Raw genomic sequence first — 137181 nt, forward strand, 5'->3', positions numbered from 1 at the left:
CACCATACCTGCACTGTAGGCGGCGAAGACGAGCAACCAACCAGTGTCCGTGCACGAACGCTGCCTCTCCAAGCCCTGCGGATAATTTCGCCTTAATATGCGCGGGCATGTTCTTATAACAAATCGGATGCATGTAGAGTGAAGAGCACAGAAAAATCTTTATTAAGAGGAACAGACACAACGTGTTTGACTGCATGCAGAAAACTAATTGACATTACGCCCTTAATTTCGGGCACACAAAACGACAGCTTTCAGTTGGAGCTGCTCATGCAACTGTATTAAACCTGCCGAAGGAGTGGTACGGGCTTAGGAGCCATAATGGAGACGTTTGAAAACAAACCGAACGGTGTTATAGTGCTTGTAATCTCGTCCGACGAGCCAGATGACGAGCGTGCGCATGCAGTTTGTGAGATGCATCGAGATGGTAACGACCGTTGCTTCTTCGAGATTCCGAGGCTCGAACCCCAGACCTCAAGGTTTGAAACCGTGACCCCATATTTAGAAGATGCTCAAGTTCGGGCTTGCATAAGAACTACAGCTGTAATGGATTATCCGACAAGACATGCAGGAACTTACGCCTGCCGAGTGGACCTGGTTGCTGCGGTCGCAGCAACAGCAGAAGCCCATCAGCCAGAGGCCTGCGTCGGTTGTCGAGGGAACATGTTGAACAACGCTGGCCGGCAACGACATATACTATAGCAAAGAGCTGCAAAAGTGAGCTCTGGTCCCACCAAAACTATACACCGCCGGCGACCTCAAATCTCGTGTTCATTATACCTTTGGCTTGGTGCCAAAGTATAGCTGCTCCATACTTTTCTGCAATGCTTAGTTAACAGATGATTGAGCACTGCCAAAGCCCCCGTTCACTTAATTCGATCCTCAGCGCGCCATCAAGGCTGCTCCAGACCGCAAGTAATTTCATCCCAATTCTTAGAAGACGCGCGCCACGTCGGATATTTTTTTACTGCGCCAAGACCTCAGAAACCGAGCGGTTTCACCGTAAGCATTTTAATTCTTTCTCGTGGCAGAGGACCACCAAATGCATATCTTAAGCATAAGTAATGAGTGTAATGAAATTGGGGATATAGACCGCCACATCTGGTCCTGCAAGCGCCCTGAAACTCATGGACAACATGATAAGATTGCAGTGAAGACACTGTGTTTGCGGAAGGTGCACGGATGAATCGCAAGCAAGTGTCTGACTTGTTTTACGTTTTCTGGTAAAGACCGGTTTAAGCGACACATGGTGAGACATACAGCGCGGAAAGAGTCGTTCAGGCGGAGTAATTGCCGGCCAGGTCTGCAAGGCTAACTCCGCCTGTGGCAGCACCACCGCCACCACCATAAGGAGCACCATTTGTTGTTTTTAACTGCAGTGCGGTAGTTATGCCATAAATTGAAATTAGTTAAAGTGTACGAAAAGAACACCTTTGTCGTCCGTGGAGCGCGAACCCACTACGCGGAGCTTCCGTACCACGGAATTTTGTCGTTCATTCACGGAACGCCTCCGGCAACGATTTACCAGCAACTTTCTCCGTATACTAATCGAGCGACGACGGGGGGCGCTCCACTTTGTTGGCGTGCGTGTTATCTAATGCAATGACCTGCACGTTTTACGCCGTTATTCCTCAAGAATTGCCTATGAAACCGATTATGTGAGCCGATTTACTCCCTTATGGGTGTCTTACCGTGTCTACAAATAACACCCTAGAAAAAAAGTCATTTCCACAAACCAAAACAACCATCCAGAAACTATAACAGCATTTCCTGTCCTCACTGCACCTTGCCTTTGCAAGTGGGTGCACGTCAGAAGATCACAAACACAACGCACAGCACGCTATGCCACCACCTTACAGAAATCTTCGTTTTCTTTTTGGCGCTTCATATGAGCAGCTCTGTCCGTTCGCTCTACTGCTTCGGCCATCACATCGCAAGGGCGCAAGTAACGAAGGCCTTAATAGCCATGGAAACAGCGCGCGTAACTCGCACTAAATCGCGTCTCGAACGATCCGCAGGGAAACATACAAGGGCTGTGTCATTGCTTTGACGAGAATTTTGCTGCGGATACAATCGATGCAAGGCTGCTTTTGAGCGACATAGTAAACATGCAGCAGTGCATTCCTCCTGCAGCGCGATATGATCGACAAGGTCGGCCTCTCTGCGTGGAACTGCTGGCTACCGTCGGTGTTTTGTGACCGTGCTTTTGTCAAGCACTTTGATGCTCGCGTAACAAACACCGAGATTTTTTTTTTTTTCGAAAGAGAAAATACGACTTGCTTGTCTAAATTTATGGGCGGCAATTAACACTTCCTTAGTTGTTTCATATTGAACATGAGCTGCAAAAGAAAGAGCGAAATCTGTCTCTCTCTCTTTCATGTGCACGTGACGTGTTCAATATGACGGGCATTGTTTGCGGCATGTATCGCACCATCAATCGCGGTGAGTGAGTGCAAGCGTAATCGTGAGTTTGCAATTGCGAATGAATGAGACAAATACATGTATAGTCATAGCATATAAACAACGAGTGGGCATGTCAATATACATCATACGATTCCTAATTAAACGAATGCCTTGAATACACTACACGCACGCACACACACTTTTCCGAACCAGCAGCGTAGCCAGACATTTTTCTTTTTTTTTTGGGGGGGGGGGGGGGTGAAGTGGGAGGGAATTTAAGCATACTTTATGTATGTTCGTGCATGCGCTTATATACGTGTGAGTGTATGCAAAATTGGAAAATTTCGGGGGGTATGCACTACCCCCCCCCCCCTCCCCGGCTACGCCAGTGTTGTGAACTTCATTACGCTGAACCCAATGTAATAGGCGCAGGAAAAGGATGATTAATTTCACTGGCGTAGCTGGGAGAGGGGGTTCAAACCCCCCGGAATTTTTCAATTTTGCATGCGTATATAAACACGCTCACATACAAACGCACACCTGAACATGCATAAAGTGTAGGTAACCCCCCCCCCCCCACCCTCCTACAATAAAACAAAAAAATTCGCTACGGCCCTGATGAACTTTGCGGAATTACAAATTTGCTCTGGTTTGTGGGCCAGCCAATTCGTCGGTTAACGTCTGGAAGCATTGGAACGATATACAGCGCTCGATATCAGGACGGAACGCCTGTTGCCACGCATCTAATTGATGGAAGCCTCCACGCGAAACGTCACGGTTCCCGTCTCAAGTAAGTGCAATGATATGCACGCTTACAGAATGAGCAGTTGTCAGATCGCTGTTTAACTTCTCCACTGTCGCGACTTTTCAAACTTGTTGGTATACGAGAATATTTTATATTTACGCGTTCGTTTCCGTACGACTTTTTTTGTTTTGTAGTATATCGGGCCATCGCTTTCGGACGAGAAGGAACACTGGTATTCGTTAACATTCATCTGTCCATGTTTTCATTTACGCGTATACAAGGCTGTTCTATTCGCGCCCACATTTCTCATGTGGCAGGAAAACCGTGCAAAAGCGTCCGGTGCGCTTCGAGTGTCTCACCCCACAGGTGGAGCCCCCAACAGCCCGTACAATTCTCTAGGAGGCCCCGTAAGCTGTCAGCACATAGGATCTCTAAATAAAGTTCTTCGTACCGTAAGTCCAAGCGCAGTCGAGTCGATATAGGATGCACGGTACATTTGTAATTGACTTGTATGCGCCTACTTCGATAATGCTTGTGAGCCGACCACACAGCGACTATCAAACTTGCATTCCATTTCGCATCATCACTTATTCGCATCTCAACTCGCGCTGATATTGCAGTCAAATAGGGCCGATTTGGCGAGAAACCACTCACCACTCGGCGTCGCTAGAATTGTGTTCCGCGGGCACAGCGTGGCGTTTCCCATGGTTACCGCATTGGCGTTTCCGCTATGCGCGCTGCACGCGCCACCCAGTGTGCTCAAAAACGCCGGGAACACACGATCAATCCGGGGTCGACGACCCTCGCGCACGCGGGTGCTATGCGCGCGGAATTTGTGCTAATGCATGCTGTACATCATTTTTATCTTTCGAAGACAATGCCTTGCATTCAGGTCACAATCATGTCCGATTTCTGGCTAAATATATAGAACGAATTGGAGCTTTTTACCCGTGTATGTTGGCCTGCTTTTTGTGGTTAATTTTGTATCTTTAGAGGGGATCAGCAGACGGCTCATAGCTTTGCACGTGTTGTGCTCTCATCACAAAGTTTGTGTTGAAAGCAAGGTCACTTCGCTGGCTGCAGCGGCCACGTTTCCCGAATGAACGAGCGAACTGCTAGCTTTTCTTCGTATAACATTCCAAATCGTTGTTGTGACTCTTTCGTTTTCCCGTTCGGGCTTTTCCATGTCCACTTCCAATTTCTGTGCATACTGCGAAATGCACGAACATGCTCATTGGGCTACTTAAATGCGAAAGTAAAAAGGAAGCAGGACTCTGGGAATAGCGAAGAGATATGCTAGTGGAATTCGCAGGAAAACGCTTTGAAAATTTATTTCAGACAGACGCGTGACTAAAACGGTTCAGATACCTATCACTGATATTTGCACACAACTGAGACAAGAGTGTCATGCATGCACATAAAAAAAAAGGAAAAAAAAAAACTTGTGTAGCAAATGGTGTAAATCCTGCGCTAAATGCCGCTCCACTAGTGTGAAACCTGAGCGATTCCCGTTCGTTGAGTTCCCACTGCTCCGTTCACCAAACCGACGACGACGTAAATGTTTGAGGTAAGCATGTACGGTTTCCCCGACACGAACAGAATCTTGTTAGGGAGATTCGCAAACTCGGTGTGCGACATGCGCGCTACTTTTTGCTGCGCTTTATCGACTTCCTGCTTGTTACAGCAGTTGAGAACGAGTCCCGTCAGGTTGTTTCCCCCTTCAGATGTAGCGACGCAGGCGCCGGAAAAACGCCGGTGAAAGGAGCAATCGCGCGCCTCGCGAGGCGGTGGCGCCCTCTCTCGCGCGGCGCGGGTGTCAGCCGCATGTTTCTGAATTGTTTTTAGCGATTATGTCAATTATTGCGATTACTCCTTGGTAGTTTATGTTAATTATATAAAGACGTTTATTTGCGGGCACTCGGCGACGATAAACGACTGCGACAGTCAAGGCGGGTGCCGACTCTGAGCTGCGCTCTGTCCGAAGAGGGCAACCCACTAGAAGGGGCCGGAGAGGACGACACACTTCAGAGTTCCAATAAGCTTCGCTACAATTATAATATTTTAGACCTTGTTCGTTTATTTTAACCCTGTTTTGAGCATTGCTAGCCTTCTTTTATGCCTCTATTGAGCACTTGATTGTGAGCGTGATCACGCCACATCAGATCTACGGACAAGCCGGACCTCTTAAAGGGCCCCTAAACCACCTCCGATAAATTTTTTTACCATTTCACGTAAACGCAGGCGTAGAGTTCAGAATGCCGTCACGATCGACAGTGCCAAACGCGGCAGCGATTCCAGGGCGCTCCACAAATTCCAAGAAAGAAATCCCTTCCAAGAAAGAAATCTGACACCATTCGACCTCCAAACAAAGGACTACACCGCAAGGGGCGGTCATCTCACCCACACTTTTCCACGTTGCCATGACAGGCCTTGCAAGAAAACTCAAAGACATTGCCGGCCGACAACATGCGATATATGCAGACGATATCACAGTATGGACAACTACAGGCAGCCTAGCGGAGAAAGAAGATAGATTACAACAGGCAGCTAGAACCATAGAAGAGTACACAAGGATACGGGGACTTCAGTGCTCAGCGGAAAAGTCTGAACTTATTCGCTTCACAAAGAGAAAAGCACAAAGGATGGACCCGAGTCTAAAGCAGGAAGTCAGGCTAGAAGGAAATATCATTCCGGAGAACGATACGATCAGAATACTAGGTATGTGGCTGCAAGCTAATCAGAGATGTCTGCACACACTACGTAAACTCAAAAGCAGATCTCACGCATGATCTCACGCATGATCTCGCGCATAACATACAACCGTAAGGGCATGAGAGAACAAGATACCATACGACTGGTCAAAAGTCTCGTCATCAGTTGTATTACATATACTCACTTCCGTATCATAATATGAACGGGGAAGAGAAGGAAAAAGCAAACCAAATAATAAGAATGGCCTACAAGACAGCCCTAAGATTACCGCGTAATACTTCAAACGACAAGCTATTGGCGCTTGGTCTTCATAACACAATTGACGAATTAATTGACGCACAGCTACAAGCACAAGAAAATTGCCTTCTCCAGACTCCAACTGGCAGAGCAGTCCTAACACAACTAGGGCGCGATGCATTAATACAAAAGCATCAAGAAACTAAGGAGGTACCAAACGAACTTAGAGAATGGTATACGGTATCGCCAATACCAAAGAACATGGATCCTACTCTGCATGCTGGGAGAAGAAAGGCCAGGGCGAACAACATTGACAAACTGACAAAATATGTGAACACGGCGAGATTCACTGACGCTGCGCCTTATCAGACCGATGCAAGGAAGGCTGTGTCTGTAGTCACAGACCGTAGAGGGAAAATTACAGTCTGCGCTTCAATAGATCAATCCTCGACAACAGAAGCGGAAGAGGTCGCCATAACCCTTGCAATAAAAGAGGGATGGACGCGAAACGCTCCATTAACCATCATTACTGACTCACAAAAGGCTTGCAGAAACTATCTAAAGGGCAAAATTGGAGCACAGGCGCTCCGAATATTGGTTGGGACTGGATGGGACCCCAATGTGAACTAGGTCCAGACTGTGACCTGGGCACCGGGGCACGAGGGCGTGACTGGGAACCTGCATGCGGATGAGGCGGCTCGATGCTTTACACATCACCAAGCCATCCCATACTCTGCAATAGAGAAGGCCTACCCCCCTAGACCCTTGCTACGCAACGATTCTTAGGTACTTTAAAGAAAATAGACAAATCTATCCACGCCCACATGGCAAACTCGGCGCTGCGGAGGCGACCGTGCTACGAAGATTACAGACGAACACTTACATAAATCTGCACACTCTCCACCTGATCTACCCCACAGCGTGTGGAGCAACACCAACACTTTTTCACATCACGTGGGAGTGTGCGGAGCACGGAGAAGAACACGACACAAATGGCACATGGGACGAATGGGAGGCGCTGCTGTCCAGCCCGGCCCTGAAAGATCAGCTACGACTGATCCGAAGAGCTGAACGCTGAACGGGTGGCTCGTGCCAGTGGGGCCTTGGAATAGGGGCACCACCCTGCCGTACAGGCTACGCTTTTCGCCCCCATATTCCCTGCGGGGCACTGGGGCTCTAGCCTGTCTGGTTTCTGTACACAATAAAGTTTTATACTACTACTACTACATTCTCGGTGGGTTGTAATGACTCCCCCCCCATCCGAAAGCTTTCTGCACCCAACGTGGTTTTGCACTGCCTCCGGGATCAGCCCACATTTGACCAAGCGCATTTGATCATGTGACGGCATGATGACTGTAGAAGCGTCGATATGCGGGCCATTTGGTTAGGTTCATATCTAAGAGCGCAAACAAAAGAAAGAATGAAAAAGACGGGGCACAGGAAAAGAAGCTACAGCGCTGCCCAGAACTTCACCTTCCTGCACTCCACGCGGTCTGACGACGCACATCCAGGAACCCGTGACAGGAATGGACGACCTGTGATGGTGACGTCTGCACGTGATGAATTTTTGCATCCCTCGTGTTGACGCCTCCGAAGTCACTTTTCACGTTTTGATGAAGCATCTATATAGGCTTGCTGCAGGGGCGTAGCCAGAAATTTTTTTCGGGGGGGGGGGGGGGGGGGTTCAGCCATACTTTATGTATGTTCGTGCGTGCGTTTGTATGTGTGCGTGCCTATATACGCAAGCAAAATTGAAAAATTTAGGGGGGGGGGGGTTTGAACCCCCCCCCCCCTGGCTACGCCCGTGGCTTGCTGGTGCCATGGAGTGACGCGGTTTTTACGATCGCATTTGTCAGACCGCGCGAAAGAGAGCAGCCGCCGAAGCGCGTTTCCGGCAGCGGCTTTGGGGAAAGGCTGCATTGCTGTCCTCGCCTTCGGAGAGCATGCGGAAACTGTACTCCCTCTTCTCGTCATATTCTGCAACAACGGCCGTTTTTTTTCATCGCGAGCCAAAAGTAACAAACATGAGCAGCCGTAGTGGTAGCCATAGGCGTGCGCAGGGTTCCCCATCGGCGGGGGGGGGGGGGGGCGAAGGTTTATCGCAGCGTCCGCCTGCTAAGGCAATTGTACGCAGCAGATCCCCCCCCCCCCTTAACTGACGAGGGGGGGGGGGGGGCTTCGTGCGCACGCCTATGGCGGTAGCAGCAAACGCAACCAGCAGGTATCTTGCAAGCGATCGTTTATGAAGCAGATATATGTCGCCGACAAGTCGAGGATATCTTACAAGCGAAAAAAGGCTTTTATGGACTCAGCAGTGAATAAGTTCCCAGCGAAATGAGCTATCCCAAGGCCGCGGCTTTCCGAAGTGGCGCATTTGCCATCAGGGGCGTAGCCAGATTTTTTAAAGGGGGGTGGGAGGAAAGGTTTAATCCCCCCCCCGCCTTCCCACACACACACTCAACTTTTTTTTTTCGGTGGGGGCACAGTTTCGACCAATGTTTTTTGGTGCTCCTCGCAGTCAGTGGCCCCACCGCTAGCAGAAGTGTACAAAATGATGTGGTATTGCTGTGATTTTTTTTTTTTGAGCCAATGCATAGCGGCGACCGAAATTCGCTACGCCATAGACGGCGTTGTTGCCTTGGCTTTCGATTTTGCACGTTCATTGCTCTGCGTGGAGCGAGGAAGGGGGGTGGCCAGTCGTCGAAACCTGGCGGCGTCACAAGCCGTGGGCTACATTCACCAACATTTCTGCAGTGCGTTGCATCTCTCTTCTGCTTCACGCGGGCTGCGCGGACGCTGCGACGAGCGGCATCAAACCATGGTCGCCTGATCTCGAGCTCAACAAAACTTTTTTTTTAATTATTGAAATTAGCTTTTTCGTGCTATGTTATTTGAACATGCGTGTGGCACTTTCGGTATAAAAATGAATCCTCCGGCGTCCGCACGCTGCATAAAAATTCGCATTTCAATTTCTCCAAATTTCGATATAATGCAGTAAATTGCCGATTTTACTGAGGAATTTTGTTGAAACTATGCACACATGCAGATTATCACCGAGTAAACCTGGTCACGAACAGACAAAGATTAGCTCAATGGTGGGCAGCAGTCACCTGCCAGCTGCCTAAGCCAATATCTGCCGACAGCGGGTGTGTGTGGGCAGTCCGAATGCAAGTCCGAAGTGTGAGCAGTCCGAGATGGATAACAAAAGAACCAATTCAAGTTTCCACGTTCCTGCAATTCACTTGCCTTGATCAATTTTCCACTAAGCATTGCAGACTGTGTGCCCAGCATGTGTTGCAATGCAATTAGTGCAAATCCACCAAAGGTCTCGTAAGAAATCAGTGTGACCGAACAGTCGATAGTGACTGCGGACTTAATGGCAGCAGTCGTGAGCTTATAAAAACTACAGTAGATCCCACAAGCATTGCAGTCGTGCAGGAACGTTTGTTATAAGTGTGAACACAAAAGGAAGGCAGTGAAATGGCAAAAACATTTGTTTTTCAAGTTTGCAAGTTTTATTTGCTTCGTAAATGCCGACCCAATGATTGTGGTTCACAGAATGTTCAAAGAAACCAAGTGCTTGACGCTGAGGGCTTTGCTGCCGTCAAACTTTCCACATTGCAATGTCCTCAGCTGTGCTGGTTTATTAGTCTTAGTCTCCAGACTTTCATGATCCAATTAATTGTTGACAAAGGCACACACCACACACACCTTTGACAAAGTCGCCTCTGCTAACATCAGTAACACAGCCTTGCGAAAGAAACTGTTGATTGAACGTATTACACTACCCAACCCACATTTTGCACGGCATTCCTCCCATAGAGGAACGTTGGTGACGATGTTAACAGGATGCTTTCTTTTTTGAAGTCAAAGTAGCCCTAAAGGCCATCAGCATGATGGTAATACGTGGGAGGGGGGAAGAGGTTGCGTAACACTACCATGTAGTAATACAGTTCTCACAGACACAAAGAAAGAGAAAAGTAAAATTATAACACTATTTGTGTTAGTGGCCACCTCGTGCAGTTAAGACAGGACACTATGCATATGACATCCAAGGGGAGCACCACCTTCACAATAGGCCAGTTGTACGTTTCGTATATTTATCTATCTACCTATAATATATATATAGCATATATGAATGCAAAGTCACCACACGTTCATGTCATTTGAGACACACTCCCACTGACAGCATAAGAACATCGCACTGTCGTGCTATTTTTGTTCTTAATAACCGAGTGTTTGGTATAACTGGAATCGTGATAAGTGGGCTTTACAGTAGAACCCCGCTGTTACGTTCCTCACTGCTGCGTTTTCCCGGCTGTTACGTCGTTTTCCGCCGGTCCCGGCATAGCTCCCATAGGATACAATGTATTGGGAACCCCGCTGTTACGTCGTAACTATCGGACCGTTCCCGTATGATACGTCGCGAAGTGCGCCCGGAGCCGACCGAGTGACTACCAAAGAGAGCGGCCATGGTGCATTTTCACGCAGCTTGTCCTCGTTTGACCGTAATATTAGCCGCATGAGAGGCGCAAGCAACAGAATCTTTCAATTGATGCAAACAAAAGCATGGCCTTCGAGATTCAAATTGCAAAGATGGCGTCTATGACGTAACTGCTCACGAAAGCAAGGCCTTCGAGATTGGCATTTACTATTGACAAAAGCATAGCCTCTGAGATTTGCATTGCACAAACATGACGTGTATGACGTAATTGCTTGCGAAAGCAAGGCCTTCGAGATTGGCATTCACTTCTGCCATCGCGTTGGCGTAGACTCATCATCATCGTTATTTGTCGGAGAACGGGAGGAGTTCGAGCTGGTTGGAGCTCGCATGGTCGTGCGTGCGGTTCGTGGTTGGACTCGCCGCGCCGGTCGTGATTGCGTGTGCTTAGTTCTTTCATGCCTACAGCTGTTGGTGTTAAAAAAATCACATACGTTGATTACATTTCTGTGTATAAGGCCGTCCTAAGCTCCGCGTTTCTATCCATCGACTAGATCGCGGCTGAGCGCGCCAATTTTCGTGCTGCTCGTAAGAATTGAAATAAAATTCTGTACCACTAAATATTTTGCCGTTTTTTCCTGTTTTTCGGCTCTTACGTTTCCCGTCTCTTACGTTTATTTCCTACGGTCCCTTCAAAAACGTATCAGCGGGGTTCTACTTATAAACATTTCCTTGCAAAACAAACTCACAACCCATAACGAAAAAAACCTGCCTAACCTCAATGCAAACTGATATTTTGTGGATAGACCAGTGAGGATGTCCTGCCATCTGCTTACTTTCGTTCTAAGCTGTTTAACCTTTGCAACTGTTGCTGCACGTATCTTGACAGCAGTCAAATGACTTTATAACGAAGTACTGGGGACCTTCACAAGTACTTCGTCAGGCAGTGCGATTCGTTGCAAGGATAGCAAGCACGCAGATACTCCCCATAAAGCCAAGATGTAAGAAATCTTTCGTTATACAGGTCACTTTGTTGTAGAGGCACTTGACTGTAAACACTGGCAATCATCATGAGGTGGTGCGTCTTCTGGTTAAAACATTTGTGAACTCTGCACTCGCAAGACAAGACTCTCATAAAAGGCTGTAAAAATCCATAAAAGGTCGTAAAAATGTATCGTTGTATAAAAAGACATATGCCTCACATCAAGAAAAACATTCACGCGACATCATGACTACAATGAACATTATGACTATGTACAGATGCCATGTGCTGTTGTCCTCCATTAAAATGATAAAAGTGCGAAGTACTAGAGAATCGAGTTTGAAATTTTGTAAGGTGATGATGATGTTCAATGGCTGCTGCTGCTGCTGTCTGGCCTCTGCAGCAGGTAGCTGTCGTAGGGCAGAACCTGATGTTCAGAGATGCAATCTGAAAATACAAACACAACATTACTCACTAGTAGTATAAGAGCAAAAGCTCTCTGGAAATCATCCCTTGCAGCTTCGTGCTACATTTCTTGCCATGGAGAAGAACTATGACTGGTACAAATGAAAAACCTTCATAATTTTCGCACAAAAAGATTTGTAAGGTGGTAAACCTGTCAAGAAATTGTATTCCCAAGACTGTCATCCAAGAGTTAACATTGATTGGGCTAGAAGCTTTTGTTTGGTGCACAGTCAGTAATATCATTATCATGCTGGTACGTCAATAACTGACATAGCATTTATGTGCTGCCAATTAAATTGTGTCCAGACTGTGGTGTCTGGAAAAAGAGCAGGACAATGTGCTCTCGGGCAAGCTGTCTCGGTGCTGTGCCAATAATGCTGTTGCCTGTAAATGGCGACGCACAGAGTGGCATGTGAAACAGTCACAAACATCACCAATGCCATCTCCGGGAGGCTGTCTATGAAAGGCCAGCAGGCTTTATTTCCGAGACTTCGCTTGCACCTCCGATCCTTACTTACCTCGAAATTCTTTTCTCAATTTTTACAGTTCCAAGTTAACAGGGTTTAACTGGAGTCAAGAAAAAGCTGGTCTAGCAAGGCGCTTGACCTGTACGACGCATTCAGAGCGACAGGGTGTGGACTTTGGTGTGGAGTGTTCGCAAGGCTACAGAGCAACAGGAAGGGCATGCAAGAGGAGCGTACCGAGGAGCCATCGCTCGGAGATGTGTGTGACTTGGGAGAGCCACTGGCTGCGTTGCGGATCGCCCAGGACCACCTGGCAGCGAAGGTATGATGGAGACACCTGCACAGATGTCTCTTTCTGTCACACAGTACAGTGCAGGTCAGTGCAGTGCTAGCGGCAGTAGTGCAAACTGTTTCCTAATGTAGGAGATTCCTCTAGGTATAGGTCAGAAAACTCGCTCGTGAGTCGACTCACTGAGACTCACTCAGACTCAGGTCAAGCCGTGAGTCTGAGTGTGAGTGAGTCCCGTGAGTGTGGTGAGTTTGAGTCCAGGTGAGTCTGGTTGAGAAAACTTTTATTGAGTCTGAGTCCGAGTGAGCTTGTATCGCAAAATATATTTCTTGAATGAGTCTAAGTGAGCTCCACATTTTTTGCCGACCTATGGTTCTATCTACTCAACTTCACCTTTACTATCAGCCCTACGTCGGCCCACGTTTATGCTCACGCCAACTCATACATACTTCAACGCACTAGCGTTCATACGCCGGCTCAATATGTATTGATCAGAGGCGTGAATTACGGAGGGGAGGGGGAGGTGCCGTGATATCCTCCCGCAAACTCTATCATGGGCAGTTCTTTATAAAAACATCTTGTGAGTGATCTCTTAATAAAAATGTCCTTATTGAATTGCAACCACTGATAACTCATATTTGAAGGCACGAGATCAAAAGGTGCCAAATTGAGCACTGATTATGCGAGATATTGGTGTTGGAGAGCATTGACACAGTGTTCGTAAAACCCGAATATATACGCAAACAGACTCATGAGGAGACTCACTCAGGCTCAGATAGAGCCGGGAGTCTAAGTGAGTTCGGGTGAGCAACATTTTGGTGAGTGTGAGTCCGGTTAAGAAAAAGTTTAGCGAGTCTGAGTCCCAGTGAGTCCGGTTGAGGAAAATTTTGGCGAGTCTGAGTCCGAGTGAGCCCTAAGGGCAAAATATATTGCAGTAGTGAGTCTGAGTGAGCTCCAATTTTTTCGCCGACCTATGCCCCTAGCAGACAAGGACACCCTTCTTATGTGGACTGATAAGAAAAGGCGCTAATGAAGTTGCATAAAAAATTAGATGAATGACAGGGTTTAATTAGCGCTTAAAAACCTCTGTTCATTGATTTTGATGAAACTTGCAGAGTTTTTGTGTGCCGATTTCAAGTATGCAGTTATTTATCTATTGCAACATAGTGTTTTTAAAGTATAAGTCATTTCATGCGTTTCCTTGGGAGCAAGAGCTTCCCCAAACTGAGAGAGCTACAAAATAAGTAAGCATATCACAATAATCTATTATGAGAACCGTTTGCAATAACACAATAATGGATGTTCTAAATCCGTTTGGGCAAAACTTATGGAGTGCTTAACATTCATGACTAGAATCCCAGCTTGACATCGACTCACTCGCAAATGTTCAAGATACCATAACATTTGTAATACTATTAATTGATGGGGTTTAACGTCCCGAAACCATGATTTGATTATGAGAGACGCTGTAGTGAAGGGCTCCAAGAAATTTTGACCACCTGGGGTTCTTTAACGTGCACCTAAATCTAAGTTCACGGGCCTCAAGCATTTTCGCCTCCATCGAAAATGTGGCCACCGCGGCTGGGATTCGATCCCGTGACCTTCGGTTCAGCAGTCGAGCGCCTTAACCACTAGACCACCGTGGCGGGTATACCATAACATTTGCTCAAATGGGTTAAGAACGTTCATCCTTGTTTGATTGCATACAGTTCTCATTCCAGATTATTCTTATATGCTCATTTACTTTGTAACTCTCTCAGTTTTCGCAAGCTCATGCTCCCAAAATGGCACACGGACTGTTTGATATCTTAAAAACTACATGTTGTGCTAGAAAAAATGATTGGACATTTGAAATGTGCACACACATATACATAAACTCAGCATGCTTAATCAAAATCTATCAAAATGTAAAAAAAAAAAAGAAAATTGTGCAGCTTGCACCGAGTCTCGCAAGGCTGGGGCAGAACAGAGCTGGTCGGCACTCTGCTGGTCCTGGCTTGACTAAGCTCACGTGCATTATAACATGCCCATTGACAAAGTGTTCACGTGATCACATTTTAAATCACGAGTATGTATTGGCTAGGTATCGATCGAGTTCGATTGGGAATTGCTTGGCAATCACAGCACCAAGTAGCTTAATTGATTAACTTAATTACCCTAGGTAGCTTAATTGGCCTATTTTGCATATTCGAAGCTTGGTCCCTTGCATCCCAATTCAGCGTAGGCTTAATTAGCTATTTGGCACTAACTAGGCTCAGACTTAATTAGTCGTATTTGGATTAGCTCGGCTCATATTGCTGAGCTCGGCACGACTGGGCACACCAGAATCTCAACTCGGCTTATTTTGGACTAATTAGACTGACATAATTAGCCTAATTATTCTTAGCTAATTAGGTATTACCATGTTCCACTAGGCTTCATTAGGATTGGATATGATCAACTTGGCTTAACTTGGCTTGACGTGGCCACACCGCCATGATGATAATCTCTTGTCTACATCGTGAACCGGACTAACGATGGACATAACAGCTCTGCTGTAAAAATTTTAAAGACCTGTATGTCCTCCACAGAAGACTGAAATTTCACTCGTAAAGTGCTGAAGTTGCCCCCCCATGCATGCACACACACACCTGGTGTGTGCATGCATGTCAGGGTGTCTATCCCCAAAAGGCAATAAACAAAGATGAAACAGCTGTAACAGCTCCTGGAGCAACTCATGTGCAGGCAAATCACTTCGGAGCAGATCAACGGGAAAAAAACGCTTTTTTTTCGGTCTTGATTAGCACAGACATGGTCACGAACTTTGGTACTTTTTCCTTTCCTGTTACACATTCATTTTTGCAGCTTGATGAAGTCTTTCACGGCCAACACATGATTAATACATTTTCCGAGAGGCCTCTGCTAAAAGGCTTAAACACAGTTGTGTAATGGTTGCTTGTTGCCATCATTTCGACCTATTTGGCGCTAGTACTTCGAGCATCAGGCAAGAAACAATATCCGACAGAGTTGCTACGCATTCTACAACGTGGATGCTTCAAGTGACTAAACCGAATGCCTGCACACACAAATACAATTTTTGCACAGTTACAGCATCCTTCACAAATAACAAACAGCCAGTTAGAATATTTCATGTGTTCAATTTACAATATATACTTGAGCTGCTGTCAGCAATAGAACTACACATCAATGAAGTAAACACATCGAAGAGGTGCGAAAACAGCGAGCAAACGTTTGGTTTACTGGCCTCCCTAGCAAGTAATGATTATCTTCCTGTATTTATTTCACACAAAATGGAATAAATCCATTGTTGCAAGTAGTGCTCTGCTGTGTGTGAATCTATGCTGTGTGTCCCATCGAAATGTTACGCTATCCCACTTCACTTACTCTCAAATGCATAGGCAATGCTCAGGCTTTGCCACACGTTTTCTCAGTTCCCTGAATTACCTCTGCGCCTAGAAGCAGTAGCAGGTCACGGACGCGATCAGGTGGGGGTGCTGTGGCTGGCCCAATGTAGAAAGGACCCCGACCATCCAGGAGCGGAGCATCTGCCACCAGACACCCTGACAATTTCCGTTTCTTCCCAACGGCCAACCTGGGACGGCTGAAGGCAAAGGCACCTTCTTCCAGCCAGCGACCACTCTCTAGTGACTGGTAAGCCTGTAGCAAGACACACAGAAGTGTGCGTATTAGTAGCTAAGCTACAGAATGAACCCAAGCAGCAAGTCGGGCTATAGAGAAAAAATTTTGAAAGCACTGCATAACTCGATGCAAAAGTAGGCCAAAGCACATTTGGTCCCAAGCAATGGATTGCCGGTTTACTTGAAAGCTAAATCTAGTATTGCTTATTCTGAATTAATCACTGGTGGCGTCAAAGTGTGACAAGAAAAGCTGTATAGTGTGTACTAAGAGGGATCAGAGACAATGTGAGCATGTGGTCTGCTCAGAAGAGCATCAGCTCAGAGAAAGAAATTAGACATAACCTTCGATGTGTTTGTTGCAAAAAGACTGCACTCCCACCAATGAAACAGGGTTTATGTAACCAGATATTGATTTCTTCAAGGGATCCAGAACCATTTTTCCAAGTAATCATTGAATGGCATCAGTATCGAAGTTTATTGCCTTGCCAGTTGATCCCCACAAAAATTTTTCAAGTCTGCCAACTATGAGCAGAGTTACAGGTATTTGTTACACTTCAAATACTTTTTTGTCCCGAGTTTACTGAAAGTTACACAGGAGGGTATGACATGGGGGAGGTAAGCTAAGTGAGCGCACGTCATGAACTCTCATCATGAAACACGATCACCCTCTCCCATTGTGACTCTAGTGCATGCTAGTGTTACTAATGTGTGGCACACTATAAAGCCAGTATCCCAATACTGGGGAAGGAGGCGTTCTTTCCCATGGAATGCTACACCCCGACCACCTCATTCTTCCATGGTGTCCGTGCACTCACTTCACTTCTTTATTGAGTCTTGACATTCTTCACGATTATTCCTCTTCTTTGTCCACCGTTACTTGTCATTCTTCACTGCGTGCAACAAACCCCTGTAACTCCATTTGTAATTTACAGATTTGAAAAATTTTTGTGGCAAATGATTCGCGAGGCAATAAATTCCAATAATGAGCTCATTCAACGATTACTTCGAAAAGTGTTGCAGGGCTCCTTTAAAGTTGCCATCGATTGCACTTGTTTTCAAGCAGAGATTCAAAGAAAGTGCAATTATGACCTGGTAGGTTGTTTGCAGGCACTTACCCAACGAACAGGCAGAAGCCAGCAGTTGCCTCTTGCTAAGGCAAACAGCACGTGCAGTGTCCGTCGTGGCTTTCCAGCCACGGTGCCACATATCACATGCGTTGTGCGATCGGTGACCTCGGCTGCAGTAGTGAAACCGCCCAAGGCCTTCACTATGGCACCGACAGCATCGCGGTCAACTGGTTCAAGTCCTGTCAGGACGACGCTTGGGCCTTCCAACCAAGAAGCCCTGCTCAGGGCACGAGCCCTAGCTCGGCTCTGCAATTTGGCAACATCACGGATTACGTCGTCGATACAGTAAGCCCATCTCTGTGGCAGAAGAAAAGCCCCGAGGAAGTCGCAAACCCACCAATTGGACGAAGAGCGGCCTCAAGAAAATGAAAAGGTAGCTGCGATGCCTTACATAGTACCACCATTGACGCATGAAATGCAAACAAGAAACTACTAAGTCCAATAGGTTGCACAAGTGATCACTCCACAGCCTTATCTCGGACCGCTAATCATGCGGTTGCCAAAGATAGCTTAGGCCTAAAAATAAGCTCCGCAAGCCGAAGTCACACTGACAGTACCGGTGGAAATGAGAACAAAGTTAACCTTAACTTGTTTGAATTTCAATTGTCTATGGCTGTGCATCGAGTGTTGCATAACTAGAAAAAAAAAATATGGCCGAGCAAGCCAACCAATGTAAAGGCGGTCTTCCAGCCCTCTTCAAACTTGACAGGCTCTGCAAAGCTCTGGCCAGCATCGTAAATGGGGTGCTATATAATTCTCAGGTGATCAACCAGATAACATAACGACACGTGCATATCGGTCTGGTGATGGCAGCTTATATCTATCAGCAACACAATGAAGCTTCCAGGTAGAAAAGGTTGGTTTTATCTACCAGTTGCTATAGCAACCGGTGCTTCGTGGAAAACCTGAAATGATCAAGGCACGAGATGAAAGTAGGCCAGTGGCGTAGAAGTAGAAGCACCTGTCTCACATGCATCCGACAGCTGGTCAGACAACTTCCTAAAGTGCCGGCCACTGTAGCTACAAGAGATAAAACTTTTTCTCTCGTAGTACCTCCGACAGAGAGATGCTGCCATTACCGGACTCATGGGCTTGCAGACTTGCTACTTTATCTGGTAAATCGTGCCTCACGAGTGCCCTCACCTAAAAAGTGTACATATATCATACACTGTGGTCATAAACTACAAAAGCAGTACCTTGACTTTCATGTGGAAGTTGTATATGAAATTCCTTTGTCGTGGGGTAGAAAATACGTCATTTCTTCGGAATAAATATTGTTGGGAGTGAGGCCCTTTTGTCTTCACCTCAGAACAACAAATGTGATAATGCAGGTAGTGAGCAGTACAATGTGGCATTACGTTCCACTGGTGTTGCAAAATGACAGCAGTAAATGCAAATGTCCACCTTACAGTGCATTTGGCAGATTCTATCGGAGTACCACGCTTCAGCCAAGAGCATTCTTAACTTCAACTCTGAGTGGAACTGAGACCTGATTGCGTGACTCCTCAAGCTTTTGTTCTGGCATGATGTCAGCTACGGATGCATGTGCAGAGCACATTGTTTGTAATGAAAGATGACGGGACGTGCATCTTCCAGTTCCAATTGCTCTGCATGCATGGCTTGGACAAGTCTTCTCTGGCTCAGATCAAGAGCGGGCTCTGCATTGTTGCAATCCAAGTGAGAGTCTGGTAGCGCCGAGCCGAATGTACCACTAAAAAAAAAATAGGAGGCTTCTGCTATGCAATCACTTGTCTCCAATATGTTTCATCCCTTTGCGAAAAGAGCCTTTGTTGTAAGCTGCCCACATTCTGAATTGTGCAAGCTAACTAACACCTCCTTTAGCATGTGCACAGTGAGGGAACACCAAGTGGCGGTAAAAAGTACCACTGAAAAAAAATTGGCCTTTCATCTTTCTCATTCGTAGTGTCTCGATTGGTACGAGCATGCTGTGCAAGTCAACTCACCACATCTGTACTGAAGTCCTCCAAACTACGCCGGCTGATACGACGGTCCTTTCCCGAAGGCAGTCCTGGCAACGGGCCCTGCTCCACTTGGGCTAACTCCTTCAGTGGGGTGTGGGGCTCCTGTGCCTCCCGTGTGTTCATCAAGCCACTCGGATGGACTAGTGGAAAGCTGGACGACACTCCTGACAACAAGCACTTCCGTGGGACAGCCACTTTGCCCAAAACTTGCGTCTTCACTGCACGACGACAGTTGTAAGGATTTCCTTAGGAAGTCGGAATTATGCCACAGAAGGCGCACCTACACGTCTATTAACCAAGCAGTGTAACTTCAGCATACTGGTACTATGTAGGCAATAAGTTTTGCAACTCACTACAAAGCTTAGATACCCCTGACAGTAAACAAATTTTAAACCTAAAAAGGTAAAGGTATGATCACAAAGCACCTTTTGTTTGAACCAATCTGTCCAAGCACTTTCTTTAGAAATCCTGTCAATAATGCGCAGTTTATGTAAGTGCCATCAAAATACATGATCTCACTCAGTACTGGCACAGGAACCAGCCTCATATCAACATCATCTTGCTTAACAAACTTCCCCCTTGAAACAATAGCAACAGCTTTGCTACCGTAAAACATGCAGGTCTAGAGGGAACGGGCAATCCAGGGGGGCAGATAACCACAAGCACCCGGTATTGGGCGCGAGGACATACCGTGGTACCACCATGCGGAGGCATCCCAGTGACGTGCAAGGTTGAATTGCTCCGCCAGCCCTCTCCCGCACAGCCGCTTTCGAGTCTCCTCTAATATTATCCTCGTTGCACTTCCCTTCGATGAAATCAGTAAAATACTGCAGCGGCTTCGTCACTGCTAAATATCTGCTCTGAAAAAAATGTTATGCTCCTCATAATACCTTAGACAACGCCCTGACTGCTGACATCGTCTGCTATGGCCGCCTACATGGAAGCCACAGAGGCCAAGCGTGCTGCTTTTGTAGAAGGTTACGAACCATCTTGTGTCGAATTGAGGCATCAAATAGGCTTCAGCGCGTGCTTGCGTCTAATACACATATTTTTGCTCCAAGAAATACGCGCAACCATGTAACTTCATTCAGTGTCTGTTAGCAACTAAAAACGGGCCACGGCTGACACGACAAGCATGCGCACATTTACATTACTGTTTAGCACACATACTATCTCTATGAAGCACGACGCAAGCGGATTCTCCGTTTTGTGGAAAGCAACCAAGCATGCTTAGAGCTGCATGCAGCTGCAACCTTTCCGATATGATTGGAGGCAAACGCAAGAGAGCCGCACGCACGTGCCTCATTTGGAGTTGTAGCTAGATAACATTTCACGCGAGCACAAGTTTCTCTGCGGCAAGCTCTTAACATTTACTTGTGGCTCCTATTGCACAAATTTTCTACGGTTGTCCCACGGTGCACTTTCAATCGCCATCGAGCCACATAGGAAAGCAAATTTTCTATGACTGACTCAGTTCTCCAGCTTCTACAAAGGGGTCAATCGCGATCGAAAAATACGGTGCAGATAGGGCTCGATTGTGATAGAAAGTGCACTGTGTGCCAGCCAGCCGTATTACTTTGCGCACTTAATGAGCATGCTGCAAGCTGTGGATTACCGTGGTCTAAATGGCAATGTCATGTTTCAGCTAAAATACCAGCATCCAGCCTTTACAGCTTCATTGATAAGCAGTACGGCACTTTGCTGCTGCTGCTGTTAGAAGGTGAATCAGTAACACATGAGGACAATTAATATGGACACCTGAGGGGGGTGGTGGTACGCAGACTAGGGTGGAAGTTTCATCGGCGAGACAGGTAACTTTCAGCAAAGATTCAAGCAGCACATGTATGATGTAAGAAAGAAGGCTTCATCGAACAGCAATGGCCGAGCACGCAGAAGCAACTGGCCATGAAATAGACTAAAATAGGGCAAGAATAACAGAGAGAAAATAACTGGACCTCTCGGCTTAATTTTGAATCTCTGACAATCCGGACAACGGCACACATGCTTAAATGTAATGACGGCAATTTTCCACAAGTGTACGCATGTTGCTACGTCATATTTTAAAACATGCATAACTGAACTGTTTGCGCATTCATTTATCGTTGTGAACGAGGCTCCCGTGCAGGAGCAGAAACGTCTTGATTTTATGTGACCATTCTTGATCGGTGTCCATTTTAAGTTTTTAACCCCATGGGCTAGAAATAACAATAAAAAATGACAGGTGACAGCGGCATCCTGCTCTTGCAGAGCAAGGTATAAGTGAAAGCTCACACCTGGTTCCTACGCATACGTATAGCGCACTGTGGCACGGAGCAGAAAAGTACCAGGCCGCCGGTAACTTTTACTGCACTTTTCCAGATTGTGTAGCCTCTAGGGTTCCGTAGACATAAAGCGACAGCAAAACAATGCTGTTCAAAAGAGAAAACGCCATGAAATTGCAGTTAAAAACAACGCATTCAACCGTCCGCTTCCCTTCGCTAGAGCGAGGTGAGATCACATGATCCAACCCTGCACGTCACAGCGCTCGCATCTCCAGTGGTGGGCCTCGCGCCCAATAATGATCATTATCGATCACTGTCTCAATGTTGGACTACCCACCTGGAGAAAAACCTGGATACACGTCTGCTGCAAAGGCACAACTTACATGTGTAATACATTATTCTTTCAGTGTTCCTTCAGTTTGCACTCACCTTTGCTGCACCCTAGTTATGAACACTGCATTGTACTCTCTTCATGTTTCCACTGCTCCTCTTTGCGTTATGTTGTGTTCACCCGGCCATTCCCAATGCACTTCCAGTGCTTGTGTTTATTTGTGCAGATTGTGCAGGCAGTTTTACTTATTTGGTAGTACGACCTTGCTCAGTATGCAAATTTAACTAATGTTAAGTAGTTAGCATATCTTGAGTTACCTGCTGCAAAATTTACAGCTTGAGGGAAAATGGCTAACCAATGCCCATTTGCACACAACACGTCCATTGAAAGGGACTGAACAAAGATCAGTTGTGCATACCTTTTGTAACAATGTCCTGTAAACGCTGTGTATTTGGCGATAGCACTGCTTCGTCGAGCAGCACTTCACACCTCAGGTCGAGCAACCGGGGCCTTTGCCTCCGCCTAACTGGAGACGGAGAGTCCACCTTGGTGCGCCAAGACCGAGGCTTCTGCAGAGCAAACCACGTTGACATCACCACTAGTGTTATGTATGTATCTGCATCCAAGAACATATAGTTAAAGGGGTCCTGAACCACTCTCAAGCTAGGTCAGCAAACACTGCTATGAACAGCTCAGCCAAATTTTGTAGTCACGAACGGCACACAGCGTTTACAAACGGAGTGCAAAGTTGCCACTTTTTCAAGCACCGTCTCTATTTTGTCATTTAGCAGACTGGTAATATTGGCCGATAGCTGACATACATAATGAGCGACATTTCGACCAGATGCACTTCTTGCCGCATGCTGGCACTACGCTCTATTAGTGTGCTAAAATTACACAATAGCATACGCCAGAAGCGAGCAAATGCATTTCCATTATGTGCGCTGACATAGCTTCTCACCACCATGCCATCCCTCCATGTGTAGCATGCTCACCAGGATGGAAGAGAAAAAGCACTTGAACTGTGTGACAAATCCCTGTAACTCTGTTCGTACTTGACATAGTCACAATATTTTTACGGTAGTGAGGCAATAAACTCCGATACGAAGGTAATTCTACAATTACTTAAAAAAGTGTTTCAAAAGCCCTTGGAAAGATACGGCGCCCTGCTTACAAATATCACTATTTGTTTACGACCAGTCATCAATGCGTCTGGGCACACATTCTCAGTGAGCATTACGGACAGGGCCCATTGCCACGTGAACAGGTTCAAGTTGTGGTGTTCAATAGGGTGCTGACGGGAAATGGAACAGCTTCATCCAACTGATGCTGTGACGTGCACGTTGCCATACGTGGTAACCCATCTTTTGCAACTTCCATTCATTCTGCGATTTTCTAGCTTTTATGCATGACATGCTTAAAGTTACAGGAAGGCAAAGGTAGGTACAGCAACACATCTTTAAGCAAATGGTCCCCCCCCTAGAAAATGTGCCATTACAAAAGTATTTCTGTGGAAGTGTTGGCTGCTTACCCTAATTTTGCGGCTGAGAATGGGACAGTCATAGGCTGCAGACACAAATGGTGGGAACCTCTCCGGTGATGCCAGCCTGTTCTGGGCGAGGCACCTGCAAGCCACCAATTTTATTACGTCACACTGCTTATCTGCACACCATGAATTTATCCGAGCTGTCCTCACATTTCAATGCGCAGAATTAGCTATTAGGGGAAGCAAGAGAAACTGTATAGGAGTCGGCGTGCAGTTTACAAGGAAACGGCAATCGCTTTCACAACCAACGTAATTATCCCTTTTCAAAGATGGTTGTATATTTTGGTAAGTACGCCGCAAGCGTTACAAATGCTGAAACGAAAACTGGCCACATAAAAATTGGAATGACGCTCATGCAACGACTTTAGAGACATCAGTTCGAAGTGCTGGCTTTGAAATGAAATGCTCCGGTTGTTTATGCGAGCTCTAGGACCCTTGCAAGGCCAACTAGCGGAAATGATAACAGACATACTGTAGCGCTGATAACAGACAAAAGAAACACAAGACGACGGGACTTTTCTTGTGATTGAGCTTCAGCGCTACAAGATGTCTGTTAGCAAACACCAACTTGCCCAGCAACACGCTCCTCTGTAGCGGAAATGAGAGGACCCGAACGCTGAGCTCAATTCATGACGCATTTCAGAGAGACCGGTTCCTCCGAAGTGTCTTGTAAGACGTGGACTCACTCTTCCACCCAGAGCGGCCCCACGATGGGGATGGCCATTTGCAGGGCTCGTTTGCGTGTGGACACACGGCCCTCGCGGAACACGACGTGCGTCACGCTGGGGCCCAAATGGCGGCGCACCGTGGCACCCAGCCGCGTCATCAGGCTTTCGAACGTCGACGAAACGTCCTCGGTGCCGACGCGCACTTCGATGAAGGCGCAGACGTCGCGCATCGGCCCGTCGGGGTTGGTTGGCGGCCCTGTCAACAGCTCCCGATACACGGACTCTGGAACGCCCTGCGAAAAGTACAACGACCGAGCAGTGAATTTTCGAGTGACACGAAAATATTTTTCAGGACTTCTTACGGGCCCGGTTCTCGGTGTTCCTGGAGTCTTTGGTGTAGCGGCAAATTTCACTTTCTTCGGCGGAGGCGTCCTCTCTGAGCTCGTAGACCCCATCGCTGACTTGTGGAAACAACTTCGTGCCGCTCAAAAGCGAACGACGCGCCCAAAGCGTCTTCAGCTGTACCAATGTCTCGTATTGGCTGTATCAGCAGGTATCAGCTGCACCTTCAGCCAATAGGAGGCGGTTGTTACAAGGTGGCCAGAATGGCAGTAATTGTCACACACATCATCACGCACGCGCGCCGTACGTTGATCTGTAAAAAAACGCTCTACTACACTCGCAAAATATTGTAAACTTCTATATTTTTAGTGTAATACAAGTGTTAAGAGCTGCTTTTAGGTTTTTTTTTTATTTGAGAGAAAAACAAAATCAATCCAATGGCTTCAAATCCAATAGGCCGAAGCCTTTAGAAGCCAGCAGGGCCGGAAAGCTTGCGCGAAAACGTGGTGTCCTTAGGTATTTCACATCAATATGGTACGTTTTACTGATATTTATCCCCTCTAGAGCAAGCATGCGAGCGTAGCAGTACTAAATAAACGTAGCGATATTGCCTCATACATTTCTGCTGTCAAAGACCCGTCTATATTCCCGACGACTCGGACCTGCGCTGACATACCAAAATGCTTGTCAAAAAGCAGCCTATCTAGCGGCGTAGTTTTTGTAACCCTTAAGGCAGCTGACACCCTTGGTTTTGATCGCCATCGAAAGAGCTGCACTGCGTTTTTTTTTTCTTTTGTAGGGGGAGGAGGGGGTGTTCCCATTATTGCACTACAAATCACAAGGGTGCGAGTTCGATACATGGCCACTGCGGCCGCATTTCAATCGGGCAAAACACTTCTCTAGAGCGGCCAGTCGGCCGCTTCAGCCGTACTTCTTTGATAAAATATACGGAGACCGACGCGGCAATGATACGAAACGTAGTCGTGCCGCATGCTAGGTTCTTGTGGTGGAATTCAAGCATGAACGGGAGCTTGTAGCCAACGTGAGGCAACAGCTGCGGGCGGCGTCAGCGTCCAAAGCCACGCGCCCGACCGCTCTAGAACAGTGTGATTCAGACTGTACCAGCGCGTTAAAAAGAAACCCGGATGATCACCATTGATCCAGAGTTCCCCACTACGGCGTCGGTCATATCGTATTGTTCTCGAACCCTACTTATTTTTGTGTCGTTTCAATTGCAGAAGCCGCTTATGCTGCACGGCCACGAGAGGGCCATCACGCAAATAAAGTATAATCGCGAAGGAGACCTGCTGTTCTCCTGCGCCAAGGATCACTCGCCCAATGTGTACTACTCACTCAACGGGGAGCGCCTTGGCAACTTCATCGGCCACGCTGGTGCTGTCTGGTGCATCGATGTCAACTGTATCCTTAACACCTTTTGTTACGCAATGCTTACGGCACTGCGGAGAGACAGCCCACATTGAAGCAATTGATGCGACTTTGGACGCAACAGGGGAAAAAAGCACAGTGCAGGAAATGTTGCATTCTGTTGTAATTGACCTTAACATACAAAATTATTCAAAGGTTTGATGGCTTGTCACCACGACCTGTGAGAGACCAGATGCAGCTGGGAAGCCGAAGATTGAGCTCACTAGCCACCCCATTGTTTCCCGCAGATCGTCGTGACATTCGCATACCCGAACTGGCATCATAACTTGTTCAGCGCATTCAAGAATCCCAGGTGGTCGAAATTATCTGGAGCCCTTCACTATGGCGTTTCACATAGCCCCACTCGCTTTGGGATGTTGAACCCCATAAACCAAAACCACCAACCACTGTTTAGTGGATTACTCATGGTTGCTTGAGCTTTAGCTAGTTGTGGTTAATCATTCTTTTTAGCTGCATAATCTGACAAGGATAGCATTTGCATGGGTGTTTTTCTGAAAACAATTCTCTCTAGAGTGTGCCTTCATAGGAAATCCACAAAATGTTCAGTGAATGCGTCCTGTGGAATAGACATCTGGAACTACTGTGATATTACATTTTCAGTCTTGTTGGCAGCTTTGCAATCGCTGTGCATTGGCAGCCTTTTCTGTTCATGTGCGCATGCATGTCCGTGATGTGTGCAGCCTAGCATTGTATGCACTTACTGCTCTACTGCATAGTTTCCTCAGCTCCTAGTAGGGGACTCTACAAAGGTAATCTCAGGTGCCGGTGACAACACTTGCCGTGTCTGGGACTTGGAGAGAGGTAAATATTATGCTTGTCAAACATTATTTGTAGCAAATTAATTTGCTGGTATGGCTCAAGTCTTTCGTATTGTTTGTAAAGGGATGTGTTTTCCCGCTGGTGTCCCGACAGGAGCCTCTTCGCAAATCCCTTATGAATTACCAACCACTTTGCTATGATTTAGCTGCGCCACTTCTTGTCAAGCAAGCTTGAAAATTTAGCCTTTGAAAGTATTGAGCTAAGAGTTAGATTTATGTGTTTATTTATCTGTGTAGGGCTGAATACGCAGAAGACTAAGGTAAAGTTCAGTGGCCCGGTGAGACAACAAAATTGGCAAATGGACCCGAGAATTTGTACGAGAGAATGTATATCTAGGTCAGTGATTAGTTGTGTAGGTCATTCGGTTAGTGAGACAGAATCCTTTTATCGGCCACGGCAGTGCTACATTGGTTATGGTGCTCGGCTGCTGACCCAAAGAATGTGGGCTCAATCCCGGCCATGGTGGTCACATTTCGATGGAGGTGATATGCAAGAGGCCCCGATATGTACGTCAATTTAGGTGCACATTAAAGAACCTCGGATGGTAAAAATTTTCGGAGCCCTCTACTATGGCATGCCTCTTAATCAATTGTGATTTTTGCATGTAAAACTGTGGCAGTTATTATTATAGTGCATTGTCTTTCAATACGACACACTAAAGTCATGTTGGTAACATTTTGGCAGTGGAGAAAAAGATGTTATTGGCTTCCTGGACTCTGTAATAATGGGGCTGCTTTTTTCTTTTTTTGCCCAGGAGTGAACATCAACACAATCGACACAGCAACAGCAGTGAGAACATGCATGTTCTCATTCAGTGGCCGCATGTTAATGTACAGCACAGATAAGGCCATGGGGCGTTTCTGCGAGATACACATTGTCGACATGGCTGACCGACGACAGATGGGTGAGTGTATCGAGAAAATGTTCTTTGAATTTGCTTAGTTGCGTAAGGTGCTACACAGCAATTGCAGGATGTAGTTATCTGTCAACCACCAGTTACACCAAATTATTCAGAGCCCTGTAAATTGTAGTTATATTCACATCATAATGAATATGCTTTAGTAATGGCAAGTGCTGAATCGAACTAAAGTGTTAAATTATCATTTCTAAAACCCTTGTAATGCTGATTTTATGCTGAAAGATGGCTTGGCTGCATATAAAATTGTGAATGAAGAGGTCACCAATTGCCTCATTGTTCAAGCTGCTCATACTAAACTCACTTTAGGGATTATGTCTCAATAGATCAAAATGCCATAGGGAGTTCTAAATGTCGGGTCACCATTGTGCATTGGACTTAGCCAGTTTAGGAGCCAATTTGCTCTTGTGTTTACGCCGCTTTTCTTTTTTGCTTCTACGACTCCCCTGCACTTGGTAAGAATTGGGCTTTTCAAGCCTGAGGGGGTGCTACCACCCCCTGTAAAGTCGTTTTTGCCTCGTGGCGCACGCGCGTCCTGTGGATGGGTCGTAGTTAGTTACTGCCGTCGAGCGAGAGATGGCACTGTGGTCTCCCGGTGGCGCCAGTAGCACCGCTTGGCGGGAGTGAGGTTATCCGGGCGCTTGGGGAAGACGTGTGTCTTTCTCTTTGGGGTTTGGACGGACGTCTCTCTCACGATGGGGACAATGCTGCATTCACAGTACATTGTGTGTGTTACGTTCGCCCTGTGTTGTATTGGCAATATATTTTGTTATTTAGCGCCTATCTAGTTATGTATTAGATTCGGCTGGCGAGCTCGCCATTGCAAAAGCACTTAATAAATGTCCATGTGTTCGTAAGCTCGACAGTGGGACTGGGTCCGTTTGTTCCACGAGCGTAGATCATTTAGACCCCACAAGCCTTGGCATGTTGATTGGTCACTTTATATTTAGGAAATTATTATAATCATATATAAAAGTTTATAAAAAAGCTGCAAACACATCAGCACAATTCTGATGGTACAAAAACCAGAAGCAGCGCGAAAAAAAACGACAACAAAAACCAACTCGACCAGTTTTGTACACTGTTAGAAAAAAGGAACACACACAGCAGGACTAGCGCTGTACTGGCAACTGAATGTTTAATGAAAATTCACCACTTATAGCTATGCCACCAAAAACGCCTTGTCACACAAAAAAACGGCACAAAAAAATCACTGATTGCGGACATGCGTATTGCTATACTAGCAGGTGTTTATTGAGAAAACATCTCTCATGAGTAGTTAGACTAAGTGACGCCGCGACTGACACACTTATCTCCAGCTTTATTGGTAAAATAAGCTTCCACATTTTCTCTTCCTTTTTTTGGATTTTCCAAACATCAAAAAACTAGTTTTGCCGAACTTGGGTAAGATGGTAAGATATTTGCACCCACAGTTAAGGAGTACTAGGAGTACGAAAACAAAATTTTTCATCTTTTTTTTTCTGTTGCAATAAGTAGCCACCGACCCACTTATCATGGCTGGAAATGATGTTTGCTCGAGCATGCGACAGTTAATTCTTTGAAGACGTTTTTATTGTGCCCATTCACAGTTTCGGAGAGAGGTGGGACCCAGCATGGCACAGCTGGCCATGTGAGGGCACGAAACAGTGACGCACTTGCCATGTGCAGCACTGCGTTGGCAACAGCGGGAGAGAGCGCATGCAAGGAGCATGGTAGCCAGGACAAACTTGTAACATAGGTGGTTGTTGGTTGTTTAAACTCAAACCAAATTGAGGTGCCATTTTAAAGCAGCCTCACCTCGTACTCAACTGTGCTCCGTCTGCTTCAAATTTTTTCCCAGCAAGGTGGAAATTAGGGGTGTGCGAATATTCAAAATTTTGAATATTTTTCGAATAGTGTTTGCTATTCGATTCGATTCGCACTCGTCGAACTATTCGAACTTCCCAAAGACAAATACAGTCAACGTCCGATTGAAAGTGACCCCTTCAGATTTTCGATATGCTTCACCTCATTAGACTCTAGTATTGCGGCAAAGCTGCCTTTCAAGCTCCGTTACAGTCGAACTTGGCAAAGATGCAGTCAACGTCAGATTGGAAGTGGTCCCTAGATTTTCAATATGCTAAACCTCATCACACCCCCGTATTGCGGCAAAGCTGCCTTTCAAGCTCGCTACGGTAGCAAATGTATCAACTCAAGAAAACGCTGGTTCCAACATGGAGATGAAAGATGTGGCAGAGGTGGGGGCTCAATTAATGCTGTTTTGGACCTGAAATTTGGGCAGGAAGTACGAAAAATCGGACGCCGAAGCTTTTTAACATCCAAAATTTCTGATGTTCTTATATATTGACGTCTACGAGCAGACTTGGAACTCTGGACTTGAAGGGAGCACACCCTTGTCTGCCACATTTCCACAGAAGTTGAAAGAGGAGGAGAGGCTGGGGAAATGGCATCTTTGCCTATCATGTGTAAAGTGTTGTCGGCAACACTTTGGTTGCACCAAATCATGTACATAAATACAATTCGGCCTCTACATTGCCTCATTCTTGATAAGACAACTATGAAACACCACCCCACCAGTCCTTCATCAATCTAGCGAAAAGAAACACTTTCATGTTGCTATCTCATAAGAATATCCTTAGGAATCCTCTGTAACTTTTTTTTCTGCAATTCCGCTTCGAAGTATTTGAGAAACATTCTAGAAATATTCAAATTCGCTTCGCACCCAAAATATTGCTATTCACACATCTCTAGTGGAAATGGTGTGCACCACTTTCATTATGAAATCTCATATCAAAGGAAAGTTCTCACGGTGAGGACAGCTTCGTTGCGTCTATTTTAAGTGCTCGAAACCTGTGTTCGTGAGTGGTGCAACGTCAGCTGCACGTCGACAAGGAAAAGTTGATACGGGCTGAAAATGGTAAAATATCCGGACTTCTATGACAAGCTAGCAGGCCTTCTCAAGCAGCTCCGTGTAGACCGAGCTTGTCAAGGTAACGGCCCTTGAATAGGCACACGATCGAGGCGTTTCCACAAGTGACCTCCAAGCCAGCCAAACTGAATCACTGAACGAAAGGAACTGTCAGAAGAATAAGTTTCACTGCCTCTGAAGGTGCACTGTGCTTGCCTTTTCTTTTTTTTTCCTTTTCGATTAAGTACGGTATAAGCAGATGCTGTGCTTTGCACTTTTACGCTGCACTATTTCTGGTCTGAGCGCACTGGTCCAGCTACCCTGTCTAAAATAGCATCAGAGTGCGGTGACGGCTGCTAACCTTTCCAATAGGTTGAAGTTTGTGAGGAGAATTGGATTTACACACATCATTTAGAAGCGCTGTGATTTGATTTTTAGCAAATGAAAAACGTTACACTTGCGGAAGTTCGAACGCTACGAATAGTAAAATTCCGGTGCAAATTGAATTGAACAGCAAACATTATTAGAAAAATATTCAGAAGTTCAAATTTTCGCACATCCCTATTAATTACCCATTGCCATTGTTTCCAAAGTACACTTCTCTTTCTTGTGGAGCATTGCGTCGCTAAAAGTGATATTCTGGAGGCATAAGTGCACTCCCTCAAAGTGCACTTAAGTTGCCCTGTGTGACAGGGGTACTATAACTGTGTTTGTCCCGAAGTCTTTTATGGTACTACATTAAATTATAACAAGGTTTCCACTGTGCTCTGATGCAGAGGGCCAAGACTCGGCCATGGTGATCCCTGTCAACCAGAGCAAAGTGACCAGTGCCCTGTGGTGGCATTACGACGATGGCATCCTGTCAGCCCATGAGGATGGCACGCTGGCCACTTGGGACATCAAATCGGGCATGCAGCTGAACCAGATCAAGGGCCACAACTTGACCATCAATGACTTGCAGTATTCCAAAGACCAGAGCTTCTTCATTACTGCTTCCAAGGACACCACCTCCAAGGCAAGGGCCTATAAGATTTGCACTTAAGGGGCACTAAAGCGAAACATTAAAACTGTTTAGACAGATGAATTATTCTTTCAGAACTCTATAGGCATTAATTTCACAATCATAGGTTAGTTACTGAATCATGTTTGAGTCTTGTGCTGAAACTTGAGCATGTGAACGTCACTGCGACATCACGAATTCCAAAGCCTTTTTGCATGTTTTGGCCCCATTGGTCGAATTCAATTTTCTGAAACTCGCTATGTTACGACAGTGTGTCCCCTGAGAACGCGGTGTAAATCGCATTTAGCGACAAAGGATTGCATAAGCCCCAGCAGACGATGTCAAATTCTTTGATGTCATGGTGAGCTGGTGCAGGAACTTCAAGGCAGTGTCAACCTGTTATTTTCTTTTTGCGCATTTTCTCACTTGCCCAGCTTCTTCTCGCAATGAGAATGGTGCTTTGGGTATCGGGAAATTGCAATATACTGCAACAGTACTGACAATTGGGCGAGTCGGTACTCGTGCATGACTGATTTTTGCGCAACAGACACACGGACAAGATAGAAATAGACACCACGGGGACAATGCGCCCGCTTTTTCTATTTCTGTCTTGTCCATGTGTGTGTTGTGCAAAAATCAGTCATGTAATTTCCTAATATCATTTTCCTATTTAGTGTCTCTCAGGACAGAAAACACTCCAAACGATATGTTCTTCCCGCAGTTTCATTGAGGTGGGCAAGCATTTAACCTCCGAGGTAGGTTAGCCCAGCTTCGAAAAAACTTGACGAAGGAGTTCTTCTCAATGTTGCGGTCGTACTGGTGTGAGATGCTGACATCATTTGGGCTTGCAAGAAAGCTGACCTAATGAGTACTATCAGGAACCAACCATTGTTGTGGTAGTCTTATCTCCACTATGCAAAAATGAGCTCAGAGCTGAAGGGTATCAGTGCTGTTGTCCACTGCTAGCAGGTAGGTGGTTCCACATTGTCTGTGTGGTTGCACACAAAAGAGTAAATTTAACAGAATGCTTGCCACTTACACTTAAACCTCATTATAACAAAGTCACATATGACATAACTTTGCTATATCGAAAAATTTGTTATAAGCGTATATTCGAACCACTGTATCTATTACCAAGGCTATTCCTAATTTACTTCGTTGTAGCCAATAGTTCGTTATATCTGTGTTCGTTATATCGAGGTTTGAGTGTACTTTCAAGCTCACGTGATGATGAATGTGCTACAGTGAAACCTCGGTAATACGTATCTGCCGGGAATGCGCCATAACTACGTACTAAACGGTAGTATGCATTAACCGCCAAGTACGAATTTGCATCTCCTGACATGCACCATCACCGCCAACAAAGAAATAAATACAGTGCCACATCAAATATTGCCTAAATACCCACCAAAAAGCCTTTTCTTTCTTTCTGCCACGGTGCAGAAAAGATTCTGGCACTCTTGCATGACTGTCCGATAACACGTGGTGGCGACGCCCAAGAGCATTTCGAAACTATTACAGGATCCAGGATACGTAGCGACTGACATAGCAATGGAACGGACAGCATCGGCTTTGCACGATGCTTGTATACGCGTCTGTACCGCGATCTGCTGCAGTTTCATCTAAACGCGGTACGGCCGCGTGAAGCCAATCGTCACCTGGCTAGTTGCGTGCAGCGCGTCGCCTATTCAGCTCATGCCGTCACTCTCGGGCCGCTTGAGGCACCATACCCGCTCCACTCCAGACTGTGCACAGATGGTGCGAGTAGCTTGTTGGGTTAACGCAGCAATAACGAGCTTCCTGCAATGCGCACTTCACGATGCTCTAGCGGTACTGGCAGCGGACGGAGGCACGTTTGGGTTGTCGCCTAATAAAAGCATGCAGTGTGGTTACAACAGCACTACCCTTGTGCCGTACGCGTGCGTTTAGCTTGATAGCTTCAAAGCAGCGAGGTTTCTCGATGCCTGGGACCCGCAACGCTCAACTCCGCAACAGCGAGCTGCTTTCGTTTCTGCAAAGTGGTGCGCGCTTTAATACGGTCCCACACACCGAGGCGGCAGCAATCAGGAGCCCATTGCGTTTAGATTGCCACTTATTAAAAGCTTGCAGTAGGCTTAAAGCAGCGCTACGCCAGATGCACGCCCAAGCGGATAGCTGAAGATAGTTACTGTGATAAGGTTGTCGGCGATAAATCATACGACACGTTCGTCGGTTGCTGCCACCGCAACTTCGTTCTTTCCCGATGCTTACTTGCAAAGGCATCGCCGCAACCGCATGGAAGTTGGAATAATATATCGACCGATCTCCGCACTTCTCGAAAAGACGGAAAGCCTTTTGCGGCACATTGTGGCGTTGGCAAGTTCAGTGGCGCAGTAGAATTTTATGGCACAAAAAGAGATCGCGGTATGCACTAACCGGTAGGCATAGGACGAAGCATTATGGCTGACGTGGTCAGCTAATGTATTAGGCTCAATGAGACTCGGTCAGGGATTCGTCACAACTGCGTTTTTAACTGTTAGTACGTTTAAAGCGGGTACGTATTAATGAGGTTTCACTGTATAGTCATTCCCAACTGATGTGCCACCACCATGTGTTGAGAGGTTCCACGGCTCTTGCTCGCAGCTGTTTGATGCAGACACTCTGGAGCACCTCAAGACTTACAAGACCGAGCGACCGGTCAACTCTGCAGCCATCTCTCCCATCAGGGAGCATGTGAGTTTGGTGTTGATTGTTCCATAGTGAGTTTGGTGTTGATTGTTCCATAGTGGAAGAACAGACCTTACACACATCTTTATAACCCCAGGGCTGGAAACGTCCAGTTATACTAATCTGAATTTTTGCACTTTATCATTTGCCTAATTGGTGCACTGCCTATGCCATCATTGGAATAGGTTAGGCTTGTGCGAATAGTAAATTTTATGTTAGAAACAAATTGGAATTGAATTTTGGTCAATAATTCCGAATCGAATTCAAGTAATATATATCACATAATATAAAGAAAAATTAGCATATTTGTCATGACCCAACCAGCCTGCACAATACTTTTTAAAATTGTAACGAGGCATGTGCAGATGTCATTCTTTTTGTTTCAAAGGAAATGGAAGCAACCTTGATTAGTAGCAGGATTTGAATTTTGGCAGAATGCAATTGATAACCTGTAAAATATGTTGCGTTTTCAGGGTGTCTACCGACCGGGAAAACCGGGAAAACCGGGAATTCTCAGGGATTTTGGGTACTCTGGAAATTCTCAGGGAAAACTCAGGGAAATTGTGCTCCCATCAGGGAAAATCTACAGTAACTTTATTGAAAGGCAACGAAAGTCGCGGTAGCGCTGGCTCGATATTTTGTGAGCACATTTTTCAAATCAAACGGCCGCTGCGGCTGCGTGGAAGTGGCGCACCTCGATGCTGTCATCGCCTTCGGAGTGGTGGAGTGGGAGAGAATCAGGCTAATGCGCGGCATGCGGGAACCATGAACCACGACACATCGTATCGCGCAATGTTGTCAGGGTGTTTTGTGACTATGCGGTGTAGTTCTGTATTCTTTCTCGCGCGTGCTGTGCGTTAGCGCCCGATATGGTGTTTTTGTTATCGCCGCGTGTCAAGTAACAAGCATGATTAGTTGTAGAAGCGGTAGCAGTAGATGTAACGAGCTTGAGTTATCTTGCAAGCGATCGCGATCGTTCAGGAGGCGGATGTCTTCGACAAGGCTGGTATCTGGCAAGCCATCCCGATCGGCGAGAAAAAAGACGACGCTTGTTGGCTGTTATGGAAGAGCTCACTCGCTCGGATCCCGAGCTTCAAGGATGCTATTTAGGACTCCGTGAAGAATAAAATAAATTTCCAGGCAAGAGCTAGCGTAACTCACAGCAAGTGAAAGCTTCTTTTTTTTTCTTTTTTTCCCGATGAGGGCACATGCTGAAACAAGTTTTAGGCAGTCGACCGATATTTTGGGGGGCTGCAGCTCGCAATTACCAGCCACACCACGTGGACGTTTGCTACAAAGCCGAATTACAAAACTTTTCAGAGCCAAGGCATAGCGGCGACCGAAATTCGCGACACCAGCACGGGTCCCATTGGCTCGATTCGGCGCGCAATGTCGGAAAACAGTAACGTTTCCACCATAATCGGATGTGCCGTAATTCAGGCTGTTACCGTGCTTTCATGAGATCTTAGCCCACAGCTATATTGCTTTTTTTTGCGATAGCAATTGTATAGACACTCCGACGCGAATTTTATGCCTTCGCCATGATCTTCCTTATCAAGTCGAAATCGCGATTACATCACCCCGCGCGTCGTATGCTCCATGCGCGAGTGAAAGCGCGCGAGCGCTGCCAACGAACGGGGCTTAAGCAGAGATGAAACGAGCCGACCGTCTCGTTCGCGCGATGGGCACATGGAGATAGGAGCCGGCGGGTTGGGGGGGGGGGGCTGCGTGAGTCCGACAGGAAGTGCGTACTTTGTACCAGCGGGCGGGGTCGCGTGTGCCGCGGTATCTTTAGTGGGGATCAGCAGACGGCTCATACCTTTGCAGGTGTTGTGCTCTAATTGCAAAACTTCCGTTGAAGCCATAGCAGTGGCGGATCCAAGGGGGGGGGGGCGTGGCGGCGATACCCCCCCTTAAGCCAGCCCCCACCCCCTCCCGTCAGTGCCTGTCGTCCACCTCCTTTGTCAGGCTGCCTGATGAGTTTAACCCCTTTTTCAGGTAGCTTTGCCTGCCACTGCCCAAAAGGGGTAAAGAGAATCTTGTCCCTGCTCTCTACCTCTCTCATCGCTCTACCTTTTCCTGCTTCCCTATGCACATTTACAACGAAGGCTTCTTATGCACCGCCATAATCACCTCTGGGCTGTTGTAAATATGCGTGACCCGCCAAAATGCACTGCTGTGCGGGGGCTTCAGCCTTTGTAACCCCCCCCCCCCATTAGGTACCTGAATCCGCCCCTGAGCCATAGATAGGGCACTTCTCTCAGTGCAGTGGCTGCGTTTTCTGAAGGAGCGAGCTGCCAGCCTATATTCATATAAAATTCCTCTTTGTTGCTATCGGATTTACTGTTTTGCTCTCGCGGTGAAACTGTGACTCTTTTTTTCTAACGTGGGATGGTTTTCGATGTTTTGCGTTCGTGGAGAGCAAATGGTTCGGCTGGGCAACATGGTAGCAAAGGCGTTGCATTGCTCTGGGCAACACGCGAGGATTTGACAACAACCCGCAGCAGCAGAACTAGCGCAATTCCACAGTGCGTTAAACCTGCATTTGTTTCGTATATACATGTGACACTCGGCAAGGCATTTAACTGTGATTGCTGCACTTCAGGCTCAACAAATTGATTTTTTTTTCATGCAAAAAATAAAAAAAAGTTTTTTCATGTTGCCATATTAGTTGAGCATTCTTGTAGCATTTTCAGTTTGAGATTAATCCTTCAGTAACTATGCCTTGCATGAAAGGTCGAATTTCAGTTTAACGGAGTTTCGATATAACGAAGTGAGTTGCCGCTTTTACCAACTTCGCTCTATTGAGGTTTAACTGTTCTGTGTACTATTCAAGTGGGATTAAGTCGTTTTTATTTTCTAACGTGCGTATTAGAGAGTGACATTACCGAGCGATATGGTCTCTACCCATCTTGACATTAAACAAAGTTCTGCTTCACTCAGGGAATTTTAGCAAAAACACTCAGGGAAAACCTGGAAAACTCAGGGAATTTATAAAAGTCAACTCGGTAGACACCCTGGTTTTAAAATTTACTATACTTAGAGCGTATAAGCCGGTATAACAGCTTTTTAAACTTAAAAAATTATGAATCGGGTAATATGTTCATTTAACCATGAAGTGGGGCTTCACGGCAGTGCGTATATTTCCTGGAAAGGTGTATTCACGATATAGCGCCCCTCCACTGCAGTGAAACCACCTTTACAGGGGGTTTACAAGCGGACTAATACCGTACAAACGCGTGTAAGGGCCGCACTTTTTTTTTCAAGAAATGAGGGCCAATTTTCAGGGTGCGGCCCATACACGCGACATTTTTTTTTTTTTTTTAAGTAAAAACGCACCAGTTAGCGAACGAAGAGCGTTTATTGCAGTATACGACATCTCTTGCGACATACGTGCTCAATCGTCGTCACTCGGCGAGTCCTCAGACTTTGAGTCCGAGATGAGATGGTGTGCTGCGAAGCGCCGTCACCCCACAAGCAGTCATCTTCCGTGCCATCCAAGCTGTTAGATATCCCGGCAACTTTAAAACTTCGGGACACAATGTCCGTCGACACCGAGCTCCACGCATATAGGATCCACCCAAGTACAGTCGCCAAGGCTAGTCCCTTCACACGCAGCATGTCCGTTGTGAGTGCAAGACCATCATTCCGCACTTCAGTCACATAGCGGAGCAAGTCTTCTTCCAAATCGGGAAACTTGCACTGCTTTCCTCGGAAAGCGCGCTTAGTGCTGTTGGTGTTTCGCAAGGCTTCTTTTTGAGCACACCAATGTCGAACCCACTTCTCGTCAACCTCGAATTTTCTGCCGGCGGCACGTTTCCCATGCTCGAGAGCATACTCGATCACCTTCAACTTATAGCCAGCAGTTTAGCTATTCAGGTACTTGCCCATCTTGCCAAAACGGGAACGCCGTGCAGAAAACAAGCTAGCACGAAGGTCATCGAACAGTGCAGAAAACTACAGCAAATGGCTGGCTGAACTGCACAAACCGAACAACGCGAACGCCATGCCAAAGTTGGTGATGCTAATGCCGATATGGATAGCGCCGATAGCGCGTTTGAGAAGCTAAAGATAAAATCCTGCTTTAACCTTTAGTTAGCGGGTCTATGAATACTAATAAAAAAGATAAAATTTTTAGCCCACTTCACGAACATCTTAACACGAATAAAATCCAAAAATATATATATATATACAGTAGAACCCCGCTGTTACGTTCCTCACTGCTGCGTTTTCCCGGCTGTTACGTCGTTTTCCGCCGGTCCGGGCATAGCTCCCATAGGATACAATGTATTGGGAACCCCGCTGTTACGTCGTAACTGTCGGACCGTTCCCGTATGATACGTCGCGAAGTGCGCTCGGAGCCGACCGAGTGACTACCAAAGAGAGCGGCCATGGTGCATTTTCACGCAGCTTGGCCTCGTTTGACCGTAATATTAGCCGCATGAGAGGCGCAAGCAACAGAATCTTTCAATTGATGCAAACAAAAGCATGGCCTTCGAGATTCAAATTGCAAAGATGGCGTCTATGACGTAACTACTCGCGAAAGCAAGGCCTTCAAGATTGGCATTTACTATTGACAAAAGCATAGCCTTTGAGATTTGTATTGCACAAACATGGCGTGTATGACGTAATTGCTTGCGAAAGCAAGGCCTTCGAGATTGGCATTCACTTCTGCCATCGCGTTGGCGTAGACTCATCATCATCGTTATTTGTCGGAGAACGGGAGGATTTCGAGCTGGTTGGAGCTCGCATGGTCGTGCGTGCGGTTTGCGGTCGGACTCGCCGCGCCGGTCGTGATTGCGTGTGCTTAGTTCTTTCATGCCTACAGCTGTTGGTGTTAAAAAAATCACATACGTTGATTACATTTCTGTGGATGAGGCCGTCCTAAGCTCCGCGTTTCTATCCATCGACTAGATCGCGGCTGAGCGCGCCAATTTTCGTGCTGCCCGTAAGAATTGAAATAAAATTCTGTACCACTAAATATTTTGCAGTTTTTCCTGTTTTTCGGCTCTTACGTTTCCCGTCTCTTACGTTTATTTCCTACGGTCCCTTCAAAAACGTATCAGCGGGGTTCTACTGTATATATATACTCTGGTGACGATGATGATGGTTGCGTTTCCTTGCGCCATCTATCGACTACGCCTAGAAGCTTACGCGCGCGCGCATTTTGAATACGTATTGGTTGAGGAAAGTGTGGGTGCGGCCCTTACGCGGATTTTTTTTTTTTTAGAATATGCACTTCAAAAAAATGGGGTGCGGCCCTTACACGCGTTTATACGGTATACACCTATTCGTTCATTTTGAATACTTCGAAATTTCTAATAATTTAAATTCGAATCGAAGCAAATTCGAATACTGTATTATTCATTCGAATATTCGAAGTGCTGGAATATTCGCACAAGCCTAGAATAGGTAATTCTGGATAGGTAAATGGAGTAAGAATTGTACAGTACAGCTCAGATCACTTATAACGTAGCCGCTTATAGTGCAGGACTGGTTACTACGCGGTCTTTTTCGACTCCCATTTACCCTCCCATAGAACCCCGCATATCCACATACCGCTTATTGTGCAGTCTCCCAAGATGAAAAGATCGGTTATAATGTGTTTTCCGGAAAATCTTTCTGACAAGTGCGGTGGCAAGTGGGCTTCTCAAAGGAGGTGCACTGCTGGGGAGAGAGCGATGAGGCCATTACAAAGGAGGAGGGGATGCTGAGGGAATGAACGAGGGGCGCAGGGAGGAGAAAGGAAAGAAAAAAGGCCACGGCAGCAGCGCGCCGTGTCAGGAAAAAGGGCGGTTGCCTAGGCGATGGAGAAGCCTTTGCGCCGGCGTTGGCATGGCTCCAGCCACTTGTCGGCCGCACGCACTCCACGTGGAACGTGCAAGCGCGTCCGTGTAGAGTGCAACAGAAATCGTGCTTGCGACCTTGTCTGCAAATTTAAAGGCCTTATGACACAAGCTTTCACCTTTGCTGCTGGTACGCGGACTTGCGCAAGCTTGGCGGGCTTTTGTCACGGTTGATCTGCCAGCCACATACGTGGGCAAAATATGTGGCGCTCGGTCAGACTCGCTCATGAAATATATTTTGCCCTCGAGGTTCACTCGGACTCTCACTCACCAAAGTTTTCCTTAATCGGGCTCGCTGGGACTCGGACTCTCAAGAAGTTTTCTCGACTGGACTGACTCGGACTCAAGCTTACCAAAATATTACTCACTTGGACTCACTCAAACTCAAATCGAGCCATGAGTCCGAGTTTGAGTGAGTCTGAGTGAGCAGACTCCATTAGCGTATAATTAGCTTTTTTGACCGTGCTGTCAATGCTCTTTAACACCGATATCTCGTACAGTAGACTCCCGTTAAGACGAACTCGAAGGGACCGCGGTCATCTGTTCGTCTTATCAGGAGTTCGTCTTATCAGAAGTGCCCCCAAAAAGAGACATGCTAACATGCCAACTGCATCCAAATATGTTACTTGAAAACACTGAATGGAGTAGTCTTACAATGGGGGCAAAAAGACAAGAACAAGCATTTATTTGGCTCACCTAGATAAAAACTATGCCTTCAAGCAGAGTATTTACACGAATCTTACGAGCACTCGATTTTGCGTGTTCAAAAATAAAAATGCTCATGAAGATATTTGCTACCACATTTTAATGATAGAACTGTAACAAGCTCCTATGTTGACGATTAGAAAAACAATTAAGAGACAAGCACAATTTTCCTTCAAAGAATGTAAAATTTATTGTCCTGGCAGTTCCTTTTCTTCTGTGAGCCTGTTTTGCTGGCTCTAAGATCACTTCTGGATACGCTTCGGTCGCGTGCTGTTGTCCTGACAAAGTCATTATACGCCGACTTGCTTAAGAAAGTCTGCAAGGTTTTCTTCGAGGTCCGGATATTTTCCGGTTTTCGGACCGTAGTCACTTTTCCTGATCGACGTGCAGCTGAAGATATCCCATCGCACTACTCACGGTCACAAGCCTTGCGCACACGAAAAAGACACGACGTAGCTATATTTCCTGTGCAAAATAGCCTTCCTTTGTCGTGCACTTCCATAATCAAAATGGCTCATCACAATTTGCACCTTCACTGGGAACAGATACAACGCACACAGGTCCTACGCGAATTGACCACAAAATACATGTGCTCGGCCGCCATTGGGTGATGGCGATGACACTGCACCTGACCCATCTGACCGGAGTGCACCGCAATCGTGGTTTCGGTTTCGTACTCGATTGTAATGTACAGACCATTTTTGTTCCTGTTGTCGCTTTCTTTCTTTTTTTTTTTTCCCACTCCCCTTGCATTTGCCCCTTGACCACGGCGGAGGGGCCCCAAGCTCTTGTGTTCTTCTGTTCTCCTTTGTACTCCAGCTGGGAAACCCGGGGGGGGGGGGGGGGGGTGAATACAAAAGGACGCAATGGCTGAAGTTGTAAATCCCCTACTCTTTTTGTTGATTTCTTTGCTGATAAAGCCCAGACCTCCCCCACCCACAGGCTGGGGGTGAGAGGGCATACCAGCGTTATCCGCTGACCGGTCTTCTTCGTTTATCTCGCGCCCTCCGCGTCGCGATTTGCTTCGCGTCTTTGCTCCAGGAAGCGTTTTTTAAAATCTTTTTTGCTTTTTCTCAGTCGCCTGAATGCCCCACCAAGACTGCAGTGTTCGTTTCGCAGAATCGCTAGCGTTGTCGATCACCGCGAAAGTTCGTCTTAAAAGAAGAGTACAGTTGAGCAGTTCGTCTAAAGCGAATTTTTTTTGCATTGAGTCTATGGGAAACCAAACAAATGGTCCCGTGTTGTTCGGTATAAGCGAGAATTCGTCTTAACCGAGTTCGTTTTAACGGGAGTTCACTGTATAATCGGTGTTCTACTTGACGCTTTTTGATATCGTACCTTCAGGTACGAGTTGACAGGGGTTGCAATCCAGAACGCCATTTTTATTGAAAGAGATGACTCACACGAGATACTTTTATCAAGAAGTTCCTGTACGCCGGCAGAATTCTCTGTTTTTCATTAAAGAGCTTTCTCTCTCTCTCTCTTCCTGTGAAAATGTTTGTGGAGGGGGGCGGGTCAAAACTCACGCCTCTGATCAAAATTATTGAGCTGGCGTATTAACGCTAGTGCGCTGAAGTATGTGTGAGTAGACATGAGTAAACATGCATATAAACGTCAGCTGACATAGGGCTGATTTTAATGCTGAAGTTGAGTAGATACGACCATAGGTCAGCAAAAAATGTGGAGCTCACTAAGACTCACTCAAGCAATACCGAAAAAAACGGAATATAGGTCGAATTTTTTTTTCAAGAAACAGCCCTAAAAAGTCAACCCCCGTCTTATATACCAGTCATTGACAGAAAAACTTCGCAAGTCTGGCCACTATGGGCAACTGAAGTCAACCGCCTCCATCGCAGTCATCGCCATCGCTTTGGTTACCACCAGCCTTGTGCATTGGGCGATCTCATTTTGCGTTTTTGTTGTTGTCTTGTGATCTATTTGAGCTCCGAGGTGCTCTTTTCTTGTTCTCGACCGGTGGCCGACGATAGTTCATCGTAGCGTTCAAGAAAACAGTGATCCAGTTCGCGTAGGCACGAAGGAATCTGGTCTGAAGTGTGTGAAAGGTGTGTTAGTTGCGAGGAAACCAGCGAAACTAAAAAACAAGGACGAAGAAGAAGGCACATTCAAGCACACACCATCACCGGAGTTAGAATGTGCTTTAGAATGTGCCTTCTTCTTCGTCCTTGTTTTTGAGTTTCGCTGGTTTCCTCGCAACTAAACATGAACCAACCGGCCCAGCTTTTCACGCTTCTGAGGTGTGTGTTGGGATGCAAGCGCACCTGAATGCAAGCGGCAGCCATGAGTCACAAACAATAACTGAAAGTTTATCTTTGCACGGGTGTTCTCGCTCTTCCAATTTTGCCGGATAGTGTTTCCTTGTTGCTTCCTGCGATGCCGGCTGCTCTGGTTACACACGTATATCTATGATCAGCGGGCAGATCGTGTGCACTACAGAAGCATTCGCTACTGGCGGACGCTGAAGGATCACACGACGACACGCAGCGATCAGAAGAAAACTGTTTCGGTGCCAGACCACAGCATATCTAGAGGTGGAAACGAAGGCTGCGCGGTTTAACTGGGAGCCGCGCTCACGTTGTGATTCAAATTACAGCTGTCAAGACGGTTGTGATGTTTTACGAAGTTAATGCTTGAGCCCATCTTTTGGCTTTCTGCCATGTGAAACTTACGTGTAAATAAATGGCATTTTCACTGTGCACCATTTGAAATTGCGTTTGTTACACGGTAAAGGCACGCGCCTTCTGATACTTTGGCTATTGCATGCACTCTTTTTTTTTCGATTTTCAGTAGTTAGAAGTGGGGGGTTCAACCTATATTCCGGTCCGATCTATATTCCGGTTTTTACGGTATATTTAGCGCTTAAGGCTCACTCGGACTCAGACCCACCAAAGTTTTGCTTGACCGGACTCACTCGGACTCAGACTCACTAAAATTTTTCTCAACTGGACTCACTCGGACTCAAACTCACCCAAATATTACTCACAAGGACTCACTCGAACTCAGACTTGCGTCTCGATCCGAGTCTGAGTGAGCCTGAGTGAGTTGACTCGTGAGTGAGTTTGCCAACCTATGGCCAGCCGTCAACTCGAACTTCGCATCACGTGCGCTGTTCTTGGGTCAGTGCTTGAGTGCGATCTTTTCGACGCCCGATCTTTCTATTGTCTTGGACAAACTTTCTGCGACAACATGCCAACCCACAGGCTAGGCCTAATCAATGTTGGTTGCCTTTTCAGTAGCGGTCACAAGTGATCAAAGTTGCGGTTTGGTATGGAATCAACAAAACTCCTTCTGGTGGGTGCACTTGAAGAGAAGGGAATCATTTTGTTAATGAAAACGAGGGCATGGGTGGCATGTGTAACACTCGAATGGTGGTTTGCAATTCAATTTCAATGTCGTGACAAGTGCGCGCCCGTGAAATCGAACGATCGGTTTCGTTCAGCGCGTGGAGTTAGGATCGTGATTCGGCACTTTTTTTCATCTAATGCGCATAATCGAGGTGGTCTGAAACGTAGTTGGCGAATTTCTGCAATAGCGCTTTCTTTTGTTAGTTTTTTTCCCCTTTATCAGTTTGTTGGCAACGCGGGTCTTTGGACGTCAATTTTTGGAAGTTTAAGTGGTTGGAAGTTTTAACATTTGGAAGTTTAAGTGGTTGTAAGCACACCGCATCGCATGCCTCGATTCTTGGACACACGAGGCTGCGGGCTCAACAAGTTTTGCACAACTGCAGCCTTTGAAAAAGGTCATTTTGTTTATTGTGTGAATATTCGCGACTCCGGTGACTTACGTTATAAGCGCTCTATGCTGTATAACGTTGCGTTCATTGAGTATCTTTTAAGTAGTCTTTACGCTCGTACAAGTGATTTGTGCCTGCTGTACCACTTCTCACGTTGGCAGCCACATACATATACTTCGGAAGTGCGCACTTTCTATTGGCCTTGACTGAGCATACCTTAAAGGGACCCTGCAACACTTTTTCAGCACGGTCAGAAAACGCTACCGATGGGTAGTCGAGGCTCCTAAGAACATGCAAGCCAAACATTATAGTGCTGCACGCAGCCTAGAATTTACAATTCTCAAAGTCAGCTAGAAATCGCTCCCTCTTCTCTCTACAAATGATGCCATATACCCAAGTCCACGGCCGTTGGCTGATTTCAGCATGGCAAGCTGCGTAGTTACCGTGGCCACCGCGGGATGCCGCCACGTGCCCTCACACATGCTCTCGATCACACTGAAAGTATGCTGAGCGTTCGAAGAAAAAAATTAAAAGTGCTCAAAGTCATGACGCGCGCTGACGAAGGGACGCATCTTCTTGCCCCCTGCGTAGCTTTTAGCACTGGCACGAAAGGAGAGAGAAAGCTCTTAAAGCGTGCGGCAAATCCCTGTAACTCTGCTCGTACTTGACGGATTCTAAAAATTTTTGCGGCAGTCGATTCGTGAGGCAATAAACTCCTTTAATGAAGGCATTAGATGATTACTTGGAAAAGTACTGCAGGGCCCCTTTAAGAGGGGACATGGCAATGGGAATGGCAAATTTCATCAAAATGTTCAGTTTTTCAGTTTATTTGTTATTGCAATCCTCAGACTGTCTCTTATATCATGGTGAAATATTAGAACAAATTAAGCTGTAGAAGTGGAGAAAAAAAGCACTTGACTAGTGTGCTATTATCAAATACTATGAGAAAACTGGGCTTTAGAAAATTCAAATCTTGCAGCTTTCCCTTGGCACAGTGGTGCCATCTTGGCATCATCGTAAAGATGAGAGATCAGAGCTCAAGGTAGCCAAAATGCTGCATTTCTCAAATGAAAAATCAAACCAGCACCCTTCTGAGTTCCGTTCTCTTAGCTTTGAGCTTCGTTTTCTCAGCTTTCATTTTATGTGCAGTTGCTGTCAGTCATCTCTGTGCTATTTAAAAACAAAGATATAGCCATTCTGTTTTTTCCACTTAGGTCTTGAAACATTGGTGAATGCCGTAAAGCTGTCCATGTTTGTCTGCACATCGTACAGATTTTTATAATTGGCTTTTTGTGAAAGTTGTTAGTAAGACAATATGTACAGGTGATTTTAAAATAAATTTCGTGGCCTTATTTGAATATTAAAAAATAAACCAATAGCTTTACGGCACAGAATGGGCCCTTGTGAATATCCTTATGCAAAAATTTTGCCGAACTAATGTCAAATTCATTGATTAATTTTGGGGTGACAATGAGAGCCTATCAAATGTTGTAACTCAAAAACTACAACAGATAGCGCAAAACCGATTTCAGTTAGGATATCAGCATAACAAATCACAGATGCATACCAAATTTCATTACTTTATCTCCATAAATAACCAACATAGTTTTCATTGCCACGTCCCACTGCCTTTATTGCTCACCGCTCAAAACACCATATGCACCAATTTGGTTTGCATTTTCCGCCAGCATGCTACGAGGTCAAGTCAAAACGCCAATCAAAATAATCCAGTGGTGGGACTAAATTAAGAAATTTTTCTGAATTAAAATGCAAGTTACTTCGATCAAAATTTCTGTGCCAAAATTTGTGATGCTTTTCAATCATATGCGCTTTTCTGTTTATTTTGCCTTGGACTACCTTAGTGTGTTAAAGACGTCTCAACATAGGCCAAGGTAGTGTTTTTGCCAAGTTCGGCAATTTCTTTTTTAGAGCCAGTTCACCCCAAGTAGGCAAAACTAAATTTTTTAGAGATAGTAGAGTTCTATGAAAGTAACTTTAAGTTCTTGGTCTATGACTGTTTATTTTTTTCTGAAAAAAAAATTGCCCCGAGACACCATAATTTGCTCAGGCACAGTTAAAAAACATGAAGCTATTTTCTGAAACTGCTTTGTCTTAAAAGCATAGTAATCAGACAATACAAGAACGCAAAAGTTGGGAGAATGCGGGAAACAGTCTATATTTAGCAGATATTTTTCCCTCCTGGTTCTCCACTGTTTCGTGAAATTCAAATGGCCCTCACATGCCCAAAAAAGTTTTGGCTGCTCAAAATATTCTTGGGAAGCTACTGTGGAATTAGATGGTCATATGCGTGTAAATTTTTGGAAATTTTTTAGAGAAATCGATTTTGGTTGAGCGTCACAATCGGGGCAGTTTGCATGGAAACGTCATGGTTGGGACAGTTGGAATAGATGAACAATTATGGTGGAAGGCTTGTGCAGTATTCTATGTAACTGCTTTGGGAGGTTCTGCAAGCAAATGTCTTGGAGCAGTCAGTCGTGCCTCTCTTCTAGGTTGTGAATGAAAGGGTGGGGCTTTTTCTTTGTACATGGCAGAGTCACATTCCGTACGCGTCGACTGAACTTGCTTATTTAATCATGCATGAGGAATCACTTATTGCCGGCAGCTCCACCATCAATGATGTGTGTGCAACTCCAGCACGTGATTCGACATGATGCTTTTTCTGTGCACGTCTTTCTGGCAGGTTGTGCTTGGTGGTGGTCAGGAGGCCATGGATGTGACGACATCATCCGTGAAAGCCGGAAAGTTCGATGCCCGTTTCTTCCACCTCATCTTCGAAGAAGAGTTTGGCCGTGTCAAGGATCACTTCGGTCCTATCAACAGCGTTGCATTCCATCCTGATGGCAAGAGGTGTGCTTTACATTTTCTATCAAGCTGGCCTACTTTTAGATAAATCTAGATTGCTGCTGGCACCTTCTGCCTTTTATTATTATTTGCAACTAGTATGCTCAATGTTAGTATGTACTATCGTGCTTGTGCATGGAAACTCAACATCAAATTTTAATTTTTTAGTATAACATCTGGCAGTATGCGCAGTTGCTTGAGATAACTGTGTCAGGTTGCTATGTCATAATCTGGCCACTAAATATAACTTTGGCTTTGTTGTAAGTGTTGTAAGCCGAAATTTTTGCCGATATGACACAAGTTAAACATGGCGGAAACGAAACTCTGTGTATTACTGAGCCCTAAATTGTCGTGTTTCCATCCGTGAACACTGTACTTATTGTGTAACTTAAAGCTGTGACAAGTGTAACTTTTTTTCAAACTTGCTAGACTTTTGGTGCATTTTGAAAATGCGTACACTAACGAACACTGCTGCTGTTACACGTAGTGCAAGCAGGACTCCAACAGGAGGTTAATTAGTTACTTTTGTCTTGTCCCACGGGCAGTACCTTGTATTGTCCAAAAAATTAACATAGTACACTCATGATGTTTCAGACTTTCAGTTAATTCAAACAAATTTGAAATTTTGGGTTGGCTGGCTGTGCTTTCAATTAATTTTAAAGCCACTTAATTTTAACTGTTCCATTGCGTTAATTCGGTTAATTCATACTCCTTGCATATCTGGGCCAGAAAACATATCTGCTGCCTTTGTTGCTTCTCGCTAAAAATTTATGTTCTTACATCACTAACAGTTGCAAATAAAGCAGACTGCCTATACGTGTCAAAGCAGCCAAACCGCGCGCACTGACAATCGCATGTTGAGCGAGGAAGAAACAAAAGACGGTCCGGCTTCGGTCTACTGCATGTGAAACGCTTCCCAAGTCACTTTTGCCGCAGTACACGTGCGTCATGCAGAAAAGCGTACTAAGATTACTAAGCGTACTAAGGATCCACCAGATGTCATGGTACACAGCACATTTTGTCCCTTAATTATGCATGCGTGCACTCGCTGCATAATCACCAGTACCAGCATGATTGCTGATGTCTGAAACCTTTGCCGGCAATCATTCAAAGCTGTCTAGGATGTTGCTGCAGTCTTGAGAAACAATAAAAAAAACACAACCCTTTTGATACTTCTGATGGTTGAAACAAAATACTATGGGGCCCCCCTCGAGACACAAGGACAGCACCATCAGTCGGTCTTCTTCTTCTCTCTTTTTTTAGGAGCGAAGCTCCTTAGGCCCACACTCCTCCGCGCTGACGAAGCTCCCTTCTTATAAGCACCGCTTTAGGTTGCAGTGGCCGGTGATCTAAGAGGAAATGTTTAGGCCTTGAGCGCTTTGGTTCTAGCGTGCCAGAAATTAGAGGCTAAAAGAAACTTTGTGCACAACTGGTTATAATGGCCATCTTCACTTTCACCACCTTTATTGTGGGTTGTGAAATGACAACCATCATTCTAGTGCACTACGGGCGCTTTGTCGAAGGTAGTAACAGACGGTCTCCCCGCCCGGCACCAGCGCCAAAAGACAATGAACCAGTGCGCGCGCCGTTTCGTCGCCGCCGATGATGGTCCCCACCGCATCACCGCTCGCACCCCTCTCCCTGCGCTGCGCGCGACGCACACTCACTTGCTCAGTCGTTCCTGCCACTGAGCGCAACAGACGCTTTCCCCACCCTACCGCCTTCATGAAAGCCAGCAGCGAGATCAGGTGCATAGTCGTTTGCATCCCATTTCTAAGGAGCTTCGCTCATCGGTTGTGTGAAACATCTGCTAGTTTTTTTCCTGCACACATTTATAGTGCAGTCTGGGCAGTATGTAAATTTCTGAACCTATTCACCAGCAGCAAGAATTCAACAGCTCAATTATCTTTCTATGGTCAGCCAATGGCTCTTGTGTAACTCTTTTGTTTTTTTTTTACCTCTTTCTTGACTTTGGTGTCTGCATGAACCATGCTACGTGGTAAGATATTGACTGCAGCAATTCTGTTCTTTCTCCATTGCAGCTACAGCAGTGGTGGTGAAGACGGTTATGTTCGAGTTCACTACTTTGATCCATCTTACTTTGACTTTCAAGTTGAGGTCTAAGTTGCGCCCAATAAAAGAAATTTATCCTGTGTGTATTGAATGTTCGTCGTGTTTCAATGTGTCTTTATTGTGCCACATTGAAGTGCATGGCATTGCGATGCCCAGACTGTCAACTGATTGCTCAATTCACTGCATAACTGCTTTAAGCACTACGAAACACACAGGCCACAAGAGAAGATGACGGGACAGAGCACCCGTAGTCTTGCCGAACAAGAAGTTCCCTTAAGCTCTAGATTTGTGCTTTGCCTTGCAGTCTGAAAAAACATACAAAATGAGGCTTAGTGCATATCTGCCAAGCCGCTGAAGTGTTCCACATGAATGCTTGCTTTTGGGATATTGCTTAAATGTGCAGGACTGCTTACTAACATATAGAGATCCAACAATGATGGAATTTATAATTATAAACTGCCTATTGCGAAGTTCCAGGGCGTTCTTTGTTTTCGAGCCACCTTTTTACTGCATTTATCGCTACCAATGGAAACAAAACTGCTTTGACAAAGCTTTCGAATGCCAACTTTTCTTTCTTACTTGCACCAACACACTTAGCAGCTCTCGAACTCTTGCAACTGTGAAACTCTCGAATGAAAAAATATTACCTTCTGACTGAAGTTGTTAATATAGTATTGTTTTCTTTTTTTTTTCCTTACAAAGAGAAAGCAGGAGAGATCAGCTTGCCGAATTAAGTGTGATGCTATCGAATGATTTTTTTGTATTATTATTATTGGTACAGAAGGTATGCACTCGACGAAATTTTGTGTAGACCACGTCATAGGTGTAAGGCTTCAACTGGCCTCTCAAACTGAGCCACCTACTTGGGCCCTAATTTTGGAGGGGCACTGAAGTGAAACATTCAATCAGTTTAATTTATTCTGTTATGGTATTGTTTGAGTTCTGCGAATTTTGCAATCGTAGGTCATATTTTACGAGAGAAAATAAAGCTCCAAGTTTCATTTCTTGAATTCCGTGAAGAAATTTCAACACTAGTGCATCGGTGTGACGTCACGGATTTCGATTATGTGTGTCTATATATATATTTTTTTCTTTGTCAAGTCTGAATAAATTTTCGGAGCGTTTTCAATTCCCGTAGAACTAGGCGTAAATCGTAGTTACCGATAAAAATTGCGTATGCACCCGACAGAACGTCGTCAAAATCTGTGACGTCACGGCAAGCTGGTGCGGGAATTTCAACGTGGAGTCGCCACCCGTATATTTCCTTCCCGAGCCCGTCTGAATTGATAAGCGTCGACCCTCAAAAAGAGCGGTGTTTTGGAAGTACCGCTAATATAAGTGGGAATCATTTTTCTCTTTAATGCATCCATCTAACAGGCGGGCCAAAGATTAAAACTCCCATTAAGGAAACGCAGCTAGCTATTGCTGCCTGGGCCGGAAAGGTCGCTGCCCACGTGGAGCCACCCCGAGGACCGCACCATATGTGTAAATAAAGTTGATTCCTCCCCATCGTTCGGTAGATAACGGGACCAGCCAAACTGCACGCGCACAGCGCAGCACGCAACTACTAAGAAGCGGTTTTGGCGGTGTCGCGATGATGCTCCTTTCATTTGCAAAGAACTTGCTACCGCGCGCGACGCCGGCCGCAAACGGTATGGATGTTTACGTGCCGAAACAAGACCCAAAGCAATCTGAAAAAAGCCCCGACATCGTGTTGGCGGTCGCGTCTTCGTCGTTATCATCATCTTGTCGCGCGACGCTTGATAACGTCGGAGGCCGCGCCGACAAGCGCGCGTTCCCGTAATCGTCGTGCAGCCGCCTGAAGCGTAAGATGAGGGTGCCCGGTTGCCGAGTCATCCTGCGTGGCGGCAGTCTAAGCTCGCTGTTCGCGCAACAAGTGCGTCGTGCCAGCAGCGACGAGGTAAGCTGCACCCTTTGATGGCTGTCCCGCTAAATTAGCGGCGTCCGGCCGCGCGGTGACCCCGCAAATTAGCCGCGACCTTGCTGCACGTGCTAGAGCAATGACTCCTGCACAGTTTCAGTTGTTCACTTTAGTTTCGTAATGTTTGTTTAAGCATACTGCACTGTTGCGGCCGCAAAACAGTTTATTACTCGTGCTGTAGAGACTCGCCAGAACGCCGAGTCGCCGTTGTTGTGCACTGTACTGAGCGTATGTGTTGATAGCTATAAGAAATAAGACTCAGTGCAGGGTATTGGCACTCGCCATTTTCTGTCATTGTATCCGTCCGGGAGGTGTGTATTACCATTGACAGTATCACTCGTGGAGTGCTACGGGTGGCTTCAGCACATGATATTTTTATGTGCCCTCTTGTCTATCAAAACAAAAACAAAAAAATGTTCTTATAATGCGTTGCTTGAAGAATGCGTGCAGTTAATTGTAAAACTTTTGTCACCAGGGACCAGGGGCGTAGCCAAGAAGGGGGGTTGGGGGGGTTCAAACCCCCCCCGAAATTTTTCAATTTTGCTTGCGTATATAGGCACGCACACATACAAACGCACACACGAACATACATAAAGTATGGTTGAACCCCCCCCGAAAAAAATTTCTGGCTACGCCCCTGCCAGGGACTGTCTTTCACACAACGCAAAGAAATACTGTCACTGCCCCTGAGGCATGTACTGTATAGTCTGTTTTCTGGAGCACACGTTCCACATGTATGTGCATCACAGGCCCTGCAGCGAACGGCATTGTACGACTTCCACGTGAAACATGGCGGCAAGATGGTTCCATTCGCGGGCTACGCCATGCCTGTGCAATACAGCAACCTAAGCCTCAGTGCCTCACATCTTCACACACGTCGCCATGCAAGCCTGTTTGATGTCTCGCACATGCTGCAGAGCAAAGTGCATGGCCCAGACAGGGTGCGCTTCGTCGAATCTCTCGTGGTCTCCGACATTGAAGGTGCTCAATTTTTTACTGGTCTTTTGCTCTTGGGAAGGAAGTTAACTTTGATGCGAGCGAAAACGAGTAGGATTCACCATAGGCGTGTGCACAAGGGAGGGGCCATACTGACTTTCCATTGTCTAAAGTGCAGGGCCATCCAGGTTTTTCACCATTATGACAGTCCAGGACCTCTGATGTTGCATTCCAAGAACTGCTTTGGTCCCCACAAATCCAGAGACCAAAGTGAGAAGCACATCGTCGCTTCATTTTCATTTCTGCCTCCATTGCAAAGCTTGTTTTCTTTTGGATTCGACCCACAGGCTGTGGTAACCCTAGCAAAAATACCAATAGGATTTCCTATTGGTCCAATAGGAAATCGCTATTGGTTCTATAGGACATCTATTGGAGCTGTATTGGTTGTATAAGACTTCTATGGGTACCAATAGACACCAATAGCCGCCACCTATAGGTGTCCTATTGGACCAATAGAAGTTGTATTGGTCAAATAGGGGCTGCCTTTTGGTGTCTTATTGGACCAATAGGAGTTGTATTGGTCAAATCGGTGCTGCCTATCGGTGACTTATTGGGCCAATAGAAGTTGTATTGGTCAAATAAGTACTCCTATTGGTTTCTTAATGTACTAACAGAAGACGTATATATATAAGGCCAACAGGAGTTTTATTGTTCAAACAGCTACCGCCTATTGGTAGCTGTTTATAACATCTTATGACTGATTGAGCGCGTCGGACCCGATCCCGATCAAATTTCTTGATCATGATTGGCTATATTATACGCAAGCTGCAGACGGGATCAATTCACTTTTGATAAGTCTGATCCCGATTGAGCTTAATCGTACACCGTGAGACACCGTGCGCAGTTAGCAACTCGCGCGACTAAAAAAGGCTGCGTGCCGACCACGGCGGTACGGTGTCTCCGTACCTGCCGTGCGGTAAACGGGCACTATAGTAAAACACGCTGAAGAAGAACTTGCGAAGGAATCGACAACACAGACACCACAGAATAATAATAAAGAAACCGCCATGAGATCACAACCAGAACCAGCCAGGTGACAAAAAAAAAAAAAAAGTGAGACGGTGCGCGGCATGGCGACGCTGCATGTGTGAACATTTTTTTTTCTACACGTTCCTTGGTTAAGCAGGCTAAGCCATGTGCTAAGCTTTAAGAAAAGCTTTGGATAATATGTAAAGTTTATAACTATTTATGCTAAGCAATATAAGTAGTGCTGTAAAGATACAGGAGACAGAATTGTGGATCTGCAAACGCGACCGACCGTGCGTTTGGCGCGCCATCCGCGCTCGGCCGATACGAAGACAAGCCCAGCCTGCGGCCAAGCTAAGCCAAAACGTTGTGTCTGTCGCCCTAGCGCGCGCTTTGTGTGATCTCGATGCTTCACGTAAGCCTGCTTACACGATGTTTGCTTTAGTGTGCTTCCGCGACGATATCGTGAAGACTGTGTTCAGCGTGCACCAGATGGAGACGTTCTGAGCCATAAATGTCTTGGATTTCGACCGATTTCGACTCTACAAAGTGGCACCAAGAATAATGGCAAGACGAGCAACAAGGCCCATGTGCTCCGATTGTTTGGTGAGTTGAGTGGGCATGGTAGTTACTCCTATTTAGTATTTATTTGATATCACCTTTTTTTTTGTATTCAAACTTGGGACGAAGCTGAAAGGTCGGGAAAACAAGTCCCTCGTCCTTTGTCTCCGGTATTTGATGACAGCGAGACCAGCGACGCCTCGATTGCAAGTCCACACGCTCTCAGAAGTTGAATGATTGAGCGCATATATTATTGCAGTTTGTTTTTGTGTTTGTCAGTATGCACAAAAAAACGTAGCATAGATTAGAGGTAAAGGACAGGCGCCCTGCTCGTGAGTGTAGTTGGAGTCTCGCAAGCCCTTTGTAAGTATTTACAACGTGCGTGTTAAGCCGAAAACGCGTTTATCGCCTCATAGTAAAACGCTCTAGTCGATGCGGTTTGTGTGTTGTAGTGCGCGCCAATCGGCTTATCATACTTGTTCGACATAATGTCACAAGAACCACAGAAGGCCACATGATAATTCATTATACAAAATGTGCATAGCATATGTACTGCACTGGTGCGATTTATTTTATTTTATTTTAATTTTTACATACTGCAGCCCAATTAGGGCTATCACAGGAGTGGGTTTATTAATGTTGTTGGCTTAATTGCATAAGCACGTAACACGCAGCACGTGTGTTATATCCAACTCATTGCAGCCTGACTGCTGTGTTGGGCTTGCAACGATATGGAATCTAGGCTGCCTTTACTACAGTCTTACATATTACCGTTGCCTCATCGTGAATCTACCCTAGCTTAATTTATTTCATGCCATCTTTAAGTTGAGATTTAGTGGCATGCTCTAGGTATGATAGTCGCACCACCATCGTGAAAAAGAGCACGTCACAGATAGTAAGTGATTATTGAGTTTGCTGTAATTTAAGGACGAGTTTGCAGTTCATTCTTGGGTACAGCTCAAAAAACACAGGACGCAAGCGTGTAAACGGGATAAGGCGCTGCTTAATTTAAAAAAAAAAATTTGCCCCTTTCTTTTCCTTCCTTTTTTGCAGCAAAATTTTGCCAATATACTGTTTTCCTTCACGCAATAAGCCACAGTTGGGTGTGTAATATTTCACTCAGTTTTTTGCTATAGTTCAGCTCCTGCAACATTGTGAACACGTGCAGCGAATGAAGGTCTAGATAATTTCTCTCTGTGCCGCCTACTTTCTATACATTGCTTCAAAGGTAAACTTTAATTAAATATGTGTTACTGTTTTCTGATTTCATGGCTCTGTTTATTTACAGAATCTTTCAGGCACTTCCTCGAGTGCGGATGAGGCAGTCCAGAAGAAATTGACACAAGACATAGTTGCCTTGGCAAAATAGTCGCCCGCAAGATAGCCAACATCATCAAGGGCCAGAAGAAGCACTTGTAGTTTTGATTATGAGAATATATTTGAACATATGCCTCATTCATACACTGTGATTATCATTGCAGGGGCGCTGCCACAGTGTGGGCCTTCTGCATGACGACAAGACACGCATAAAACACTTGCGCAAGACTAATTCTAATGGGGCTGAGAAGTAGGTAAATACAAAACTAATACAATGCCAGCAGGCAAATACAGAACCAATAGGCCAATATAATTCCAATTGGCTAATAGAGAACCAATACACCAATATAGGTCCAATAGGCTGATATAGAACCAATAGACCAATAGCCAAATACAGTTCCAATAGACCTATAGAACCAATAGACCAATAGGTGTCAATAACCCAATAGGCTATTGGTTTTTTATTGGGAATTTTTGCTAGGGAAAGCTTCCCCTAATGGAGAACCCTGGCATGCCTATGGCATTAACTTAAACTGCTGTTTGTAGTGGCCAGGTAGGAAAATTGCTCAGTTGCATATAGGTAGGGTGACCATCCGACTCGCGAAACTGTCCTGCCTTGAGGGCTCTTGTTTCATGTTCTGCAAGAGATGCAAAAATCTTCAAAAAAGTCCCACATTACACATTTAATTATTATTGTTCAGCAGCACCTTGTGCTCGGCTGTATCTGTCCACCTTGCTTGAGGATGAGCTTGGAGTGCGAGGCTCTGCGAGCACACCAGGCTTCCAAAAAAGTCGGGTACCTGCGCGGTTCATGGCAGTGACGAATGCTTTCGTTGCTAGCCAAAAGCATATCTATCAGCCATGGCCAATGGTAAGACAATCGGTGGTGTGTGGAAACTAAGCCACAGCTGTTTTTTGGGTGACTTCTTTTGAGCTGCCAAATTTTCATGTTAATATTACTATACTTTAAAAGAGTTCAATGTTGGGCAAGTTGGTGTTTTGATGTCAATATCATTGTAAGAATCCACAGGTTTATATATCCTCAAGCTGCGCAGGTGCACTGTCACAACGACCCCAATGGAGATAATCAAACAAAAATTATAAAACCAGGCACGAAAGAAATTGCCTTTCCGCATTGTACAGCGCAATCGTTGTTGCTTACACACTCCTCACTTGCTTGTCTGATAAAAAAAAGCCTCCAACATTTCATAAGCTGTGATTTGCTTACTTTGGCCTAGTATTTTTGCATGGTTCACAATTGGAGCACACCATGCAGCGGTCAATAAGATGACTTCTCTGCTTATTAGTCAGATTTTTTTCGTGGTATTATGGTATTAATAACTTTGTTTCGTGTCAAAGTATATTAGAGCGATGTATAAGATAGCTTTGCTTATGCAGATATGTGGTCCCCCTACATGTACGAGTTTATTTTGCTGTTTATTTGGCCCGAGGACCCGGCAGCAAACAGACGGTGAAGCCACAATGATGGTGATGATACACGACGAAGATGAGGATGCATGATGATGATGTACAGATGAGGTGTACAACAAATGCCCACAGCATTGATACAGTAGTCTGCATCATGAGTCGTCTTGTAAATTCTATATCTTCAGTAAAAAAACCAAAAACTCCAATCTAAATCTGTGGTCTTTTAGATATCATATAACGGTGCCACGAAAATCTTGGGGCTCTTTCACATTTGCGACTTACGAATGTCTTGTTACGCTCGTGTGGTTGTGTGACTGTTTGCGACTGTGGTGACTGAGTGGCAACTCGGTGCAACCAGTGTTCACTAGCGAGTGCAAACAGTTCGCGGCCACATAAAAATGCCGTGCGATTCATGCCATTCACATTTCTTTGCGTGACCATCATCCATAGGTGTGCGCAGGGTTCACCCTTTCCCCCTTCCCCCCATTGGCGGAGTCTGAAAGAAAGCAATCTTCGCAGTGGATGCAAAAATGAAAATGAAGCACTTCTCACAACAGCCTGCCTTTGGTCCCCTGAGGGGAAAAGGTGGGAATTAAACTGTTCTTGAAATGCAACATCAGGAGTCCTTGGCCGCCATTATCGTCAGAAACCTGCATGGCCATAACTAGGGCTCCACGTTTTCGGAGCTTGGTTTCCTTGAAATTCGCAAGGTGTTTTTCGGAGTAAATTTTTTGGGAGAGAATTCGGCATTTATCGAAGTTTATTTCTCATAAATCTCCAATGCTCCGAATTTCGGTGTTTAATTTTGCATTATAAGTTGTTGCAATGTGTTCTGGTTAATTTTACTTCCAGTGAAAATGCGTTGCAGTGTTGCTCATAATCCTGTTTTTCCATCCTTTCATTTTTTTCTCACTTCCTGTTCATTTACCCTGTTAATAAGGCTGTTCATGTGCACTGCTGTAAACTCGCCACAGTGTACTTTTGGGGGGAGCAGGAACTAGTCAAGCTGTTATTATTATGTCAACCTATTATTATTATTATTCTCAATACTCCAAAATCTTAGATGAAATGATATCTGAACCTGAAAACATGCAAACACACTAAGTGTATTTTAGAAGTCTGGGTGGTTTGAGTGCACAAACAGTATACATAAAAGCACAAATACCTAAATACTAAACACCTGCGTTTGTTCGTATTACAAACTTAAAGCTTGTTAGAGACGCAAGCACGTTTTATGAGGTTGCTGCTGCTGATGGAGGTGCGCTCCTTTCGATTGATGATTCTCAGCTTTGGAAATGTCCTTTGAACATTTAAAATGCCCTTTTAAGTTCTGAGTTATAGGATAAATCGGAATTGTCAAAAATTTTATAGGATTTTTTCGGATTTATCCGAAAGTCTTAACCCTGTCCAACTGAGTCAGGGTATGGGGCAGACTTAGTGCCCCACTTAGATGATAAGAGGAGGATGCCACCCCCCTCACTGTCTGTGCACATGCCTGTGACTGACCCAGAACAGTGCCTTTTCTGCCAAAGCAACCATTCGCAACTCATTGCGGTTTCTGCGAGTCGTCAGCGTGATTGAGCCCCAATTGCCTGTGGGCTTCTGTCTGCTAGTGTTATGTGGTTTCATGCATTGCATAAAATTTCACCCCCCTCCCCCCATGTTTCTGCACGTGATAAAAATATATCAGCATAGCCTCAATCTAATTGCATTGAAGCATAATGACAGTGTGAGCATCGTGTGTGCAGTTAGTCTTACACATCTCTGCACATGACGTGAGCTCTGCTGCAGAGGTGAACTTCTGCTGTGTTATCGCACGATGCTTCTAGTCTAGCAGGTAACTATATAAGTCTCAAGAACTACTACAGGCTGGAACGTTTAATTGGAGGCTGTGCTCCCAGACAAAGCAGAAATATAGCTTTCTTGTAAATTTCATATTCCGCAAAATTTTGCTGCAGGGTGTGCTCATCACCACTTGAGGCTGTAGTAGTGGGTGACAGGCTCGCTTGAGTAAAAGGAGACTTATGGCCTAATTATAGACTTTGACATGGAAGTGTGCGAAATAAGAACAGCACAGTGCAGTGGCGGGCCATTATAGGGTTTTCATGTCTTTCACTAATAACAGCAAATCAGGCACCCATGTCGCACAACGCTTTCCATAGGTACCGCTCTCAACACACGCCAACTGCTGGACCTCGGGAAAATACTTGGACCTATGTCTTCTCCTTCTCGGCAACATCAGATTTTGAAATTTCTGTTCAGGTTCCTCGAGGACGTTAACTTAATTGAAAAACTGTAAAGTAACTTACGGCACAACTAATTACGTTGTGATACCACAATCATAATATTTTCTTTGTTCTTTTTTCCTTTTCTTTTCCTGCCCTCCTCCTTCTAGGGCCTTTCTGTCACTGCTGTTAATGCTGTTAATGTATTAATTGATAAGATATGTTACATCGGTCGTGTGTTACATTTCTGCTGACATTGCAGGTTTGGCAGAAGATTTAGGTACACTCACAGTGTACACAAACCAGAAAGGTGGCATCATTGATGACCTCATAGTGAACAAGACCAAGGATTGGCTGTACGTTGTCTCCAATGCTGGGTGTAGGGACAAAGACTTGGCTCATGTCAAGGTGCGTGTCCAACCTGCAGTTGCCTTGCAAGTTTGACGTGTAAGCTCATGTGGCATTTTGAGTAGGTGACAAGGTGCAATGAGATACACACAAATTCTGTTTGACGATGACAGTGAGGTTTTTTTCTTTTACATAATCTCTTTCATAATGAACTGTTCATCACTGTAATGTGTGTACCATTATGTAGGACTCTCTCTCTAAACGGAGTCCCAAAAGACTAGGGAAATGGGTGCTATTTATCAGTAGCGCCATATCATCATTAGCCCTTGTCATGCAGGACCTGATGATCTGCAACCTACCCTGTCCTGTGTGAGCTTATTCCATTTTATGTTTGCAAACTTCTTATTTTGTCACTCCACCCAACCTTTTGACGTTGTCGGCCGTGCTTCTGATCTCTTACCATCGATCTAACTGACCAATGGTTATCTGTCTTCCTCATGATGTGACCTGCCCAGGCCTGTTTTTTCCCTCTTAATGTCAACTACTCGAATGTGCAAAAGCTGTCCTTATGTAGTGGATAGAATGCCTAACCACTACATAAGGATGGTTTTTTGTGCATTCGCTCCCTCGTGAACAACAAACCCGTATGGGTTTCAAAACGTCAAATTGAATAGTTTTCTTTTGCTCCTGATTTTGGAAGGTGCTCATTTTTTCTACAGTGTTCGCTCCTCGCCAGACGATATTTCGTTGAACCCTTGACTATGGGCGTCTCGCTGTGCAGGCAAAGCTGGCAGACTTCCAAGCTGCGGGAAATCAGGCAACCCTGGAGCTCATGGACTCCTGGTCCCTGCTGGCCATTCAAGGTGCACCCAGTTTTCCATATTACCACAAAGCCTAAGCTCCGTAAACCCAGAGTTCTTCAATCATACCAGTTACAGAATTTCATTCCGAAACCCAGACGTGCCCATGGACGAATTTGCGTAAGATAGCACACTGACGCACCACCTGGGAGGGACGACAGAAAACACGCCGCATTGCCGCCACCTTCTTTTTCATTGCACAAGAATTAGGCGAAGCACTTTCAAGAAATTCCAAAGAGCTGTGACACTATGGTATCATTAGCAAAAAGTAAACCACAAGGACAAACCCACTGCTTGCTTTATCAAGAATGTGGTATTTCTGCAACGTAAAATACAAAAAAAAGACATTTTATTAGATAGTAGTTTTTTTTGCCTAGATGTGGTGCCACAATAAGCAGACTTCTGCGATATTGGCAAATGGTGCGTCTGGATTTCGATATGTGGAGCATGTGGGGAGCTTCACAACTCCTATGGATGAAGAACTCTAGCATAAGCCAAGATGGAGAAACACAGACATAGATGCAGACTTATAGCCGGCTATTTATTGTGTTTGAAAGGTATTATAGCAGGTTGATGGCAGGAAAGGCGAGACAGGACAGACTGTCACTTATGATTGATTTTAATGGACAATTGTTCACAAAAGCTGTAGTTTGTGCAGTTAACCACATCACCACGTGCCATTGTGCAGGGCTTACAATGAGGACATTTGATTGCGGAAGCATCTAAAGACTTCCGATTTAATTGTTCAGAAAGCCTGTGTTTTTTTTTTACCCTTCGAGTGCAATATAGGGAGCACTGAGGCACAAGGTTGAGTGCGTGCAAACTTGTCCTGCCTCAGTAACTTCCCAGAAATAGAAAATTTCTCTGAAATTTCATTTTAAAATGCCTGATATTTCAAAGCTTGACCGGCTTCTTGTTCAGGGGGAGCTGGCCCGAGATGAGCTGTGCTTATGTGTGCTTTCTCGACGTACGTGCGAGGTTTGCAAGCCTGGACGGTGGGCAGTGTCCCTGTGGTTGTGCATTTATACAGGAAGGCCACTCGCACATTTGGCTCTGCATTGTGTGCAGTGTGGTTGTAAAGCACTCTTCTCCAATACAGTGGCTCTGTTCAAGCACCGGGATAGCACCACACAGGAATATGCTGAGGCTTTCCATATTAACATAAGGGGGTCAGCCTGTATCAGTCAACCACCACTAAATACTTACAGCAAAGAAGTGTCACTCTGGAAAGGTGTTAGTGAAAAGATGCGGTGTTATAGTGGCCTGTGTTTGCACCTAGGAATGATGCGGCGGGTCACATGTTTGTTCTTGCTCGATATAGCTTTCAGTTGATAAAGTGCTGATGTCGTTCCCTTACCTGTCCTTGTCCCAGTTTGCGCTTGAAATTTCAATTATGCATATGTACCAACTAGCTTGTCTTTCTGTCTTACTTCAGCTTAACTGCTACTCCTTTTTTAATGCTAACGGAGGCTTACGCATAAGTGTGAAGGTGCACTCCTTGGCACCGATCAATAGAAGGTTGTAACTTGAACTGTCACAGTACAGGTGTCTCAAGAGAGAACACAGGGTTTTGAGATATTGGTGGTTCAGGAGCCCTTCAGTGGTGCTCATTGGCTGTGCACTGTATCAGTGGCAGGTCTCCCAAGGCTGCCCAAGAAGAAAGTTTGCCCTCTCTCTTTCAGGACCGGCAGCAGCTGAGCTGTTGCAGCCACTTGTGGACTGCACATTGGCATCGCTGCACTTCATGCGGGGTGCCACAGTGACCCTTGCTGGCATTCCGGGCTGCAGGCTCACCCGCTGTGGATACACAGGGGAGGACGGCTTTGAGGTGTGTTCTATGAAGGCCCCCCTCTTGTGTCTCATGCAAAGGTGGCCTTGAAAAAAAAGCTGCTGTGAGAGAAGTAAAGCAAGGAAGATCACGTGACGTCTAAGCTATACAAAAGCAAATGAAAGCATGACTGCGTATATATACACATATATATATATATTATATTATATATATATGTTGATAATCAAACAAATAAGTGAGTAGCAAGTTCATTATTGAAAGTTAATTATATAATGATAACAAATGTAGGGAGTTTTAGAATAGGGTACGCAAAGCTTTGGATTAGCATTTGTTGCCACTGCGCACGTGTCGTACGCTATCTTACGGGCCCCCGTTAAGTGACTGAAGTAGCGGGCAACTGCAGCAACCGCTATCTTTGCGTTGCCTATTTTAAAACTGCCTAGTAAGTTAAGTCAGTACTGAGTTAATTAGTGCACGTTGGACGTCAATATAAAGTGCACAATAATATAGCCAGACTGGATGGCTTTCGCCTTAAAGTTTGCCACATGCAACATTTTTGCTGCAGGCAATTGGTTGAAGCTCCCGTGTACGCCTCCCGTTCCTGACGTTACAGTGAGATTTAAATAATCACATGCCGCACAGATGTTAATTCATTTATATAATATGTACGAAATCGTGCCGCAAATACCAAAAGTCGGAATTCCTAATTAAAACTCCTGACTGTGCTGTTGATGTTTAGTGATTGGCTCCCTTGCAATATTTTTTATAGCTTAATTTTTAAACATCAACGTTGAATGTATATAGACAGTGGATATTAGCTGAGCTGCCGGCCACATACTAGGCACGAATCCGATCCGTATAATTCTGCTCTCATCAAGGCTCCCGGAGCAGGAGAGGCTTGGTGATTCTAGACGGCCGAGAAAGTATTCAAGGACGAGACGGTCAACACGAGGAAGAAGAAAACTAGCTCAGTAATAACTGTGGGGGTTTTACGTCCCAAAACCACAATACGGTTACGAGAGATGTCATAGTGAAGGGCTAGGGAAATTTCAGCTGCGTGGGGTTCTTTAGCGCACACCTAAATCTAAGCACGTGGGCCTCTAGCATTTTGCCTCCATTGAAATGCCGCCTCCACGGCCGGGATTCGATTCTGCGATCTTAGGGTCAGCAGTCGAGCACCATAACCACTAGACCACTGCGGCAGGTGGGAAAAAGAACTCGAAGCAGTTATTGCCGATTTGACTGCTTCGGCGGATCATTATTTGTAAAAAGCAGGAGCACTGTTGTACATGTTCTATGAGAAATGTCTGAGCAGCTAAGTTGTAAACTATTGTGCTTGCAATGAATGTGTGGGCACTCCTAATCAAATTCTTTTATTTCTAGTGCAATAAAACTGTCTTTGGGAAACAATTGTGATAGAAGGTGGCTTCACACTAGTGGTGGTGCCAAGCATGAAGAAATTCCTCGTTTCTCTTTTCTTTCTTCCTTCCTCTCTTTTTTGCCTCTGTTTATTTCCATCTCTCTCTCTGTTTCCCCTTCAGGCTCTTTCTTCTTATTTCTCTCTTGCTGTCGGTTTCTTGCTATACCACCATGTACTGCACAAGAGTATGCTGTGCTCTGTCCTCTGCATCCTCACTTCCCAAGCATGGCTGCATGCGCTATGCTTTCTTTCTCTCTCTCTCTCTTTCTTTCTCTCGGCCGTAGCAACGCAATCATATGGTTCCCATAAATGCTTGTTCTGCCAGCATGCACGGAAAGCCAAGTGGTTACGGTGCTCCCCTTTGGATCATGGGTATGCGGGTTCGGATGCCAAGAAACGAGAAGTAAATTGGGAGAAGGGCCAGTGAATGAACGGCAGCGTAATGATGATCATTTCTGTTCGCGACTAATGGGGTTTCTTTAAACAGCTGCGCTGTTGAAATTCCTCATTTCCAATGCTGGTCTGCATCCCTGAAGTGCCTTTGACAAGGGCGTGAAAGTCCTTGAAAACTCTTGAATTTTTGCCTTTGAAACCTGTACAATGTTGGTGGCACTGAGAACGCTATTATTGATAGACTGCTTGCACACAACCACTGTCACGATGCTTTACGCTTCGTGACAGTATAGTAAGCTGTTTCAAAGGCTTTGCAGAACACCGTGCAATGAGTGCATACTTGTGTGTTTTGTCCTTTCTCTCTCAGACGTTGTGCAGACCACTTACAGTAGCAGCTAAATGTGAGCAAGTCTGCTGCTGAGGTAGTAGGGGGTTCGATTGCTATAGAAGATTCTGGTTACTCGAACTTAACCCAGAGGCCTCCAGTGCAGCATCTCTTGAAACTAGGGGTGTGCGAATATACGAAATTTCGAATATTTTTCTAATAGTGTTTGCTATTCGATTCGATTCGCACTGGAATTTTACTATTTGAACTTCCCCCCAAAAAAATACAGTCAACGTCCGATTGAAAGTGACTCCTTCAGATTTTCAATATGCTTCACCTCGTTACACTCTCGTATTGCGGCAAAGCTGCCTTTTAAGCACTGTTGCGGTCGAACTTTGCCAAGACACAGTCAACGACCGATTGGAAGTGGTCCCTAGTTTTTCAATATGCTTCACCTCATTACACCCCGGTATTGCGGCAAAGCTGCCTTTCAAGCTCCGCTACAGTCGCCGTATTAACTCAAGAAAACGCTGATTCCAACTTGGAGATGAAAGATGTGGCAGAGGTGGGGGCTCAATTAATGCTGTTTTGGACCTGAAATTTGGGCAGGAAGTCCGGAAAATCGGAAGCCAAAGCTTTTTAGCATCCAAAATTTCAGATGTATATATCGACGTCTGGTGATGACACCAGATTTGGAACTCCGGACTTGAAGGGAGCACACGCTTGTCCGCCACATCAGTTGGGCTTCCACAGAAGTTGAAAAAGGAGGAGAGGTTGAGGAAATTGCATCTTTGCCTATCACGTGTGAAGTGTTGTCGGCAACACTTTGGTTGCACCAAATCATGTACATAAATACAATTCGGCCTCTACATTGCCTCATTCTTGATAAGACAACTATGAAACACCACCCTGCCAGTGCTTCATCAACCTAGCAAAAAGAAACACTTTCATGTTGCTATCTCATAAGAATATCCTTAGGAATCCTCTGTAACTTTTTTTTTCTGCAATTTCGCTTCGAAGTATTCGAGAAGTATTCGAGAAATATTCGAAAAATATTCTATTCGATTCACACTCACACGCCAATATTCGAATTCGCTTCGCACCCAAAATTTTGCTATTCGCACAGCTCTACTTGAAACCCTTGTAATTGCATGAGTATGTTGCATCACACACATCTTTGGCCAAGTTTGTGCAGTCGAGGCCGTAACAGTAGTCAAGCCCATTAAGCAGAGCAGCAGTGCCGTTTATGCTAAACTTATTATTGAGGTGAAGGCATCTTGTGCCTCGTCAAATGGGGAAAGGGACCGTTGGCATTGAGAACACAAGTGGTGCCAAAAATCCTACGACCTCATACGAGACATCGAACTTCAATTAAAGCACGACAGAGTAATTAGGAGTGAATTGAAAGCGATTGAAAGTAATTACGGGTGACCTGAAAGTAATTGGATGTAATTAGGGTTGAATTGGAAGTAATTTGAAGTGATTAATTAGAATACATAAGGTGAATGACTGGGCAAAATGGAAATAAAATGAGTAATTAGGAAAGCACTCAGTAAAATAGCCACACCAAGTGGGTTTCGCCATCGAGTCACCTTAGGCAAATGCATAAAGGACCCAGTGAGTTTCTGCTCACTTCAATGAACAAGCCACACAGCCAACTTATAAAAGGCATTCAAGTAGACCTTTTTGTTAGGCTAGTTGGTGCATGTTTAACGGAAGGAATAAGGCGCAAACGAGAGACAAACACCGGGCGTTTGTCCATGTCACTTCTTGTGTTCGTCTCGTTTGCGCCTTATTCCTTCCGTTATAAAAGGCATCTAGTCGCATCTGCACTACAAGAAGCATCTTGCACTGCAGTTGTCCGTGCCAAGCACAGAAGTGACAGGCCTGGCCGAGGAGCTGCTGTCCAGCTCTGGTGGTCGATTGCAGTTGGCCGGTCTCGGGGCTCGCGATTCCCTTCGCATCGAGGCTGGTCTCTGCCTTTACGGTCAAGACATTGACGAAGACACGACACCTGTCGAAGCTGGCCTTGCCTTCACCATTGGTAGGTTTGGCAAAAAATGTAAATAGAAAGCGTAAGCTGTAGAATTCATGTGTTGGTGCATGTAGCAGTGCTGAAATTTCATCACTGAGTGAAGCTAGTTATGTGCATGCATGTATAATGCAGTTATGAGGGTACTGTAAGGATGGATATTTTTATGATACCAAAAAGGACACGTAAATAATAGTATTGCCATAGTCCTTCAAAACTTTTTCTGGTCACAAAATTTCGCTATGGGAGAGATTGATATGTTGCACAATTAGCCCATAGGGTCTGCATGTTGATTCTGGAGAGACTGCAGATGCGACCGGCGCGAGCTGAAAGTTTGTGTATGTGATTGCATTTTAGATAAGAGCCAAATTTTGGTATTGTACAGTTGAAGCCGTTAAGGTGCTGTGTATCGGGGTGCCGCTCCAGCTTCAAGGGCACTAGCGGAAAACTCTCACTATTTTGCATGCCAAGTGTTCATGAGTAGTTTGAGAACTTGAAGCGAGCCACACCACGGCAAGAAACGAACGACTTCAGCTTCGATTGAAAGCACGTGCGTGTGCGCACGAATCACTCTGATTCATCGGACATCATCCCTGTGGACGATTTCACGATAAACGGTGATACTGTACCGTTGCCGAGAGACAAGCCGTGGCTCAGGCCTAATGCCATTTCTTGTGTTTTTGACCACCTGCCAGCCTACTTTACGAATCCAAAGCCGGGACAACATTCGCTGACAGTTTGGCCGTCACTGAAACCACTGAAACAACCTCGAGAGCCGTCGTGTGCAAGGGAGGCCGTGATAAAGGAGCCATTAGCAACTTATTTCAACAGAAGAAAAAAACAAGGTGCAAGTTTTCTGTGCCAGTACTCCTTTAAGATTTCTTTTGAGCTCGGCATTACGCCACTGCTGAGTGAAAATAAGCGTTTTCACGGCTCATTTCCTTCAAAGAAAGCTCGCGATTACAATCCAATTAAACGTCCTGGTTTGCCAGGGTAGTACAGCACTGAATGCAATTGTGCCTCAGTCGTGGTTACCCTGCTCGTGCAAGATAGAGATTAAGAAGCGCAATGCGGAATCGGGAGGACATATTAATCCATGTGGTTTTCATTGGGAATATTGACAACAAAAATCACGTTAGGAAGCACTGTCACACAATTGGACTGATACAAAAACTAGCAAAGCTTTCGAGGCCTGAAAACGACAGTAGTTCCCATCAAGCAAGTGTTTCGTTGATGGCTACGATCTGCCGATGTACCTGTTCCAAACAGATTGCCAGCAAGAGCAAGCTCACATCCTAAAACATTTTCTGTCGCGTAAAATTAGAGTTCGTCACCATTGCTGGAACGACATGTGTGCAATCGGAAGTTCGGGAAATAGCAATGCACGACCTTGAGCTCAGGTTGTCATTTACTGGCAACGTTGCTGATGTGTTATTCTCTGTGCAGCGCTTCACAGTCATGTTGAAGTTTTTTATTCGAGGCCTGGTTGGGCCAACTAAACATAGATTTCACAGTAAGGAGAGGTCTATGGGCGTCTTCTGATGGCACACTAAGCAGCCAGCTGTTTACCATTTGTATGTGCCTTGTCTTCAGTTCGAAGATATTCTCAGAAGCTCAAGTTTAGTTAGTATAATTGATACGACAAAATAGAATGTAAATAATGTCGAAAAGAAGCGGTGCTTTTGGCCATGGTGTACCAGAGAAGGAAAATACAACCGGGTGGCCGCCTCAGGAGGCTCCTTACTGTGGCGCACCTAGCGGTCGGTGCTAGCTCTATAGTAAACTGAGGCAGCAGTTTCATGACCAGAAAAGCTATTGAGGGACTCTGGTATTATTATTGCTGTTCTTGCCTCAGTCTAATCTAGTTCATTTTCAAAGTACCTTGAAGACAAAACTTGAGGTTTAGTGTAACTTATGCATTCCTAAAGGTATTTTGTTCAAAGATTCTGTGGGGAACTTGCAGATGCTAATGTTTATGTCAGCAATCTCTTTGAGGCCAAAGGCCAGGCTACTATACCAGTTGGCCGACTGGTATAGTGCCCCCCCGCCTCTTGATTTTACATCGAGCAGACCATCCCCCTGAAGTGAGTGGCTGTATCCACCCCTGATAACCATGACGTCACAGATTTCAAAGTGTTGTTTTGTATTTTGGCCAGAGTGGACCAATGAAATTTCCTGAAATTTGCCATACTTAGTGTCTGACCCCCTCAAAGGACAATTTACTTCATTTTTACTGATTAAGAATTCGTGGGCCCTAGTAGAGACTGTCAAAGTCTATGACATCACTGAAGTTGATGTGACAACTTCAAGATGGCATCACCACCTGCATTTTATTCTGCGTGTTTTCTAGCTTACCAAGCGTTTTTTTGTGGTAAGCGAAGGAACACTAAAGGGACATTAAAAAGAGAAAAATATTTTTCTCTTTAGTGTTCGTCTAGTGTTTGTGTTTCAGGATACAGTGTTTCAGTAAATGGTCCTCTCTGGTTCTATGAACGTTTGTGCTTAATATTTCTCCAGTTCTCTCACCGAAATGTAATTGGACTGCACAGGCAAGCGCAGGCGCCAATTGGCTGACTTCCCAGGTGCACCTATTATCCTGGAGCAATTGAACCGGAAGCCCAGCAGACGACGCGTTGGACTGGTTGCCACAAGTGCAGGGCCACCTGCGCGTAGTGAGTGTTTGGCTTAGTCCTCAATTCGTGTGCTATTTTAAGTCGCAGAGAGCGTGCGAAAGGTAAGGAAAACATAGTCAACGGCACCATGAGATGAGCTACTGTAGGACAGAAGCTGCACTTACATGATTAAAAAACTTTGAGCGCGCAAAAGGACGTAGGACCAGAAGAAACACAAACCACAAGCGCTCTCTCACAACTGAATTTTATTAGACGGAAGAACGTACATTTATACATACATCGCATCGCGCATGTCACAAGGAGTTACAGGCCTACAACCCAAGGAACGTGTTCAGTGTCTGTTGATAAAATTGAATTCTTTGTCATGTAAAGATAGGGATGGTTGGCTAACACATATCGCCGCATTCTTTGTAATGTGATAGGCCTCCGAAATTTCACACGTGGTCTGCTGAGGGTGACGAAACAAAATAATGGTGCAAAATATAGTGGACCTATATTATTCATTGCCGCACGATAAAGTGTTAAGAAGCAACGATGAGATGCTCTTTAGAAACGGGTGCGGTGTGCCAGTAGAATCTTTTCTAGAAATGTTGTCTTTTTACCTAAAATCCACCTTTGTGAATTGGTTCGGGAAGTTGTACATGCAAAAAACGGGTGTGTGCATAGGGTCTTGCGTGGCCCCTGTTTTAAGTTCCATTTTTCTTAGTGAAGTAGATAAGGCAGTTGACACTAAATTGCGGAGAGGCATTAAGATATTCAGATATGTAGGTGATTACCTGATTCTTATTGACAATTCTCGAGCGGCACAAAGCAGGGAGGAAATTTTGAATATTTTTAAAGAAGAGGGGATGGGAATCGATTTCACTTGTGAGATGCCACGTGATGACTGCTTGCAGTTTCTAGACGTGAAGTTAAGTTTCAAGGCGGAGCACGTGTGTTGGCAGTATTGCCCTCGGTCCGCAAAACCGATCTTGAATTTCGCTTCAGCGCATTCAAAGATTGTGAAGCGTGGAATTGTATCATCCTGCTTACGCGCGGCACTTGACAAAAGCTGCGTGCATGTGATTAACGACGCCTTTCGGGTGCAATATGATCGCCTCAAAGCGGCAGGGTATCCAACACACCTCATCACTTCGTTGTGCGAAAAGCTCATACGCATAGTTAAACAGAGACATGATCCCCCTACTCCTAAAACTAAAGAAGAAAAAAACCAGGAGTAGGGCGGTTATTCCGTATATACACTAGACATCGCACGGACTAAAAAACGTTGGGAAGAGGTATGGCGTGAGCGTAATTTTCTCTGCACCGCAGAAGCTTGGGCGCATATGCTCCATCGTGCACAGAAAGGCGCAGGGTACTTTAGTGACGAGTGGAAAATGTAGTCAAAAGCACATAAACGCCTTTGTAAGATGCCGTATAGGTGTGGTATACCAAATCCCTTTTTCATGTGGTTGCGTGTACATCGGCCAGACCGGTCGATGTATCAACACCCGACTTCGAGAACACAAAAATTCATTGAATGGCACGCCTTCATCTCATCTTGCCTCCCACTGTCAAACATGTAAATGCAAGCCATTGTTCGAAAGCACCATTATTTTGTTTCGTCACCCTCAGCAGACCACGCGTGAAATTTCGGAGGCCTATCACATTACAAAGAATGCGGCGATATGTGTTAGCCAACCATCCCTATCTTTACATGACAAAGAATTCAATTTTATCAACAGACACTGAACACGTTCCTTGGGTTGTAGGCCTGTAACTCCTTGTGACATGCGCGATGCGATGTATGTATAAATGTACGTTCTTCCGTCTAATAAAATTCAGTTGCGAGAGAGCGCTTGTGGTTTGTGTTTCTTCTGGTCCTACGTCCTTTTGTGCGCTCAAAGTTTTTTAATCATGCGTTACCAACTAGCCCACCTAGCCATTTTGTTACAATGCACTTACATGAATGCGACTGGGCTGCCACAGTGGCCCAGGAGTTGCGGTGCTCGGTTGCTGACCCAAGAGGCACAGGCAAAATACTGTAGGCCTGTGTACTTATATTTCGGTGCACATTGAAGAGTTCCAGGTGGTTGAAATTATCTGGAGCCCTCCACTACGGCATCTGTCATAGCCTGAGTCGCTCTGGGACGTTAAACCCCATGAAACAACCTAGCATGAATGCAAAAACTAGTGCATTGCGTCCATGTAAATAGCTGTAATGCGCTAGGAAAGTGCACTGTGTGTTTCCATATCCTAAAGAGCGCAGCAGTGGAACTTGTGGTCACCGTCACATGCGGGAGAGTCATGCGAACTGAGCAGAGATGTCACATGTGACTAGTCTCAAAACTTGTATGAAAGGGAAAGATTCTGACTGGGATTGCTTAATGATTGTTGGCCTGTGTCACTGGGAGGGCGCAAGTAACCTACGCCCTGCCCCTTTGCGATTCTCACTGTTTTGCCACCATCGCTACTGCCAGAACCAGGGTAGACATCGCTGTGCAGCTCTACCAATAACATCACACGTGACATTTATGGTCAAGTCATGTGACTCCCGCGAGTGATGACACCCGGAAGTTCCACTGCTGTGCTCCTTAGGTTATGGAAACATCCTAGCCATAGGCGTGCGCACAGGGGGGGGGGGGGGGGCAGGGGGGGGGGGCGGCCGCCCCCCCTAATCACCTAAGAAGGGGGCGCAAAATCTGCCCCGTACACTGACACTTCTAGTCATCAAGAGGGGGGGGCGGGGGGGCGAAAAATCTGCCCCGTACATTGACACTTCTAGTCATCTAAGAGGGGGGGGGGGCAAAATCTGCCCCATACATTGACTTAGTAGGGTAGGGGCACTGCGATGAACCTTTGCCCCCCCCTGATGGGGAACCCTGCGCACACCTATGGTCCTAGCATATAACATTGGTGTTCCAGATGGGAATGGACTGAGCTGAACCATTTTCGCAGTGCACGTAATCACTACTGCATCACATTTCGCAAGCCTCCCTCACTCCATCGGCCATATATAGAGAGGAGGAGAGAAAGGGAACTTCATTTGCACTCAATTTGGCGTCATTTTCATATAGTCACAGTGCAGAAAAAGGAAAAAGTACACTTTTGCGTAGCATACACTGGGACAACCATGCTCATACGTGTGCGTGTTATGCATGTAATAGTGTCATAAGCAACACTTTTTATACATTAACTACACAACATTATGCATGAATAAAATTATGTCGATGGCGACCTTCTCAATAGTATAGATTTGTATCATTCAATGAAATTTCGTTAATGTCTAAAGGCTGCTCACTAACAATTCGTTTTTTTAATGTAGGTAGCAATGACTGCACCTTTTATTTTCCGTAATTCGTGCTACACTTTCTTGCCCATCTTCAGGTTTGCGCATATTATAATTTGCCTTGTTTTCCTACTAGTCCAAGCAGTATTTTTAGCGCTTGGTTATTATTAGTATTACTTTTATTATATTACTATTATTACTATCATTGTTCACTTCTCAGCGAGGAGGAGGAGGAGGAATAAACTTTTATTGAGACCAGCAATTTGTTTGGCTGGGCCTAGGCCTCCCACGTGGGGACGTCGAGGTCTTGCCTCTCCGCCGCCTCGCGGGCTTGCTGGGTGGCCCAATCTTCTCAGCGAGTTCTTTTTTTTTTTTTTTATGTAAGAGTGTGTGCTATTAGAGACGTAGTACATTCTTTATACTCACTGTATTTGTATTTGCAACAATGCTTGGAGGGCCCTCCGGCCCGTTCAAGCATGTACACCTATGTAAACAGTGTGAGCACAAGTTTTCTTTGAAAAAATGTGGGCGATTTTAATGTTAAGCTGTCCCGTACTGTTTCTTTCCGTATTGGTCATTAGCTGTTTATGATCGGTTGAAATTTTCTGGGTCATGCACACAGCGCCTGCTGGAATGTGATGCAACAAATGATGCGAAAATAATCTATCACATAATGACCACTTATGCACGACTACGTGAAAAATAAGACGATAAACTATTTTCAATACGGCATATTGTTGGCCATTGGTTGCTTGGCATTCATCAAACATTTTCGCTTTGCCATAAAATCGCCTGCTTGTTATGTGGCTATGCACTGTCACAAATCTGTGAAATGTCACAGCGTTAAAATGACGGGTGCCCACTAAACAATGCATTGCTATGCTGAACAATACCTAAACAATTTTGGAATAGCTGGACGGTATCTCCTTCAGAACGCAATTCAAGAAGGCTGCCCATCGGTCATATTGGCTGTGACTATACTTACCTATAGCAGCTGGCGAGATGGTTTCTTATGGGTATAACAAATATTTTCAATTGTAGTGTGACGATGCTGAGCTGTTTGTGCGTGTATACAACTGTGTGAACTCATCCTTGCTGAGAAAGAGAGAGAAATAAGCAACGCTTCACGTGTGTGCTTCTTTGCCATCTGAGTTTTACCTCGTGCTGTACAAGTAAATTCAAGATGAATTAAGACCAACTAGCTCGGCTGTCAGTTCAGTCTCTTGGTCTAGAAAGCCGTGGACCTTGACCATCTGCCTAATCTGGTATATCAAGTCGCGGGGTAAGCTTGAAAGCTGGGCTTTCCAATGGGCTTGAGTCCACGGCCTTTTTGTCACGTTGTTACAAGCTGCCGCAATTGCTGCAAGCTAATAAGCAAGGCGAAGCAGGTTAATCGGAGGCCACTCCCAGTTCGGCCCAACTAAAACGCTCAACACTTTCTGTTGTGGTTAAAGCAGCGCAAGCAGTGCGGACGAACGAGCGCTTTCTCGCAACTAAAACGCTTATTAGATGAAACATAAAAGGAAGTGAACTCAAAGGAACCGCGCAGTTGCTGCCACATAGGAAACTTGCCAACTTGCAAAAAGGCAAGAAAAGCAAAAAGTTCACTAAACAAATATAACATCTTAACATCAGAAAGATAGTACATAGGTTTGACAACATGTCTTCAACAACTTTCCAAATCCCATACAACCAAAAAGATACCTATCTACCCCGCCTCCAAAAAACTGAGCTCACTTCGTGATAATGCCACTAAAGGAGGGCTGACACACCTTTCTTCCATAATTTCGTGCACCGTGTCATCCCTGTAATTGTCATCTTATGAAAAATAGGTGTGCACTTACAATCCTTACAGTGGGCAGATAAATGCGAACCATAATTAGCATTCAAATTGTTCTTACGCCCTCTAACGTGGGTGTTTAGGCAGCGTGCCGTCTGCAAAATGTACACGAGCCCACAGGTCACGGGATTTTGATAAACAACAGAAAGCGCTCGTCTCTTCTTCGTGTTGTTTGCGCTGCTTTAACCACAATGGAACCTTACGAAGTAGCCCAGTTGTCGACCTTGCAACACTTTCCGCATACTCAACGATTATAGAGCAGTGCTGATGCTATTCCTTTTCAATTAAAGAAAATGAATTTGCTGAAACAGAAAGAGGTTCGATCAGTCCATAAAATGTTTACTGGTTCCCGCTCGTATTTGCGCCGTCGATGATTTGAATTTCAGGCTAGGCAGAGCAGAATAAAAGCACGACAGAGTGATTACAGAGCCCCTGCTCAGCAGTAGCCTGCTCTGCAATGTTGGAGAGCAAGGCGTGAAAGAGTCGCATAAGCAGCCTGCACCGTGCGTGGTCGTGAGACACGGAGGCCTACCTTCACAGCAGAAGCGCAGGACAAATTTCATTTTATAATTACGTGATTGCTGTGTTGAAGGAAAACTTTGACCCAGTTGTTGGTTTCAAAGTGTGCAGGTGACAATGACCACTGTCGAAAGTGGGGGGAAGAGCTAGTGCCCCCCCCCCCCCCCCCGGTAGATACGCCTACAATCCTGGCTATAGTGACTACTGACTAAAACTGTTTTCATGTGCTACATTAAATGTGTAACAACCAGTGCTCTAATTTCGCAAGTATTGGTCTCCAGAGCAAATGGTTACTTATTTCGAAACATTTTATAGTGCCCAGTTGCAGCTTCGGTTTAGGTGAGTGCTGAGAGAGGTGGGATTTAGCGGGGTTTGTTGGTAAACACAGCTGGCCACACGAGCACACAAAACAGATGCACTCGCCACGCGTTCCACACACGGCATCGTGTGCACGTGAGCACCTTGTTGACAACTGCAAGAGAGAGTGCAGCAAGGAGCATGGCAGCCAACACAAGCTCGTGACGGAGCTGCTTGTCAGTTGCTTGCATTCACACCCAGCTGATGTCGCAAGGTGCGTGTAAAGTTGCATGGCACGCACTTTCAAAAGTTATTTTAAATATGTTCGAGGCTACATTAGCCGTTGATATTTTATAAATGATGTGTCCACACAAATCTATCTCGCAAGTTATCTCAAAATTTTGTGTCAGCACTCCTTTAATTGGAGCCACCATTCACCGTTATCACCCACAGATGGTGCTGTGGTGTACGACTCGGCAGGCTCGAAGGAACTTGGACGCGTGACAAGTGGGCTGCCTTCACCCAGCCTGGGCAGCAACATTTCCATGGCATACGTGCCCCGCGAATACAGCACGGCTGGCACGGCCGTACAGCTCGAAGTGCGAGGCCGCCGCATTAAGGCTGTCGTGACACGCATGCCTTTTGTGCCTAGCCATTACTACACTGGTTAGGCTGCAGACACAATAAATAAACTTGTGAAATTGCACAAAGTGTGCTTAGACGCTGATCTGTGCGCTTTCTGGTACAAAAGAAAACTGCTTGCCATCAACGGCCACCAAAGGAAGGTGAAGCTAGGTGATACCGCGTGCGGTGTGAGAGCCGAGATGGCCCTTGGACCCCAACAATAAAAGAAACAACGGTGAGGATTTAGGTTCTGATGCTGAAACAGTGTCTTGTTTCTCTCTCTCACATGTGCTCTATGGTCTGCCCAAACACTCGGCCTACTTTAGTGCATTAGCCATGAATTGGCAAGTCCTGCTCTTCCAATAAATAAATGAAATGAATACAAGCATACATTATTAGCCACAGGCAGCATGACAAGAAAAAAAAACATAGAAAGAAAAAAGATAAATTGCAGCACAAGTGCCAACTGAAAACTTCAATGCCAAAATACACGCTCTATACTGTTGCGCAGCATGTGCAGGACCAACTGGCAATTAGAAAACAAGACAGGGACGATAGGTGCTTGCCATTCCTCCCCACACGTGCTGTGTGACAGATGTCAATATAATGCGTGTTTTGGCATGTTTATCGTGTTTTACTGTATACTCTGTTACACAGTTGCTCATAAAAGTAGCCCGCATTTCAGCATTTAAAAATTCTGTTTGTACATTTATTTGGAATGGATGATCAAACAAACTTTACAGATACTATGTGAACACAAAGCAATACTTACTACCTGCAGCTGGAAGTCTTACATTTTCTTACAGGTTTCAAGATCAACTCTCTGAAAAGACACTCAAACTCCAAGAAAAATTCTTAGCTATAGATAGCTCAGCCTTAATCCTTCTTATGCAGTAGCTCGGTACCTTTCACCAGTATTAGAAAATTGCTCTATTTCTTTTTAAACTCTGCTCATCACTTAAGAAATACGCACAGTAAGATGTTCTCAATATACAACTAAATACTATGGAATTTTACTCAAAACAGCTGCACCACTTCAGGCATATGATGGTAAATTTGGGCCTTTGGTGGTTTTTCCACGATGGTGTTTTCACAAGTTTGCAATACCTCATCACCTGCAACACAAGTACATAATGCAAAGCCAATGAACTTGCAGAAAGCAACACATTCTCGGCTCACTCCAGCTATCAAGATAACGGCAGCTCTGGCACCCTCTTTTCTACATCAGCTTGTAAGGGTGAGTGGGACATCTTTTTTAAAGCTCAAGGCCTCAGGGAAGTTTGGTACTATATGGTTGGTCTATAAATTTGCTCAGCAATGCAACTACTGTACAAGGGTGATGGAAAAAGATGCAAACAGCGTGGTGCGCTGTTTTCACCATGCTCTGACCTTGGTGGCAATAAAAAGATGCTAGAGTAGTCCTTGATTGCATCGTGAATGGCTTTAGTGGCTTTTTATTAGCATCCAGGCTACAAGTGCTTGAAAAGAAATGCCAAATAGCAGAGAATGTAGGTGCCGCACCATTTGTGTTTCTTTCCATCGTGGTAGTACTTGGTTGATAGTATGAAACACACGTAAATCTAGCAATTTTGTGACTAGTTCGGAGAGAATGTGCTCGATTCACTTTCACAGAAGGATGAATGCATTCTTCCTCAACACAAATGAAAAAGGGCAATGTGGTAGACACTATATTTTATGTTGTGGTCATGTATTGAGTTCTCCAATCATACGAGTTGCAAAACTCCTCATAGGGTCCATATATTAGAATCTAGACACACCATTGGCCAAAATTGCTGAGTTTTGCTGATTGTTGCACAACCTGTAGATGAATAAGCAAACTAATAAATGGCACCCTTGCAGTTTACTTTTTGCAACTGATATTATGGCCACAGAACTTCTTGACCTTTCTTGAAAGTACTTTGCCCAATTCTAGGCGTAACACACGCAGTGACAGCAAAGACTGCGGCAATGTGGTGTGTGTTCTGTTGTCACTCCCGGGTGGCACATCTGTTTGCTATCCCCTGTAAATTCATCCACTGGCATGTCCGGGTTTCGGAATGACGTTTCACAGCTGGCATGATGGAAGAAATCTGATCATGTAGGCCTTGGCAATGCAGTACAGCTATGGAGGGCTTATGACAGAGACGGAATAGGAGAGGGCATACAGTATTTGGATGGTAGCCTGTCTTCACTGTACGGGCAGTCTAAAGAAACCAATCATGGTCATCGCAGTGCTTAAAAAGGGTATTGAAATGTTGCACTAGATCTATGGAAATGAGAGGGTAAAGGCTGTCAACAGCAGCGTTGCCAATCAATTTTTGGAAAATACCCTATTTCACGGTCAAAATTACCCCACTTTACCGTACACAATTTTTAACAGCGAAGCTGTTTAGCAAGTCGTTCCTTGTCCGACGAACCAAAAAGCTATCATCATCATGAACGGGTACGTGCCACAGAAAGTGGGCAAGTCCCACTACTCATTGCTGGTCCACTAAAAATGAAGAATGCAACAGTTAGCCCAACAATGAATGGCTGCGAAGCAACGGCAGCGAGCCGAAGACCCCGAGTACATACAACGAGAGAATGCTAGGTAACGGGAAAGGCAACGGTGGCTGCGGGAAGACCCCGAAGCGATGGAAGGCCTACGCCAACGACGACCACGTAGATCTTTGAGAGGTGTGAACGCTTGGTTTCAACGCAAGTTTCTCTGGAGTTTGGACATCCATGTCGTGTCTGTGACTGTCTGTGGTTCAACTCGAACCTGTCTGCGCTGAGAATCAACGTAGAAACAACCTAGCATCACTTAGCTAAAGCCTAGCAACGACCTAGAAGCAACCTAAGGACAACCTACATCACCTAGCTAAGGTTTAGAAACAACCTAGAAGCAATCAGGTTAATGTTCAGAATCGTTCAGTTTCGCTGTTTCAAGCCTTGCACGGCTCAGTGCAAGCTTCGCCATTTTTTTTTTTTTTTTACCCTACAGTTTACCCTAAGCCTAAAAATAGTCCAGTGTAACAATAGTAAGGTACAGACTTCAATATACGACATGCAGACAATAGGTGGCGTTGAGGTTGGCAGAGACTTCAGCAGTTTTAAAATTAGTTTCGAAGAGAGACTCAGGAACACGAAAGGAGGGAAGAGAAAGCGTTCTGGTATTTGTACAGGAAGATGGCTTACTCACAGTCGAGAAGAACAAAAATTTGGACACTCACCAGCAAGTATATGGCTGGCAGTGTAAGCGATATGATAAAGAAGAGCATTAAGTGAAAAGAGGCGGAAAGGATGTATTGGATGGCAGCGATGGAAAGAAAACCAGCTCCGAGTAACTACCGAAAGGATAAAGACGAAATAAGCACAGATACATTTTATGATATTTCAAGGGGAAGTGATTTGCTGTTTAAAGCGAGGTCGGGTTGCCTTGGAATGCATAGTTATAAAGCGAGATACAGTAAAGAAGAGAAATGCACATCAGTCGAGAAGGTAAGGAAACAACGGAACGTGTTTTCATTGCATGTGGAGACATACACTAGGGTGTATGTTAGGACGCTACCTACATGAAGCATTGGGTTTTAGGCACAACACTGGAAAGGTAACCAGGTCGGCGATAGAAATAAGAGACTGCTGGAGGATTCGTGGTGGAAAAGTAGGCAGAAAGCAAAAAATAGCAGGAAAACTAGGATTAATCTGCAGTAAGGTGCAGAAAGTTGAGCTGTGAATTTATGTTTTTTTTTTTATATACAGAGGGAACCTTAATTCAGGTGGACAAGACTAGGTGGAAATGTAATAGTAGTAATAATAGTAGTAATAAATTCTTGAGCTTGGCGGAGCGCAGGGCACCGCACTGTTATAAAGGGGGCGCTCTTCCATCCATCGAAAGAAGCTCGCATGGTCCCTTAGACCTCACCTCCTTTTCCCCTCAGTCGACTGTATTGGTCCCCTCGCCCTCAAAGGATTTCTGCACTGCCTCTGGGATCGGATGCATTACAACCTCACGTGCCTCCGGAATCGCCCACCTATGACCATGTGACGATGTCGTGATGACATCATCATTTGACCAACATTGTGATGTCACTATGACTTCACCATGACGTCACAAATTCTGGCAATCTGCAACGTTGTTATATGATAATTTTTTGCATCACTCGCATTCACGCACATGGTCACTTTTCATGTTTGACAGGGCACCTAAGGCTGTCGCCTTAATAAATGGAACCGACCGCCTTCGCAATATTTAAAAGCCCCTCCATGCGACGGAGGAACGGGTGATGACGAAGAGGGAAGAATCTACCCATGGCAAAAAACAGTGCTACCACAGGGATGTGTGACGTATCGTCTTTCGTCTCTATCCTATGTGGGTGTCATGTGAATTAGGACAGTCCCAATTTTGTTTTGTAACATTTAGTTTTGTATCTCTTTAGGACTGTAACCCTCAGAGATCTCGCGACGATTGTCTGCATTTTTCGCTGATCAATGACGAGCGAAAAGTGGAGATTACCTTACACCTGACTAGAAAATCGTATTACCGCCCTACTGTCCCACGCTGCCCGAAAAATTCCGAAAATACCCTACAAGTAGGGTAATTACCCTACGATTGGCAACACTGGTCAACAGCCCTATAGCAAGTTATTAGCTAAAATGAGTGAAGTAGCCCGAGAAAAGCTGGTTACTCTGAAAATAGAAGCCATGGCCTCATCCAGCTGTACCGCACAGTGTCACCTAGCGATACTTGTATAGAGTGACTGATCACTGTATGACAGAAGCCATAGTAACAGACAGTGAAAGCCGATACCTTGAGTGGTCGGCAGTGTCATCCGTTCATTCTGGCGCACCACCTACACGGGGCATATACCGTGGAGTAAGGAACAATATTCCGTGTTGGTCCTCCCTGATTGGCCGTTTCGAAATACGTCATATGGCCCCCCACATGGGCAGCGCAAAGTGCAACTACACAGAGCAAACGGAACAGTATTCCGTATTTCTTGGTATGGTATGGGCCCGCAGCATGTTGTTTGATTGCCCCGGCAAAAACTTTTCCTATTTAAGGTGTGCTTCATACCACAGAACATTTGCTCAAGCAGCATGTGATTGTCCAACTGAACTCAAAGTGTGAACTTTTCTTTTACATGCTAAAACTTGCCCCTTGGTTGTGAGTAACATGTACATGTAGTGATGCTGATGAGCTGCCTTGCAGGCAAACTAGCTTTATTAAACAGGTTCATTTTATTCACTGGGTGTTTTTTTGGTGGGTTGGTATACAGAGAATGAAAAACAAGGACAGCAATAAAGAAAACTAGGCATAAGACAACAGCCTTCTAATTCGAACATAACGTAATTACTAAATACATTGTGCATAAACAAGCAAAAGAACCTGTGGCTTTGCACACACGTTGTGGAGACCGGTACCAACATCATGTCTTGTTCTCCTGTTCAGATGGCACAGATATGTCAAGTCAGTCTCTCTGCATTCAAGGATGCTCGAATAATAGCACACTCCATTTCAGCAACTGCCTGTTCTGACAGAGAAGAGCTGCTTGAGGAGAGGGGGAAGAGACGCGAGAGTTTATTGGTCGTCGCCACTCGAATCGCCCGACAAGCCTGTGGACTGCCCAGTGACACGGCAGCGGTGCAGAATGGCATTTTCGTAGGCCTTCTTGACGGCCTTGCGCTCGGCGGGCTTCTTTGACTCCACCAGCTTCGCCTTGTCTCTGGCCGTGTCGACACCCAGCGGCTCGAGCTTGTTTCTCGGCAGCCACTGCCTGCATTCAACAACGTTAAGGCATTGTATGTCTCATGCAAACATGACCTTGAATGAAAAGCCGGCAGGAGACAAAAGATATCATGTGACCGTGCGAGCTGTGCTTTGTGGCTTACGCACACACACCGGGTGGGTGTCCCAGCTATCTTTCTTTAGCCAAGGGTAGAAAAATACAATATTAGAGGCAGGTGAGTGAATTGAAATCAGTTGCATATGGCTGACAGCCACCTTGCACACTACAGACAATTTTTGTTTTGTAATTAATTAATTTGTTAATTCGGATTATTTAACTAAATCACTAAATATTGACTTTAGGCCCGCGCTCGCTACAACTTGCACCATCACGTGTGCCAACTGGCTGACACGGGCCAAGAAACCATCTCCAACTCATCGGCCTACCGCTGCAACGGAGCTACTGAGTCGCGGCCACAGCCGACTTCGTTTGCTCAAACTACGGCCGAGAGCAGCACGATCGCAGCGCACGAATGTGCTAGTCACGTGGCTTTTTTTTTTGTATTTTGCGGGCTTTCTTTGCAGCTTGGAAAAAATGGTCCACGTGAGACTTTCTTTATCGCAAACAATGCAATGGCGGTTTTTGAAGACATTCTCGAATTTTGCAACTTCCATTTCTTGCCTAAAGTCAATATTTAGCAATTTAGTTAAATAATCATAATTAACAAATTAATTAATTACAAAACAAAAAATTTTCTGCAGTTCACAAGGTGCGTGTCAGCAATATGCAACTGATTTCACTCACCTGCCTTTAATATTGCATTTTTTAACCCTTGGCACAAGTTAGCTGGGACACCCGGTATGTATGTATGACACACACGCAAGGGTGTGCATTCCGGGGTGAAAAACTTGGAGAATGCTTCAGCTTCACCTTCAGGAGTAGAACGCGACAGCGTAATCGGGCCCCGTGCGCACTGCCTTCAACCGTGCCGCAAGGAAAGGAACGCTTGTGCTCGTAACATTGTCCATTTCAAACTATCCTAGAATGCCTACTAAAAGTACAGTTGCAAAGTGCCCACTACGCCATAATTCTTCCTTTTTGCAAATCGGCAAAGGGCCCACTATGCGCCACGCACACCTGCCCAGCTGCACACTTTGTAATGGGTGGGCAGCTTCAAACCACCCACTCGTTGCACAATTCACGTTTCGACGGCTGGCACGATTTTACAATTCTGCCTCGCAATATTACATGCGTTAAGGAGACTGCTCCCACTGCATGATATTCTTATAGCGTTTTTTTACTAAATAGTATCAAGCACTGTCGTGGCTCCGTGGTAGAACACCTGCTTGCTATGCAGAAGGCCTGGGTTCGATTCTCACTTGGACTGAAGATTCTTTATTATTCATTTATTTGCATCTATCTCGATTTTTCACTCACAGACAATGCCAATTTTTTGCTCACAACCAACGCTGCCGCCGACACCGATACTAGAATTTCTGCGAAACAAGCTCTTAACACTACTGCGTTTACGAGAACGGAAATCTGGGCAAGTTTGTAAGAATGCATCACAGAGCAGGTAGTGCAAAAAATATGTTGACACTAGCCAGGAACATAAACAAGAGACGAGTGCTATCGTGTTAATAAATTAATCATTACTGTGATCAAAGTTATATAGTCTAAATCAACTAGAATAAGCATATATGCCCTAAAGTGTACAGCCTAGAGCACTTAGTATGCTTATACCATTTCAATGCAAGACTGTAATTGAATACCACACAATTTTGAATGTCCACAGGTCGACCGGAAGGTAGCGAGATCGAATCCCGGCCGCGGCTGGCCACATTTTATTGGAGGTGAAATGATAGAGGCCCATGTACAGCTGCCCATTTTTTTAACCTGAACGTGCGAGCGTTGACCGCCGAGTTGATAAGCGCCGTATAACGGAGTGCAGCGGCGTAATGAACGAGAATATGTGTGTGCGCGCAGAGAACAGTCCTATGCAGCTGTCTTTGGCTAGGCTGTTCCAGGGACCGAACACAACCCCCGCTTCTTTTGAGCACCGTTATCGTCATCCTTTTTTCGTTTCTGAACGCTGTCATCAAGTGATAAAGAAAAGGTCAAGTGGTCGCACTTGAGATGGACGGGATGTGATATACACCCAGCATTTTTTTCTTCTTCCTGCGGTTCACGCCGCCCTTTCAAAAAGATATCTGCTACTGCAAGCCAAAAAAAGGACAGAAAAGCAGGCGGGGTTGGGTCCGTTTCACATAACAGCCTGGCAGAGGAAAGCTGCACCGGACTGTTCACTGCACGCATCCACATATTCTCGTTCGTTTCGCCGCTTTGCTCCGTTATATGGTGCTTACCGACTTGGTGGTCGATGCTTGCGTGTTCAGGTTAAAAAAATGGGCGGCTGTACATAGATTTAGGTGCACATTAAGGAACACCAGATGGTCAAAACTTCCGGAGTCCACCACTACGCCACCCCTCATAGTTACATTGTGGTTACATTGTGTCCACAGGTGTCATGTTTAAGACTAGGCTTGTGCGAATATTCGAGCACTTCGAATATTCGAACGAATATTACAGTATTCGAATTTGCTTTGAAACGAATTTAAATTCTAGGAAATTTCGAAGTATTCGAAATGAACGAATAGACATATGTAAACCGCATGTAACCCCCTGTAAAGGTGGTTTCACTGCAGTGGAGGTGTGCTATACCATGAATATACCTTTCCAAAAAAAATGCGCACTGCCGCGAAGCCTCACTTCAAGGTTAAATGAACATACAGTAAAACCTCGTTAATTCAGTCACTGGGACTGTGAAAAATCTAATTAAGCGGGTTTTCGAATTAACCAAACATACGAAAAGCGGGATGCAAGGAACTTTGAATCACTGGAAGTAATCAGAGGTGGTCGTTTGCTGTGCCTGCTAGTTTGTGGCTACAAGGGTTATGTTTTCCAGCAGTACCTGGCCCCAATTTTGCCGCCAAACCGGGAAAACGGCGGGCTTCGCTGCTGCCAGCGCAAGGAAAAAAAAAACGAAGGAAAAAAAAACGATCTCGTGATCAACTGAAATGCGCAACTGCGGAAAAGAATTTAATAATGACCAGTGTGACAGAATTCGCGATGTGTTCTGGGTGGAAAAGATTATCATTGAAGTTTTCGAACTGAGTTTTCGAAGTAGGCGTTGCAGGCAAGTACTCCGCCAGCAGTACAAGTGCGCAAATTGCCGGAACAACCGCCAATCGGAGGTTCACATACATCGCAAGTTCCGTCAGACCGTCCTTTATTAATTTCTCTATTTTCCCAGAAAGAATGGGTAAATCATGACGCGCTGACGTTGCGAGAAGCATGCGTCATGCTGCCCGCGTGTCACCGCTGTGTTGCAGTGAAGGACGTCTTTTCTGCAGGCGCACGATTCAGCTGACCACGAGACCGCCTTTAGTTTTGTTTTATTTCTTGCGCTGGCAGCAGCGAGGCTGGGATGCTTCACTTGTCAGCCATTAGTATCGCTACATTGCATTGCCTTGTGGTTACTAAGGGCCATCGCTTCTGCGGATTTGTGGCTAAATCGGGATCGATAATGGGCACATGGCACCCAAAGTTTTCTAATGAACCGGGCTGGTACTGACCGCCGCTTCAAATTATCCCCTCAAATTTACATTGCAAAATACGGGGCCTGCAGAAATCCTTCTAATTATGCGGGATTTCGAAATAACATAGTTCGAATTAATGAGGTTTTACTGTGTTACCCTCACATCGATTTATCATTTCTTTAAGTTTAAAAGCTTGTTATACTGACTTATACACTACGTAAGATATTGTACAGGTTATCACTTGCATTCTACCGAAAGTGAAATCCTGTTACTACTCAAAGTTGCTTCCACTTCCTTTGAACCAAAAAGAATGACATGCATATGCCTTGTTTCAACTTTAAAAATATTGCGCTGGTTAGTTGGGTCATGACAAATATGCTCATTTTTCTTTATCATATGTGATACAAACTATTCGAATTCGCTTCGAAATTCGCTTCGACCAAATCACTATTCGCTTCGGACCTAAAATTTACTATTCGCACAAGCCTATTTAAGACCCAAGAAGAAAAAACGAAAGCGACCAGTTGCTTTCTGCTGTGCTGTGTTTACTTGTACTGTGACATGCAAGGAGGAGGCGGTGTGCCCACCATGTCCGCTTGGTGTCGAAGAACAGCACGAGATAGACGGGCTCTGGGTAGTTAGCTCGCAGGCCGAGTACTTCTTCGGGGGGCACGGGGATGGGCACACCATTCTGGGTGAAGCCGCCACGCGGCATCTCTGGGTTGATGATGAGTGCCGGGTACCATGGGTAGCCACGGCACTTGGCCCACACCAGGTCCAGTGGCTCCAGTGGAATCTCCGGCCGGTCAGGCCCTGCGCCACCCATTCATCGGCCGTTCATGCTAACTACTGGAAGCAATCAAACCGCAAAATGGACTGACAACCAATTTTTTATGGTGCCCGTTTCTTTAGTGCAAAGGAAAGCTTACCGGTCAGAGTGTCTAATCGTGCAGTGGTAATGTGGAAAATGACGTGAACCATTTTTGTCAGAATTTTATAATCTGCAGCGCCTAGGAAATTGTACACGCAACACATGCTGCCAACAGTGGTAGGTGAGCACGATAGCGGTTTGTGTGCTGCGGTTCGCTATGCATGCGTCGTGGTTCGACATGGCTCCACTAGTTGCCGTAAAGGTTGTGCTGCTGCTTAGTGTCAACTCCTTTTACTACGTTAAAAGCACAGAATAAACTGTGGTGCGCCTAAACAACAGCAGACTTCATACAGCAATCCAAATGACTCATCTACGCAGTACCAAGGCTAGTTTGCCAGGTGACACAACGTGCCGGTTTTTGTCACTTTCAAACACAATCTAAACATACAAATCCTATTCAAACTGCAAAGAATGCTCTATGCTGTCACTATAATTCAAAGTCTTTCCACTTCCACCAGTGCCTTGTGACACATTCTGGCCAGTTGTTGGTCCCTTTGATGAGCTACCTACTAGCCAAGCCGTCGAAGATCTTCAAGGTGTGCTTAGTGTGGTAAATGGCACTGACCACAGGACAGACGCACTTAACGGGACATAGTGGGTCTGTGCTGTTCGTCACGGTGAATGTAGACCAACTTATCTTGGCTTAGAACCCTACAGCTTAGAACGCCAACTTCTTCCAAGTCAACTGACACTGCCAGCCTGAGCTTGTCTTCCAGCAAATGTGAACAAGAAAAAAAAAAGAATGCCAGGCCTGCACAGAACAAACAGCACAGTCACAGCGAGAGCTGGAGACTAGAGCCCGCTGTAAGCGCTCTTGGCGCGACTACTGCAAGTACAGTTGCATGGTACCCACTACGCCATTAATAGTAGGGAAACACCCACTATGCCATTATTCCGAGGAGAAGCAATATACCCACTACCCGTCTGCAAGGCATTATGCGCACTTTGTTGCTGCTGTGGCTGACAAAGAGGAATTGTGGCTGAGCCCCTTGTAATGGGTGAGACGCTTTAAACCACCCACACATTACGCAGTTCGCATACTGTGACATCCGGTGTTTATTTTACTTTTCTACCACCCTATATTACATATGTTAACGTGATCCCTTGCCCGACATGACGTCCGTATCGGGTCTCCTTGCGACGGAGTTTCAAGCACCAGTGTGGCTCTGTGGTAGAATGCTCTCACTTCTGAATTCTAAGAAGTGCATTGAATAAATCTGAAGCGGATAAAAGTTACAGACCAGACCACTCTGAAATTATGAGACTGTGACTATTATAAAACCCCCGTAAACAAGGCAATAATTTCACATCAACTGTAGATTCCTGCATCGCTTATCCACTTTAGATGACGTCACAAGTGCAGCTTACAGAACTGTGGTATATGTTTCAGATTTGTAAACTTGGTGCTTTTTTTCCCCAAACTTACCATTTTTTGTAGACTTTTGCAAGAAGTTCAATGTCTTAACTAAAAATGTCTCTATGAAACTGAACGCATTTAAGTTGGTCTGGGGGTTTTCTCATAAACACATTTCTGCCTTTACATGCATTTGAAAAGGCACCCGAGCTGTAGTTTCTTTCTAAGAAAGGTACTAAATAGGCCTCAAACATTAGGGTACTGCCTTTGAAATCCTTTTCAACAAGAGGTTTTTAAGCGAGCTTCGTACAGGCATGAAATAAAATGTTGGCCCAGGCACAACTTTCTATGTCTGTCTGCCAGCTGAAAACATGACAGTGATGGGTTGGCTCGTATCTGGCCTCAATATCTCTACAAATGTATCTGGAGAGGTCTCCTTGCTGGGCTAGTTGGTTTATAATGGTAAACCATACAATGTATACAAGTGGGAAAGTCTTCTACAATGAAGATTAGTTGCGAGTTGACGCTTGTCCCGTGTACTTCTCTGTCCTGTCGTGCTCTGCAGTTTGCCATTACCTCTACAAAAGTGCTGGTTACGAAATTACAATGTAAAGAGACTAAATGGTACCTAATGATAACCAGTGCAAAACATTTTTCAAGAAGCAGCCTCCCTCTTTTCGTGGTGCCTGCTTGGTTGCTCTGTCACCAGGAAAGTACAGTTCCACGCTGCACCGTCTCCTGGTCAACCCACTAATGTTGGTGAGCCAACCCTGCAGACATTGTAATGTGTGCCGCCTAAACTGTGAAAATGGGCCAGCCAATGAACATTGGCTCTTGCACTAACAATCATCAAGAGATGGGCTTTGTCAAAAAATTTATGTTGGATGTCATCGATGGTCACTAGGACATGGATTCTGCCTACATTTTTAATGCTTGTCATTAATACTGTGCTAAAAGTAGGGACGACACAGACCAACCATGTTGCATGCAACTTATCAAGTCGTAATGCTAGGCTTTCACATTGACACGATGGTAGCTCTACTTGCCGCTAGATGGTGCCATTGTCTACCCCCCCCCCCTTTTTTAGTGCCAGGCTTTACTGCGGCTATGGGCTTAATTTGTCATATTGAGAATGACGTATACAGTCGTTGTAGCTAACAAGGTGGCAGACCTGCCACGATCTTCATTTTTACCTTGACTTCATTCAACCACAAGCGACTTGAGTTTTTACTTTTAAGAACTTTCTCCTAATGAAAAACAAACTTTGGAAGTGGCACTACCTCAGGTTCTAAAATATGATTTCCAATGAAATGGGCATACCACACTAAAATTTTTAGATGTTTAGTTAGTGCTTGACAGTGACAGTATTTCAAAGTAGCTATGCTGTACTGAGCACTGATAAGTCGCAAGATCTGTGGAAGAACAGCCAACAGTGCTTGTCTTCCATGCCTAATTGCAGCTGGAAAGCTGTAACTGATTACGGAAGAAAGAGCCGGCAATCTGCATAGCTGCCTGCTTCGTGAAGAAGAATTTTACTTGGCTTACATGTCCGTGATAGCTGCTTCTGTCCATCGTACAAGTAAAGTGTAGCATGGCCTGTAGCTGGCATGTCAGTGTAGCTTGGGCGTTGTTTATTTGTAGGAAGTACTTGTGCTCAAAATCAAACATGAAAAATTGCTACAGGAAAGCAAACAGTGCATCACAATGAAAGTTGTCATGCACAGTCAGTTCCAAAAAGGGGATTTAATCTCCAAATGATTGCACGCATGTGCAGTCAACAAACCATCAAGGTTTTTGCGACGATCGTCATAGCAATTTCTTAAACTGCTACTTGAGTGGTGGTTTCCCTTGGGGAATAAGGGGCACAGTGGCAGCAAGTGCAATTTTCGCGTGAAAAGCTTAAAATTGTTCTAAAGGCATGTTGAAACCAGAGCAACTTTGCTTGACAAAGTTCTTTCTGGCTGAACCGTGATGGCAGAGCAAGACTCAGAGTGATCTACTACAGGTCAGGTTGATTTGTAATGACCAATGAAAATAATTATAACAACAGTTTATTGACAAATATATACATTCTTAGTAAGAGCACTGTAATCTAACCCACTACAGTTCAACAGTGGAACACTAACAAATTCCTTGGTGCAGAAAGAAAACAACGAAGGCCTGCCACGACTGTCCATCTAGTTCACCTATTTGACCTAGGCTGGCACACACACTTGCTTCTGGCAAGGGCTCTCGTAGGTCGTCCGACAGACGGACTCACCAGGGGCTTCGTCTGGCTCAGTGGCTTCGTCCGATGAACTGCTCGATGCCGACTCGGAGGACTCGCTTGACGATTCTCGATCAGAGTCACTGCCTTGCTCATCTGCGTGCGAGAGATTACCATTTACGCAAGCAGACAAAAAAAAAACACCATCACATTTGGTCACAAAGGCAATCGGTGTGTGTGTTCTCTTAAATTTCTTGACAAAGTTCTCCACATGTGTGGAGAACTTTGTTGGCTTCAAAAATAATATTTCATGGTGCAACAAGGGGTGGAAACAGGAGTGTTCTACCCCACATGCCAGAGTGCGATTTTCGCTGACAGCTTTTGCATGTGTCTGCAACGGGGCTCTTTCCGTCACAGCAATGCTCAAAGTTGCCCCCTGCTCGCGGAAGTACTCATGCCTACATTGTTAAATATGAAATGAAAACTAGTCAGACAATATAATTTTCTGATTACTTAAAAATAGAATAAGGGCACTGTTTCTCTACCTTTAAATGTGTTGAGACATTACGACTGCTCAGCCTGTATGCAGCAGAATGGAGAAGTGCCTATTCTGATGGCTGTCGTGTCACACAATGTTGTTTCACCCACATTGCACTGATCTAAGCTGCAACTAAGCTACAGTGCAACCAACTGGGTGGAATCCAGTCACAGACAGCCCTCGATATCATGGCGGCCGTTGTGCAACAAAATGGGATGCGTGAGTGAGTGAAAAATGTGCCACGAGAAACAGCCCAAGGCTGGCCAGTATCAAAATTGGTAAACCATGGAAAAAATCCACGCATATCCACGAAGTGAATGATGATGAGTGGGCAAAGCACTGGGGATCGTTTGGTAACCGTGAATCTCCCGTGAAATTGCCCACTCGCGCATGTAAATGAGTGACACCGTGTGTGTACAGTTATATATACAATGCGTTTTACTGGTCATACTTGTATGTCGTGCTTTCAGTTGTGGATTTCGTTGTGCCTTCATTATTACTGCTTTGTGGTCCGTGAAATGTAGAGCCAATGGTTCTTTGATCGAATCTAGCCTGAAGCTGGCAAAGACGAGGTCGTGCGGCGGCGCGCGCTCTGTAGACGGTTTTGCGCATGTTGTCACCTGTTAATCGATGCGCTTGTTTTTGAGCAGCTTTCGAGCGGCATTGCGCCGAGTACAGTCTATTTTTAAACCATATGTGCGCCATGCTCGCTCTGTTATGTGCCTGCGCTTCGTCTGTAGACTACGGTGGATATCTTAAGGTGCTTCGCCCCTAAAAGCTCTTGTTTGATAGTTGTTACTGCCTCGCTATGCATGGAGATGAATTGACAAGTCTCCACTTTGAAGGGACACTGAAACAGTTGTGACAATGTTTTACAAACCAATTGAGCTGGTAGTGTGGATATCATTTCATTAGCAGGCCAATTTAAAAGCATCCTGCATAAGGCGATTAAATTATTATAAGCCTTAGATTATTATGAGGGCAACATGCATACCAATAATGTGCAAGGTGGCAGTGTGAATGATTTGAGAATGTTGTAGCCTGAGCACTTGCACAAATCCAAGAAATCTGTTCCAGGCACCCTTTAATGTTACACCTGCCATCACTGCTTTAGTGCACCATGCTTTGTGTGCAGGTCAAAGTGAACACAAAGCAACAATTTATTGAGTGATCGATGTGCATTTAGACGTTCCAAAAAATGAGGATCGATGTGCATTCAGACGTTCCGAACAGTGCACTTGTACGCAAGTACAAGTGCACTGTTCAAGCAGTGGTTGTTGGCCAGTGCTGAGTCTGTTAATGCCGGAGTTCTTGCAGCGGGCATGTGCGGAGAGTACCCATGCACGCATACCGGCAAAGGGGCTACTCACAGGAGCGATACACCTTGAAGCTATCCGTCTGCGGTGGGAAGCAACCCAGTGGACCCGGGGAGCTGCCCTGACTCCCTGAACGGCCACGCTTCCTCGGGCCTGCACACACCATTGTGGCACTGTAGCCATCTACATCCCAAGGGTACAGCAAACGACCAACCGGGAGTGCTAGAAACCTTGCATTGTTTCTTCTATGACTCGGTTGCAGTGTAGGTGACCTAAACTATGCCAAGTTCTGCAGCTGACATGATGGTAAAATTATTGGATGTAAAGAAGTGAATCTCAAATCTGGTTGCTCATGATTTATTCAATTTGGTATTCTCCTGCTAAAACTTAAATAAAAGTGCAGAATCTGACGGGGTTAAATAAAAGCCTTTTTATTTATTTTGCATGTACCTTAAAACATGTATTCTGGGAACAGAAATGTCAAAAACAGTTACCAACTGATGCATTACTTAGAAGAAAGCATGCATTATTTAAAAAAAAAAAAAAAGCAAGAACAAGTCACAATGCAGGAATTCAGTGCCTGCACTATGATTATCTGTTGAGCTGCCTGGTACACAAAATGCCACAAGTTATTCACCGGAACATCACGCTGCTTGGTTCTTGCTGAAATCTTGTACAGTAGTGAACCACATTTTCTGTAAACTTAAAGCTGGAGAAAGTCTTATGCAAGGTGCCAGTCGAATAACTGTAGCTTAAGGGGAGACGTGGGTCTTGAAAAATTTTTTTTTATTAGTAGGGCTAAATGAATGAAATTCAATACACTTATTCAGTGTTTTCTGCAGATTCCATATCTTCAAGTAGATTTTTATTATCTGCATTAGAGCAAAAGTTATGCAATTTCTGAGAGCATATTTCTTACGGTACTTTTTGGCAACTTTGCTTTGTCAAACACAAAAACAAAATATGTGGCAAGATTGCCAGAGAGCTCGTCTAGCCGATGATGCTAATTTGATTGTTTTCATCAAACTTCGAATGCAAAATAAACGGATGCAAATATGAGTGAAAAATTTTTGCTTCATACACTTTATGATTATCGAGAATTATGATTTGGTAAACAAAATTATAAGAAAATAAATAGCATCATCGGCTAGACCAGCTTTCTGGCAATCTCGCCGCATACTTTGCTTTTGTGTTTGATGAAAATAAGTTGCCAAAAATCCCCGTAAGAATTGTGCTAGAAAACGTTGTAGAACTAGCATATCTTTTGTTCTAATGCAGCTATTAAAAATCTACTCAGAGATTTGGAATCTGCAGAAAAAACTGAATAAGTCTATCAAATTTCATTCCATTCACCCAACTATTAAAAACACACTTTTCAAGACCCACGTCTCCCCTTAATGTCAAGTGGCATTGTGTTGCCTCGTGCATATGTACTGTCCCATAAAGGCCGTAGGAGGACATTTCCAGGCTTGTTTGCATGGTGCTTTTACAAAGCAAGAAAGCTGTTGAAAGATAAGCACTCTAATAGGTGTACACAGTGTGTGAAAATACAGCTTAGCCAAAAGCTTCTCAATGAAATGGCAAATAAGTAGATGCCACTAACACCTGTATAAAGAATTCAGAGTTGACTTCACAGAAAATGCAACAACAAAGCCAATGTGAAGAGGTACATTCCAGCCACTTATCCGTCTTCGGAGAAAACAAAATGATAGGACAAGTAAATTTTCAGGCATGTTATGAATTCTGTGTACACATTTTATTCAAACTGCGTGAGAGAACAACATGCGAGGAATGAAGAGGGACAGGTGCACGTGATCCATTGTTCTTCTTTTCTAAACTGCTGTATTGCCACACAGCCAATTTGTAGCAATTTTAATTCTGAATAAAATGGCACCATTATTTCAATTCAGTGAGGTTCCTTTATCCACAAATTGTGTAAAAAAAATAGCTTCAAGAAGGCTTCGCTGCAGGGCCCTAGTGTCTTGCAAAAAAACGTGCAGGACTTGATGCACAATGCAAAACACTACAGAGCTGTTGTCAAAATACTTTCTTTCTTCTAAGCGCACTTTCACTCCCTTGTTGCGAGGAGGCAGCCATATTTTATGCAGGAGTGTCAGAGGTGGCAATGAAAGGCAAGGCACAAATGGCACAACGTGGATGCCTGTCCATCTAATGTCAGGGACTGCAATTAGCCATGAAACACAAAACCTCTATAAAACGTATTTAAAACATTTAAACCCTCTATAAACATCTATAAAACGTTTTATAGAGGTTTCGTGGGTACATGCAATAGGACGAGTATAGTTGGCATAGGTTCACTGTGAGACGAGATTTTTGTTCTTGATGACTGCAGTCGTCATTGATTACATTGGTACAAAATTTCAGAACTATACTCTCCAACGGTCGTTAAAGGGTTAATGTCACTGCAGAGGTTTGGGAATGATGACAGGTCTATAGGAGAGAACTTGGTAATACTGCAGACAATACTAGGATGTTTTGCAGCCGCTTTTGAATGCTTCACATACAGAGCAGTAACTGCATAGCACTCATGACATCTCCACAGCAAGTCGCCGACTCACCTGGATTTGGGTTCGGTGCAATGACAGCAGCAGTATTGGGGGTGGGAAGAGTGCCCTGGTCGGGCACTGGTTTGTCGGCAGCGGTTGAGGACAGGGTCCGACCAAGGCGCCCTCCGCGACCGGCTGGCCCCCTCCCCACAGAGCAACGTTTCTTGCGAAACAGCACACTTGTTCGCCGGTTCACACCAGAGGGCACTGTGGCTGGGACAGCTGCAAGAACACAGCCACACACTTGGATCATCCCACAACTGCAGTCCACCATAACATCTTGTCAAGGGGAACAAACTGTGGTGAACATTTGCCCTGCCTAGTAGAGCCAAACTGGAGACAAGAATGCCAGGGATGGACGAATGTAAATGCGATGTCCGAAGCGAATAGTAGTGATTTGGACAAATTTCAAATCAAATAGCTTGAATAATATATATCACTCATAAAGAGAAATGAGCATTTTTATCATGACCCAACTAACTTGCACAATATTTTGAAGGATTAGAACTATGCTTGGACAAATGCTACTTATTTGGTTAGAAGTGAAGTTGAAGCAAATTCGAATAGTACTAGGGTGCAAGCTATGATCAGTAAAAAATATATTCATTTAAACCTTGAAGTGTGGCTTCACGGCACAGCAGATATTTCCTGGCACCCCATGCTGCAGCGAAACCACTTTTCAACGGGGTCACACGCAGTAAAATACATCTATTAGTTCACTCCAAATCCTCAACATTTTTATTTTGTGTCCAAGTGCATTCGAATGCTTTAAAATATATTCAAATATTCGAAAAACTCAAGTATTTGCCGAGGCCTAAAAAATACATTCGTTATATCCTGTATATATGTTATAAGCCTAGATAAGATATCAGTGGGAAAAAAAAATCTATGCCACACTCGGCTGCCAATAATGTCTACAAATGCAAACATAAATCTCTGCCATTATGGCCATAAATCTAGCCTGTACATCCGATATCGCATTCAATTTCCAGTAAAATCATACATACTTTCAATATGAGCATCAATGACAGTTTGTCACCAGCCAATTCAATGACTACATTGCTAAAACCACTGGTCCTAAACAATACCCACCACAGTGGTCTAGTGGTTGTGGTGCTCGACTGCTGACCCAAAGGTTGCAGAATCGAATCACAGACGCGGCAGCCGCATTTTTTATGGAAGCAACAATGCTTGAGGCCTGTGTACTTAGATTCAGGCGCACGTTAAAGAACCCCAGGTGGTCAAAATTTCCGGAGCCCTCCACTACGGCGTCCCTTGTAATCATGACCGCTGACAACGGCGTACGGTCCCTCAGTGAATTTTGCGACTTAGCATCTCCGGGCGCACTGTCGGACAGGAGTACAGCAAATGACTTCATCAGTGCAGATGACAACGCCGCTGTTTCTGACTGCATCGATGCCAAGATCAAGGCTGACGTTGCCGATGCCGCGGAAGTGGACCCGTACGGTTATAAAGATGCCAATGCCGCCGCTAAACAATCTTTTACCACGCTCCACAGCTGACATCGGTGTTCAGCGTCAATCGCCACTGTTGTGATCGAATGTGCTGAATTTGCTTATTTGGAAAGCTTCAATGATATTTAGGATGACTTGATGAACTTGACAGTGCGTAAGAAGGAAGACAAGTTGACGCACTATTTTCGTGGGAAATAAAGTGCAGTAACTTGCAAAAGCAAAAGTTGCCACCTTGTTATTCAGCATACTACGTAGTTGTGAGCAAATCGTCATGTTAGCACTTGTTACGAATTCTGAAAAACTGTTTCGAGACCTACAATGCATTAATATAAGCCTTAAATACGCATATTTTATATTTCGAATTATTGATATATTGAACTATTTCGCGATCCCCTTAGAGTTCGATATATCCGGGATCGACTGCATTATTACTGGTCCTAGCCAAAGTCACTTCATAGGGGGGTCAGCAAGCAAAGGTGCCGTTTTGTGCAAAATGACCTGGTGGCAACTGTGTTCATAGCTGCCATGTTTGTCACTTTGCACATACAGCTCATGCCTGAAATACTGCGCAGTGTACAACATTTGGGTTGTTGTCAGGCATCGGTGCTAGAGGTGGCTAGCAGTGCTGCAGGAATTGCGCAAGCCCTAAAAATGAGGTACAGTAGAATCTCGTAAAACGGAACCTCAAGGGAACAGGAAAATGTGTTCCGATTTAACAGCAGTTCTGTTTATCGAGAGATGTAAATTGGTGCAGAATTCAAGTACATAAGCAATCGTATTAGAAGCAGTCCCGTTTAGGTGGTTTACGTTTGCTGAGAGTCTGCCGTATCGCAAAGAATTGTGTCAACAGTATTCAACATTTTTAGTATCACAATGTATATTTCAAAGCATGTGCAAGAAAGAATTTGACTCTCTCTTGATAATATGTCAGATCTGGTCCACTGAGCATGACCAACCAGATCTTGCAGATATTTTGTTATACTACACGACAATGCCGTGTTCACCATATGCTATAGAGGTTCAACTGTACTGCTTGCAAACTGTGGTTGCAAACAGAAAAAGCAAATGTTCCTGCTATGCAGATTCTCACTCAAATGTCTGGTGCTTCACGTTGCTGGGATTTCAAGTGGCAGCCTTGCAGGACCAGCCGAGGTGGCCACGACGTTTCACAGCTGAGCTTGATGGGGTGGGTGCGTGTACAACCACCACACATATATCGATGGGGGGCAAGAATGCTTGCATACGGTAAAGGCAGCAAAAGTTAATCCAGAGTTATCCACTGTGGTGTGCTTAGCAATTGAATAGTGGCTTTGGCACAAAAAAATCAGGGATTTCATCACTAACTTAATGCCAGAAACTGATAAATGAAAGCCTTCTCTGTTCCAGGACTGCCTGCAATGATGTGCCTCTTATATTAGCAGTTCTCTTATTATTCAAAAGCTCCAGCACACAGTTTTGATGTCTTCATACAGAGACACCTTCGTCTTGTGTTTGCACCATTATGAATGATTGATTCCAACTAGCCCAAATCCCAACTCTCCTAAATAATAAAGTGAGCTGTTTAGTGGCCACAGGTGTTGAAGATCACTTTGTCTACGGTACATCTCTTCCTGGGGGCTTCTTAAGCACAGCTGTAGCAGACGTGTGTGCACACTCAGCACTTGCCTTCGGTAGAAAAGTGTCCGCCTAGGCGCATTCCAGTCGAGCATGCCAGTGCTCTGAACACTTGCGTACCATGGCTAGGAGGCCTGCCCCGACGTGCCAGCCCCGATCCAAGTGGGCGGCGGCCACCGCGACGATGGCTGTTGGCCCCTCGACGGAAGCCTTCTCGAGAAGCACCCGTCTGCAGCCCCGCCAGGTGGAAACCTGAGGCTGCGTTAGCTTCAATGCAAGCAAAACCTCTTGTCAGGTGAGTGCACACACAGTTCACTATACACGACAGTGCAGCAGTCAACAAATCAACAGTCAAATGGCCGTGTAGACAATAAAAATCGGCACGTTCACCAACTCTGGCAGCTCTGAACTCATTTACTGGTACAGCTCCCACCGAGTCCCAACTAGCTGTAAAACTCCTGCAATACCGAATGATTTCTCCAACTCAAACTTAACAAATAAAATGGGGCATTGACATGACTATGATGTCATTACAGCAATAGCAGCATGGTAACGTGAGAAATTCTTCCTTTCAGCACTGTGGAGGCTTAGCCAATGGGAAGGACGAAGGCCTTCTCCTCAGCACTTCCATGGCGTTTGCCCACAGGTGTTCGGCGCACGAGGGCAATCTGATGGCAACACCAGAAAAAAAGACGTGGGGGCACCACCTGAAGCAGGAGCCTTCCACCTCGAATTCATCAAGTCGTCGTTGTGAGCTGTATGGCCGGCTTGCATTTTCTTTGTACTTGTATTCCGATGCTTCCACAGCAATGTGTTCATGACTATATTACGCAGTTTTTAAGAATGATTCTCAAGTACTCCGTGCTTTAGGTTTAGCAGGTGTGGCTCAAGAAACAGCTGATCTCACTCAAGCAAGCATGTGGCTTTCTTACACTTTGTAGCTTAGGCAGTGCTGCAAGGCAGTTGCGAGATGGAGGATTGACTAAATAAATTATGCATGGATCATAGTGCAACTGCAAATACCACTGTGTGGTGAAATGAATGGATCAAATATGCGTAGCTCAGGCAGCCTGAAAAGCTGTCACATGACTGCTTAATCCGTGACCATGTTGACTGCTCTGTCTGCACTTGCACGCGAGTCTTGGCCTGTTCATATAGGCGATATTATTTGTGCAGCTACAGACACATGCAGTAGCGCTGATAGTGGCATTCTGTCAATTATTTCGCAATGACCATCCATTTTTCACTTAGCTGCTGGGCTAAATGTGCCAGCAAAAACAAGAAACATACTTTAGATTTCTTTTCTGACAGGAACACTTGCCGTAAGAAAATACGTTTAAAATGTGTCAGGTTGGAACAGTACTGCTGTTGTAGTTTACCTCCCTGCCCAAACCTCATCTCTGGAATTCCAGTACCATTCTGAAAATTATAATCCTATTCATATGAATGGTTGCAATTTTCTATTATCACATGGAACAATGTTCCAACAAAGCTAAGTGGGATCCCTACATTTGAGAGTAAAGTTTAGTGGTTAATCTCTTTATTCAAACACCGGGTGTTCAGATGAACTGGTTCAGCTATTGCCAAGACTGAGCTATTGTGGTCTTGATGGGCAGTTGCTGAGACAGTATGAATATTTGATGCAGTCAGAAAAAAAAAAATACTGACATTGCTGAAAACTTGTCAACTGGGTCTTCAAATATTAAATGCATACTGAAAAAAATTTGAATACCGAGCAAGAAAAGACTGAGGCATTGTGTTTTGAACATATGCTATAACACCTGAAGCACAAAAAGTTTATTGTACAAACAGTTTAGACATTCCAACAGACACTGTTCAACTACAACAATGGTCGTAGTCCATACCAATCCACACACAGGCCTGATCGAGAGAGAAAATGGAAATTAACCTGTTGTTGGAGGCTGGCTGGCGGCGGGACGCTTGGGTGGTCTTCCACGACGGCCTTTGACGGGCCCTGCAGGAGCCGTCACTGCAGTGAAAGGCACGCCTCATAAAACACAAGTGTCGCACTTAGATTTGGCAGACCCACCTTGCCACCCATTATGATTTGCATGTACATACTTTCTGAAGAATTGAGAAGGTTTGTAGTCCCTTAGACATGCTCTCACATTTGCTCATATGTAACCTTACCTTACATGCCAGGAGTGTTGCCTACTTTACCGGTAGCTTCAACCAGTGCCCAAGTGCACATTAATGATGGCAATAGTAAGAAATGATGCTTACAGAGCAAATACAGTAGACTCTCGATAATTCTAACTCTGATCATTCAAACAAATCTTAAATTTCTGGTTGGCCCACTATGTTTTCAATGTACTTTAAAGCCACTTAATTCAAAGTGCCCCTTTGCACAAATTCAGTTAAACTTTTTGCTTGTCCATGCCTGGAAATATCTGCTGCCTTACTTGCTTCTAGCTGAACATTTGCATTGCTATGTCATTAACAGTTGCAAATAAAGCCGATTGCCTGCCTAAAAATCGGTCAAACTAGCCAAACCATGCGTCAACAATCACATGCTGACTGAGGAAGAAAAAAGAATGGAGGCAGTCTGGCCTTGGTCTATTACATGCGGAACGCCTTCTAAAGTCACTTTTGCCGCAGTACACTGGTGTCATGCGGGAAAGCACCCTAAGAATGAGACGGGGCTACAAGCTGTCATCTTACACATTTCGTTTCTTAATTACACACACGTGCACGCATTGTATAATCACGAGTACCAGTATTATCACCGACATCTAAAAACTTTACTGGCAATCATGCACAGCTGTCCATGATGTTGCTGTGGTATTGAGAAGCAATAAACTTCACAATGCTGGTTGATATGTTGCCTGGAGTCATATTTATGAAAACGTGTGATAATTCGAATAAAATCCTGAGGTCCCCTCCGGTTAGAATTATCGAGAGTCTACTGTAACTGTTAGAAGGTCGTTATACCCTTTAGGGTTGTCAGCATGTTTATTTAATCACTGAAAATACCTTGAGGGTTTTTCATGCAGGGTAATGGAGAGATTTTACATAAGGGCACATGAGAGACATACTACCGAGACATTTTCATGATTGTTTCCAGTGCGGTGCTCGCAGGACTCACACAGAGCCAGCATGGGAATACATTAGGCTACAAGCTTGCGTCGTCGGAATTTCTGCAACACCTCTCTTGTGGCTGAAACTGCTTGTGAAACAAAGTGTGTGCAAAATGCCAGTTCTGACCCGTTCAAGGTTTCAAATAATATCAGAGGAGTGCACTGCACCGATGGAGGAAACAGGTCTTTCTGCTTTGTACAACAAGGATAGTGATGTGCGCTGGCTGGCACGTCGTGAGCGGAGGTGTGACAACACTTACAACTCTAGTCACAGACATGCACCAAGAGCTGGAAGATGTTGCTTTGTTTTTCTTTTTTTCTTCTTTTCTCTCGAGGCAAATGAGTTTGCTGTTGAAACGGTAAGCTAGCCACCATCCCGGCCTTTGAACATACGCTATAGTGTCAGTGGCAGCAATGGCGACATGGTAAAAGCACGGAGGAAGAAATATTTAGGAGGCCAAACTCTCGTTAGAACGGGCGCTGGCGGGCGTCCAGATAACGTCACAAAAAATACAAAAATAACATGCGCCGATGGAGGCACTTCAATTGGCGGCGCCTTGCAGCGCGAAGCCGCAGCCACCAAAAAAAGAAAAAGAAGCGCTACTGGCTGGATGCGGCCGCACGAGCACGCCCGCACAGCATTCGTGAGCAGACGACAGCGGCGTTTGCTTCAGCTGGCATGCAAATTTCTTTTGTGGATTGCCTTCTCAGTAACCTTTCTTTTTATGAAGTGGCCGTGGCTGTAATAACGCCGCTGCGCACGGTATGCTCTTCTTCGGCATTTGCTAGCCTAAGATGGGACGCAGGCATTTTGTTTAAACCTGCAAAAGCGGGCGCAAGTCTTGCAGGGAAAAGGTGGAGCAAGAAACGAACGCACTACGCGTCCATGCTCCGTGACTGCGGTGGAGCGGAAGCAACGCGTGCGGCCAGTTCCCTCAGAAACCAAACGGCGGCAATTTCTTTGCGTGCTACCAGACGCCGCCAGCATGAAATGGCTCCCTGGCAATGTGATGCTATCTGGTCGCCTCAAGCAGCGGAGCTGCACCTCCTAAATGTTTCTTGCTCCGTGGGTAAAAGTGAAGCCGAGACCAAGTCACCCCTTTCAGCCACACCTGTGTCTGTCATTGTTTGAGGGGCTCATTAAAATTACTGAAAATTTTTTTATCGGTTTTGATAAAACTTGCTGGGCTTAAGCATAATTGTGTGCCAATTCAAAATATGCAGTTTTTTCCTAATACAATTTGTAGCTTAATATCAGACACTTCATGTGCCATTTTCTGAGCAAGGCTTTTTCTAAACTGAGGGAAATGCAAAGTAAATCAGCATATCATAATAATCTGGAATGAGAACTGTATCCAGTAGAACAAGAATGGGTTTTCTAAACCCAGATGAGCAAAAGTTACGGCATGTTGAACACTCGTGGCCGAAATTTAGGGTTGACATTGACTCCCCCCTTGCAAATGCTCAACGTAACGTAACTTTTGTTCGTGTGGGTTTAGAAAATCCATTCTTGTTCTAGTGCATACACAGTTCTCATTCCATATTATATTATGATATACGAGCCCTTAAAAGTAATCTTCTATCCTTCATTCATAAGCTCAGCAAGTTTCATCAAAATTGATTTGAGACTTGGCTGATCCTTCCATCAATGGAATTGGCACAACACGAAATGACGATTGGTGGTTTGACAGCTATAGCACCGTTGCACCAACGTTGATGCCTGGCGGCGCATGTCCATCCCAACGACTAACGTCCATGTTCACAATTAAATCTTTGTGGTAGTTGAAGTAGTTGACATTACACCCAAACACAGCATACTGTGAATCTCACGCAAAGATGGCATCAACAAGCACATAACACTGGTACTTGACGTGCACTCTATTCAAAGCGTCGTCATTTGAGGAGAGAAATGGCAAGGTGTATGCTCGCCAGTAATAGGGTAACCTTTGCCTCTGCTCGTGCATACGCTACCACACAGCGATTCAGGAACGCGAGAGGCAGTGTTCGTAGCTTGAGCAGTGTTTCACTTCCCGCTGGCATGTTTCTCGTGGAGAAGGTGCGAGGGGTATAATACACATTATTTGTAAAGCCTCGTGCGTGTGTGTTGATGGCGCAGTGGATCAAGCGCCCGGCATCTATCGCTGCAGACCGAGAGGTCGTGGGTTCGTTTCCTGGATCATCCGCATCAACGAAACTTTTTCTTCTAGTTTTCCTGTGTCATCTGTTCGTGTGTATTTCACCAACGTCATTCCCGTGACAGAAATGGCGTCAGTGAAGTCTTGGTGGGTGCGGGATAAAACACTTTCGTGTTAATAAAAAGGTGTTAAAGTGCAGCCTCCTCCTTAAGATACGAAGTATCTGCTTTCCTTTCTATAGTTTTTGATTCCTTAACACAATACAAGCAGTTCTGATTGCTGAAAATTTATCCCTGCCCAATTTATACCCCGCAGCACTCTTGGAAAGCTTGCTACTCAAGCAATTGTGAGACAAGCACAAATCACTCACTTGCATTATCAGGAAGGTGCATGCCGGTGGCAGGGTCATAGCCACACCGATCTGCTGCAGCTCGAGCCTGACTGATCACTGAATTTCCCTGCAGGCAGACAGTGAAAAAACACAGCAGCACAGGTCACCATGCCACGAATGACAGATTTAAGGATACCATGGGAGCGTTGGCCACCTGGCATGTCGGCAACGGTATGCTCCACTGCGAGTACTCTCCGCTACACTGTTCGCTCAGGGAGAAGACATACCATGCAATGTTTATGTGAGAACAGGAGTGAAATAAGACGCTTTATCAGTAATGTGCTTTCCATTTTATGTTCATATGTCTTGAACCTACAGATGAGCCAATGAGTAAAGATTAAAAAAAAGAAATGGAACTGATAAGCATGTATGGGATATCATCAATTAAAAAAAAAAAAAAAAAAGCAGCAGAGGTAATGATTGCAGTGGTGCGATGGGGTCTTCCCAAGTAACACAGTTTCGGTGTGTGCACCAACAGCATAGACTGCGTTTTCAGTGGAAATTGCTTTGCTTGCTCGTGCATACTTTCACTAATGTCAATGCTTCTCGCCACTGTAAAGCACCAGACACACTATCCAGCCTACGTTTGAAAGAGGCTTTAAAACCATGGCAAGGGTGTATGTGCTGTGGTACTACAAAGAGCATGGCATGTACAAATGTACCATTGCCACTGTCAGCCTCTCATAGAGACCTCGAAAACATCAGCTATAGCCAGAATGACCAGAATACTCACTTGCTCGCGCATCTTGACAGCTGCTTTGTAGTAGAGCGTGTCACGTGAGTTGTACGTCATACAGTTATCAACGATTAGGTGGAAGTCGGCTTCAAAGTCTTCCAAGCTGGAATACTCGTGCCGCTTCAGTTTCTGCTCCATTGTCCAGAAGTCCATTGGTTTCTGAATGTAGTTCAGGTAGTCGGGGACCTGTCAAACCAAGTCAAAATGCAGGCTCTACTTTCCACTTGGAAGACTGCATTGTACATTTGAGTGGCTCTTACCAGACTCCATCTACAACAATACAGGCCTAGTTTCAGCCTGCTCAAACTGAATGTCAAACTGCTCCCAGACTAATATCCCTGCCACAAGTGCACAATAAATAACATTTAGTAGTTGGGGCCTTTTATTCCTGAACGACATTATTTTCGGCGGAGCTGCGCACTCCAAATTTAATGGCGTTTGACCTGATGTCGATAACAGCGACTTCTGCAGTGAGCAACTTTAGAGCAATTGCAAAAAATAAACACACCTTTTGACAAGTTTAATCTCTGTTCAAGGGTAGTGAAATGTAGAAATAAGCAAACCACAGTGCCGTCAGCTTGAGTCTGTTGCTAAAGTTTGGGTGCGTTGGTACAGCATAACTGTAGTTGGATAGCGCAACAACTTGGCGGGACACGTAGGTAAGATTCACACACAACAGCACTCTGCTACGAACGAATCTTTCCCATGTGTCCTGGCGACTTGTTGCACTACCCAACTACAGTTATTGCACGTTGAATGCAAAGCCCAGAAGCAACATGGTGCCTGCCATGTTGAATTGAATTTTGTTATAGTGTAACTAGGGAATAACATGAGATTTGTTAAGAGTCATGTAAAAAATCTTTTTACACGATGGACCCAATTTCAAATGTTTCGTGTATACTGTACTGAGCAAGCTTTGGCATGGAGAGTACGCATTCCTCAGTTGAATGAGTTCTGGCAAATGCATGAAGTGATGAATGGAATTAAAGGGGCCCTGCAACACTTTTCCAAGTAGCCATGGCTTCATTAAAGGAGCTCATTTCCTCACAAATCGACCACTGCAAAAATTTTTAGAATCCGTCCAGTATGGGCGGAGTTACAATGATTTGTCGCACGCTGTAATTGCTTTCTCTCTTCTCTCGTCCTGACGAAAGCGTTGGAAGCTAAGCAGGGGGGGCACGAGGGAAGAAGATACGTCATATGCACCTCGTGACCTTGAGCACTTTTTCTTTCTTTTTTTCTTCGAACGCGCGGCATATTTTCAGTGCGATTGTGCACAAATGCGGGCAAGTGACGGCCTCCCGCAACCGCCGCAGTAACTACCGAGCACGCCATGTTCAAATCGGCCACTGGCGTGACCAATGGCAGCGACGCCGTAAGCGTAATTTTTGTCGAGAGAAGAGGAAGCACTTTTTAGATGACTTTTGAGAACTTATTGTAAATCCCAGGCTGCGTGCTGCACTATAATGTTTGGCTCGCACGTTCTTGCGAGCCTCGACTGCCGATCGGCAGCGTTTTCTGACCATGCTGAAAAAGTGCTAAAGGGCCTCTTTAAGGTGAATACCACTTGATTTTCCCAAGCACTGCGTCACACAAATGGCATAAAAACCTGGCATAAAAACCTGGCAAATGGCATTAAGAAGTTGATGCCATTTTCTGTGCCCATGTGACACAGGTACAACCAGAGGCGAGGTGGGCAAACACAATGCTTGTGCCATGCACAAATATGGCAGACATATGTGGTGTGCAAGTGCAAAGCCCCCACCAAGAAAGCAGCAGCAGTCAACTCTTGCAAGAGCCTAGAAGTCTGTGGGATACTCTGTCACGTTCCCAATGCAAAAGGCGGAAGCACCTCTGAATGTTCCGAGCAAGAACACACTACTCTTGATGAACTAACTGTGTTCCAAGCACCGAGTTTCATCCATCCAAATGTAAGGCGAGTGCTCAAAAGCAACCATGTACCAAATGCTCCTTCTAGACGTGAAGGCATCTCTTGCTCGGGGGTGTGTCCCGCGACGTGCTAGTCCGCACTCACACTACGCATGCGCAACTCTCCTCCTTCCCTCTCCAACAGCTGCGCGTTATTCTCTCCACTTCTCTACCAGCACCTGCTTGCGCTGCTCCTGCGTTCTCGCTTCTGCTCTCGCGGCACATACGCTACTCTCCTCCTCTAGTCTCCTCTCCTTCAAGTGGTAGAGCGCTGCGCGCGCTCAGTCCAGCGCTTGCTTCGGTTGACTCCTCTGAAATGCGGGCTCGACATGCTGAAATTCTCTCCTGCGCAGCGCCGTGATGAGCGCCAGCGCATGTGCATCCCCTTCCCCTCTCTCTCCTCTCCTACGCTGCTCCCCTCTCGCGCGCCTGTAGACAGTGTTTTCTGCTCGCCCTGTGAAAATTACCGGCCAGGCTAGAGGGAAGACACGACGCGCGTAGTGTTCCTCTTCGCGTTCCACGACGCGAGGTCGGTAGCGTGCCCGAGGTCGGTAGCATGCCCAACGAACGCCAACGGAACGCGATCGTGCAAGTGCTCTGGCTTCGCATCACCTCATGGTCCCCTTTAGCGGGAGATGGTGTAATTTTTCTTTCTCAAAAGGGTTTGAGGCCTGATGCTGCTAAAAAGGGCCCTGTCTGACGGAAGCTGGCATTTGAAAGGGCACGGTCTTTCCTGCATGAATACTATCAATTCACTGTGTTGAAGGGCTTTTTCACAGTGTGCTGAATTTGGTGCATATTTTTTTTTAGTCTAGTGGATGTGCCTCCTCATCAAAAGAACGAGGGGGTGGGGGGGTGGTAGGTGATAGAAGTGCCATTTACCATCTAAAGTGCGGGCCTTTAAAAGGGGACGCGGGGATCGTTTCTAACTTTTTAGTTTCTTGGCCTAGGTTGATGAAATTTGGCACACACACTACAAATCACCTTAAAAAGACAAATTAAAGTTTTCGTAAAGATATCTATAGTAGTTTTCATTTTATAAAAATTCACAAGTTCCTTGCTTGTGGAAAGCCTGGCACAGTGATGAAACATGCTAGGGACTGGAACTACTTTATATCTTTGCTCACATACTGTTTGTACTTAAAGACACTTTTAGATTTTTTTTTTACTGCTCTAATAAATTTTTGCTGAACATTACATGCAAATGCCTATGTCTCAGCCATAGGTCGGCAAACTCACTCATGAGTCGACTCACTCAGACTCACTCAGACTCATATCGAGACATGAGTCTGAGTCTGAGTGAGTCCGGGTGAGTAAAGTTTTTGTGAGTCTGAGTCCGAGTGAGTTCGGTTGGGAAAAATTTTGGTGAGTCTGAGTCCAAGTGAGTCCGGTTGAGGAAATTTTTGGTGAGTCTGAGTCCGAGTGAGCCCTAAGGGCAAAATATATTGCATGAGTGAGTATGAGTGAGCTCCACAATTTTTGCCGACCTATGGTCCTATCTACTCAACTTTAGCATTACTATCAGCCCTATGTCAGCTCACGTTTATACTCCCGTATACTCCCGCATACTTCTATGCGCTACCGTTCATACGTCAGCTCAGTATTTATTGATCAGAGCCGTGATTTGAGGAGGGAGAGGGGGAGGAGGTGCCTTGACCTCCCCTCGCAAACTTTTTCACGGGAAGTTACTGGTAAAAATATCTCGTCTGAGTCATGACTTTCAATAAAAAGGTCCTTATTGAACTGCAAACTCAGATAACTCGTATTTGAAGGTACGAGATCAAAAGGTGCTAAGTAGCGCACCGATTATGCGAGATATTGGCATTAAAGAGCGTTGACATTACGTTAGAAAAAGGATAATTTAATGCTAACGGACTCACGAGTCGACTCACTCAGACTCACTCAGACTCAGATCCAGCCGTGAGTCTGAGTCTGAGTGAGTTCGAGTGAATAAAATATTGGTGAGTCTGAGTCCGAGTGAGTTCGGTTGAGAAAAATAATAGTGAGGCTGAGTCCGAGTGAGTCCGGATAAGGAAAAGTTTGGTGAGTCTGAGTCCGAGTGAGCCCTGACGGTAAGACATGTTTCGTGAGTGAGTCTGAGTGAGCTCCACATTTTTTGCCGACCTATGGTCTCAGCTAATCGTGCCATGCAGTAATTATGAAATAAGAAAAGAATGAAAACATAAAGAAATCCCAAAACTGTCAAAGCACAGCACAGTCTATAGATTAGAACAAAACAAACAGCATAAAAATCGGTCTAGCCATAGTTGTGCTATGCTTCCCACAAGCGAAGTGGCAGGCGCAAAACACTCTTTTGAGAAAATGGACAACAAAGTTTTGGTTGCAGTTGACCCTATGCTAAAGTGAGCCAGGACAGTAATAAGTGGTGTCCTTGCCAGAAGGCAATGTTTTGGGCCTCTGCTTCTTAATTTGGCCTGATTTAGGACATTTATTACACTCTATCATTTACCGCAGACGGTTTTGTGTGGCCCCCTTGAACGCAAGTGCACCAGGCTGCATGTAAACATTGGGCATGTGCGACTGTATCGCCACTTTTGCGGCTGCGGAACGTGTCGTCACGCGGCCTAAATAGTGTTGTATTAGTTTGATGAAGCTTTGCAATCACCCCTGTCAACTACTAGCGCCTAAAGATTCATTTTCTCGTACGATAAACCGCACCCGTGCAGAAGCCGACGCCTTCTCGGCAGTCCGAAGCTGGCAGCAACTTCGCACCGAACTATACCGCAGACGCATTTTCTCACATCATTAACTTTTCCAAGGAAACGAGCATGCTCTTCCGCTAGTGGGGACATTAGATGCGCGTTTTATCGAAACAGGACCAGGAACACACGCACACGAAGCTCGGGTCTCAGCGGAGTAGCGCGAGAGCAAGCATCGGCATATCATCTCCGAAGTAAAGCCGGTAAAGCAGCACTAGCACCGTCCCAGCAAGGGATGACACGACGTGCCAACAATCCAGTCAGTACGCCCCAATCTAATCACTGGCTCGCCCGATCCATGTGATACCGCTCCCCGTTTTCCTCCGCACGAAACTAAAGAGGCTTGCACTTTGCCTCCCGTACATGCGTCACCTTTCGAAGCGGCAATTGACGTGCTTACGGCTGCAGAGTGATCAAGCAATGAGCACTTCGCTCGTAAACACAGCGGCTGTTGCCGTGGCATTAACCAATAGAAAAGCGCCTCTCAACGGTGTCGCGCGCTCCGCCAATAGGAGCGCCGCGTACACTGCAAGGTTCGTGAAAACGCCCTTGGAGTTTTTCGCTGTTTGCGCTTTTTCTATGCAGTGATCATAAGCGACAAGGGTGGGAATGGAAAGTCAAACATTGAGCTTTGAAACGACGCCAAGACGGCGGCGCTCGGTGGCATAAAAGACGAGATATGACGCCGTGAATCGCGCCGTTTTGGTGCAATTTTGGGCTTCTTTTTCACCGATTTCACTTACAAAATTATTTCTTTCGGGCACTTAGAGTGTGTTTTCAGTGTAATCGTTTAGATATTGTGTAAATAAGAGATCACAGATACCAAAACGAGTGTTTTCCAAAAATTTTTTTTGGGGGGCTATTTTCGCGATTTGATCCCCGCGTCCCCCCTTAATTAACCAGTACCAGACTGACTACTGTTTTGTAAGTTATGAAAGCAGTATTATTAAACCCTTGTGAGGGACATAAGTCGAGTGACTATGGTGTATGCATGCTCACTATAAGAAGACAGCTTGATGCTGTCAGCCAATCTGCCCTGCTGAAGTGCAGCATATGGCCTTCTGTTACCATGACTGCACCAGGTTGGCAAGAATATTCTTCATTTACTCCATTACAACCAATAATTTGTTGTATGAGCATTCATTATATAAAGGTTTGACTGTAAGCAGCAGAAATGAAAAATAGTGTTGTCTCATTGATACAGTGTAAAGAATATATGTTTATAATGAATTTTTGGGACAAAACAAATTCATTTTCGTGTCAGATGCAGTTTCACTGTACCTCACTGAGGTTGACTGGCTGTGCAAAGATGTCTGTTGGATCGAGCTCGCGCAACTGGGTGAGCAGGCGCCTCAGAAGCACGTCACGCGGGCACAGCAGCAGCTCAGTGGCCAGCTGATGGAGGCGCAGCTGCTCGCGCTTGAGCTTCTCGCGCTTACGCATCAGCTCGACGAGGAGGCGTGCACGCTCCAGATCCTGTCGCAGCCGCTGCCAGAACTTGAGCTGCTCGCGCAGTCCGCCACCGGCCTCGTCGGCATCACGAAGCTCCCCACCCCGTCGGCCGCCGCCACCGGGGTGCGCCATCTGCAACCGCCGCAGCAAGGGTACACCATTGCGTGACTGCCGCTTGAGGGTCCAGTAGCCCAGCAGGCGTTCAAGGAATGCCTGCTTGCGAGCTAGCGTCGTCAGTGTGGCTATTTTGGCCAGCCGGTCACTGGGCAGCGTGGGGATCGACACTACGGGTACAGCCGATCGCTTCTCGGCCAGGATCTTGCGTGCCTTGCGCATCTTCTCCCGTGACTGCGCCTTGGCTTGAGCTTTACGAACCACGTCCGCCTTGTCGCCACTCTCAGAACCCTGCAATACATTTGCGAATACGAAAAATTATCCGCATTACGGTGGAAGCCCTCGTTGACTGTTCAGGTACACAAAATGCTTTGAAATGGTCCCAAAATTGGAAAAGTGGGTTTTACAATCACATCACTAAGCATCCCAAAACCAATGTATTGTACCTATAGCAAGACAGTGATGGAAAAATGTACAGAAAAACACTGAGGATTACAGGAATAATTTCTTCTAATGTATAGCCCATACAAAAGCTCTGCTCCCACATAACATCTTTGCAGCCGAGTGAAAGAATTATTACACCGTGCAATGTTTCTGAGAGAGCTGGTGATATAACCGTATTCCATCAAACCATCTCTAATGCTAGAAATATGTGCCCCAAGATATTTTCTATTTCTGAGCAACTGGTCTTGATTCCATGAAGGCTGTGTTACAAAACCAATCACGTTCAAGGTTCCCTTTATACAGGGGTGCTGAAGCACTTTTTTAGTAAATAATAAATAAGCCACCCCTATCATTTGACAACACTGCCATGAACAGATCAGAGATATGTTATTTTTTTACAATTGCAAAGGGCTTATAATTTCACCGAGTACTAGTACTTCGGTTTGGAAATGTTGGGAAAAGGCAAGATATGGCAAGACACACGACACAAACACAACTGTTGCTTATCAGTTGTGGTCCTGTGTGTACTTCTAGTCGGTAAAATTAGTTCAGGCTAGTTGGTGCTGCAAAACTTTTAAGACTTCTAGCGCTGTTTTAGGACTACAATGACACACAATACGACAGGCCACAAAGACTAGCTTTACTAGCTGATGCCAACTGAACTCTGATGCCGGTCACTTTGAGTAAATACACAGAAGAACACAAGGGGGAAAAACCAACCAATCACATGACAGAGCTAGACTGTGTATAGCATCAACAAAACTAAGCTATCACCATGTGTCATTAATAAAGAAACTGTCCCTCATTATTGCTACTGCTACACTGATAATCTTGCATGTGCAGTGATTTCAGCCTTACAATACAATCCCATTATTGTCAATGTTTGGGGTGGACACAAGGTGACCTTCTCCTACTTTGTGTATACAGTCATCGTCCTTAAGGGGCCCTCTAACTCTTTTCGAGTCCATGTTTTTTTATTTGTGGGTTGTGAAGTGTGGACAGATAAAATAGCAAGAACGGCAGCAATAGGGGCTTGCAGTTCAAAGTTCAGCCTAGAAAATTTGAAATACCTAAAAAGAAAAAGCCTACTCTCAATTCAATTTTCGTGGGGTCACATGTCCCAATTTCCCGTTCCAATGACATAATGCAGCCTCGAGCCGATTCTCCCTTGCTGTCGCTGTCACTCGGGTTTACCTAACGTTTGGTGGTTTCAATGCCTTCTGTACCTCCAAGCACTGCAGAAATGCCTGCACGCTGAGGTGTTTCAGCTCACTATTTCTTCTTGTAGAGCACCACATTACATGCCTAGAGTCCTAGTTTGTGGTTCACTAGAACACAAGTAAAATTTTTAAAGGAGTCCTGACACAAAAATTTTCGTTCTGCGTTTTTTTGCTGCAATGTGTTGCTGGGGGCCTGTTAGTCATAACACGGCACATCGTTTGCTGCAGGGCGCGACAGATAATTAATTACAAGCTCCTCATTACCGACACAGCCTCAGTTTCGGTTTGACAGAGCTCCAAAAACGACAAGCCGCCGGGTGCAACTATCACCACCTAGCGAGTGAAACGCTCGGTCATGTGAGCACACAGAACAGTGACGCATTTCCGCGCGGTCTGTCGTCGTCGGGCTCATCGTCGTCTGATGGCGACGATTTTCTAGCGGGGGGGATGGAAGAAATTTTCGACGCGGCGAATCACTTCAGGTTTGACCCGCTGGTGAGGAGCGATGTGTCGGGAAGCGCGTCAAAACAAAAATGGCGGCTACGACGTCATCATAACTTGTACCGGCTGCAACGGTTACGTAGGGGAAGTAGGGGGGTCACCTCGGGTCACCTCCGAGGGTGTCAATGCACTAGGTGCGGCCTATAATGCTGGATCGCGCTCGCGAACTTCAAAATTCATATAAAATACCTTCCAAGCTTTATTCGCTGTCGATATTTTGCAGATGGTACACGCACGTACACGGGAATCGATCCAGCAGGCTATCTCGGCCGTGAAATTTTGTGTCAGTACCCCTTTAATTTGGTTTGTCTGTCGCTAAATTCTGCAACAGTAATTGTGTGCTTTGTACAACATCAGCCGAAACATGCTGACAGCTACACCGGCACTGGGAAAACAGGGAACTAGACCACCTCACCTGCATCTCATCCAGGCATTTTATTTGTGCTGCTACTTTAAAAACATGACCACCAACTTACTGCTGTTGTTGGTCCTAGAGAGATAAGTGTACAATCATTGCATTTTGCTGTATAAACATGTGGAGCAGAATAACAAAGGAACTCAAGAAGTTCAGGACTATGCAGTGTGTGATGGAGCAAAAAATAGATAAGCGTAACAAAGCAACCGTGACAAGATTGTCAAATCAAAGACATTAGTGTTGTTCCATTTTCTTGCTTCCATAGGTACCTCTAACCGAGTGTTGGTGGTGAATGCGAGCTTGTCCATATTTTGATAATGTTTTAAAGTGAGCAGCACTTTGCGACATTGTCATCAATGTGAGGCATCTGGTGGTTGATCGAACTCCCCGTGATGCTGAGTCCATTCCGTGATCACTGTTAACATCACAGACAGACTAGTTTGTGGGCACACGACGGGGGCCTTCATCCCTCTCCTCCATTGCTCTGTTGTTCCAGCTTGTCCTGGCTGCTAATGCCGGTGGCCGTGTCAGAGGAGCAACAGATTAAATACTATGGGACGAAACGCACTCCTTACTGTGACGTAGGGGCTGGACAGGCTGGTGTGTCATTTGATGGCAGGTGGAGATTTCGCCAGGAGAGCATGCCTGGTGTGCCACACCCACATAGTTTCATTCCTTCCGGCCCCGATTAAACAATGTGCCCTCTCATCATCCCTGAGCACAGATGATCATATTTCACTCCACTGCAGTTTGGCACTACCTTATTGCAACATTTGGCGGGAGTTTTGAAGTGACGCTAAAAGTGATCATAATTAGTGATGCTAGCACCAATTATACATTATGCTAGAGCATCAAGATTTCGATTTCAAAGTTTATCAGACATAAATCTATTCAATAAAGTGTAAAACAATCACCAACAAAAATATTTGGCTTTCATGGTTTCTTTAAGCATAGGAGTCACAAACGAAAATTTGCCAGTCAGTGGTCCTATGATAGGTAGGAGGATACAGCAAAGTGCATTGGAGAACAAGCAGGGCAGCCGATATTCTAGTTGACATTGAGAGAAAAAAAAAATGAAGCAGGGTAGTTCACGTGACAAGTGAGACAGATCAGCGGTGGTCTGGGTTCAAGCGATGGGAAACACAGCCGAGGAAACACAGAGGCTTAAGCAGGGTGATGAAATTAAGAAATTTGCAGGCATAAAATGGAATCAGCTTGTGCAAGACCGCGTAAATTGTGGATCACTGGGAGAGGCCTTCGTCCTGCAGTGAGCATAAAGGTAGCGATAACAACCATCTTGGATAGCACTGAAAACGGCAAACTGAAGCAGAAGTTACAGGGTGCAACATTTGATACTAATAATCATGTTCATAGAAAGCACATTCAAACATTCTTGGTAGAAACAGTTCTGAAGGCAAACCCCCCTTCAAGACAAGGCCAATTTCACATTTTCAGAAAATGTGTTGCGAAGTCCCTTAGAGCTTTCTAATTCAAGTAGCACAAATAGAGAGCGACAGAAAGCTGAGCCAATCGGTAAGGATTCATTGTGTAAGCCTGGAAACACCGACTGTCAACTGCAGTGGAAAAGAAAATAGACACAAAAACTCATGCGCAGGTATTGTAGCGCCACCTGTCAAAGTGGTACATATGGGGCTCTGCGTGAGAGGTTAAGCATTTCCTTCCACCTTGATGGAAGGTAACTGAAGGCTGGCTCACTTCCACTACTATCGATATACCAGGCCTCAACCATTAGATGCATTTCTTCATTCTTTTGCCTGTATAGCACTTTGTAATCATGGAATTTTCGTGTGCCTTTACATTGTTGACAATGTAAACAAGCATATTTCAAAGAGACATACTGTGATAGTCCTGCTTGGTTTTTGAGGCCTCTTTCAAAGGCCCTCTTGACATGCCACACCAATGCAGAGCAAGGGTCAGTGCATGGGGGTGCCAGCAGGGTTAGCGCTGCATGCAGCAAAAGCAGGAGTGAGGGTAAGGGTTACCGGGCAGTGGGAGCTTGCTGGCAGGCGGTGCGGGGGGGTGGCCGGCGGCGAGCTACTCACGGGCGCGGCAGGCGCGTGCACGTCGCAGTAAGCCGCCTTGCGCACGTGCAGGCCCGTGGCTTCCTCGAGGCGCATGTAGAGGCCCGCCTGCTGGGCACAGGTCACATGAAAGGCAGTGTAGCAGTTCGCCCGGTGACACTGGATGCATGCGCCAACACCGCGCTGCTTGCAGATGTAGCAGGTGAGCTTCCAACGAGCAGCTGGTATGTTGCCCAGGCTGTCGATGGGCTCGAGGAAGACGGTATTCGCAAAGCACACCTCGGGCACCCAGAGAGCACAGACCACGTGCGCCCAGCGGCCATCGTCCGTCTGCTTAAAGGCCCCGCCCTTGTTGGGGCAGAGCACACAGTCCACGGCGCGCGACGGTGACTGCAGACATCGGCGGCACAGCCACTGGCCCTCGGGAATGTAGGGCACACCGTAGCACTCCTGGTGCACCGCAAGGTTGCACATGTCGCAGAACAGGATTGCATTTGAGTTCTGGCACTCGCCGTCGCTGCAGATGGCACACACGGCGTCCTCGTCAATGGGCGGCCCTAAGTCGCGGCCGCTCGTCTGGCTCTGAAAATAGGACTCCTTTTCGAGACGGTCCATGAGCAGCTCGAACGTGTCGCAGCTCACTTCGCCAAGACCCTCGGCACGCCGCCGTCCGTTCATCAGCTGCAGCCAGGCACAGTCCTCCTCGTCCATGTCGTATTCCACCGCCTCGTCGAGCTCCTCGACGGAACGCTCCATGAAACGGTAGTACGAAGCGGGCCTCGGTGGCGCATCGGGAGGGTCGTAGTCCGGCACCAGCCGGAAGGACGCCTCGGGCAGTTTGGCTTTCGCACTAGCGGCAGCAGGCTCCGGCTCGCTCGCGGCCTCGGGCTCTGCGGCGACCAGATCGAGCGGCTCGCAGATGTTGATGCGGTGCAGACAGCCATCGAGGTCCACCTCCACGATCTTCTGCAGGGCACCGCAAAGCACCGCATTACTAGGCGAGCTTACGGGAGAGGACTGACCGCGCATGGAAACAAAAGACGGGAAATGCACCATAAAGGAACAGACATGTACAGAACAAGTTGCGACATTCCCTGATGGCCTCACTCCACTGTGCCTTGTGCATGCACAACCAAGCCACAGGATACAATCCCCCAAAAGCGAATACAGCTCTCAAGTCGACTTAGCACTTCCAGGGCTACATTTGTGCAATGCAGCATCTGCCACACGTCTCACTGGTGACTCGGCTTCATCTGAGAAAGGGTAAACTACAACAGCAAGCAATGCTTCGTGTCATGGCACTGCGGGTCTGCCAAAAAATGGATGCACACTGTCACAGAAACAATGTCAACTAGCTGTATCAAGGGTGAGTGCTACACACACACCGAGGCTGGGCAAAAACTTTGAAATTGTATCACATCGCAATACAACTCGGGCAAGTATTTGACATACAGATTTATTGTATCCAATACTATACTTTCCAATTGTATCTTAAGGTGCTTTGATACATTCACAAGGTTAATATAGATATATATAATGTAGCAACAAACACCTATGCCCAAAAATGTTTGCTTGAACTGTGATCAACTTTGTTTCATTTGAATGAAATGTCTCAGTATCTAAAAAATTTTGCACTTCTTGCTCAAAGTATATTACTGTCATTCCAAAACAACTCATTGGGGTTGCTGGAACTGTTTGACATGACAGCTCTTTATACACTGCGCCGTCAGTAGTTTTTGCTGGCCGCTTTTGTAACTGATGGGAGTCACTGCTCTGCTTGCCAACCAGCTAGTGGGTTGTGATATATAATTACAAGAACTTCAACAAGGTGCCTTCGCACGATTGTGCAAACACCGGTGTGGAGTTTTACTTTATCTGTAAGCGTATTATTGTTTACACAATACCGGATCACCGGGCAGGTGTATCACAGCAACAACACTGGCAGCAGCATGCTTATGATGCATCGTGTATACATAGGGGATACAAAGCTGCAACGACTTTTCATATTCTACTTATCTACTGGTGTAAAACATCTGTTTGCAACATACTCCCTAACATGCAATCTTTTCACAATTTTTCTTCTATGAGAGAACATGTGCGGCCCATACACGTCTCAAACGTATTGTATAGTTGCACAAAGTGTCGCAGGATATCGCCACTATTGACACTACTGCCACTTACAGCTCGGACTACCCGGTAATTCGCAGTCAAAAAATTTAGGGAGGCCTAAAAGATGAAAACAAATATATCTAAGCAGAATCGAAACGAGGTTCCGTATGAAATAATCACAGTTAATAAGTACAGAAACACAACACAGGCGGCACCCCTAATAGCTATGACAATTAAGCATGAAGTATAGTCAACTTACCTGGACAAGACAATGGAAGATTCAGTGCCTATAGAAAATAGACTAAAATAGCTCACTGGAATGCTCATGAGAAAAACAGAGCATTTGGTATAACAATGTTTCTCGAATCCCCTTCCTAACATCTTTAAGGTGGCTCCTAATAATTTCCATTAGTATAATGTAAACTCAATTTTACTATTTTACTAAGTAGTAAGCAGAATTTTTGCTACGGTACACTCCAAGAACGCCCAGATCATATATCTGTCCTCAACATCGCCTTGGCATTATAGTAAACTTAAGTGGAATGTAAATATGTAATCAGTAGTAGAAATGACAGACAGAAGTAAGAATAAGCAAGGAGCTTATTTTGGCAGCATGTTACAAAGAATACATTGCAGTAAACAAACCAGAAAAAACAATGTAGAGACCTAGGTAATGTACGGGATGCAAAAGGGCAGCTAAGAGAGCACTTGTGCGAACACGCAGATTATGTTTCTGAAAACTCTCTGAATAAAGATAGCAGGAAGGAAAGGAATTGGTACACCAAGATATCTTCCGTTGTAAATGCTTGTTCAATTAGATCTAGCATCGGTACCAGCAATGCTATAGTTGTTAGAATCTTATTCACATATAAGGTAATCTCATCGCATGTAAGTCAATCTTACGTACACAGACCAGCCCCATTCTGGCATTCTTCAGACTTCATGACAAGGCACCGTGCAAGAGAAAATTTGATAACGACACTATAGTCGTGGACAACTTTTCTTGGCAATGAAGGGAATGCTACGGGGGCAGAGCCTCTGCACATGAACTCCTACGTCCAGGGTGCGCTTCGCACCGCTGTGCAAAGTGATGGCATCGGCATCTGATATCAACGCAGACGCCGCTCAGCATTCGAGCTACACGTAAAAGGTCAAACTTTCTCACGCGTGCAAAGTGAAAGTGTATGAATACAAATAACTCACTGGTGTAAGCTGTGTCCTGTCTCAAAGAGCTACATGTAGAAAATAAAGGAGTATTTTTTCTATTTCATGCAAAAAATACGCACACAATTGTGGGACTACATTCATTAGCGGTAGGATACACACGATATGGCTCTGTAGCCTTTGCTTCATTACCAAGAAAAGTTGTCCACGAGTATACAGCGGCATCAGAATTTGCACGACAAGCGTCGCATGCGTTCCGAGTACGCAGCACAGGACAGAGGCTAAGAGCAAGTGTCATGGCAGTGACACAACTAAAAAGAAAAAAAAAACAAGAAAGCAAAAGACCATTGGGGCATAGACATTCGTGCGCTTGTTTTTGTTGAGACACTGCGAGCACCACCACCAAGAGGGACGCACACAGCTCATCGCCTGCCCATGCTGGAGGATTCTGACAGAAAGATAAAATAATGTCACTGACTTTAGTTTTATTCAGGTGGCTTAGTGGCAGCAGCATAAGCTTGAGAAGCGGAGTGCAGACAACGTTTATTTTTTCGCACCGTGGTGCTGCGACCATATTACCTTGTATCTTAAGTTACATGATACATTATTTCATGTATTGAAAATAGAGATACTGGTACCGGCTTCGGAGACATCCTCGCGATACCAATTCAAAAAACCCAAAGAGTATCTAAGACAGTATCTGAGGTACATGCATGTTAGATACTGCCCAGCACTGACACACACTTCGGTCACCTGCTGGATGGAGACAATAAGTTAATAAGTATCTAATGGAAACAGTTGCCTACATAATGTCACATGCATTCTAGATACCTGCACTTTCCAGAGTATCCTTGTACTCTGCCATACCACAGACAGAGAAAGGCAGCACAAGATGGGAGTCTTCCCATCTCCTGTTCACTTTCCTCCGTACTGCGTGTTCTTTTTTTATTAATTAACTCACACTAACTTGAACATTGCACAACACAGTGCTTCAATGCATCTTAAAGGATAGTGGCTGCTTCGATCCGTAGGAGTAATCGACGCTGGTGGGACAGCCACAATTCACACTTTGCAAAAATCTAAGCTGGCTTTCCTGTAAGAAAATTTTCCAACCGAAAACTCGCGTTCACAGAATGCCTTCTAGCAAAGGTCCCCGAGCGCCACAAAGGCCTTTCAAAAAGTACTGTGTAAGGCCCATATTCACAAACCAACCTTAGCCTTATCTTATGTTTTCCTTGAGTTTTTATACTCAAGTGCGTTATAAGGGCACAGAAATGGCATCAGGGTAGAAGATAACTACAAGATTGGCTTGTGAATACCGGCCTACTTTGTCTATCAAACGCACTAAAGGCACAAAACCGATAAGAAAAACGCGAGGCAAGATGAAAGTTCTGAGGTGCTCATAGAGAAAGGGGGAAAAGGAAGAAAAGAAATGCAGGGGAGTGTTAGAGGGAAAAAGTCATTTGTTTAGCCAAGGCGTTGGTTTAGCTAGTCTGTGGTCGTGGCTAATTGGTTGCGAAATACACTTGAGCGCGCGCATGCGCAGTAACATTTTTCGCAGAATGTCAACGGCGGCGGTCCAATAAATGGGAAGCTCTCGGAAGTGTCAAGCAGTCGTGGCGCGGCGGGGCGGGTGCGACCGAGCGGGTAGGGAAAAAAGGGTTCAAACACCGCCGAGCACTTGGCCGATTCACGCGCGGAGCAAGGCAGCTCGAAATCGACGAGTGCGCGGGGAAAGAAAGACTTCAAACTAGTACTACGTTGGGCCAGCCTGAGCTCACCTGGGCCTCGGCATACGTGAGCGCCTCGCGTGCGGCCGGTATCAGCCCCGGCGGCGGTGTGGGAGAGCGCCGATTCTGCCGGTGGTGCCATCGTCCACGCTTGTTCTTCTTGCTACTCGGCGGCGGCGCAGCGGCATTGCTGCCGCTGCTCCCGTCGTGCTCGAAGTTGTACAGGTGGAACTGGATGCCCGAGTAAGTCTTGTAGATGCGACCGCAGTTGGGTAGCGGGCATTCGTACGGGGGCTTGGTCGCGCGCAGGTTTTGGCAGAAAGCGCGCACGTCGAAACTGCTGCTGTTATTCACCAACATGGCGCTCGCCTCTCGAAAGTCCGCCGCACTGACGGTCCCCGCGATGAGTCGTCCGCACTGTTCACGCCACGGTCAGAGACGCGGCGGCGGCCGCCAGCAGCAGTGATGTTGTCGTAGTGGCGGCAGCGGCAGGCGATGCTGCTGGCCGCCACCGCGCTGTCCCGGCGCTGGGACGTCGATCGCGGCGGCGCATTTCCTGCGCCCTCACCACGTACTACACAGCTCAGTTGGTTAGTCGTTTCTTCTCCGGCCAGTTGTAATCTGTTAATGCCGGTGAGGTAGAAGACAAAAAAGAAAGAAAAAAGCGAGGGACACACACAAACATGTATAAAGTTTTGTTGATCGACTGACACGGCTACCCAAGGTTGCCGAGGCGCGTCATCGTCAGCAGCAGATTTGTGCGTGTAAAACATGTGTAAAACTTCCAGTCAACAACGTCCGACCATCAATGTTTTGCTTGCGTAGTGTATCGCTCGACTTTAACACGCCATTTCTAAACGGCATTTTCTTGCCACGTAAAAATGTGCAGCGATGCACTGAACCGATTTCGCTTTGCCAGCTTTGCTTCTAACCATGTATTTCGCGCGCTTTTTGAAAGTCGCCAAGCGCGAGCTGTGATGCTGAAGTACTCAATGCGACAATCTGCAGTGCAAACCAATAACTTATCAGATGCCTTTATGCATAGAAGCGACTTCACGTTCTAGACCTTCGTGTTAGCGTATCAGTTCTCTACTGTGCTGTCGTCAGGGGTCGTCTTGCTCATGGTCTTGCTTAATCGGAGAAATGCGGCGCGACTTAGACACAGATAGACAAAAACGAGCGCATTGTGTTCGGCGCTCGTCTGTGTCTTCGTCTAAGTCGCGCCGCATTTCTCAGAGTATTAACCAACTCGCCCAAGTCATGGTACTATTGGGACAAATGTCTTGCTTCGGACCAGGGGCGTAGCCAAGGGGGGGGGGGGGGGGTTGGGGGGGTTCAAACCCCCCCCCCGAAATTTTTCATTTTTGCTTGCGTATATAGGCACGCACACATACAAACGCACGCACAAACATACATAAAGTATGGTTGAACCCCCCCCCCGAAAAAAATTTCTGGCTACGCCTCTGCTTCGGACCTACTGGTGGGCTCACGAATTATGGCAACACGTGCACGCATCACGAACAAGGACGGCACAGAGATTCTTACGTTTCTGTGTCGTCCCTGTTTACGGCACGCACTACCATAATTAAGTTACCAAAAGAACATCTCTGTTGTCAGGTTGTGCTTATTTTGAAGCTATATCGACAGTAGATGCACCTTTCTAAGGTGCGAAGCCTTAGGGGCTCGGCTTGTCGGCGTCTAATGTCACGGTGTGTCATATGTAGTCACGGTCCATCATAAAACGGGTATGCGCCACAAAAATTGGATAAATCCTTCTACTCGCCACCGTCCACTACCAACGACGAAGTCAGCAGGTGCCCACAAGTGATTGTCGCACAAAAGCTTTTGGAAAAAATACAAGTAAACCTTCGTGAAGTACTTGTACTTAACAGATCTCCTCAAACAATTAGAATAGAGTTCGACAATATATTTCCTAAAGAATGCAAACATTTACCCAATAGGTACCTGAATGCCGTTTTGGAAGACCACCTGTCACATTTAGAAACAAACATCGTTATAGCGACTGACGCTTCAGTTTGTGAAGAAAAGGCAGGAGTGGGAATTGCATCCTCAGCTTTGGATTGGTCTTTTTCAATTCGATTACCCGACTTTACGCCTATTTATCAAGCGGAATTGCTTGCCATTGTCCTAGCCTTACGTAAATTGCCCCTATCAATAACAGAAGCTGTCATTCTGACAGATTGTTTATCTATCTGCTCTGCATTAACTGCACCTAATTTCTCGAATGCCTTAGAAGTATTTTATTCCCTTGTCCCAAGACATTATCGACTTATTCGCTTAGTGTGGGTACCAGGGCACAAGGGTCTAACCCTCAATGAATATGCAGATGCACTTGCGGTGGCATCACATAATGGTCCCATAATCTCGATATTGCCGACGGTGGCGTTCGTGTCAGCAGCACGATTTGAAAAGTTTGCAACGACGGATACCTTTGCCAAATCGGCTTCGGACCTACTGGTGGGCTCACGAATTATGGCAACACGTGCACGCATCACGAACAAGGACGGCACAGAGATTCTTACGTTTCTGTGTCGTCCCTGTTTACGGCACGCACTACCATAATTAAGTTACCAAAAGAACATCTCTGTTGTCAGGTTGTGCTTATTTTGAAGCTATATCGACAGTAGATGCACCTTTCTAAGGTGCGAAGCCTTAGGGGCTCGGCTTGTCGGCGTCTAATGTCACGGTGTGTCATATGTAGTCACGGTCCATCATAAAACGGGTATGCGCCACAAAAATTGGATAAATCCTTCTACTCGCCACCGTCCACGACCAACGACGAAGTCAGCAGGTGCCCACAAGTGATTGTCGCACAAAAGCTTTTGGAAAAAATACAAGTAAACCTTCGTGAAGTACTTGTACTTAACAGATCTCCTCAAACAATTAGAATAGAGTTCGACAATATATTTCCTAAAGAATGCAAACATTTACCCAATAGGTACCTGAATGCCGTTTTGGAAGACCACCTGTCACATTTAGAAACAAACATCGTTATAGCGACTGACGCTTCAGTTTGTGAAGAAAAGGCAGGAGTGGGAATTGCATCCTCAGCTTTGGATTGGTCTTTTTCAATTCGATTACCCGACTTTACGCCTATTTATCAAGCGGAATTGCTTGCCATTGTCCTAGCCTTACGTAAATTGCCCCTATCAATAACAGAAGCTGTCATTCTGACAGATTGTTTATCTATCTGCTCTGCATTAACTGCACCTAATTTCTCGAATGCCTTAGAAGTATTTTATTCCCTTGTCCCAAGACATTATCGACTTATTCGCTTAGTATGGGTACCAGGGCACAAGGGTCTAACCCTCAATGAATATGCAGATGCACTTGCGGTGGCATCACATAATGGTCCCATAATCTCGATATTGCCGACGGTGGCGTTCGTGTCAGCAGCACGATTTGAAAAGTTTGCAACGACGGATACCTTTGCCAAATCGGCTTTGGCAACATCTGAGTTTCCACACCTTAAGTATCCATGGAGAAATCGTTGGTGCTGCACTAGAAGGGAAGAAGTATCAATTACCAGGATAAGATGCCGAGTTCCCCCACTGAACTTCTACCTACACAGGTCGGGTCTGGTACAGTCACCCTTATGCCTCCACTGCAACGAGAGTGAATCTCTGCATCATTTCTTTTTAACATGCAGATTGTTCACCAATCAAAGAAAACGATTGCTAGATCAACCTCTCCGAAGGATGGGCTTAAATTTATCCCTTCCGGTGATTCTTTCCTTTGGTGCAACTGAAATAGGCTTTAGCCACAGGAACGTTTGCGCAGCCGTGTGCGAGTTTTTACGGGAAACAAAAAGAATAGAATGTTAAGTTTATGCACCATTTCACTGTTTCAACCTATTCAAATGGGTTTTTTTTTTAACATCTGGATTGTACCAGTGAATCTAATTTTTTAAAACATTCATTCCTAAACTTATTCGTATTGTAAAACAATTTAATTTCTAAAATAAGGTACCGCCTGTTTCATGGCCGATCCCCCGTGGTGGGTTGCGCCAAGTAACTGAGGACCAACCAACCAACCAAATACCCGACGACGCTGGTGGAGCTGAAACACCATTCCATACATGCCGTGGGGAACTGAAACCAGGCATGTAGGGAAGAATAAGATAAATAGCCGACGACGTTAGTGGAGCTGAAACACCCTTCCCTACATGCCGTAGGGAACTGAAACCAGGCATGTAAGGAAAAGTAAGATAAATAGCCGACGACGTTAGTGGAGCTGAAACACCCTTCCCTACATGCCGTAGGGAACTGAAACCGGGCATGTATGGAAGAAGACAAATAGCCTACGACGTTAGTGGAGCTGGAACACCCTTCCCTACATGCCGTAGGGAACTGAAACTGGGCATGTATGGAAGAAGACAAATAGCCAACGACGTTAGTGGAGCTGGAACACCCTTCCCTACATGCCGTAGGGAACTGAAACTGGGCATGTATGGAAGAAGACAAATAGCTGACGACGACACCCTTCCCTACATGCCATAGGGAACTGAAACTGGTCATGTATGGAAGAAGACAAATAGCTGACGACGTTAGTGGAGCTGGAACACCCTTCCCTACATGCCGTAGGGAACTGAAACTGGGCATGTATAGAAGAAGACAAATAGCCGACGACGTTAGTGGAGCTGGAACACCCTTCCCTACATGCCGTAGGAAACTGAAACTGGGCATGTATGGAAGAAGACAAATAGCCGACGACGTTAGTGGAGCTGGAACACCCTTCCCTACATGCCGTAGGAAACTGAAACTGGGCATGTATAGAAGAAGACAAATAGCCGACGACGTTAGTGGAGCTGGAACACCCTTCCCTACATGCCGTAGGAAACTGAAACTGGGCATGTATGGAAGAAGACAAATAGCCGACGACGTTAGTGGAGCTGGAACACCCTTCCCTACATGCCGTAGGGAACTGAAACTGGGCATGTATAGAAGAAGACAAATAGCCGACGACGTTAGTGGAGCTGGAACACCCTTCCCTACATGCCGTAGGAAACTGAAACTGGGCATGTATGGAAGAAGACAAATAGCCGACGACGTTAGTGGAGCTGGAACACCCTTCCCTACATGCCGTAGGAAACTGAAACTGGGCATGTATGGAAGAAGACAAATAGCTGACGACGACACCCTTCCCTACATGCCATAGGGAACTGAAACTGGTCATGTATGGAAGAAGACAAATAGCTGACGACGTTAGTGGAGCTGGAACACCCTTCCCTACATGCCGTAGGAAACTGAAACTGGGCATGTATGGAAGAAGACAAATAGCCGACGACGTTAGTGGAGCTGGAACACCCTTCCCTACATGCCGTAGGAAACTGAAACTGGGCATGTATAGAAGAAGACAAATAGCCGACGACGTTAGTGGAGCTGGAACACCCTTCCCTACATGCCGTAGGAAACTGAAACTGGGCATGTATAAGAAGACAAATAGCCGACGACGTTAGTGGAGCTGGAACACCCTTCCCTACATGCCATAGGGAACTGAAACTGGTCATGTATGGAAGAAGACAAATAGCTGACGACGTTAGTGGAGCTGGAACACCGTTCCCTACATGCCGTAGGGAACTGAAACTGGGCATGTATAGAAGAAGACAAATAGCCGACGACGTTAGTGGAGCTGGAACACCCTTCCCTACATGCCGTAGGAAACTGAAACTGGGCATGTATGGAAGAAGACAAATAGCCGACGACGTTAGTGGAGCTGGAACACCCTTCCCTACATGCCGTAGGAAACTGAAACTGGGCATGTATGGAAGAAGACAAATAGCCGACGACGTTAGTGGAGCTGGAACACCCTTCCCTACATGCCGTAGGAAACTGAAACTGGGCATGTATGGAAGAAGACAAATAGCCGACGACGTTAGTGGAGCTGGAACACCCTTCCCTACATGCCATAGGGAACTGAAACTGGTCATGTATGGAAGAAGACAAATAGCTGACGACGTTAGTGGAGCTGGAACACCCTTCCCTACATGCCGTAGGGAACTGAAACTGGGCATGTATAGAAGAAGACAAATAGCCGACGACGTTAGTGGAGCTGGAACACCCTTCCCTACATGCCGTAGGAAACTGAAACTGGGCATGTATGGAAGAAGACAAATAGCCGACGACGTTAGTGGAGCTGGAACACCCTTCCCTACATGCCGTAGGAAACTGAAACTGGGCATGTATGGAAGAAGACAAATAGCTGACGACGACACCCTTCCCTACATGCCATAGGGAACTGAAACTGGTCATGTATGGAAGAAGACAAATAGCTGACGACGTTAGTGGAGCTGAAACACCCTTCCCTACATGCCGTAAGGAACTGAAACTGGGCATGTATGGAAGAAGACAAATAGCCGACGACGTTAGTGGAGCTGGAACACCCTTCCCTACATGCCGTAGGGAACTGAAACTGGGCATGTATGGAAGAAGACAAATAGCTGACGACGTTAGTGGAGCTGAAACACCCTTCCCTACATGCCGTAGGGAACTGAAACTGGGCATGTATGGAAGAAGACAAATAGCTGACGACGTTAGTGGAGCTGGAACACCCTTCCCTACATGCCGTAGGAAACTGAAACTGGGCATGTATGGAAGAAGACAAATAGCTGACGACGACACCCTTCCCTACATGCCGTAGGGAACTGAAACTGGGCATGTATGGAAGAAGACAAATAGCCGACGACGTTAGTGGAGCTGGAACACCCTTCCCTACATGCCGTAGGGAACTGAAACTGGGCATGTATGGAAGAAGACAAATAGCTGACGACGTTAGTGGAGCTGAAACACCCTTCCCTACATGCCGTAGGGAACTGAAACTGGGCATGTATGGAAGAAGACAAATAGCTGACGACGTTAGTGGAGCTGGAACACCCTTCCCTACATGCCGTAGGAAACTGAAACTGGGCATGTATGGAAGAAGACAAATAGCTGACGACGACACCCTTCCCTACATGCCGTAGGGAACTGAAACTGGGCATGTATGGAAGAAGACAAATAGCCGACGACGTTAGTGGAGCTGGAACACCCTTCCCTACATGCCGTAGGGAACTGAAACTGGGCATGTATGGAAGAAGACAAATAGCTGACGACGTTAGTGGAGCTGAAACACCCTTCCCTACATGCCGTAGGGAACTGAAACTGGGCATGTATGGAAGAAGACAAATAGCTGACGACGTTAGTGGAGCTGGAACACCCTTCCCTACATGCCGTAGGAAACTGAAACTGGGCATGTATGGAAGAAGACAAATAGCTGACGACGACACCCTTCCCTACATGCCGTAGGGAACTGAAACTGGGCATGTATGGAAGAAGACAAATAGCCGACGACGTTAGTGGAGCTGGAACACCCTTCCCTACATGCCGTAGGGAACTGAAACTGGGCATGTATGGAAGAAGACAAATAGCCGACGACGTTAGTGGAGCTGGAACACCCTTCCCTACATGCCGTAGGGAACTGAAACTGGGCATGTATGGAAGAAGACAAATAGCTGACGACGTTAGTGGAGCTGAAACACCCTTCCCTACATGCCGTAAGGAACTGAAACTGGGCATGTATGGAAGAAGACAAATAGCCGACGACGTTAGTGGAGCTGGAACACCCTTCCCTACATGCCGTAGGGAACTGAAACTGGGCATGTATGGAAGAAGACAAATAGCCGACGACGTTAGTGGAGCTGGAACACCCTTCCCTACATGCCGTAGGGAACTGAAACCCTGCATTTGGGGAAGAAGAAGAAGACCTTACGGTAAGCTGCAACATTTGTTCAAATTACCTTCTGAATTTTAAACCATGATTTCTTGGCCAATCCCCCAGAAAAGGTAGGTGCCATAGTGTCGAAGGAAAAACAAACAAATAAGCTGCGTTCCGACGCAGTTTTCCGACAATGTTAGTGAAGCGGAAACACTCTTCCCTACATGCCCGGTTTCAGGCTTGGCACCACTAGTGCCTCATTAAAGAAATCTCTCTCAAAACACTGCATGCTTCACACCTCCCCAGTTTTTCAAGTGCGGAGCACTTTAGGGGACCGCCTTGTCGTCCATCCATACATCTAATGTGGCGTGATCACACCCATAGTAAAACACTCAATACAGGCCATAACGAGGCTAGGAATTCTCAAAACTGGGTTAAAATGAACGAACAAGGTCTAAAATAATATAATTGACCAACATAATCAAGAAGTAATCGCAATAATTAACTTAAATGCGCTAAAAACATTTAGGAGACATGCGACTGACTCTGGCGGGGCGCAAGAGAGCCACTGCCTTGCCGAGCAAGCCCTTCCCCCTGTGCTTTGCGAGCGCTGCGTTGCTACATCTGATGGGAGAAACAACCTGACGGAACTCATTGCAGACGATGTGTATCTTAACTGCCGTAACAAGCAGGAAGTCGATAAAGCGCAGCGTAAAGTAGCTCACATGCTGCGAATCTCCCTCACAAGATTCTACTCGTGCAGGGGACATGCTTACCTCAAACACTGGCGTCATCAATGCTTTGGTAAATGGAGCAGTGGAAACTCTACGAAAGGGAATCTCTGGGTGCCCGTGCTGTGCTCAGGTTTCACAGTAGTGGAGCTGCCATACTTATTTTAACGATGAAACTTGGGTGTAATTACTGTCAGCCTTATCTGCTAATTCATATTTGTGCAGCTCTTCAATTACAGAGAGTCTATATTGAAAGAAAGAATATTAATGAGAACTAACAGACAATAATGCCAAGGAACGTATAGAGGATGTTATTTGTAGTAATTAGGATATAAATGTGAAGAAAGTAAAGTGGACGAAAAGATAACTTGCTGCTGGCAGGGACCGAACCTATGACCATCGAATAACGCGTCCGATACTCTAACCCTGAGCTACATCAGCGGTCACTCTCCTGTACACTCTATGGGGTATATAATGTGCATTTAAATGCACATATATACCCCATAAAGAGGGTGGGAGAATTACCTCCGCTGTAGCTCAGTGTTAGAGTATCGGATGCGTTATTCGAAGGTCATAGGTTCGGTCCCTGCCAGCAGCAAGTTATCTTTTCATCCACTTTACTTTCTTCACATTTATATCCTAATTACTACAAATAACGTCCTCTATACGTTCCTTGGCATTATTGTCTGTTAGCTCTCATTAAAGAGTCTATATTGTACTCTGTATTCACATATCGTATTTGGGCGCAGCATTAAGTGCGGTCCCAATTGTACTGCCCTGCTACTTTGTCCTTTGCCACAAATCAGAATTGGTTTACTGTTTTCACATTGATGTCGTCACATATATAAGACATAACCAAATGAATCCAACAAACAGTTAGGCCAAGGAAAGCATAAGGGGCATTAATTGTTGTCTAGAACTGTACTATAGTAGTAATTATGACGTAAATTGAAATGGATTAAAGTGGACGAAAAATCACCCTTTCCGTTTGTGGGATCTGAACCCACATTTAAAGGTGTTGGGTTCAGGTGAGCCTGTCATTTTTTTTTCTCATTATTGTTAGGTAAGCTTCACCAAACTGTGGACTTTGCAACTTTTCACAATCATTAGTTTTTAAAAAATTTTTTCCAACAGCATGGAAGATTCTTTTAATGCACACACTGTCACTGTGTGTCATATGTTGCTACGATGTCATGCCATAATGGTATTTGGCTACCTCTGATTGCTCTGTGTATTGTCCTTGAAATTTAATTTTATAGCATGCTGATTTTATTGGTTGATTTATGGGGCTTAACGTCCCAAGGTGACTAGAGCTATGAAAGATGCTGTAGAGGAGGGCTCTGGATAATTTCGACCACCTGGGGTTATTTAGCGTGCACTGACATTGCACAATGCATGGACCTCTAGCATTTCACCTCCATCGAAATGGAACCACCACAACTGGCACTGAACCCCCGTCTTTTGGGTGAGCAGCTAGGCACTGTAACCACTGGTCCACTGTTGTGGCATTTACAGCAAGTGCTTCAGCTAACATGTCTAGGTAATAAACAACCAGGTTCTTGCACAGAACAGGAAACCAGAAAAAGGAATATGCACAAAGATGTCTATATATTGTATTCCTTTCATAGTTGCCTTTTTCACACAATATTCTATACTCAATTACAACCTAAGACAAAGTGGCAGCTCCACCCACAAAACCTTGGCACACCTGCCCATCACCTGTGAAAGACAGTCGTGCTAGCAGTTTCTTGCTTGAACTGTACATACCTCTTCTCTGTTAGTGTAAATACTATGCATACTAAGAATTATATATATACTATTATATAGTGGCCAGTGTGGATGCCATTGTGAGAGCAATGGCCGATTCCGCAGCCACCTTGGCTCTGTTGGTTTTAAGAGATCCGCTGATATATTCTGATTAGTTGTGTACTTTGCTGCACCGACATACACCACGTCCTTAGAGCACTGAAATCTCCTGTGTATAGCCCTTCCCGCCTTGCGGTGTTTGGGATCTGCAGTTTTTTCTTATGTTGTAACCATGTGTAAGAACTGTCACGCATGAGCTGGCTCAGCAAACATGTTCTTGTTACGTTCAGATGTGCTTAAGCAGGCTTCCCTGCTTTTTGCATGAATGTTTGGCTAGGAGAATAATCAATGCAGGAAGCATTGTTGCTGCCACGAAGTTTGTGAATCCAAGGCTGCAGTGCCTCCTGCAACTTTTTTTTTTTTAATAATGCAACAAATGACAACTAAAAACGCCAGGCCTGCGCGAAAAGCACAACACGGTCACAGCGAAAGCTTGAAGAGCGGCATTTCTAGAGCCCGTTATAAACTCTCTTGTGGCTACTAATACAACTACACTAGCAACGTACCCACTACGCCACAAATCATAATTTTTGTGAAGTTGGGAAGCACCCACCACGATATTACTCATCATTCTGCGGAGAAGCGAGGTACTGTCTGTAAGACATCATGTGCAGTTTCTTGATGCGACGGCTGATGACGATGAAGAATTATGACTGATCCTTTTGTAATGGGTTGGAAGCTTTAAAGGACCCACTAGTTACGTAATTCGCATGGTGTGATGCCCAGTCGTTATTTCACTCTCCCACCACGCTTTATAACATACGCTAACATGAGAAAGAGATAGAGAGAGGGAATTAACTTTATTGAGCCCCTGAGGAAATGGATCATGGGAGCCTTATGGCCTTCCTTGGCAACCAATAGAAGTGTATTTGCGAGGAACCCACTATGCTATAAATCATCATAATTTTTGTGAAGTAAGGAAGCAGCCACTATACAATTTCTCGTCATTCTGCGCAGAACCGTCGTACTTGCTAAACACCTGTAAGGCATTATGTGCACTTTCTTGATGCTGTGGCTGATGACAATGAAGAATTATGGCAGAGCCCTTTGTAATGGGTTGGAAGCATTCAACAACCCACTTGTTGTGCAATTCGCATTGTGTGACGCCTGGTTACAGAATTCGCGTTGTGTGACACTTGGCTGTTATTTTACTCTTCTACCACTCTACATTACATATGTTAATGTGGTTCCTTCCCGAAATGAAGCTTGTATAGGGTCTTTTTGCAAAGCAGTTTCAAGCACCGGCATGGCTCTGAGGTAGAATACTGGGCTCCCACGCAGAGGGCCTAGGTTCGAACATTGTTCCATCCTGGCAATTTTTCATTTCATTTTTTTTATTTTGAGCGATAGTGGTTGCGGACACCGGCGGCGACGGCAGACAACTACAGCACCATAAACGGCCCTTGTTGTGATCTCATAACAGCTTTCGCTGTAAAAAAGTTAAAGAACTTCTAACAACATTCTTGCTAAGCAAAAGCAATTAATCAGTTACACAATAGTGATGATGTAAGTAATTAGAAATGTGTTATGCACTGCCAGCTGTCAAAAATACAAGGAGCAGGCAAATTTATTTCGGCATATCACATGAGCAGAACTTCTTTTTCACACATTCAGCTCTCATGGTGTTTCTTTATTATTATGCAATATCTATAACATTCCGCAAGGCCCACTTACATGAAAGCCAGGCTTACGCCATCTGTACTGTGCACCAAGCATGTGCCTAACACTGGCTTAAATAGCAAAAGAAATTGTGTTTGTTCAGTTATGCGTCCATCGTTGTGCTGAGCTGCAAAAAAAGACACTTGAAGGCGCACACGCGTGCCACTCCGAACGCTGTCGTTGCTACCCAGAGAAACTAGAAAATAAAGGGATCACCGTGGACATGTCGATTCCAGCACAACAGAGTGAGAGGTCAACTCCTTTGCGGAGCAACGTGACAATATACGCGTAACAGCACCCTTCAGACGTCAGGCGGACTTTTTTCGAGAGCGCACGAACTAGCTCCGTGTAGGACACATGCGACGTCCCGCGGGGGTCCTCTTAACACCGGAAGCGCCCGTCGTCCGCACCGGGACTACGACAGCGTCTTTCCTAGAAGACTAGCCGTGGCATCGTTCAAGGCGCGACCTACGACTGTGGTGTTGGATTCGATGCTGTTCGCCGAAGCCGCTTTGGTAGGTTCGGTGTTGCCTGGAGCAGAAGCCTTCGTTTCGGAGCTACCAACCGGAGCGGGTTTCGATCTGGCGCCCTCTTCAGCAGGTGGTGGCGGTGATGGTGGCGGCGGCGGTTTCGGCGGCGGCGCCACGACAAAGGTGCCGGCCAGCCTGGTGAGGTGCTTGATCTGTGCTTCCTGCTGTTCGACGCGCAGCCGCAGGTCCTTGACTTCGCACTCGAGGCAGAGCTGCTTCTCCTGCTTGGCGTTCTCGCGCAGCCGCTCATTGCGCGCCTGGCGCATGTACTCGGCGATCAGCGTGGCGGCGGCCGAAGCGAAGATGATCATCTCGCCGAGAAGCTCGGCGCCCAGCTCGATGGCCATCGCCTCATTGAGTGGAGGCACTTCGGAGGGCTTGCCCAGGTTCAGGATACGCATCTTGACGTTCACCTCGACCCAGTGGTACAGCTGCGCCGGTGGCATGCACACGTACGTACGGAAGAAGGGGCTGCTCTTGGCCCCTTGCTTGATGCGGTTGGCCAGTGGCTTGCTCAGCTGACGGAAGGCCAGAGCGGCCAACTTGGCAATCGGAAACGCAGCCACGACCATGACGGTGCGCCGCCGGTCATGCCACACGAGGCGGGCACGGAAAGTGCTCGAACACCCAGACCGCGAGTCTCACGGTCTCACCAGTAGTCTCACCGGTCTCACCTCCGCCGGTGGGGAGAGGTCACAGCAATTCTTCGTTAAAAGGCTGTATGGTTGGATTGGACTGGATGTGCGACTGGATTCACCACACCGCCATGCCGTGACTCTTGATGATGATAAGTATGCAGCAAGTGTGTATTCTAGTGAATGGTGAAATCACGGCGTAAGATACTACTGTGAGTCAAATGTACGAGCGTTTCTTTTCTCACAGACTCCATCCGGGTAACTTGGATCTGGGGATATTTTCCCCGTTTGCTTCTTGAAGATCTCCCTATGTCTGGGTACTACCTAGGAACACGTGCAATGCTCTTTTTATCCCTAGGAGAGCTTTGCTGCTCGTTGTTTGCTGTGGCGCGCGAGGTTTGTGTTGTTTAGAGTTACCTGGAGTTACTGTATATGCTACCTTTACAGTAACTCTAGTGTTGTTGACGTTGCTGGCGGACGGCGCGTCGGTGCTCGTCGGGTGTGTATGATCCCATGTAGCCCTGTCGCGCTATGGTAGCCACCATAGTCGCGCTGTCACTTACCGTCCGTCCTTGTCAATTTAATCCCGTCGAACGCCTCGAGATGCGTTTTCTTTGCCATTATCAGTGTAGCTGAAAATATTGTGCGTTTTTGGAAATTGGCATGAACGAAAGCACTTCGCTGATCGTTATACCGGTGTCACGCGGGCAATTGATCGCGATCACGACCGATCGGGATTGGGCTCGATCCGGATCAGGTGTACCTACACGGTCACTTTTAATTGCGATCTGCGCATCGATATCTGGCTCCCAGATCGCGATTTGACTGATGTCTGCGTCAACTCGATCCGGATTAGTCTGGACCGAGCAGCAGCAATGATTGATGATCGTGATCAAGAAATCCGGTCCGGGTCAACCTTGACTGCAATCAAAACTGCCTGCGTGTCACCGGTATTACTTGCAATAGCTATTCTGCCCGCGCATGTGATTGAATTTTAATATAGTTGATGCTAAAAATCTAGGGCACGTGCACTCAAAGTAATGAAAGTGTCCATGCTTCTATAAAAAAAGAGCCGAGCAGGATCCTTAGACGCCAGGTGGTAATAAGAAATATTTGCAACTGCTGGTTACATCAGATTGCTAGTGTTCAATATTTGCACATACAATGACAAGGATACGTCTACTCTACATGGTGAGTAGATAAAGAGAAGCGAAATGTTTTGAGAAGCAGCATGACTGCTTTCATTCATGTCGCACGGGTGTATCAGTGGTGTGAATGCACCTGCAACTTTGTTTCTACAGTTGGTGGTTGGTAAAGGTGCACCTTTTTAGGACAAGTTTTCCTTTGGTCATGAGACTTTATAACTGGCTTAATGCAAAATGTGAAGTTGAATGCACCATCATTAGATTAGATGGTACATTTAACTTCTAGATGGGTGACACACTTCTATAGGCATGGGATACTTCATTTGGTTCAGTTCAGCCCAGCACTCTAACTTTCACCATTCCACGAATGCACCCCTTCAATTGCTACTGCACTTTCTTTTACCTACAACTGCCATTTGCAGACTAGAGCAGATGCACACAACCAACATTTGTAGCTGCAAATGCCTGCTCCTTTGTTATACTGAAATTAGTTTTTTTTTTCATGTGTTGCTCTTGTACTTGACATCAAAACAACAGAAATGGGAATGTCACTTATGTTGTTTGGTTTGTTTCCTGACTGAGAACCTGTGACCTTTGACTATTGTGTTGCTTCATCCCTTACCTTTGCTTTTGCGATGCTCTGTCGCAAGAGTGTACCTGCCTGTCTGTTGCCGATTCCGCATATGCTGCCTTAATGGTTCACAAAGTGACACACATGAATGGTTTACCGTGTACTTTCAGCATTTTTTGTACATTCACACAAATGGAAAAATGTAGTTGTTTTCAAATTGCAGCTGCCCACCTACCAACAAAGCCACATATACCTGTACCCTCTAAACAAGGAAGCATGACGTTTCAGTTAATAAGGCAAGGACCAATGTTAATGGAGTGTGGAAATTTTTTTTCTCACCATGTCTCCTTCTTGTTGATTTCTCTTGTCATAAATGCTTGCATTTTAGCTGTTCTCACTTTATGTGTGCTTACTGGTATGAAGTTTATTTTGTGCCACTGAGAGCTGTTTTCACTGAATTTCGCCCGTTTTAAGACAGTTGCTAATATTTTCCTGTGATAGCCAGCCCGAATGACAAGTAGGAAACCATGCAGGACATGTGGTTCTTTTTCATTTGACACTGCAGTGAGCTTCGACAGCTTTTGGGAACCCGACAGCAGTGACTGCAATAACGATTTGTGTGCAGGAGGATCACCATTTGTTTGTGACTGCCTGCACGGGAAGGTAGGACGTAGTATATGATGTCACAAACACAGGGTGGTACGCATTCAAAGGTGTAATACGGGTCTCGCTAAAGAATTTTTAACCCTTTGAGGTGCAAAGCATGAGTTGGCAGTAAGCATTCCATCTTCGTCGTCTCTGTGTACCCTGTCCTCTTCGTGCTGCACCACCTTAAAGGCCAACTCCGGCGATTTTTTGGCCATGTCAAAGTAATGGTGCTTTTATGTTCCTGAGACGCTCCTGTTACGGGCCCGATAGCAGAATACTCGGCAAATTAGAGAATAATTTTAAATAAGCAAAAAAGCGCAACACCGAAACCGAAACCCAACCGAGTGTACTGTCTACGTATGACGTAGACGTTGTTACGAACGAACCGGAAGTCGTGCAAGGCATGCCGGTGACGCCGGCGCGGAGTATGAAAACTGTGACAGCCGGGACGACCAGCGAAGCGCCGGCCAAACCAACGCTGTCTGTCGCCTTGTGCACAGCAGGCGCTCGCTGTAGCGGCCGAAGCGCCGAAGTTATTGTGCCCTCGGTGGCGTCACTTCCGCCGCCTTACCAATACTGACGTCACAGACGCAATGTTGCCAATAATTGTGGGAAGCCAGGAGGGCGTTTGCAGACAATCTTTAAAATTCATTTGCAAACAATCTGCGCATGCCTCAAGCCTGTAATTTGGCATAAATGACGGAAACGTGCAAAGGAACGTACCCAGCGAATTTCATTGAAATCCATCGACCGCGAAAAATCGCCGGAGTTGGCCTTTAATGAAAAATTTTGGCCGCTGTTCAGCCGCACATTAAAAAACATGCCCGACAAGCAATTTTTGATCGGCAATGGGAAGGATATAATTACAGAGCTCGTGCAGAAGTACAAGGAATCGATCGAAAAAAAAAAAAGATCGGACAAAGTGTCACTGACAAAGTACTGCAGAGAAGCACCCTTTAGTGCGAGGAGCGAGGTAAGGAGGCACGAAGGTTGCCCTAGTGCTACCGCAACTCAAGAGAGCACCAAGGAAGGCCTCAGTGAGGGAACCTTGGTAAGAAGCGTTATAGAATACATGGCAAGGCGTCCTGAAGCAGTTATGGCCTCCTCGCTGAGGCAAGGGGCATTTCAGAACCTGTATGGTTCCATGTCGTACATTTGTTTATGATGTTGGTGCATGTGAATGATATGTTTTTATTGATCATTGTTTATTCTTATTGTGTATTCGTTAGCCTTGTGCTTCATGTGTTTATTAAACCAACTATTTTTTTTCTATGTTCATTACTTATTTATACACACACATGCACACACATCCACTATACCTAACAGAATGGCCGATTGGGTGAGTTGGTAATTCATGATACTTGAAATATGAGGGCGTTACTACACAGGAACTTAAGTATATAATTACATCTGTTCATTTGCCCTGCTGTTCTGGGCTCAAGGCCTGCAGTATCCTGCTAACAGATAAAACAAAACTTCTACTCCATTTTGTGATGTGTTTATATCTGCTTACCTATTGTGAAGCAAGTTTTTACGAACTCACTGGAAAGGTAAAGAGCATGCTTGATACTGGCTGTTGGGTGTGTGCCCAATTCTTGCATATTTATATGCTGCGTTCCCCAAAGCAACTCTGCCTACGCAAAGCCCCAAACCTTGCTTGTGCTTGTCTGTAATGTCGTTTGGGTTTTTCAGTACTCCCTGCAAGTCTGCATGGGCAACTTTTACGTTACACTAATATGAAAAATATAACAGTCCTAGTTAGAGCATGTGGTGACAGCATCATGGTGTCAAATAATTTGCAATACCGATGCCACTTGTCCATTAAAATTTGTGCATGCTAATAAATGCATTAAAAAGTGTGTGATCATGCAGGGTGGTCATTTCAACACCTGTGGTAGGGCAAGTGATTTATAAGTTTTACAAACCTTTACGAGTCGTGTGTGGCATGCCGCATGACATTCAGTTTTTTTTCGCACTTTTCCTTGTTTCTTATTTATTCTTTCTTTTTTTTGCACTGCGCATAAAAAAATGGGACGAGACAGTAAATTTTCATCCTTCCTGAATCTTTGACCGTAAGCTGCATTAAAATCGAATACTTTGCAGGAAAACTACAGCCCAATGAAACAGATCAGTTCTAAAAGAATGACCATGCACATTTGAATACATGTCTAGCTGGCATGATTTCACTGCCACGACAACAGCAGCTTTGCTGGATGCATTAGGCAGCGTTTTGAGAATATGACACCGATTTCCTCACTCAGCCTTTTCAGACAAGCGGTGAAAAACATAATACCGGTGTCACACAACCCCTTTCGATCACAATCGGGCCTGATCCACATCGAATTTCTTGATCATGATTGGGTCTTTTACTCAAGCTGAAGAAGGCGGCCATCGCTGTTCATAAATTTAATACCCATAGGGCTCAAACGCGATGTAAAGGCGGTGTCTAGCGTTACGCCCAGACGTAACGATTAACAGTTGCTAAAGTAACGTCCAGGGTGTCGCTCACGGAGCGCACTTGACTCTCACTTCGGCAGCATACGTGGATTGTCACTCGGGGAGCTGAGCCCGCAGCGCATTCACTGTGAACACGCGTCCCGGACGCAACACGTGCACTCCGCCTCTTTCAGCTAGGCTACTATAAGTACAAATGCGTACCCACATGCAAAAAGTTCGTCGTCTACAAGATCGACATCTTCAGAAATTGCGAGGCCCTTTAACTAAAGCAAG

At 45.5% G+C, this 137181-nt stretch overlaps 6 protein-coding genes across 10 annotated transcripts in view; 2 read left to right on the forward strand and 4 right to left on the reverse strand.

Annotated features, from left to right (window-relative positions):
* LOC119406848 (choline transporter-like protein 1) overlaps positions 1-636 on the reverse strand; it is a 24898-nt gene extending 24262 nt beyond the window's left edge. Inside the window, exons 1-2 of the mRNA XM_037673595.2 lie at positions 577-636; positions 4-75 (exon numbers count right to left, since the gene is read on the reverse strand). Of these exons, the coding sequence (XP_037529523.1) occupies positions 4-75; positions 577-627 (123 nt within the window). The 5' untranslated portion in view covers positions 628-636. The remainder of the gene's footprint in view (positions 1-3; positions 76-576) is intronic.
* A 10984-nt stretch (positions 637-11620) lies between these two features.
* Positions 11621-24804, reverse strand: LOC119406849 (microcephalin-like). The gene is made up of 9 exons (XM_037673596.2): positions 24651-24804; positions 24307-24581; positions 23606-23699; positions 22493-22643; positions 19465-19700; positions 17489-17746; positions 16180-16392; positions 12684-12783; positions 11621-11964 (listed from the first exon to the last, which is right to left on the reverse strand). The coding sequence occupies exons 1-9, from the start codon at positions 24741-24743 to the stop codon at positions 11885-11887; spliced, it is 1500 nt and encodes a 499-aa protein (XP_037529524.1). The 5' UTR covers positions 24744-24804; the 3' UTR covers positions 11621-11884.
* Positions 24805-25022: 218 nt separating this feature from the next.
* Positions 25023-49749, forward strand: LOC119406850 (eukaryotic translation initiation factor 3 subunit I). The gene is made up of 8 exons (XM_037673597.2): positions 25023-25164; positions 25869-26049; positions 26812-26877; positions 27650-27799; positions 31496-31734; positions 34342-34431; positions 47429-47595; positions 49632-49749. The coding sequence occupies exons 1-8, from the start codon at positions 25162-25164 to the stop codon at positions 49711-49713; spliced, it is 978 nt and encodes a 325-aa protein (XP_037529525.1). The 5' UTR covers positions 25023-25161; the 3' UTR covers positions 49714-49749.
* Positions 49750-51257: 1508 nt separating this feature from the next.
* LOC119406851 (aminomethyltransferase, mitochondrial) lies at positions 51258-75513 on the forward strand. The gene is made up of 8 exons (XM_037673598.2): positions 51258-51583; positions 52354-52585; positions 59360-59505; positions 60227-60308; positions 61988-62133; positions 66090-66276; positions 68814-68936; positions 75275-75513. Exons 1-8 carry the CDS (start codon positions 51494-51496, stop codon positions 75490-75492), a joined length of 1224 nt encoding a protein of 407 aa, XP_037529526.1. The 5' UTR covers positions 51258-51493; the 3' UTR covers positions 75493-75513.
* A 5183-nt stretch (positions 75514-80696) lies between these two features.
* Positions 80697-119672, reverse strand: LOC119406852 (peregrin). Of its 5 annotated transcripts, none has more exons than XM_037673601.2 (12): positions 119005-119671; positions 113972-114967; positions 109044-109619; positions 103111-103299; positions 102357-102444; positions 98663-98743; positions 96805-97020; positions 93677-93886; positions 91152-91250; positions 89298-89399; positions 85340-85565; positions 80697-81201 (listed from the first exon to the last, which is right to left on the reverse strand). In XM_037673601.2, the coding sequence occupies exons 1-12, from the start codon at positions 119311-119313 to the stop codon at positions 81006-81008; spliced, it is 3288 nt and encodes a 1095-aa protein (XP_037529529.1). In that variant the 5' UTR covers positions 119314-119671; the 3' UTR covers positions 80697-81005. The 5 variants fall into 5 exon arrangements, with proteins under 5 accessions (XP_037529529.1, XP_037529530.1, XP_037529527.1 ...); XM_037673602.2 differs by having other exon boundaries at positions 96874-97020; positions 113912-114967; XM_037673599.2 differs by having other exon boundaries at positions 113912-114967.
* Positions 119673-130872: 11200 nt separating this feature from the next.
* LOC119406855 (optic atrophy 3 protein homolog) lies at positions 130873-132168 on the reverse strand. The gene has a single exon (XM_037673605.2). It carries the CDS (start codon positions 132022-132024, stop codon positions 131338-131340), a length of 687 nt encoding a protein of 228 aa, XP_037529533.1. The 5' UTR covers positions 132025-132168; the 3' UTR covers positions 130873-131337.
* Positions 132169-137181: the final 5013 nt, after the last annotated feature.

This window comes from Rhipicephalus sanguineus, chromosome 10 (assembly GCF_013339695.2).
Source record: "Rhipicephalus sanguineus isolate Rsan-2018 chromosome 10, BIME_Rsan_1.4, whole genome shotgun sequence".
Lineage (NCBI taxonomy): Eukaryota > Metazoa > Arthropoda > Arachnida > Ixodida > Ixodidae > Rhipicephalus > Rhipicephalus sanguineus.

Excerpts from the sequence above, each read along its gene's own strand:
- LOC119406849 (XM_037673596.2), bottom strand. The coding sequence starts at position 24,743 with ATGGGGTCTACGAGCTCAGAGAGGACGCCTCCGCCGAAGAAAGTGAAA. Across the intron at positions 24,582-24,650 it reads GAACACCGAGAACCGGGCCC|GGCGTTCCAGAGTCCGTGTA; the intron begins GTAAGAAGTCCT and ends TACTTTTCGCAG. Across the intron at positions 17,747-19,464 it reads AGGACTTCAGTACAGATGTG|AGCCGAGCTAGGGCTCGTGC; the intron begins GTGAGTTGACTT and ends GCCAAATTGCAG.
- LOC119406852 (XM_037673599.2), bottom strand. The coding sequence starts at position 119,313 with ATGTTGGTGAATAACAGCAGCAGTTTCGACGTGCGCGCTTTCTGCCAA. Across the intron at positions 114,968-119,004 it reads TCACGTATGCCGAGGCCCAG|TCCTCTCCCGTAAGCTCGCC; the intron begins GTGAGCTCAGGC and ends ATGCGCGGTCAG. Across the intron at positions 93,887-96,804 it reads CGGACACTTTTCTACCGAAG|CTGTCCCAGCCACAGTGCCC; the intron begins GCAAGTGCTGAG and ends GTGTTCTTGCAG.
- LOC119406850 (XM_037673597.2), top strand. Across the intron at positions 26,050-26,811 it reads CTGGTGCATCGATGTCAACT|GGGACTCTACAAAGGTAATC; the intron begins GTATCCTTAACA and ends AGCTCCTAGTAG. Across the intron at positions 47,596-49,631 it reads TTCCATCCTGATGGCAAGAG|CTACAGCAGTGGTGGTGAAG; the intron begins GTGTGCTTTACA and ends TCTCCATTGCAG.
- LOC119406851 (XM_037673598.2), top strand. The coding sequence starts at position 51,494 with ATGAGGGTGCCCGGTTGCCGAGTCATCCTGCGTGGCGGCAGTCTAAGC. Across the intron at positions 60,309-61,987 it reads GTCCCTGCTGGCCATTCAAG|GACCGGCAGCAGCTGAGCTG; the intron begins GTGCACCCAGTT and ends TCTCTCTTTCAG. Across the intron at positions 68,937-75,274 it reads TGCAGGGCCACCTGCGCGTA|ATGGTGCTGTGGTGTACGAC; the intron begins GTGAGTGTTTGG and ends TATCACCCACAG.
- LOC119406855 (XM_037673605.2), bottom strand. The coding sequence starts at position 132,024 with ATGGTCGTGGCTGCGTTTCCGATTGCCAAGTTGGCCGCTCTGGCCTTC.